The sequence below is a fragment of the Anser brachyrhynchus genome (assembly GCF_964034855.1).
Source record: "Anser brachyrhynchus genome assembly, contig: SCAFFOLD_49, whole genome shotgun sequence".
NCBI lineage: Eukaryota > Metazoa > Chordata > Aves > Anseriformes > Anatidae > Anser > Anser brachyrhynchus.
In genome coordinates, this window is record NW_027664038.1 from 982,785 (window position 1) to 1,126,963 (window position 144,179).

The 144,179-nt window shown below is 55.9% G+C and overlaps 2 long non-coding RNA genes across 2 annotated transcripts; one reads left to right on the plus strand and one right to left on the minus strand.

The window, feature by feature from the left end:
• Nucleotides 1–982: 982 nt before the first annotated feature.
• LOC308186467 lies at nt 983–76,996 on the plus strand. Its single transcript, XR_013944068.1, has 2 exons — nt 983–2,936; nt 75,461–76,996. It is a non-coding gene; the product is annotated as an uncharacterized lncRNA (long non-coding RNA).
• LOC308186469 lies at nt 75,385–87,395 on the minus strand. The gene is made up of 2 exons (XR_013944070.1): nt 86,993–87,395; nt 75,385–75,833 (listed from the first exon to the last, which is right to left on the minus strand). It is a non-coding gene; the product is annotated as an uncharacterized lncRNA (long non-coding RNA).
• Nucleotides 87,396–144,179: the final 56,784 nt, after the last annotated feature.

Here is a 144,179-nt window from a genome sequence, read left to right on the forward strand (position 1 = left end):
GTTGGATGAGTAAGTGTCCTGCTGTAAGGTTGGCTGTAAGGCGGACTCCGAGGGCTAGGGGGCGGATTAGTAGGCTGGTTGTTTCGATCAGGATTAGTGCGGGGATTAGGGGTGTAGGGGTACCTTCGGGTAATAGGTGGGCTAAAGAGGCTGATGGTTGGTTTCGTAGGCCTGTTAGTAGTGTGGCGAGCCATAGTGGGAAGGCTAGGGCTATGTTCATAGATAGTTGGGTGGTTGGGGTGAATGTATATGGAAGGAGGCCTAGAAGGTTGATTGTAAGAAGTATGATTATTAGGGATGTAAATATTATGGCTCATTTGTGGCCATTTTTGTTGAGTGGGACTATTAGTTGTTTTGTGATTAGGTGAAGGAGTCATGTTTGGATAGTAGAAAGGCGGTTGTTGATTCATCGGTTGTTTGGGGACGGGAATAGTAGGGCTGGGAAGAGTAGGGATAGTAGGATTAAGGGGATGCCGAATAGATTGGGGCTGGAAAATTGGTCAAAGAAGCTTAGGTTCATGGTCAGGATCATGGTGTGGGTTTGGTAGTGAGGGAGGTCTTATTTGATGGGGGGTTGGTTGTGGTGAAGGCTAGTAGTTTTGGTTGGATGAGGAGTGCTAGGGTTAATCAGGTTATAATTATGATTGAAAATCATGGTGCGGGGTTAAGCTGTGGCATATCATTAAGGAGGGGGAAGTCCCTCTTTGGCTAGCTTAAAAGGCTAGTGCTGTTGCATAGCTTCTTAATGATTAGGATGATGATAGAAGGGACGATCAGGCCTCGAAATGTGGGAGTGGGGTTGATTCTACTACAATGGGTATGTAGCTGTGATTAGCCCCGCAAATTTCTGAGCATTGTCCGTAAAAAATCCCAGGCCGGGTGGTAATGAATGAAGTTTGGTTTAGTCGGCCTGGGATTGCGTCTGTTTTAACTCCGAGCGTTGGGACTGCTCAGGAGTGGAGTACGTCTCCTGCAGTAATGATCACGCGGATGGGGGATTCTATTGGGATAACTACGCGGTGGTCAACTTCTAGCAGTCGGAAGTGGCCGTTGGGTAAGTCTGGGGTGGGCACTATGTAGGAGTCGAATGATAGGTCTTTGAAGTCTGTGTATTCGTAGCTTCAGTATCATTGGTGGCCGATGGCTTTTAGGGTGAGGTCTGGTTCATCGATTTTGTCCATTATGTAGAGGATTTGTAGGGATGGGAGGGCGAGGAGTACCAGGACGATAGCAGGTAGGATTGTCCAGATCAGCTCTACTTCTTGGGCGTCTACAGCATTGGACGAGAGTTTTTCTGTTAGTATGTGGGCTAAAAGGTAGAGAACTAGGCTGCAGATAGCTAGGGCAACGATTAGGGCGTGGTCGTGGAATTCAACGAGTTCTTCTATGATGGGTGATGAGGCGTCTTGGAATCCTAGTTGGGAGTGGTTGGCCACATGAGATGTACAGGATTTTTACCTGTGATTTAGTCTTGACAAGGCTATGTAATTGGTTTACTAACGTCTCATAAGAAAGAAGCATGAGCGGTTAATGCAGTTGGCTTGAAACCAGCATGTGAGGGTTCGATTCCTTCCTTTCTTGTACTTGGACGAAGGCCGGTTCCTCGAAAGTATGGTATGGGGGAGGGCAGCCGTGGATTCATTCAACGTTTGTGGTAGTTAGTTCTGGTTGTAGGACTTTTCGTTTGGCCGAAAAGGCTTCTCAGATGATGAATATTAGTATGATTACGGCTACTATTGAGATTAGGGAGCCGATGGAGGAAATGGTGTTTCATAGTGTGTAGGCGTCGGGATAGTCCGAGTATCGTCGGGGTCTTCCTGCTAGGCCTAGGAAGTGCTGGGGGAAGAACGTTAGGTTTACTCCTGTAAATATTACCCCGAAGTGGGCTTTTGCTCATGTTTGGTGTAGGGTAAACCCAGTGAGTAGTGGGAATCAGTGAGTAAATCCTGCTAGAATGGCAAAGACGGCGCCTATGGATAGGACGTAGTGGAAGTGGGCAACTACGTAGTACGTGTCGTGCAGGGCGATGTCTAGGGAAGAGTTTGCAAGAACGATTCCTGTTAATCCTCCGATGGTAAATAGGAAGATAAATCCTAGAGCTCATAGTATTGGGGGGGTCTCATTTGATTGTTCCTCCGTGCAGGGTGGCTAGTCAGCTAAATACTTTGATTCCGGTAGGGATGGCAATGATTATAGTGGCTGATGTAAAGTAGGCTCGGGTATCAACGTCTATTCCTACTGTAAACATGTGGTGAGCTCAGACGATGAATCCTAGGAAGCCGATGGATAGTATGGCTCAGACTATTCCCATGTAGCCAAAGGGCTCCTTTTTGCCTGAGTAGTACGTGACTACGTGTGAGATGATTCCAAACCCCGGTAGGATCAGAATATAGACTTCTGGGTGTCCGAAGAATCAGAATAGGTGTTGGTACAGGATTGGGTCTCCTCCTCCAGCGGGGTCGAAGAATGTGGTGTTTAGGTTTCGATCAGTTAGTAATATTGTAATACCGGCGGCGAGTACGGGGAGTGATAGAAGGAGTAGGATGGCGGTAATTAGTACGGATCAGACAAATAGTGGGGTTTGGTATTGTGAGAGTGCGGGGGGTTTTATGTTGATGGCTGTGGTGATAAAGTTGATGGCCCCAAGGATGGAGGAGATACCGGCTAAGTGGAGTGAGAAGATAGCCAGGTCTACTGAAGCTCCGGCGTGGGCAAGGTTACCTGCTAGGGGAGGGTAGACAGTTCAGCCTGTGCCGGCGCCAGCTTCTACAGTGGATGAGGCTAGTAGGAGGAGGAATGATGGGGGGAGGAGTCAAAAGCTTATGTTGTTTATTCGCGGGAATGCTATGTCGGGGGCACCGATTATGAGGGGGACTAATCAGTTGCCGAATCCTCCGATCATGATGGGTATGACTATAAAGAAGATTATTACAAAGGCGTGAGCGGTAACGATTACATTGTAAATTTGGTCGTCGCCTAGGAGAGTTCCTGGTTGTCCTAGTTCTGCGCGGATTAATAGGCTGAGTGCGGTGCCGACTATTCCTGCTCATGCCCCGAAGATGAGGTACAGGGTGCCAATATCCTTATGGTTAGTGGAAAATAGTCATCGGTTGATGAAGGTGACGGGTAAGATGGCTGAGTGTTGAAGCGTTAGGCTGTAGTCCTTTTTACAGAGGTTTAATTCCTCTTCTTATCGGCTCTGTAGTGAAATTCATGTTGAGTTGCAAGCTCATCGATGCGCACTAGGGTGCGTCAGGGTCTTTGTAGGCAGAAGCCAATTGGTTTAGGCATTTAGCTGTTAACTAGAGTTTTGTGGGATCGAAGCCCATCTGTCTAGGGAGGCTTTAGCTTAATTAAAGCGTCTGACTTGCATTCAGAAGATACAGGTTAATATTCTGTAAGTCTTAATGTGCAGAAACTAAGAGGGTTTAACTCTTATTTAAGGCTTTGAAGGCCTTCGGTTTGGGGTGTTATCCTAAGTTTCTAGACAATGGCATGTATTATTGGGGACAGGGGAAGTAAGAGGATTGATAGTGAGGCAAGGACCGCAGTAGGTGTGCTTGGGGCTTTGCTAGTGTATCATTGTTTTATGTGGTTAGAGGAGTTGGGGGGAAGGGTAATTGTTGAGTGGTATGCGAGGCGTAGGTAGAAGAAGAGGCTGAGCAGTGATAGCATGGCAATTGCCATGGCTGCTGGTGTTATTTCCTGTTTAGTTAGTTCTTGGATGATAAGTCACTTTGGTATAAAGCCTGTTAATGGGGGGAGGCCTGCTAGGGATAAAAGTACTAGTATTAGGGTGGCGTTTAGCACTGGGGTTTTTGTTCATGAGGTTGTGATCATGGATAGGTTAAGGGCTTTGATTTTGTTAAGGGCTAGGAATACGGCTGATGTTATGATTGTGTATAGGTAGAAGGTAAGTAAGGCCAATTTGGGGCTGTAAACTAGGATGATGGCGATTCAGCCTAAGTGGGAGATGGACGAGAAGGCTAGGATTTTGCGTGTTTGTGTTTGGTTCAGTCCTATTCAGCCTCCTAGTGCTGTTGAGGCTAGGGCCATGGCGGTGAGTAGAGCTGGGTCGAGGGATTTGGATGTTAGTAGGAGCAGGGTTAGTGGGGGGAATTTTATGAGGGTCGAGAGTAGCAGGGCTGTTATTAGTGGCGATCCTTGTAGTACTTCTGGGAATCAGAAGTGAAATGGCACTAGGCCCAGTTTAATAGCGATTGCTGCTGTCAGTAGTAGACAGGAGGTTGGGTGGTTTATTTGTGTGATGTCTCATTGGCCGGTGACTCAGGCATTGGTTATGCTAGAGAATAGGACCAGGGCGGAAGCAGCTGCTTGGGTTAGGAAGTATTTCGTTGCGGCTTCTACTGCTCGTGGGTGGTGGGATTTGGCAATTAGGGGAATGATGGCTAGTGCATTGATCTCCAGTCCTGTCCAGGCCAGAACTCAGTGGTTGCTGGAAATTGTGATTGTGGTGCCCAAGATGAGGCTGAAGGTTATGATTGGGGTCGCGTAAGGGTTCATTAGTAGAGGAGGGGGTTAAACCATCATTTTCGGGGTATGGGCCCGATAGCTTGATTAGCTGACTCTACTAGAAAATAATATAAGGGAAGTATGGAGAATTTTGATTTCTCTTGTGTGGGTTCAATTCCTACTTTTCTAAGGTCAACAGGAAATGAGAGGGCTGTTATACCTCTATGTTCACTTTATCATAGTGACCCTTTGTAGTTCAGGCACATTTCCTTATGTAAGGAGGTAGGCCTGCATAGCAGATAGGTATGCTGATGTGTCAGAGGCACAGAGCTAGTGTGAGGGGTAGGAAGTTTTTTCATAGTAGGTGCATTAGTTGGTCATATCGGAATCGTGGGTATGAAGCTCGGACCCATAAGAAACCAGAAGATAGTAGGAGGACTTTTGTGGCTAGGATGACGGGGAATAGTTCTGTGGGTGGCCCTAGGGCGCTTGGGTTTAGGAATATGATGGCTGTAAGTGTATTTATTAGCATAATGTTCGCATATTCAGCTAGGAAGAATAAGGCGAAGGGTCCTGCGGCGTATTCAACGTTAAACCCTGAGACTAGCTCAGATTCACCCTCTGTGAGGTCAAAAGGAGCTCGGTTTGTCTCTGCTAGGGTGGATACGTATCATATTATTGCTAGGGGTCATGAGGAGAAAATGAAGTATAGAGGCTCCTGTGCGACGGCAAAGGAGCTGAGTGTGTAGCTTCCGCTTAGTATGATTATTGATAGCAGGATTATGGCCAGTGTCACTTCGTATGAAATGGTCTGTGCTACTGCCCGTAGGGCTCCGATTAGTGCGTATTTTGAGTTCGAGGCTCAGCCTGATCATAGGACTGAGTAGACGGCTAGGCTTGACATGGCTATTAGGAAGAGAACTCCGAGGTTTAGATCTGCTAGGGGAAATGGGAGTGGTAGTGGTGCTCAAGTGGTGAGGGCTAGGACAAGGGCTAGTATTGGTATCAGAATGAATAGAAGTGGGGAAGAGGTAGAGGGTCGGATGGGCTCTTTGGTAAATAGTTTCAGTCCGTCCGCAAATGGTTGAAGTAGGCCAAAAGGCCCGACAACGTTAGGGCCTTTGCGGGATTGTATGTAGCTTAGGATTTTCCGTTCTACTAGGGTTAGGAAGGCTACGGCAATCAGGATTGGGATGATGTATAGGAGGGATATAACGAGGCAGCTTAGTGTTGTTATTTGAATCATGGGTGAAGCTAGGGAGAGGATTTGAACCTCTGGGGAAAGGGCTTAAGCCTTCTGCACTTGCCGGGCTCTGCCACTCTAGCTGGTCCTTTTCTAGGATTGAAAGTGGTGGGGGAAGGCCCTCTTCACGGTTTAGTTGGTTTCACTGCTTAGAGGGGGGGGGCGTGCTTGTGGTATTGGCCCCACTTTCCCGGTCCTTTCGTACTGGGGAGAGTGTGTCATAGATAGAAACCGACCTGGATTGCTCCGGTCTGAACTCAGATCACGTAGGACTGTTAATCGTTGAACAAACGAACCCTTAATAGCGGCTGCACCATTAGGATGTCCTGATCCAACATCGAGGTCGTAAACCCCCCTGTCGATATGGGCTCTTGAGGGGGATTGCGCTGTTATCCCTGGGGTAGCTTGGTCCATTAATCAATTATATTGGGTCTGGTCACTGTTAGCACTTTGAGGGGTAGCTCTAGGTAAAGAGGTATGGTCTTGTTTTTGGAGGATTTGTTCTCCTCCAAGGTCGCCCCAACCGAAAAATATCGACCAGGCTCTGCGATGGTAGTGGCCCCAGTGGGGTTGATTGAGGATTCGCGGTGGTCGTTGATTTTTAAGTTCCACAGGGTCTTCTCGTCTTATGTTCACATCCCCGCTTTTGCACGGGGAGATCAATTTCACTGATTATCTGTGAGAGACAGTTAAGACCTCGTTTAGCCATTCATACAAGTCTCGATTTATGGGACAATTGATTGCGCTATCTTTGCACGGTTAGGATACCGCGGCCGTTAAACCTAAGTCACCGGGCAGGCATCACCTTCAATACTTGTTTAATTTGCTGAAGGCTATGTTTTTGGTAAACAGTCGGGCCTTATTAATTTGCCGAGTTCCTTTCACAGATTTTAATCGCTCTTATAGGCGCTCCTGAGTCGGGTTAACAGGGTTAGTTAATACGTGGTCTTGTAGGGGTTTTTGTATCTGTCTAGGTCTGTTAATAATGTTTCTATGTAAGCTTGCGCCGTTAGAGGGGTGTGGCCCTGAGTTACTTATTTTAGCATTAATTCTCCTATATTCATAGGTTGACCTGTTTGTGATAAGGGAATCATCTTATTTTGGTATTTTTAGGTGGTGGAGCTTTGACGCACTCTTTTTTGATGGCTGCTTTAGGGCCCACGGTAGGATCAGTAGTAAGAATTATCCGCTAGTCGAGGTTGTGTCCTTTTTTAATGGAGCTGTCCCTCCATTAAATAGCTCTTAATCATCTCATTAGGGTTCAGGATGTCCGGTAGGGAGGATTAAGGGGGAACTTAGATTCGTTTCACAGGTAACCATCTATCACCCAGCTCGGTTGGCTTTTCACCTCTACTGACAAGTCATCCCACTCTTTTGCAACAGAGACGGGTTCGCTCTCTTTAACTGCTTGAAAGTAGCTCGCTTGGGTTTCGGGGGGGCAAACTTTAGTTCACTTTGCTTGGTTGTTCTCGCTAAACCATGATGCAAAAGGTACAAGGGTTGATCTTTGCTGTCTGTCGCTTTGATTGTTTCACTGCTATTTCATCTTTCCCTTACGGTACTGGGGTCTCTATCGCGTCTAAGTGTCTTTTCTATCGCCTATACTAAGACTGTAAAATGCTTTAGTTTAATTAGTTTAGTAAATTCTTTAGTTTTGGTGTACTATTTGTGTGGTTGAGCTAGAGGGGGGGCTTCAAGACGATCCGGTCTAGTAGATATCTTTCAGGTGTAAGCTGAACTGGAGGGGAGGTGTAAGCTGGACTGACTGCACTGCATCCCCAGTGGTGCCAGTGCACTCTCTGGACTCACTGCACTGCATCCCCACTGGTGCCAGTGTACTCTCTGGACTCACTGCACTGCATCCCCAGTGGTGCCAGTGCACTCACTGGACTCACTGGACACATCCCCAGTGGTGCTAGTGCACTCTCTGGACTCACTGCAGTGCATCCCCAGTGGTGCCAGTGCACTCTCTGGACTCACTGCACTGCATCCCCAGTGGTGCGTGTACTCTCTAGACTCACTGCAGTGCATCCCCAGTGGTGCCAGTGCACTCTCTGGACTCACTGCACTGCATCCCCAGTGGTGTCAGTGCACTCTCTGGACTCACTGAAGTGCATCCCCTGTTGTGCCAGTGCACTCTCTGGACTCAATGCACTGCATCCCCAGTGGTGCCAGTGCAATCTCTGGACTCACTCAAGTGCATCCCCAGTGGTGCCAGTGCACTCTCTGGACTCACTGCAGTGCATCCCCAGTGGTGCCAGTGCACTCTCTGGACTCACTGTACTGCATCACCAGTGGTGCCAGTGCACTCTCTGGACTCACTGCAGTGCATCACAGGTGGTGCCAGTGCACTCTCTGGATTCACTGCACTGCATCCCAAGTGCTGCCAGTGCACTCTCTGGACTCACTGCACTGCATCCCCAGTGGTGCCAGTGCACTCTCTGCACTCACTTCTCTGCATTCCCAGTGGTGCCAGTGAAGTCTCTGGACTCACTGCACTGCATCCACAGTGGTGCCAGTGCAATCTCTGGACTCACTGCAGTGCATCACCAGTGGTGCCAGTGCACTCTCTGGACTCACTGCACTGCATCCCCAGTGGTGCCAGTGCACTCTCTGGACTCACTGCAGTGCATCCCCAGTGGTGCCAGTGAACTCTCTGGACTCACTGCAGTGCATCCCCAGTGGTGCCAGTGCACTCTCTGGACTCACTGCAATGCATCCCCAGTGGTGCCAGTGCACTCTCTGGACTCACTGCACTGCATCCCCAGTGGTGCCAGTGCACTCACTGGATTCACTGCACTGTATCCCCAGTGGTGCCAGTGCACTCTCTGGACTCACTGCACTGCATCCCCAGTGGTACTAGTGCACTCTCTCGAGTCACTGCACTACATCCCCAGTGGTGCCAGTGCACTCACTGGACTCACTGTACTGCATCATCTGTGGTGCCAGTGCACTCTCTGGACTCACTGCAATGCATCCCCAGTGGTGCCAGTGCACTCTCTGGACTCACTGCAATGCATCCCCAGTGGTGCCAGTGCACTCTCTGGACTCACTGCACTGTATCCCCAGTGGTGCCAGTGCACTCACTGGATTCACTGCAGTGCATCACCAGTGGTGCCAGTGCACTCTCTGGACTCACTGCACTGCATCCCCAGTGGTGCCAGTGCACTCTGTGGACTCACTGCACTGCATCCCCAGTGGTGACAGTGCACTCTCTGGACTCACTGCAGTGCATCCCCACTGGTGACAGTGCACTCTCTGGACTCACTGCAGTGCATCCCCAGTGGTGCCAGTGCACTCTCTGGACTCACTGCACTGCATCCCCAGTGGTGCCAGTGCACTCTCTGGAGTAACTGCAGTGTATCCCCACTGGTGCCAAAGCACTCTCTGGACTCCCGGCACCGCATCCCCAGTGGTGCCAGTGCACTCTCTGGACTCACTGCACTGCATCCCCAGTGGTGCCAGTGCACTCTCTGGAGTCACTGAAGCGCATCCCCAGTGGTGCCAGTGCACTCTCTGGACTCACTGCAGTGCATCCCCAGTGGTGCCAGTGCACTCTCTGGACTCACTGAAGTGCATCCCCAGTGGTGCCAGTGCACTCTCTGGACTCACTGAAGTGCATTCTCAGTGGTGCCAGTGCACTCTCTGGACTCACTGCAGTGCATCCCCAGTGGTGCCAGTACACTCACTGGACTCACTGCACTGCATCCCCAGTGGTGCCAGTGCACTCTCTGGACTCACTGCACTGCATCACCAGTGGTGCCTCTGCACTCTCTGGACTCACTGCACTGCTTCCCCAGTGGTGCCAGTGCACTCACTGGACTCACTGCACTGCATCCCCAGTGGTGCCAGTGCAATCTCCGGACTCACTGCACTGCATCCCCAGTGGTGCCAGTGCACTCTCTGGACTCACTGAAGTGCATTCTCAGTGGTTCCAGTGCACTCTCTGGACTCACTGCACTGCATCCCCAGTGGTGCCAGTGCACTCTCTGGACTCACTGAACTGCATACCCAGTGGTGCCAGTGCACTCTCTGGACTCACTGCACTGCATCCCCAGTGCTGCCAGTGCACTCTCTGGACTCACTGCACTGCATCCCTAGTGGTGCCAGTGCACTCTCTGGACTCACTGCAGTGCATCCCCAGTGGTGCCAGTGCACTCTCTGGACTCACTGCACTGCATCCCCAGTGGTGCCAGTGCACTCACTGGACTCACTGCAGTGCATCCCCAGTGGTGCCAGTGCACTCTCTGGACTCACTGCACTGCATCCCCAGTGGTGCCAGTGCACTCTCTGGACTCACTGCACTGCATCCCCAGTGGTTCCAGCGCACTCTCTGGACTCACTGCACTGCATCCCCAGTGGTGCTAGTGCACTCTGTGGACTCACTGCAGTGCATCCCCAGTGGTGCCAGTGCACTCTCTGGACTCACTGTACTGCACCCCCAGTGGTGCCAGTGCACTCTCTGGACTGACTGCACTGCATCCCCAGTGGTGCCAGTGCACTCTCTGGACTCACTGCACTGCATCCCCACTGGTGCCAGCGTACTCTCTGGACTCACTGCACTGCATCCCCAGTGGTGCCAGTGCACTCACTGGACTCACTGGACACATCCCCAGTGGTGCCAGTGCACTCTCTGGACTCACTGCAGTGCATCCCCAGTGGTGCCAGTGCACTCTCTGGACTCACTGCACTGCATCCCCACTGGTGCCAGTGTACTCTCTGGACTCACTGCAGTGCATCCCCAGTGGTGCCAGTGCACTCTCTGGACTCACTGCACTGCATCCCCAGTGGTGTCAGTGCACTCTCTGGACTCACTGAAGTGCATCCCCAGTTGTGCCAGTGCACTCTCTGGAGTCACTGCACTGCATCCCCAGTGGTGCCAGTGCACTCTCTGGACTCACTGCACTGCATCCCCAGTGGTGCCAGTGCAATCTCTGGACTCACTGCAGTGCATCCCCAGTGGTGCCAGTGCACTCTCTGGACTCACTGTACTGCATCACCAGTGGTGCCAGTGCACTCTCTGGACTCACTGCAGTGCATTCCCAGTGGTGCCAGTGCACTCTTTGGAGTCACTGCACTGCAGCCCCATTGGTGCCAGTGCACTCTCTGGACTCACTGCACTGCATCACAGGTGGTGCCAGTGCACTCTCTGGACTCACTGCACTGCATTCTCAGTGGTGGCAGTGCACTCTCTGGACTCACTGCAGTGCATCCCCAGTGGTGCCAGTGCACTCTCAGGACTCACTGCACTGCATCCCCAGTGGTGCCAGTGCACTCTCTGGACTCACTGCACTGCATCCCCAGTAGTGACAGTGCACTCTCTGGACTCACTGCAGTGCATCCCCAGTGGTGCCAGTGCACCCTCTGGACTCACTGCACTGCATCCCCAGTAGTGCCAGTGCACTCTCTGGACTCACTGCAGTGCATCCCCAGTGGTGCCAGTGCACTCTCTGGATTCACTGCACTGCATCCCCAGTGGTGCCTGTGAAGTCTCTGGACTCACTGCAGTGCATCCCCAGTGGTGCCAGTGCACTCTGTGGACTCACTGTACTGCATCCCCAGTGGTGACAGTGCACTCTCTGGACTCACTGCAGTGCATCCCCAGAGGTGCCAGTGCACTCTCTGGACTCACTGCAGTGCATCCCCACTGGTGCCACTGCACTCTCTGGACTCACTGCACTGCATCCCCAGTGGTGCCAGTGCAGTCTCTGGAGTAACTGCAGTGCATCCCCACTGGTGCCAAAGCACTCTCTGGACTCACTGCAGTGCATCCCCAGTGGTGCCACTGCACTCTCTGGACTCACTGCAGTGCATCCCCAGTGGTGCCAGTGCACTCTCTGGACTCATTGAAGTGCATTCTCAGTGGTGCCAGTGCACTCTCTGGACTCACTGCACTGCATCCCCAGTGGTGCCAGTACACTCACTGGACTCACTGCAGTGCATCCCCAGTGGTGCCAGTGCACTCTCTGGACTCACTAAACTGCATCACCAGTGGTGCCACTGCACTCTCTGGACTCACTGCACTGCTTCCCCAGTGGTGCTAGTGCACTCACTGGACTCACTGCAGTGCATCCCCACTGGTGCCAGTGCACTCTCTGGGCTCACTGCAGTGCATCCCCAGTGGTGCCAGTGCACTCTCTGGACTCACTGCACTGCATCCCCAGTGGTGCCAGTGCTCTCTCTGGAGTCACAGCACTGCATCCCCAGTGGTGCCAGTGCAATCTCTGGACTCACTGCACTGCATCCCCAGTGGTGCCAGTGCACTCTCTGGACTCACTGCACTGCATCCCCGGTGGTGCCAGTGCAGTCTCTGGAGTAACTGCACTGCATCCCCAGTGGTGCCAGTGCACTCTCTGGACTCACTGCACTGCATGCCCAGTGGTGCCAAAGCACTCTCTGGACTCACTGCACTGCATCCCCAGTGGTGCCAGTGCACTCTCTGGACTCACTGCACTGCATGCCCAGTGGTGCCAGTGCACTCTCTGGACTCACTGTACTGCATACCCACTGGTGCCAGTGCACTCTGTGGACTCACTGCACTGCATCACCAGTGGTGACAGTGCACTCTCTGGACTCACTGCAGTGCATCCCCAGTGGTGCCAGTGCACTCTCTGGACTCACTGCACTGCATCCCCAGTGGTGCCAGTGCACTCTCTGGACTCACTGCAGGGCATCCCCAGTGGTGCCAGTGCACTGTCTGGACTCACTGCAGTGCATCCCCAGTGGTGCCAGTGCACTCTCTGGACTCACTGTACTGCACCCCCAGTGGTGCCAGTGCACTCACTGGACTGACTGCACTGCATCCCCAGTGGTGCCAGTGCACTCTCTGGACTCGCTGCACTGCATCCCCACTGGTGCCAGTGTACTCTCTGGACTCAATGCAGTGCATCCCCAGTGGTGCCAGTGCACTCACTGGACTCACTGGACACATCCCCAGTGGTGCCAGTGCACTCTCTGGACTCACTGCAGTGCATCCCCAGTGGTGCCAGTGCACTCTCTGGACTCACTGCACTGCATCCCCAGTGGTGCCAGTGTACTCTCTGGACTCACTGCACTGCATCCCCAGTGGTGCCAGTGCATTCTCTGGAGTCACTGCACTGCATCCCCAGTGGTGCCAGTGCACTCTCTGGACTCACAAAAGTGCATCCCCAGTGGTGCCAGTGCACTCTCTGGACTCAATGCACTGCATCCCCAGTGGTGCCAGTGCACTCTCTGGACTCACTGCACTGCATCCCCAGTGGTGCCAGTACACTCTCTGGACTCACTGCACTGCATCACAGGTAGTGCCAGTGCACTCTCTGGACTCACTGCACTACATCCCCAGTGGTGCCAGTGCACTCACTGGACTCACTGTACTGCATCATCTGTGGTGCCAGTGCACTCTCTGGACTCACTGCAATGCATCCCCACTGGTGCCAAAGCACTCTCTGGACTCACTGCACTGCATCCCCAGTGGTGCCAGTGCACTCTCTGGACTCACTGCACTGTATCCCCAGTGGTGCCAGTGCACTCTCTGGACTCACTGCACTGCATCCCCAGTGGTGCCAGTGCACTCTGTGGACTCACTGCACTGCATCCCCAGTGGTGACAGTGCACTCTCTGGACTCACTGCAGTGCATCCCCAGTGGTGACAGTGCACTCTCTGGACTCACTGCAGTGCATCCCCAGTGGTGCCAGTGCACTCTCTGGAGTAACTGCACTGCATCCCCAGTGGTGCCAGTGCAGTCTCTGGAGTAACTGCAGTGCATCCCCACTGGTGCCAAAGCACTCTCTGGATTCCCGGCACCGCATCCCCAGTGGTGCCAGTGCACTCTCTGGACTCACTGCACTGCATCCCCAGTGGTGCCAGTGCACTCTCTGGACTCACTGCAGTGCATCCCCAGTGGTGCCACTGCACTCTCTGGACTCACTGCAGTGCATCCCCAGTGGTGCCAGTGCACTCTCTGGACTCATTGAAGTGCATTCTCAGTGGTGCCAGTGCACTCTCTGGAGTCACTGCACTGCATCCCCAGTGGTGCCAGTACACTCACTGGACTCACTGCACTGCATCCCCAGTGGTGCCAGTGCACTCTCTGGACTCACTAAACTGCATCACCAGTGGTGCCACTGCACTCTCTGGACTCACTGCACTGCTTCCCCAGTGGTGCTAGTGCACTCACTGGACTCACTGCAGTGCATCCCCACTGGTGCCAGTGCACTCTCTGGGCTCACTGCAGTGCATCCCCAGTGGTGCCAGTGCACTCTCTGGACTCACTGCACTGCATCCCCAGTGGTGCCAGTGCTCTCTCTGGAGTCACAGCACTGCATCCCCAGTGGTGCCAGTGCAATCTCTGGACTCACTGCACTGCATCCCCAGTGGTGCCAGTGCACTCTCTGGACTCACTGCACTGCATCCCCGGTGGTGCCAGTGCAGTCTCTGGAGTAACTGCACTGCATCCCCACTGGTGCCAAAGCACTCTCTGGACTCACTGCACTGCATCCCCAGTGGTGCCAGTGCACTCTCTGGACTCACTGCACTGCATGCCCAGTGGTGCCAGTGCACTCTCTGGACTCACTGTACTGCATACCCACTGGTGCCAGTGCACTCTGTGGACTCACTGTACTGCATCCCCAGTGGTGACAGTGCACTCTCTGGACTCACTGCAGTGCATCCCCAGGGGTGCCAGTGCACTCTCTGGACTCACTGCAGTGCATCCCCAGTGGTGCCAGTGCACTCTCTGGACTCACTGCACTGCATCCCCAGTAGAGCTAGTGCACTCTGTGGACTCACTGCAGGGCATCCCCAGTGGTGCCAGTGCACTGTCTGGACTCACTGCAGTGCATCCCCAGTGGTGCCAGTGCACTCTCTGGACTCACTGTACTGCACCCCCAGTGGTGCCAGTGCACTCACTGGACTCACTGCACTGCATCCCCAGTGGTGCCACTGCACTCTCTGGACTCGCTGCACTGCATCCTCACTGGTGCCAGTGTACTCTCTGGACTCAATGCACTGCATCCCCAGTGGTGCCAGTGCACTCACTGGACTCACTGGACACATCCCCAGTGGTGCAAGTGCACTCTCTGGAGTCACTGCACTGCAGCCCCAGTGGTGCCAGTGCACTCTCTGGACTCACTGCACTGCATCCCCAGTGGTGCCAGTGTACTCTCTGGACTCACTGCAGTGCATCCCCAGTGGTGCCAGTGCACTCTCTGGAGTCACTGCACTGCATCCCCAGTGGTGCCAGTGCACTCTCTGGACTCACAAAAGTGCATCCCCAGTTGTGCCAGTGCACTCTCTGGACTCAATGCACTGCATCCCCAGTGGTGCCAGTGCACTCTCTGGACTCACTGCACTGCATCCCCAGTTGTGCCACTGCACTCTCTGGACTCACTGCACTGCATCACAGGTAGTTCCAGTGCACTCTCTGGACTCACTGCACTACATCCCCAGTGGTGCCAGTGCACTCACTGGACTCACTGTACTGCATCATCTGTGGTGCCAGTGCACTCTCTGGACTCACTGCAATGCATCCCCACTGGTGCCAAAGCACTCTCTGGACTCACTGCACTGCATCCCCAGTGGTGCCAGTGCACTCTCTGGACTCACTGCACTGTATCCCCAGTGGTGCCAGTGCACTCTCTGGACTCACTGCACTGCATCCCCAGTGGTGCCAGTGCACTCTGTGGACTCACTGCACTGCATCCCCAGTGGTGACAGTGCACTCTCTGGACTCACTGCAGTGCATCCCCAGTGGTGCCAGTGCACTCTCTGGAGTAACTGCACTGCATCCCCAGTGGTGCCAGTGCAGTCTCTGGAGTAACTGCAGTGCATCCCCACTGGTGCCAAAGCACTCTCTGGACTCCCGGCACCGCATCCCCAGTGGTGCCAGTGCACTCTCTGGACTCACTGCACTGCATCCCCAGTGGTGCCAGTGCACTCTCTGGACTCACTGCAGTGCATCCCCAGTGGTGCCACTGCACTCTCTGGACTCACTGCAGTGCATCCCCAGTGTTGCCAGTGCACTCTCTGGACTCATTGAAGTGCATTCTCAGTGGTGCCAGTGCACTCTCTGGAGTCACTGCACTGCATCCCCAGTGGTGCCAGTACACTCACTGGACTCACTGCACTGCATCCCCAGTGGTGCCAGTGCACTCTCTGGACTCACTAAACTGCATCACCAGTGGTGCCACTGCACTCTCTGGACTCACTGCACTGCTTCCCCAGTGGTGCTAGTGCACTCTCTGGGCTCACTGCAGTGCATCCCGAGTGGTGCCAGTGCACTCTCTGGACTCACTGCACTGCATCCCCAGTGGTGCCAGTGCTCTCTCTGGAGTCACAGCACTGCATCCCCAGTGGTGCCAGTGCAATCTCTGGACTCACTGCACTGCATCCCCAGTGGTGCCAGTGCACTCTCTGGACTCACTGCACTGCATCCCCAGTGGTGCCAGTGCAGTCTCTGGAGTAACTGCACTGCATCCCCACTGGTGCCAAAGCACTCTCTGGACTCACTGCACTGCATCCCCAGTGGTGCCAGTACACTCTCTGGACTCACTGCACTGCATGCCCAGTGGTGCCAGTGCACTCTCTGGACTCACTGTACTGCATACCCACTGGTGCCAGTGCACTCTGTGGACTCACTGTACTGCATCCCCAGTGGTGCCAGTGCACTCTCTGGACTCACTGCAGTGCATCCCCAGTGGTGCCAGTGCACTCTCTGGACTCACTGCAGTGCATCCCCAGTGGTGCCAGTGCACTCTCTGGACTCACTGCACTGCATCCCCAGTAGAGCTAGTGCACTCTGTGGACTCACTGCAGGGCATCCCCAGTGGTGCCAGTGCACTGTCTGGACTCACTGCAGTGCATCCCCAGTGGTGCCAGTGCACTCTCTGGACTCACTGTACTGCACCCCCAGTGGTGCCAGTGCACTCACTGGACTCACTGCACTGCATCCCCAGTGGTGCCAGTGCACTCTCTGGACTCGCTGCACTGCATCCCCACTGGTGCCAGTGTACTCTCTGGACTCAATGCACTGCATCCCCAGTGGTGCCAGTGCACTCACTGGACTCACTGGACACATCCCCAGTGGTGCCAGTGCACTCTCTGGACTCACTGCACTGCAGCCCCAGTGGTGCCAGTGCACTCTCTGGACTCACTGCACTGCATCCCCAGTGGTGCCAGTGTACTCTCTGGACTCACTGCAGTGCATCCCCAGTGGTGCCAGTGCACTCTCTGGAGTCACTGCACTGCATCCCCAGTGGTGCCAGTGCACTCTCTGGACTCACAAAAGTGCATCCCCAGTTGTGCCAGTGCACTCTCTGGACTCAATGCACTGCATCCCCAGTGGTGCCAGTGCACTCTCTGGACTCACTGCACTGCATCCCCAGTTGTGCCAGTGCACTCTCTGGACTCACTGCACTGCATCACAGGTAGTGCCAGTGCACTCTCTGGACTCACTGCACTACATCCCCAGTGGTGCCAGTGCACTCACTGGACTCACTGTACTGCATCATCTGTGGTGCCAGTGCACTCTCTGGACTCACTGCAATGCATCCCCACTGGTGCCAAAGCACTCTCTGGACTCACTGCACTGCATCCCCAGTGGTCCCAGTGAACTCTCTGGACTCACTGCACTGTATCTCCAGTGGTGCCAGTGCACTCTCTGGACTCACTGCACTGCATCCCCAGTGGTGCCAGTGCACTCTGTGGACTCACTGCACTGCATCCCCAGTGGTGACAGTGCACTCTCTGGACTCACTGCAGTGCATCCCCAGTGGTGACAGTGCACTCTCTGGACTCACTGCAGTGCATCCCCAGTGGTGCCAGTGCACTCTCTGGAGTAACTGCACTGCATCCCCAGTGGTGCCAGTGCAGTCTCTGGAGTAACTGCAGTGTTCCCCACTGGTGCCAAAGCACTCTCTGGACTCCCGGCACCGCATCCCCAGTGGTGCCAGTGCACTCTCTGGACTCACTGCACTGCATCCCCAGTGGTGCCAGTGCACTCTCTGGAGTCACAGCACTGCATCCCCAGTGGTGCCAGTGCACTCTCTGGACTCACTGAAGTGCATCCCCAGTGGTGCCAGTGCACTCTCTGGACTCACTGAAGTGCATTCTCAGTGGTGCCAGTGCACTCTCTGGACTCACTGAAGTGCATCCCCAGTGGTGCCAGTGCACTCTCTGGACTCACTGAAGTGCATTCTCAGTGGTGCCAGTACACTCACTGGACTCACTGCACGGCATCCCCAGTGGTGCCAGTGCACTCTCTGGACTCACTAAACTGCATCACCAGTGGTGCCTCTGCACTGTGTGGACTCACTGTACTGCATCCCCAGTGGTGCCAGTGCAATCTCTGGACTCACTGCAGTGCATCCCCAGTGGTGCCAGTGCACTCTCAGGACTCACTGCACTGCATCCCCAGTGGTGCCAGTGCACTCTCTGCACTCACTGCGCTGCATCCCCAGTAGTGACAGTGCACTCTCTGGACTCACTGCACTGCATCCCCAGTGGTGCCAGTGCACTCTCTGGACTCACTGCACTGCATCCCCAGTAGTGCCAGTGCACTCTCTGGACTCACTGCACTGCATCCCCAGTGGTGCCAGTGCACTCACTGGATTCACTGCATTGCATCCCCAGTGGTGCCAGTGCACTCTGTGAACTCACTGTACTGCATCCCCAGTGGTGACAGTGCACTCTCTGGACTCACTGCAGTGCATCCCCAGTGGTGCCAGTGCACTCTCTGGACTCACTGCAGTGCATCCCCACTGGTGCCAGTGCACTCTCTGGACTCACTGCAGTGCATCCCCAGTGGTGCCAGTGCAGTCTCTGGAGTAACTGCAGTGCATCCCCACTGGTGCCAAAGCACTCTCTGGACTCACTGCAGTGCATCCCCAGTGGTGCCACTGCACTCTCTGGACTCACTGCAGTGCATCCCCAGTGGTGCCAGTGCACTCTCTGGACTCATTGAAGTGCATTCTCAGTGGTGCCAGTGCACTCTCTGGACTCACTGCAGTGCATCCCCACTGGTGCCAGTACACTCACTGGACTCACTGCACTGCATCCCCAGTGGTGCCAGTGCACTCTCTGGACTCACTAAACTGCATCCCCAGTGGTGCCACTGCACTCTCTGGACTCACTGCACTGCTTCCCCAGTGGTGCCAGTGCACTCACTGGACTCACTGCAGTGCATCCCCACTGGTGCCAGTTCACTCTCTGGGCTCACTGCAGTGCATCCCCAGTGGTGCCAGTGCACTCTCTGGACTCACTGCACTGCATCCCCAGTGGTGCCAGTGCGCTCTCTGGAGTCACTGCAGTGCATCCCCAGTGGTGCCAGTGCAATCTCTGGACTCACTGCACTGCATCCCCAGTGGTGCCAGTGCAATCTCTGGACTCACTGCACTGCATCCCCGGTGGTGCCAGTGCACTCTCTGGACTCACTGCACTGCATCCCCAGTGGTGCCAGTGCACTCTCTGGACTCACTGCACTGCATCCCCAGTGGTGCCAGTGCACTCTCTGGACTCACTGCAGTGCATCCCCAGTGGTGCCAGTGCACTCTCTGGACTCACTGAAGTGCATTCTCAGTGGTGCCAGTGCACTCTCTGGACTCACTGCAGTGCATCCCCAGTGTTGCCAGTACACTCACTGGACTCACTGCACTGCATCCCCAGTGGTGCCAGTGCACTCTCTGGACTCACTAAACTGCATCACCAGTGGTGCCACTGCACTCTCTGGACTCACTGCACTGCTTCCCCAGTGGTGCCAGTGCACTCACTGGACTCACTGCAGTGCATCCCCACTGGTGCCAGTGCACTCTCTGGGCTCACTGCAGTGCATCCCCAGTGGTGCCAGTGCACTCTCTGGACTCACTGCAGTGCATCCCCAGTGGTGCCAGTGCACTCTCTGGACTCACTGCAGTGCATCCCCAGTGGTGCCAGTGCACTCTCTGGACTCACTGCACTGCATCCCCAGTAGAGCTAGTGCACTCTGTGGACTCACTGCAGGGCATCCCCAGTGGTGCCAGTGCACTGTCTGGACTCACTGCAGTGCATCCCCAGTGGTGCCAGTGCACTCTCTGGACTCACTGTACTGCACCCCCAGTGGTGCCAGTGCACTCACTGGACTCACTGCACTGCATCCCCAGTGGTGCCAGTGCACTCTCTGGACTCGCTGCACTGCATCCCCACTGGTGCCAGTGTACTCTCTGGACTCAATGCACTGCATCCCCAGTGGTGCCAGTGCACTCACTGGACTCACTGGACACATCCCCAGTGGTGCCAGTGCACTCTCTGGACTCACTGCACTGCAGCCCCAGTGGTGCCAGTGCACTCTCTGGACTCACTGCAATGCATCCCCAGTGGTGCCAGTGTACTCTCTGGACTCACTGCAGTGCATCCCCAGTGGTGCCAGTGCACTCTCTGGAGTCACTGCACTGCATCCCCAGTGGTGCCAGTGCACTCTCTGGACTCACAAAAGTGCATCCCCAGTTGTGCCAGTGCACTCTCTGGACTCAATGCACTGCATCCCCAGTGGTGCCAGTGCACTCTCTGGACTCACTGCACTGCATCCCCAGTTGTGCCAGTGCACTCTCTGGACTCACTGCACTGCATCACAGGTAGTGCCAGTGCACTCTCTGGACTCACTGCACTACATCCCCAGTGGTGCCAGTGCACTCACTGGACTCACTGTACTGCATCATCTGTGGTGCCAGTGCACTCTCTGGACTCACTGCAATGCATCCCCACTGGTGCCAAAGCACTCTCTGGACTCACTGCACTGCATCCCCAGTGGTCCCAGTGAACTCTCTGGACTCACTGCACTGTATCCCCAGTGGTGCCAGTGCACTCTCTGGACTCACTGCACTGCATCCCCAGTGGTGCCAGTGCACTCTGTGGACTCACTGCACTGCATCCCCAGTGGTGACAGTGCACTCTCTGGACTCACTGCAGTGCATCCCCAGTGGTGACAGTGCACTCTCTGGACTCACTGCAGTGCATCCCCAGTGGTGCCAGTGCACTCTCTGGAGTAACTGCACTGCATCCCCAGTGGTGCCAGTGCAGTCTCTGGAGTAACTGCAGTGTTCCCCACTGGTGCCAAAGCACTCTCTGGACTCCCGGCACCGCATCCCCAGTGGTGCCAGTGCACTCTCTGGACTCACTGCACTGCATCCCCAGTGGTGCCAGTGCACTCTCTGGAGTCACAGCACTGCATCCCCAGTGGTGCCAGTGCACTCTCTGGACTCACTGAAGTGCATCCCCAGTGGTGCCAGTGCACTCTCTGGACTCACTGAAGTGCATTCTCAGTGGTGCCAGTGCACTCTCTGGACTCACTGAAGTGCATCCCCAGTGGTGCCAGTGCACTCTCTGGACTCACTGAAGTGCATTCTCAGTGGTGCCAGTACACTCACTGGACTCACTGCAATGCATCCCCACTGGTGCCAAAGCACTCTCTGGACTCACTAAACTGCATCACCAGTGGTGCCTCTACACTGTGTGGACTCACTGTACTGCATCCCCAGTGGTGCCAGTGCAATCTCTAGACTCACTGCAGTGCATCCCCAGTGGTGCCAGTGCACTCTCAGGACTCACTGCACTGCATCCCCAGTGGTGCCAGTGCACTCTCTGCACTAACTGCACTGCATCCCCAGTAGTGACAGTGCACTCTCTGGACTCACTGCACTGCATCCCCAGTGGTGCCAGTGCACTCTCTGGACTCACTGCACTGCATCCCCAGTAGTGCCAGTGCACTCTCTGGACTCACTGCACTGCATCCCCAGTGGTGCCAGTGCACTCACTGGATTCACTGCATTGCATCCCCATTGGTGCCAGTGCACTCTCTGGACTCACTGCACTGCATCCCCAGTGGTGCCAGTGCACTCTGTGGACTCACTGTACTGCATCCCCAGTGGTGACAGTGCACTCTCTGGACTCACTGCAGTTCATCCCCAGTGGTGCCAGTGCACTCTCTGGACTCACTGCAGTGCATCCCCACTGGTGCCAGTGCACTCTCTGGACTCACTGCAGTGCATCCCCAGTGGTGCCAGTGCAGTCTCTGGAGTAACTGCAGTGCATCCCCACTGGTGCCAAAGCACTCTCTGGACTCACTGCAGTGCATCCCCAGTGGTGCCACTGCACTCTCTGGACTCACTGCAGTGCATCCCCAGTGGTGCCAGTGCACTCTCTGGACTCATTGAAGTGCATTCTCAGTGGTGCCAGTGCACTCTCTGGACTCACTGCAGTGCATCCCCAGTGGTGCCAGTACACTCACTGGACTCACTGCACTGCATCCCCAGTGGTGCCACTGCACTCTCTGGACTCACTGCACTGCTTCCCCAGTGGTGCCAGTGCACTCACTGGACTCACTGCAGTGCATCCCCACTGGTGCCAGTTCACTCTCTGGGCTCACTGCAGTGCATCCCCAGTGGTGCCAGTGCGCTCTCTGGAGTCACTGCAGTGCATCCCCAGTGGTGCCAGTGCAATCTCTGGACTCACTGCACTGCATCCCCAGTGGTGCCAGTGCAATCTCTGGACTCACTGCACTGCATCCCCAGTGGTGCCAGTGCACTCTCTGGACTCACTGCAGTGCATCCCCAGTGGTGCCAGTGCACTCTCTGGACTCACTGAAGTGCATTCTCAGTGGTGCCAGTGCACTCTCTGGACTCACTGCAGTGCATCCCCAGTGTTGCCAGTACACTCACTGGACTCACTGCACTGCATCCCCAGTGGTGCCAGTGCACTCTCTGGACTCACTAAACTGCATCACCAGTGGTGCCACTGCACTCTCTGGACTCACTGCACTGCTTCCCCAGTGGTGCCAGTGCACTCACTGGACTCACTGCAGTGCATCCCCACTGGTGCCAGTGCACTCTCTGGGCTCACTGCAGTGCATCCCCAGTGGTGCCAGTGCACTCTCTGGACTCACTGCAGTGCATCCCCAGTGGTGCCAGTGCACTCTCTGGACTCACTGCAGTGCATCCCCAGTGGTGCCAGTGCACTCTCTGGACTCACTGCACTGCATCCCCAGTAGAGCTAGTGCACTCTGTGGACTCACTGCAGGGCATCCCCAGTGGTGCCAGTGCACTGTCTGGACTCACTGCAGTGCATCCCCAGTGGTGCCAGTGCACTCTCTGGACTCACTGTACTGCACCCCCAGTGGTGCCAGTGCACTCACTGGACTCACTGCACTGCATCCCCAGTGGTGCCAGTGCACTCTCTGGACTCGCTGCACTGCATCCCCACTGGTGCCAGTGTACTCTCTGGACTCAATGCACTGCATCCCCAGTGGTGCCAGTGCACTCACTGGACTCACTGGACACATCCCCAGTGGTGCCAGTGCACTCTCTGGACTCACTGCACTGCAGCCCCAGTGGTGCCAGTGCACTCTCTGGACTCACTGCAATGCATCCCCAGTGGTGCCAGTGTACTCTCTGGACTCACTGCAGTGCATCCCCAGTGGTGCCAGTGCACTCTCTGGAGTCACTGCACTGCATCCCCAGTGGTGCCAGTGCACTCTCTGGACTCACAAAAGTGCATCCCCAGTTGTGCCAGTGCACTCTCTGGACTCAATGCACTGCATCCCCAGTGGTGCCAGTGCACTCTCTGGACTCACTGCACTGCATCCCCAGTTGTGCCAGTGCACTCTCTGGACTCACTGCACTGCATCACAGGTAGTGCCAGTGCACTCTCTGGACTCACTGCACTACATCCCCAGTGGTGCCAGTGCACTCACTGGACTCACTGTACTGCATCATCTGTGGTGCCAGTGCACTCTCTGGACTCACTGCAATGCATCCCCACTGGTGCCAAAGCACTCTCTGGACTCACTGCACTGCATCCCCAGTGGTCCCAGTGAACTCTCTGGACTCACTGCACTGTATCCCCAGTGGTGCCAGTGCACTCTCTGGACTCACTGCACTGCATCCCCAGTGGTGCCAGTGCACTCTGTGGACTCACTGCACTGCATCCCCAGTGGTGACAGTGCACTCTCTGGACTCACTGCAGTGCATCCCCAGTGGTGACAGTGCACTCTCTGGACTCACTGCAGTGCATCCCCAGTGGTGCCAGTGCACTCTCTGGAGTAACTGCACTGCATCCCCAGTGGTGCCAGTGCAGTCTCTGGAGTAACTGCAGTGTTCCCCACTGGTGCCAAAGCACTCTCTGGACTCCCGGCACCGCATCCCCAGTGGTGCCAGTGCACTCTCTGGACTCACTGCACTGCATCCCCAGTGGTGCCAGTGCACTCTCTGGAGTCACAGCACTGCATCCCCAGTGGTGCCAGTGCACTCTCTGGACTCACTGAAGTGCATCCCCAGTGGTGCCAGTGCACTCTCTGGACTCACTGAAGTGCATTCTCAGTGGTGCCAGTGCACTCTCTGGACTCACTGAAGTGCATCCCCAGTGGTGCCAGTGCACTCTCTGGACTCACTGAAGTGCATTCTCAGTGGTGCCAGTACACTCACTGGACTCACTGCAATGCATCCCCACTGGTGCCAAAGCACTCTCTGGACTCACTAAACTGCATCACCAGTGGTGCCTCTACACTGTGTGGACTCACTGTACTGCATCCCCAGTGGTGCCAGTGCAATCTCTAGACTCACTGCAGTGCATCCCCAGTGGTGCCAGTGCACTCTCAGGACTCACTGCACTGCATCCCCAGTGGTGCCAGTGCACTCTCTGCACTAACTGCACTGCATCCCCAGTAGTGACAGTGCACTCTCTGGACTCACTGCACTGCATCCCCAGTGGTGCCAGTGCACTCTCTGGACTCACTGCACTGCATCCCCAGTAGTGCCAGTGCACTCTCTGGACTCACTGCACTGCATCCCCAGTGGTGCCAGTGCACTCACTGGATTCACTGCATTGCATCCCCATTGGTGCCAGTGCACTCTCTGGACTCACTGCACTGCATCCCCAGTGGTGCCAGTGCACTCTGTGGACTCACTGTACTGCATCCCCAGTGGTGACAGTGCACTCTCTGGACTCACTGCAGTTCATCCCCAGTGGTGCCAGTGCACTCTCTGGACTCACTGCAGTGCATCCCCACTGGTGCCAGTGCACTCTCTGGACTCACTGCAGTGCATCCCCAGTGGTGCCAGTGCAGTCTCTGGAGTAACTGCAGTGCATCCCCACTGGTGCCAAAGCACTCTCTGGACTCACTGCAGTGCATCCCCAGTGGTGCCACTGCACTCTCTGGACTCACTGCAGTGCATCCCCAGTGGTGCCAGTGCACTCTCTGGACTCATTGAAGTGCATTCTCAGTGGTCCCAGTGCACTCTCTGGACTCACTGCAGTGCATCCCCAGTGGTGCCAGTACACTCACTGGACTCACTGCACTGCATCCCCAGTGGTGCCAGTGCACTCTCTGGACTCAATAAACTGCATCCCCAGTGGTGCCACTGCACTCTCTGGACTCACTGCACTGCTTCCCCAGTGGTGCCAGTGCGCTCTCTGGAGTCACTGCAGTGCATCCCCAGTGGTGCCAGTGCAATCTCTGGACTCACTGCACTGCATCCCCAGTGGTGCCAGTGCAATCTCTGGACTCACTGCACTGCATCCCCGGTGGTGCCAGTGCACTCTCTGGACTCACTGCACTGCATCCCCGGTGGTGCCAGTGCACTCTCTGGACTCACTGCACTGCATCCCCAGTGGTGCCAGTGCACTCTCTGGACTCACTGCACTGCATCCCCAGTGGTGCCAGTGCACTCTCTGGACTCACTGCAGTGCATCCCCAGTGTTGCCAGTACACTCACTGGACTCACTGCACTGCATCCCCAGTGGTGCCAGTGCACTCTCTGGACTCACTAAACTGCATCACCAGTGGTGCCACTGCACTCTCAGGACTCACTGCAGTGCATCCCCAGTGGTGCCAGTGCACTCACTGGACTCACTGCAGTGCATCCCCACTGGTGCCAGTGCACTCTCTGGGCTCACTGCAGTGCATCCCCAGTGGTGCCAGTGCACTCTCTGGACTCACTGCACTGCATCCCCAGTGGTGCCTGTGCGCTCTCTGGAGTCACAGCACTGCATTCTCAGTGGTGCCAGAGCACTCTCTGGACTCACTGCACTGCATCCGCTGTGGTGCAAGAGCACTCTCTGGACTCACTGCAGTGCATCCCCAGTGGTGCCAGTGCACTCTCTGGACTCACTGCACTGCATCCCCAGTGGTGCCAGTGCACTCTCTGGACTCACTGCACTGCATCCCCAGTGGTGCCTGTGCGCTCTCTGGAGTCACAGCACTGCATTCTCAGTGGTGCCAGAGCACTCTCTGGACTCACTGCACTGCATCCGCTGTGGTGCAAGAGCACTCTCTGGACTCACTGCAGTGCATCCCCAGTGGTGCCAGTGCACTCTCTGGACTCACTGCACTGCATCCCCAGTGGTGCCAGTGCACTCTCTGGACTCACTGCACTGCATCCCCAGTGGTGCTAGTGCACTGTGTGGACTCACTGTACTGCATTCTCAGTGGTGCCAGAGCACTCTCTGGACTGACTTCAGTGCATCCCCAGTGGTGCTAGTACACTCTCTGGACTCACTGCAGTGCATCCCCAGTGGTGCCAGTGCACTCTCTGGACTCACTGCACTGCATTACCAGTGGTGCCAGTGCACTCTCTGGACTCACTGCAGTGCATCCGCAGTGGTGCCATTGCACTCTCTGGACTCACTGCACTGCATCCCCAGTGGTGCCAGTGCACTCTCTGGACTCACCGCACTGCATCCCCAGTGCTGCCAGTGCACTCTCTTGAGTCACTGCACTGCATCCCCTGTGGTGCAAGAGCACTCTCTGGACTCACAGCAGTGCATCCCCAGTGGTGCCAGTGCACTCTCTGGACTCACTGCACTGCATCCACAGTGGTGCCAGTGCAGTCTCTGGACTCACTGCAGTGCATCCCCAGTGGTGCCAGTGCACTCTCTGGACTCACTGAAGTGCATTCTCAGTGGTGCCAGTGCACTCTCTGGACTCACTGCACTGCATCCCCAGTAGTGACACTGCACTCTCTGGACTCACTGCAGTGCATCCCCAGTGGTGCCAGTGCACTCTCTGGACTCACTGCACTGCTTCCCCATTGGTGCCAGTGCACTCTTTCGAGTCACTGCAGTGCATCCCCAGTGGTGCCAGTGCAATCTCAGGACTCACTGCTCTGCATCCCCAGTGGTGCCTGTGCACTCTCTGGACTCACTGAAGTGCATTCTCAGTGGTGCCAGTGCACTCTCTGGACTCACTGCACTGCATCCCCAGTGGTGCCAGTGCGCTCTCTGGACTCACTGAACTGCATCCCCAGTGGTGCCAGTGCAATCTCAGGACTCACTGCTCTGCATCCCCAGTGGTGCCTGTGCACTCTCTGGACTCACTGAAGTGCATTCCCAGTGGTGCCAGTGCACTCTCTGGACTCACTGCACTGCATCCCCAGTGGTGCCAGTGCGCTCTCTGGACTCACTGAACTGCATCCCCAGTGGTGCCAGTGCAATCTCTGGACTCACTGCAGTGCATCCCCAGTGGTGCCAGTGCACTCTCTGGACTCACTGAAGTGCATTCTCAGTGGTGCCAGTGCACTCTCTGGACTCACTGCACTGCATCCCCGGTGGAGCAAGTGTACTCTCAGGACTCACTGCAGTGCATCCCCAGTGGTGCCAGTGCACTCTCTGGACTCACTGCACTGCATCCCCAGTGGTGCCAGTGCACTCTCTGGACTCACTGCACAGCAATGCTGCCAGTGCACTCTCTGGCGTCACTGCACTGCATCCCCAGTGGTGCCAGTGCACTCTCTGGAGTCACTGAAGTGCATCCCCAGTGGTGCCAGTGCACTCTCTGGACTCACTGCAGTGCATCCCCAGTGGTGCCAGTGCACTCTCTGGACTCACTGAAGTGCATCCCCAGTGGTGCCAGTGCACTCTCTGGACTCACTGAAGTGCATTCTCAGTGGTGCCAGTGCACTCTCTGGACTCACTGCAGTGCATCCCCAGTGGTGCCAGTGCACTCTCTGGACTCGCGTCACTGCATCCCCAGTGGTGCCAGTACACTCACTGGACTCACTGCACTGCATCCCCAGTGGAGCCAGTGCACTCTCTGGACTCACTGCAGTGCATTCCCGATGGTGCCAGTGCACTCTCTGGGCTCACTGCAGTGCATCCCCAGTGGTGCTAGTGCACTCTGGACTCACTGCACTGCATCCCCAGTGGTGCCAGTGCACTCTCTGGACTCACTGCACTGCACCCTGAGTGGTGCCAGTGCACTCTCTGGACTCACTGCAGTGCATCCCCACTGGTGCCAGTGCACTCTCTAGAGTCACTGCGCTGCATCCCCAGTAGTGCCAGTGCACTCTCTGGACTCACTGTACTGCAATCCAGTGGTGCCAAAGCACTCTCTGGACTCCCGCCACCGCATCCCCAGTGGTTCCAGTGCACTCTCTGGACTCACTGCACTGCATCCCCAGTGGTGCCAGTGCACTCCCTGGACTCACTGCACCGCATCCCCAGTGGTGCCAGTGCACTCTCTGGAGTGACTGCAGTGCATCCCCAGTGGTGCCAGTGCACTCTCTGGACTCACTGCAGTGCATCACCTTTGGTGCCAGTACACTCTCTGGACACACTGAAGTGCATTCTCAGTGGTGCCAGTGCACTCTCTGGACTCACTGCGCTGCATCCCCAGGGGTGCCAGTACACTCACTGGACTCACTGCACTGCATCCCTCGTGGTGCCAGGGCACTCTCTGCAGACACTGCAGTGCATCCCCAAAGGTGACAGTGCACTCTCTGGACTCACTGCACTGCATCCCCAGTGGTGCCAGTGCACTCTCTGGACTCACTGCACTACTCCAGCCGCGGCAGACTCTCCAACCGCGGCCGCCGCACCAGCCGCGGAAGCCGCGGCAGCCGCTCCAAACGCGGCAGGCGCTCCAACCGCGGCAACCGCTCCAGCCGTGGCAGCCGCTCCACTCGGTAGCGGCTGGAGCGGCTGCCGCGGCTGGAGCGGCTGGAGCGGCTGCCGCGGCTGGAGCTCCTGCCGCGTTTGGAGCGGTTACCGCGGGTGGAGCGGCTGGAGCGGCTACCGCGGCTGGAGCGGTTGACGCGGCTGGAGCGGAAACCGAGGCTGGAGCGCCACTCTCTGGACTCACTGCACTGCATCACCAGTGGTGCCAGTGCACTCACTGGACTCACTGCACTGCATCACCAGTGGTGCCAGTGCACTCTCTGGACTCACTGCACTGCATCCACAGTGGTGCCAGTGCACTCTCTGGACTCACTGCACTGCATCCCCATTGGTGCCAGTGCACTCTCTGGACTCACTGCAGTGCATCCCCAGTGGTGCCAGTGCGCTCTCTGGACTCACTGCACTGCATCCCCAGTGGTGCCAGTGCACTCTGTGGACTCACTGCAGTGCATCCCCAGTGGTGCCAGTGCGCTCTCTGGACTCACTGCAGTGCATCCCCCGTGGTGCAAGTGCACTCTCTGGACTCACTGGAGTGCATCACCTGTGGTGCCAGTGCACTCTCTGGACTCACTGCACTGCATCCCCAGTGCTGCCAGTGCACTCTCTGGACTCACTGCACTGCATCCCCAGGGGTGCCAGTGCACTCCCTGGACTCACTGCACTGCTACAGCCGCGGCTGCCGCTCCAGCCGCGGTAGCCCTCCATCCGTGGCAGCCGCTCCACTCGTAAGCGGCTGGAGCGGCTGCCGCGGCTGGAGCAGCTGGAAAGGCTGCCACGGCTGGAGCGGCTGCCGCGGATGGAGAGGCTGGCGCGGCTGGAGGGGCTGGAGCGGCTGCCGCGGTTCAGCGGCTTGAGCGGCTGCCGCGGCTGGAGCGTCTGCCGCGGCTGGAGGGGCTACCGCGGGGTTGACTCGGCTGGAGCGGCTGCCGCGGCTGGAGCAGTGCAGTGAGTCCAGGGAGTGCAAAGGCACCAGTGGGGATGGAGTGCAGTGAGTCCAAAGACTTCACTGTCACCACTGGGAATGCAGTGCAGTGAGTCCAGAGAGTGTACTGGCACCACTGGGGATGCAGCGCAGTGAGTCCAGAGAGTGCACTGGCACCACTGAGAATGCACTTCAGTGTGTCCAGAGAGTGCACTGGCACCACTGGTGATGCACTGCAGTGAGTCCAGAGAGTGCACTGGCACCACTGTGGATGCAGTGCAGTGAGTCCAGAGAGAGCACTGGCAGCACTGGGGATGCAGTGCAGTGAGTCCAGAGAGTGCACTGGCACCACTGGGGATGCACTGCAGTGAGTCCAGAGAGTGCACTGGCACCACTGGGGATGCACTGCAGTGAGTCCAGAGAGTGCACTGGCACCACTGGGGATGCAGTGCAGTGAGTCCAGAGAGTGCACTGGCACCACTAGGGATGCACTGCAGTGAGTCCAGAGAGTGCACTGGCACCACTGGGGATGCAGTGCAGTGAGTCCAGGGAGTGCACTGGCACCACTGGGGATGCGGTGCAGTGAGTCCAGAGAGTGGACTGGCACCACTGGGGATGCAGTGCAGTGAGTCCAGAGAGTGCACTGGAACCACTGGGGATGCGGTGGCGGGAGTCCAGAGAGTGCTTTGGCACCACTGGGGATGCAGAACAGTGAGTCCAGAGAGTGCACTGGCACCACTGGGGATGCAGCGCAGTGACTCTAGAGAGTGCACTGGCACGACTGGGGATGCGGTGCAGTGAGTCCAGAGAGTGCACTGGCACCACTCAGGGTGCAGTGCGGTGAGTCCAGAGAGTGCACTGGCACCACTGGGGATGCAGTACAGTGAGTCCAGAGAGTGCACTGGCACCACTGGGGATGCAGTGCAGTGAGTCCAGAGAGTGCACTGGCACGACTGGGGATGCACTGCAGTGAGTCCAGAGTGCACTAGCACCACTGGGGATGCAGTGCAGTGAGTCCAGAGAGTGCACTGGCACCACTGGGAATGCAGTGACGCGAGTCCAGAGAGTGCACTGGCACCACTGGGGATGCAGTGACGCGAGTCCAGAGAGTGCACTGGCACCACTGGGGATGCACTGCAGTCACTCCAGAGAGTGCACTGGCACCACTGGGGATGCAGTGCAGTGACGCCAGAGAGTGCACTGGCAGCACTGGGGATGCAGTGCAGTGAGTCCAGAGAGTGCACTGGCACCACTGGGGATGCAGCGCAGTGAGTCCAGAGAGTGCACTGGCACCACTGGGGATGCCCTGCAGTGAGTCCAGAGAGTGCACTGGCACCACTGGGGATGCACTACAGTGAGTCCAGGGATAGCACTGCCACCACTGGGGATGCAGTGCAGTGAGTCCAGAGAGTGCTCTGGCACCACTGGGGATGCCCTGCAGTGAGCCCAGAGAGTGCACTGGCACCACTGGGGATGCAGTGCAGTGAGTCCAGTGAGTGCACTGGCACCACTGGGGATGCAGTGCAGTGAGTCCAGAGAGTGCACTGGCACCACAGAGAATGCACTTCAGTGAGTACAGAGAGTGCACTGCCTCCACTGGGGATGCACTGCAGTGAGTCCAGAGAGTGCACTGGCACCACTGGGGATGCAGTGCAGTGAGTCCAGAGAGTGCACTGGCACCACTGATGATGCAGTACAGTGAGTCCAGAGAGTGCACTGGCACAACAGGGGATGTAGTGCAGTGACTCGAGAGAGTGCACTGGAACCACTGGGGATGCAGTGCCGCGAGTCCAGAGAGTGCACTGGCTCCACTGGGGATGCGGTGCCGGAGGTCCAGAGAGTGCATTGGCACCACTGGGGATGCAGTGCAGTGAGTCCAGAGAGTGCACTGGCACCAGAGGGAATGCACTGCAGTGAGTCCAGTGAGTGCACTGGCACCACTGTGGATGCACTGCAGTGAGTCCAGAGAGTGCACTGGCACCACTGGGGATGCAGTGCAGTGAGTCCAGAGAGTGCACTGGCACCACTGGAGATGCAGTGCAGTGAGTCCAGAGAGTGCACTGGCACCACTGGGGATGCAGTACAGTGAGTCCAGAGAGTGCACTGGCACCACTGGGGATGCACAGCAGTGAGTCCACAGAGTGCATTGGCACCACTGGGGATGCAGTGCAGTGAGTCCAGAGAGTGCACTGGCACCACTGGGGATGCACTGCAGTGAGTCCAGAGAGTTCACTGGCACCACTTGGGATGCACTCCAGTGAGTCCAGAGAGTGCACTGGCACCACTGGGGATGCAGTGCAGTGAGTCCAGAGAGTGCACTGGCACCACTGGAGATGCAGTGCAGTGAGTCCAGAGAGTGCACTGGCACCACTGGGGATGCAGTACAGTGAGTCCAGAGAGTGCACTGGCACCATTGGAGATGCAGTGCAGTGAGTCCAGAGAGTGCACTGGCACCACTTGGGATGCAGTGCAGTGAGTCCAGAGAGTGCACTGGCACCACTGGGGATGCAGTGCAGTGAGTCCAGAGAGTGCACTGGCACCACTGGGGATGCACTGCAGTGAGTCCAGAGAGTTCACTGGCACCACTGGAGATGCACTTCAGTGAGTGCAGAGACTGCACTGGCACCACTGGGGATGCAGTGCAGTGAGTCCAGTGAGTGTACTGGCACCACTGGGGATGCAGTGCAGTGAGTCCAGAGAGTGCACTGACACCACTGGGGATGCAGTGCAGTGAGTCCAGAGAGTGCTCTGGCACCACTGGGGATGCAGTACAGTGAGTCCAGAGAGTGCACTGGCACCACTGGGGATGCACAGCAGTGAGTCCAGAGAGTGCATTGGCACCACTGGGGATGCAGTGCAGTGAGTCCAGAGAGTGCACTGGCACAACTGGGGATGCAGTGCAGTGAGTCCAGAGAGTGCACTGGCACCACTGGGGATGCACAGCAGTGAGTCCACAGAGTGCACAGGCACCACTGGGGATGCAGTGCAGTGAGTCCAGAGAGTGCACTGGCACCACTGGGGATGCAGTACAGTGAGTCCAGAGAGTGCACTGGCACCACTGGGGATGCACAGCAGTGACTCCAGAGAGTGCACTGGCACCACTGGGGATGCAGTGCAGTGAGTCCAGAGAGTGCACTGGCACCATTGGAGATGCAGTGCAGTGAGTCCAGAGAGTGCACTGGCACCACTGGGGATGCACTGCAGTCACTCCAGAGAGTGCACTGGCACCACTGGGGATGCAGTGCAGTGACGCCAGAGAGTGCACTGGCAGCACTGGGGATGCAGTGCAGTGAGTCCAGAGAGTGCACTGGCACCACTGGGGATGCAGCGCAGTGAGTCCAGAGAGTGCACTGGCACCACTGGGGATGCCCTGCAGTGAGTCCAGAGAGTGCACTGGCACCACTGGGGATGCACTACAGTGAGTCCAGGGATAGCACTGCCACCACTGGGGATGCAGTGCAGTGAGTCCAGAGAGTGCTCTGGCACCACTGGGGATGCCCTGCAGTGAGCCCAGAGAGTGCACTGGCACCACTGGGGATGCAGTGCAGTGAGTCCAGTGAGTGCACTGGCACCACTGGGGATGCAGTGCAGTGAGTCCAGAGAGTGCACTGGCACCACAGAGAATGCACTTCAGTGAGTCCAGAGAGTGCACTGCCTCCACTGGGGATGCACTGCAGTGAGTCCAGAGAGTGCACTGGCACCACTGGGGATGCAGTGCAGTGAGTCCAGAGAGTGCACTGGCACCACTGATGATGCAGTACAGTGAGTCCAGTGAGTGCACTGGCACAACAGGGGATGTAGTGCAGTGACTCGAGAGAGTGCACTGGAACCACTGGGGATGCAGTGCCGCGAGTCCAGAGAGTGCACTGGCTCCACTGGGGATGCGGTGCCGGAGGTCCAGAGAGTGCATTGGCACCACTGGGGATGCAGTGCAGTGAGTCCAGAGAGTGCACTGGCACCAGAGGGAATGCACTGCAGTGAGTCCAGTGAGTGCACTGGCACCACTGTGGATGCACTGCAGTGAGTCCAGAGAGTGCACTGGCACCACTGGGGATGCAGTGCAGTGAGTCCAGAGAGTGCACTGGCACCACTGGAGATGCAGTGCAGTGAGTCCAGAGAGTGCACTGGCACCACTGGGGATGCAGTACAGTGAGTCCAGAGAGTGCACTGGCACCACTGGGGATGCACAGCAGTGAGTCCAGAGAGTGCATTGGCACCACTGGGGATGCAGTGCAGTGAGTCCAGAGAGTGCACTGGCACCACTGGGGATGCACTGCAGTGAGTCCAGAGAGTTCACTGGCACCAATTGGGATGCACTGCAGTGAGTCCAGAGAGTGCACTGGCACCACTGGGGATGCAGTGCAGTGAGTCCAGAGAGTGCACTGGCACCACTGGAGATGCAGTGCAGTGAGTCCAGAGAGTGCACTGGCACCACTGGGGATGCAGTACAGTGAGTCCAGAGAGTGCACTGGCACCATTGGAGATGCAGTGCAGTGAGTCCAGAGAGTGCACTGGCACCACTGGGGATGCACTGCAGTGAGTCCAGAGAGTGCACTGGCACCACTGGGGATGCAGTGCAGTGAGTCCAGAGAGTGCACTGGCACCACTGGGGATGCACTGCAGTGAGTCCAGAGAGTTCACTGGCACCACTGGAGATGCACTTCAGTGAGTGCAGAGACTGCAATGGCACCACTGGGGATGCAGTGCAGTGAGGCCAGTGAGTGTACTGGCACCACTGGGGATGCAGTGCAGTGAGTCCAGAGAGTGCACTGACACCACTGGGGATGCAGTGCAGTGAGTCCAGAGAGTGCTCTGGCACCACTGGGGATGCAGTACAGTGAGTCCAGAGAGTGCACTGGCACCACTGGGGATGCACAGCAGTGAGTCCAGAGAGTGCATTGGCACCACTGGGGATGCAGTGCAGTGAGTCCAGAGAGTGCACTGGCACAACTGGGGATGCAGTGCAGTGAGTCCAGAGAGTGCACTGGCACCACTGGAGATGCAGTGCAGTGAGTCCAGAGAGTGCACTGGCACCACTGGGGATGCAGTACAGTGAGTCCAGAGAGTGCACTGGCACCACTGGGGATGCAGTGCAGTGAGTCCAGAGAGTGCTCTGGCACCACTGGGGATGCAGTACAGTGAGTCCAGAGAGTGCACTGGCACCACTGGGGATGCACAGCAGTGAGTCCAGAGAGTGCATTGGCACCACTGTGGATGCACTGCAGTGAGTCCAGAGAGTGCACTGGCACCACTGGGGATGCAGTGCAGTGATTCCAGAGAGTGCACTGGCACCACTGGAGATGCAGTGCAGTGAGTCCAGAGAGTGCACTGGCACCACTGGGGATGCAGTACAGTGAGTCCAGAGAGTGCACTGGCACCACTGGGGATGCACAGCAGTGAGTCCAGAGAGTGCATTGGCACCACTGGGGATGCAGTGCAGTGAGTCCAGAGAGTGCACTGGCACCACTGGGGATGCAGTGCAGTGAGTCCAGAGAGTGCACTGGCACCACTGGGGATGCACTGCAGTGAGTCCAGAGAGTTCACTGGCACCACTGGAGATGCACTTCAGTGAGTGCAGAGACTGCACTGGCACCACTGGGGATGCAGTGCAGTGAGTCCAGTGAGTGTACTGGCACCACTGGGGATGCACTGCAGTGAGTCCAGAGATTGCATTGGCACCACTTGGGATGCACTGCAGTGAGTCCAGAGAGTGCACTGGCACCACTGGGGATGCAGTGCAGTGAGTCCAGAGAGTGCACTGACACCACTGGAGATGCAGTGCAGTGAGTCCAGAGAGTGCACTGGCACCACTGGGGATGCAGTACAGTGAGTCCAGAGAGTGCACTGGCACCATTGGAGATGCAGTGCAGTGAGTCCAGAGAGTGCACTGGCACCACTGGGGATGCAGTGCAGTGAGTCCAGAGAGTGCACTGGCACCACTGGGGATGCACTGCAGTGAGTCCAGAGAGTGCACTGGCACCACTGGGGATGCACTGCAGTGAGTCCAGAGAGTTCACTGGCACCACTGGAGATGCACTTCAGTGAGTGCAGAGACTGCACTGGCACCACTGGGGATGCAGTGCAGTGAGTCCAGTGAGTGTACTGGCACCACTGGGGATGCACTGCAGTGAGTCCAGAGATTGCATTGGCACCACTGGGGATGCACTGCAGTGAGTCCAGAGAGTGCACTTGCACCACTGGGGATGCAGTGCAGTGACTCCAGAGAGTGCACTGACACCACTGGGGATGCAGTGCAGTGAGTCCAGAGAGTGCTCTGGCACCACTGGGGATGCAGTACAGTGAGTCCAGAGAGTGCACTGGCACCACTGGGGATGCACAGCAGTGAGTCCAGAGAGTGCATTGGCACCACTGGGGATGCAGTGCAGTGAGTCCAGAGAGTGCACTGGCACAACTGGGGATGCAGTGCAGTGAGTCCAGAGAGTGCACTGGCACCACTGGGGATGCACAGCAGTGAGTCCACAGAGTGCACAGGCACCACTGGGGATGCAGTGCAGTGAGTCCAGAGAGTGCACTGGCACCACTGGGGATGCAGTACAGTGAGTCCAGAGAGTGCACTGGCACCACTGGGGATGCACAGCAGTGAGTCCAGAGAGTGCACTGGCACCACTGGGGATGCAGTGCAGTGAGTCCAGAGAGTGCACTGGCACCATTGGAGATGCAGTGCAGTGAGTCCAGAGAGTGCACTGGCACCACTGGGGATGCAGTGCAGTGAGTCCAGAGAGTGCACTGGCAACACTGGGGATGCACTGCAGTGAGTCCAGAGAGTGCACTGGCACCACTTGGGATGCACTGCAGTGAGTCCAGAGTGTGCACTGGCACCACTGGGAATGCAGTACAGTGAGTCCAGAGAGTGCACTGGCACCACTGGGGATGCAGTGCAGTGAGTCCAGAGAGTGCACTGGCACCGCTGGGGATGCAGTGCAGTGAGTCCAGAGAGTGCACTGGCACCACTGGGGATGCACTGCAGTGAGTCCAGAGAGTTCACTGGCACCACTGGAGATGCACTTCAGTGAGTGCAGAGACTGCACTGGCACCACTGGGGATGCAGTGCAGTGAGTCCAGTGAGTGTACTGGCACCACTGGGGATGCACTGCAGTGAGTCCAGAGAGTGCATTGGCACCACTTGGGATGCACTGCAGTGAGTCCAGAGAGTGCACTTGCACCACTGGGGATGCAGTGCAGTGAGTCCAGAGAGTGCACTGGCACCACTGGGGATGCAGTGCAGTGAGTCCAGAGAGTGCACTGGCACCAATGGGGATGCACTTCAGTGAGTCCACAGAGTGCACTGGCACCACTGGGGATGCAGTGCAGTGAGTCCAGAGAGTGCACTGGCACCATTGGAGATGCAGTGCAGTGAGTCCAGAGAGTGCACTGGCACCACTGGGGATGCAGTGCAGTGAGTCCAGAGAGTGCACTGGCACCACTGGGGATGCACTGCAGTGAGTCCAGAGAGTGCACTGGCACCACTGGGGATGCACTTCAGTGAGTGCAGAGACTGCACTGGCACCACTGGGGATGCAGTGCAGTGAGTCCAGTGAGTGTACTGGCACCACTGGGGATGCACTGCAGTGAGTCCAGAGAGTGCATTGGCACCACTTGGGATGCACTGTAGTGAGTCCAGAGAGTGCACTTGCACCACTGGGGATGCAGTGCAGTGAGTCCAGAGAGTGCACTGGCACCACTGGGGATGCGGTGCAGTGAGTCCAGAGAGTGCACTGGCACCACTGGGGATGCAGTACAGTGAGTCCAGAGAGTGCACTGGCACCATTGGAGATGCAGTGCAGTGAGTCCAGAGAGTGCACTGGCACCACTGGGGATGCAGTGCAGTGAGTCCAGAGAGTGCACTGGCACCACTGGGGATGCAGTGCAGTGAGTCCAGAGAGTGCACTGGCACCACTGGGGATGCACTGCAGTGAGTCCAGAGAGTTCACTGGCACCACTGGAGATGCACTTCAGTGAGTGCAGAGACTGCACTGGCACCACTGGGGATGCAGTGCAGTGAGTCCAGTGAGTGTACTGGCACCACTGGGGATGCACTGCAGTGAGTCCAGAGATTGCATTGGCACCACTGGGGATGCACTGCAGTGAGTCCAGAGAGTGCACTTGCACCACTGGGGATGCAGTGCAGTGACTCCAGAGAGTGCACTGACACCACTGGGGATGCAGTGCAGTGAGTCCAGAGAGTGCTCTGGCACCACTGGGGATGCAGTACAGTGAGTCCAGAGAGTGCACTGGCACCACTGGGGATGCACAGCAGTGAGTCCAGAGAGTGCATTGGCACCACTGGGGATGCAGTGCAGTGAGTCCAGAGAGTGCACTGGCACAACTGGGGATGCAGTGCAGTGAGTCCAGAGAGTGCACTGGCACCACTGGGGATGCACAGCAGTGAGTCCACAGAGTGCACAGGCACCACTGGGGATGCAGTGCAGTGAGTCCAGAGAGTGCACTGGCACCACTGGGGATGCAGTACAGTGAGTCCAGAGAGTGCACTGGCACCACTGGGGATGCACAGCAGTGAGTCCAGAGAGTGCACTGGCACCACTGGGGATGCAGTGCAGTGAGTCCAGAGAGTGCACTGGCACCATTGGAGATGCAGTGCAGTGAGTCCAGAGAGTGCATTGGCACCACTGGGGATGCAGTGCAGTGAGTCCAGAGAGTGCACTGGCAACACTGGGGATGCACTGCAGTGAGTCCAGAGAGTGCACTGGCACCACTTGGGATGCACTGCAGTGAGTCCAGAGTGTGCACTGGCACCACTGGGAATGCACTGCAGTGAGTCCAGAGAGTGCACTGGCACCACTGGGGATGCAGTGCAGTGAGTCCAGAGAGTGCACTGGCACCGCTGGGGATGCAGTGCAGTGAGTCCAGAGAGTGCACTGGCACCACTGGGGATGCACTGCAGTGAGTCCAGAGAGTTCACTGGCACCACTGGAGATGCACTTCAGTGAGTGCAGAGACTGCACTGGCACCACTGGGGATGCAGTGCAGTGAGTCCAGTGAGTGTACTGGCACCACTGGGGATGCACTGCAGTGAGTCCAGAGAGTGCATTGGCACCACTTGGGATGCACTGCAGTGAGTCCAGAGAGTGCACTTGCACCACTGGGGATGCAGTGCAGTGAGTCCAGAGAGTGCACTGGCACCACTGGGGATGCAGTGCAGTGAGTCCAGAGAGTGCACTGGCACCAATGGGGATGCACTTCAGTGAGTCCACAGAGTGCACTGGCACCACTGGGGATGCAGTGCAGTGAGTCCAGAGAGTGCACTGGCACCATTGGAGATGCAGTGCAGTGAGTCCAGAGAGTGCACTGGCACCACTGGGGATGCAGTGCAGTGAGTCCAGAGAGTGCACTGGCACCACTGGGGATGCACTGCAGTGAGTCCAGAGAGTGCACTGGCACCACTGGGGATGCACTTCAGTGAGTGCAGAGACTGCACTGGCACCACTGGGGATGCAGTGCAGTGAGTCCAGTGAGTGTACTGGCACCACTGGGGATGCACTGCAGTGAGTCCAGAGAGTGCATTGGCACCACTTGGGATGCACTGTAGTGAGTCCAGAGAGTGCACTTGCACCACTGGGGATGCAGTGCAGTGAGTCCAGAGAGTGCACTGGCACCACTGGGGATGCGGTGCAGTGAGTCCAGAGAGTGCACTGGCACCAATGGGGATGCACAGCAGTGAGTCCACAGAGTGCACTGGCACCACTGGGGATGCAGTACAGTGAGTCCAGAGAGTGCACTGGCACCACTGGGCATGCACTGCAGTGAGTCCAGAGAGTGCTCTTGCACCACTGGCGATGCAGTGCAGTGAGTCCAGAGAGTGCACTAGCACCACTGGGGATGCAGTGCAGTCAGTCCAGTGAGTGTACTGGCACCACTGGGGATGCACTGCAGTGAGTCCAGAGAGTGCACTGGCACCACTGAGAATGCACTTCAGTGAGTCCAGAGAGTGCACTGGCACCACTGGGGATGCAGTGCAGTGAGTCCAGAGAGTGCACTGGCATCACTGGGGATGCACTTCAGTGAGTCCAGAGAGTGCACGGGCTCCACTGGGAATGCACTGCAGTGAGTCCACAGAGTGCACTGGCACCACTGGGGATGCAGTGCAGTGAGTCCAGAGAGTGCACTGGCTCCACTGGGGATGCAGTGCAGTGAGTCCAGAGAGTGCTCTGGCACCACTGGGGATGCAGTGCAGTGAGTCCACAGAGTGCACTAGCACCACTGGGGATGCAGTACAGTGAGTCCAGAGAGTGCACTGGCAACACTGGGGATGCACTGCAGTGAGTCCAGAGAGTGCACTGGCACCACTGGGGATGCAGTGCAGTGAGTCCAGAGTGTGCACTGGCACCATTGGGAATGCAGTGCAGTGAGTCCAGAGATCGCACTGGCACCACTGGGGATGCAGTGCAGTGAGTCCAGAGAGTGCACTGGCACCACTGGGGATGCACTGCAGTGAGTCCAGAGAAGGCACTGGCACCACTGGGGATGCACTGCAGTGAGTCCAGAGAGTGCACTGGCACCACTGGGGATGCAGTGCAGTGAGTCCAGAGAGTGCACTGGCACCAGAGGGAATGCACTGCAGTGAGTCCAGTGAGTGCACTGGCACCACCGGGGATGCAGTGCAGTGAGTGCAGGGAGTGCACTGGCACCACTGGGGATGCAGTGCAGTGAGTCCAGAGAGTGCACTGGCACCACTGGGGATGCAGTGCAGTGAGTCCAGAGAGTGCACAGGCAGCACTGGGGATGCAGTGCAGTGAGTCCAGAGAGTGCTCTGGCACCACTGGTGATGCAGTGCAGTGAGTCCAGAGAGTGCACTGGCACCACTGGCGATGCAGTGCAGTGAGCCCAGAGAGTGCACTGGCACCACTGGTGATGCACTGCAGTTACTCCAGAGAGTGCACTGGCACCACTGGGGATGCGGTGCGGTGAGTCCAGAGAGTGCACTGGCACCACTGGTGATGCACTGCAGTGAGTCCAGAGAGTGCAATGGCACCACTGAGAATGCCCTTCAGTGAGTCCAGAGAGTGCACTGGCACCACTGGGGATGCACTGCAGTGAATCCACAGAGTGCACTAGCACCACTGGGGATGCAGTGCAGTGAGTCCAGAGAGTGTACTGGCACCACTGGGGATGCAATGCAGTGAGTCCAGAGAGTGCACTTGCACCACTGAGAATGCACTTCAGTGAGTCCAGAGAGCGCACTGGCACCACTGGGGATGCAGTGCAGTGAGTCCAGAGAGTGCACTAGCACCACTGGGAATGTAGTGCAGTGAATCCAGTGAGTGCACTGGCACCAGTGGGGATGCACTGCAGTGAGTCCAGAGAGTGCACTGGCACCACTGGGGATGCACTGCAGTGAGCCCAGAGAGTGCACTGGCACCACTGGAGATGCAGTACAGTGAGTCCAGTGAATGCACTGGCAACACTGGGGATGCAGTGCAGTGAGTCCAGAGAGTGCACTGGCACCACTGGTGATGCAGTATAGTGAGTCCAGTGAGTGCACTGGCACCACTGGGGATGCAGTGCAGTGAGTCCAGAGAGTGCACTGCCACCACTGGGGATGCACTGCAGTGAGTCCAGAGAGTGCACTGGCACCACTGATGATGCAGTACAGTGAGTCCAGTGAGTGCACTGGCACCACTGGGGATGTAGTGCAGTGACTCGAGAGAGTGCACTGGCACCACTGGGGATGCAGTGCAGTGACTCCAGAGAGTGCACTGGCACCACTTGGGATGCAGTGCAGTGAGTCCAGAGAGTGCACTGGCACCACTGGGGATGCAGTGCAGTGAGTCCAGAGAGTGCATTGGCACCACTGGGGATGCAGTGCAGTGAGTCCAGAGACTGCACTGTCACCACTGGGGATGCACTGCAGTGAGTCCACAGAGTGCACTGGTACCACTGGGGATGCAGTGCAGTGAGTCCAGAGAGTGCACTGGCACCACTGGGGATGCAGTGCAGTGAGTCCAGAGAGTGCACTGGCACCACTGGGGATGCACTGCAGTGAGTCCACAGAGTGCACTGGCACCACTGAGAATGCACTTCAGTGAGTCCAGAGAGTGCACTGGTACCACTGGGGATGCACTGCAGTGAGTCCAGAGAGTGCACTAGCACCACTGGGGATGCAGTGCAGTGAATCCAGTGAGTGCACTGGCACCACTGGGGATGCAGTGCAGTGAGTCAAGAGAGTGCATTGGCACCACTGGGGATGCAGTACAGTGAGTCCAGAGAGTGCACTGGCACCACTGGGGATGCACTGCAGTGAGTCCACAGAGTGCACTGGTACCACTGGGGATGCAGTGCAGTGAGTCCAGAGAGTGCACTGGCACCACTGGGGATGCAGTGCAGTGAGTCCAGAGAGTGCACTGGCACCATTGGAGATGCAGTGCAGTGAGTCCAGAGAGTGCACTGGCACCACTGGGGATGCAGTGCAGTGAGTCCAGAGAGTGCACTGGCAGCACTGGGGATGCAGTGCAGTGAGTCCAGAGAGGGCACTGGCACAACTGGGGATGCACTGCAGTGAGTCCACAGAGTGCACTGGCACCACTGAGAATGCACTTCAGTGAGTCCAGAGAGTGCACTGGTACCACTGGGGATGCACTGCAGTGAGTCCAGAGAGTGCACTAGCACCACTGGGGATGCAGTTCAGTGAATCCAGTGAGTGCACTGGCACCACTGGGGATGCAGTGCAGTGAGTCAAGAGAGTGCACTGGCACCACTGGGGATGCACTGCAGTGAGCCCAGAGAGTGCACTGGCACCACTGGGGATGCGGTGCCGGGAGTCCAGAGAGTGCACTGGCACCACTGGGGATGCAGTGCAGTGAGTCCAGAGAGTGCACTGGCACCACTGGGGATGCACTGCAGTGAGTCCAGAGAGTGCTCTGGCACCACTGGGGATGCACTGCAGTGAGTCCAGAGAGTGCACTGGCACCACTGGGGATGCAGTGCACTGAGTCCAGAGAGTGCACTGGCACCACTGTTGATGCACTTCAGTTACTCCAGAGAGTGCACTGGCACCACTGGGGATGCGGTGCGGTGAGTCCAAAGAGTGCACTGGCACCACTGGGGATGCAGTGCAGTCAGTCCAGTGAGTGTACTGGCACCACTGGGGATGCACTGCAGTGAGTCCAGAGAGTGCACTGGCACCACTGAGAATGCCCTTCAGTGAGTCCAGAGAGTGCACGGGCACCACTGGGGATGCACTGCAGTGAGTCCACAGAGTGCACTAGCACCACTGGGGATGCAGTGCAGTGACTCCAGAGAGTGCACTGGCACCACTGGGGATGCACTTCAGTGAGTCCACAGAGTGCACTAGCACCACTGGGGATGCAGTGCAGTGACTCCAGAGAGTGCACTGGCACCACTCGGGATGCAGTGCAGTGAGTCCAGAGAGTGCATTGGCACCACTGGGGATGCAGTGCAGTGAGTCCAGAGAGTGCACTGGCACCACTGGGGATGCACTGCAGTGAGTCCACAGAGTGCACTGGTACCACTGGGGATGCAGTGCAGTGAGTCCAGAGAGTGCACTGGCACCATTGGGGATGCACTGCAGTGAGTCCAGAGAGTGCACTGGCACCACTGGGGATGCAGTGCAGTGAGTCCAGAGAGTGCACTGGCACCACTGGGGATGCAGTGCAGTGAGTCCAGAGAGTACACTGGCACCACTGGGGATGCACTGCAGTGAGTCCAGAGAGTGCACTGGCACCACTGGGGATGCACTGCAGTGAGTCCAGAGAGCGCACTGGCACCACTGGGGATGCACTGCAGTGAGTCCACAGAGTGCACTGGCACCACTGAAAATGCACTTCAGTGAGTCCAGAGAGTGCACTGGTACCACTGGGGATGCACTGCAGTGAGTCCAGAGAGTGCACTAGCACCACTGGGGATGCAGTGCAGTGAGTCCAGAGAGTGCACGGGCACCACTGGGGATGCAGTGCAGTGAGTCCAGAGAGTGCACTGGCACCACTGGGGATGCACTGCAGTGAGTCCAGAGAGTGCACTGGCACCACTGGGGATGCACTGCAGTGAGTCCAGAGAGTGCACTGGCACCACTGGGGATGCACTGCAGTGAGTCCAGAGAGTGCACTGGCACCACTGAGAATGCACTTCAGTGAGTCCAGAGAGCGCACTGGCAATACTGGGGATGCAGTGCAGTGAGTCCAGAGAGTGCACTGGCACCACTGAGAATGCACTTCAGTGAGTCCAAAGAGTGCACTGGCACCACTGGGGATGAACTGCAGTGAGTCCAGAGAGTGCACTAGCACCACTGGGAATGTAGTGCAGTGAATCCAGTGAGTGCACTGGCACCAGTGGGGATGCACTGCAGTGAGTCCAGAGAGTGCACTGGCACCACTGGGGATGCACTGCAGTGAGCCCATAGAGTGCACTGGCACCACTGGAGATGCAGTACAGTGAGTCCAGTGAATGCACTGGCAACACTGGGGTTGCAGTGCAGTGAGTCCAGAGAGTGCACTGACACCACTGGTGATGCAGTATAGTGAGTACAGAGAGTGCACTGGCACCACTGGGAATGCACTGCAGTGAGTCCAGAGAGTGCACTGCCACCACTGGGGATGCACTGCAGTGAGTCCAGAGAGTGCACTGGCACCACTGATGATGCAGTACAGTGAGTCCAGTGAGTGCACTGGCACCACTGGGGATGTAGTGCAGTGACTCGAGAGAGTGCACTGGCACCACTGGGGATGCAGTGCAGTGAGTCCAGAGAGTGCTCTGGCACCACTGGGGATGCAGTGCAGTGAGTCCAGAGAGTGCACTGGCACCACTGGGGATGCAGTGCAGTGAGTCCAGAGAGTGCATTGGCACCACTGGGGATGCAGTGCAGTGAGTCCAGAGAGTGCACTGGCACCACTGGGTATGCACTGCAGTGAGTCCACAGAGTGCACTGGTACCACTGGGGATGCAGTGCAGTGAGTCCAGAGAGTGCACTGGCACCACTGGGGATGCACTGCAGTGAGTCCAGAGAGTGCACTGGCACCACTGGGGATGCAGTGCAGTGAGTCCAGAGAGTGCACTGGCAGCACTGGGGATGCAGTGCAGTGAGTCCAGAGAGTGCACTGGCACCACTGGGGATGCACTGCAGTGAGTCCAGAGAGCGCACTGGCACCACTGGGGATGCACTGCAGTGAGTCCACAGAGTGCACTGGCACCACTGAGAATGCACTTCAGTGAGTCCAGAGAGTGCACTGGTACCACTGGGGATGCAGTGCAGTGAGTCCAGAGAGTGCACTAGCACCACTGTGGATGCAGTGCAGTGAATCCAGTGAGTGCACTGGCACCACTGGGGATGCAGTGCAGTGAGGCAAGAGAGTGCACTGGCACCACTGGGGATGCACTGCAGTGAGTCCAGAGAGTGCACTGGCACCACTGGGGATGCGGTGCCAGGAGTACAGAGAGTGCACTGGCACCACTGGGGATGCAGTGCAGTGAGTCCAGAGAGTGCACTGGCACCACTGGGGATGCACTGCAGTGAGTCCAGAGAGTGCTCTGGCACCACTGGGGATGCACTGCAGTGAGTCCAGAGAGTGCACTGGCACCACTGGGGATGCAGTGCAGAGAGTCCAGAGAGGGCACTGGCACCACTGGTGATGCACTGCAGTTACTCCAGAGAGTACACTGGCACCACTGGGGATACACTGTAGTGAGTCCAGAGAGTGCACTGGCACCACTGGGGATGCAGTGCAGTCAGTCCAGTGAGTGTACTGGCACCACTGGGGATGCACTGCAGTGAGTCCAGAGAGTGCACTGGCACCAGAGAGAATGCCCTTCAGTGAGTCCAGAGAGTGCACTGGCACCACTGGGGATGCACTGCAGTGAGTCCACAGAGTGCACTAGCACCACTGGGGATGCAGTGCAGTGACTCCAGAGAGTGCACTGGCACCACTGGGGATGCACTTCAGTGAGTCCAGAGAGTGCACTGGCACCACTGGGGATGCAGTGCAGTGAGTCCAGAGAGTGCATTGGCACCACTGGGGATGCAGTGCAGTGAGTCCAGAGAGTGCACTGGCACCACTGGGGATGCACTGCAGTGAGTCCACAGAGTGCACTGGTACCACTGGGGATGCAGTGCAGTGAGTCCAGAGAGTGCACTGGCACCACTGGGGATGCACTGCAGTGAGTGCAGAGAGTGCACTGGCACCACTGGGGATGCAGTGCAGTGAGTCCAGAGAGTGCACTGGCAGCACTGGGGATGCACTGCAGTGAGTCCAGAGAGTGCACTGGCACCACTGGGGATGCACTGCAGTGAGTCCAGAGAGCGCACTGGCACCACTGGGGATGCACTGCAGTGAGTCCACAGAGTGCACTGGCACCACTGAGAATGCACTTCAGTGAGTCCAGAGAGTGCACTGGTACCACTGGGGATGCACTGCAGTGAGTCCAGAGAGTGCACTAGCACCACTGGGGATGCAGTGCAGTGAATCCAGTGAGTGCACTGGCACCACTGGGGATGCACTGCAGTGAGTCCAGAGAGTGCACTGGCAGCACTGGGGATGCAGTGCAGTGAGTCCAGAGAGTGCACTGGCACCACTGGGGATGCGGTGCCGGGAGTCCAGAGAGTGCACTGGCACCACTGGGGATGCAGTGCAGTGAGTCCAGAGAGTGCACTGGCACCACTGGGGATGCAGTGCAGTGAGTCCAGAGAGTGCACTGGCACCACTGGGGATGCACTGCAGTGAGTCCAGAGAGTGCTCTGGCACCACTGGGGATGCAGTGCAGTGAGTCCAGAGAGTGCACTGGCACCACTGGGGATGCAGTGCAGTGAGTCCAGAGAGTGCACTGGCACCACTGGTGATGCACTGCAGTGAGTCCAGAGAGTGCACTGGCACCACTGGGGATGCGGTGCGGTGAGTCCAGAGAGTGCACTGGCACCACTGGGGATGCAGTGCAGTCAGTCCAGTGAGTGTACTGGCACCACTGGGGAAACACTGCAGTGAGTCCAGAGAGTGCACTGGCACCACTGAGAATGCCCTTCAGTGAGTCCAGAGAGTGCACTGGCACCACTGGGGATGCAGTGCAGTGAGTCCACAGAGTGCACTGGCACCACTGGGGATGCAGTGCAGTGAGTCCAGAGAGTGCACTGGCACCACTGGGGATGCACTTCAGTGAGTCCAGAGAGTGCACGCGCTCCACTGGGGATGCAGTACAGTGAGTCCAGAGAGTGCACTGGCACCACTGGGGATGCAGTGCAGTGAGTCCAGAGAGTGCACTGGCAGCACAGAGGATGCAGTGCAGTGAGTCCAGAGAGTGCTCTGGCACCACTGGGGATGCAGTGCAGTGAGTCCAGAGAGTGCACTGGCACCACTGGGGATGCAGTGCAGTGAGTCCAGAGAGTGCACTGGCACCACTGGGGATGCACTTCAATGAGTCCAGAGAGTGCACTGGCACCACTGGGGATGCACTGCAGTGAGTCCAGAGAGTGCACTGGCACCACTGGGGATGCAGTGCAGTGAGTCCAGAGAGTGCACTGGCTCCAGAGGGAATGCACTGCAGTGAGTCCAGTGAGTGCACTGGCACCACTGGGGATGCAGTGCAGTGAGTGCAGAGAGTGCACTGGCACCACTGGACATGCAGTGTAGTGAGTCCAGAGAGTGCAGTGGCACCACTGGTGATGCAGTGCAGTGAGTCCAGAGAGTGCACTGGCAGCACTGGGGATGCACTGCAGTGAGTCCAGAGAGTGCACTGGCAATACTGGGGATGCAGTGCAGTGAGTCCAGAGAGTGCACTGGCACCACTGGGGATGCAGTGCAGTGAGTCCAGAGAGTGCACTGGCACCACTGGGGATGCAGTGCAGTGAGTCCAGAGAGTGCTCTGGCACCACTGGGGATGCACTGAAGTGAGTCCAGAGAGTGCACTGGCACAACTGGGGATGCAGTGCAGTGAGTCCAGAGAGTGCACTGGCAACACTGGGGTTGCACTGCAGTGAGTCCAGAGAGTGCTCTGGCACCACTGGGGATGCACTGCAGAGAGTCCAGAGAGTGCACTGGCACCACTGGGGATGCAGTGCAGTGAGTCCAGAGAGTGCACTGGCACCACTGGTGATGCACTGCAGTTACTCCAGAGAGTGCACTGGCACCACTGGGGATGCGGTGCGGTGAGTCCAGAGAGTGCACTGGCACCACTGGGGATGCAGTGCAGTCAGTACAGTGAGTGTACTGGCACCACTGGGGAAACACTGCAGTGAGTCCAGAGAGTGCACTGGCACCACTGAGAATGCCCTTCAGTGAGTCCAGAGAGTGCACTGGCACCACTGGGGATGTAGTGCAGTGACTCGAGAGAGTGCACTGGCACCACTGGGGATGCAGTGCAGTGAGTCCAGAGAGTGCTCTGGCACCACTGGGGATGCAGTGCAGTGAGTCCAGAGAGTACACTGGCACCACTGGGGATGCAGTGCAGTGAGTCCAGAGAGTGCATTGGCACCACTGGGGATGCAGTGCAGTGAGTCTAGAGAGTGCACTGGCACCACTGGGTATGCACTGCAGTGAGTCCACAGAGTGCACTGGTACCACTGGGGATGCAGTGCAGTGAGTCCAGAGAGAGCACTGGCACCACTGGGGATGCACTGCAGTGAGTCCAGAGAGTGCACTGGCACCACTGGGGATGCAGTGCAGTGAGTCCAGAGAGTGCACTGGCAGCACTGGGGATGCAGTGCAGTGAGTCCAGAGAGTGCACTGGCACCACTGGGGATGCACTGCAGTGAGTCCAGAGAGCGCACTGGCACCACTGGGGATGCACTGCAGTGAGTCCACAGAGTGCACTGGCACCACTGAGAATGCACTTCAGTGAGTCCAGAGAGTGCACTGGTACCACTGGGGATGCAGTGCAGTGAGTCCAGAGAGTGCACTAGCACCACTGTGGATGCAGTGCAGTGAATCCAGTGAGTGCACTGGCACCACTGGGGATGCAGTGCAGTGAGTCAAGAGAGTGCACTGGCACCACTGGGGATGCACTGCAGTGAGTCCAGAGAGTGCACTGGCACCACTGGGGATGCGGTGCCAGGAGTCCAGAGAGTGCACTGGCACCACTGGGGATGCAGTGCAGTGAGTCCAGAGAGTGCACTGGCACCACTGGGGATGCACTGCAGTGAGTCCAGAGAGTGCTCTGGCACCACTGGGGATGCAGTGCAGTGAGTCCAGAGAGTGCACTGGCACCACTGGGGATGCAGTGCAGTGAGTCCAGAGAGGGCACTGGCACCACTGGTGATGCACTGCAGTTACTCCAGAGAGTGCACTGGCACCACTGGGGATGCACTGCAGTGAGTCCAGAGAGTGCACTGGCACCACTGGGGATGCAGTGCAGTCAGTCCAGTGAGTGTACTGGCACCACTGGGGATGCACTGCAGTGAGTCCAGAGAGTGCACTGGCACCAGAGAGAATGCCCTTCAGTGAGTCCAGAGAGTGCACTGGCACCACTGGGGATGCACTGCAGTGAGTCCACAGAGTGCACTAGCACCACTGGGGATGCAGTGCAGTGACTCCAGAGAGTGCACTGGCACCACTGGGGATGCACTTCAGTGAGTCCAGAGAGTGCACTGGCACCACTGGGGATGCAGTGCAGTGAGTCCAGAGAGTGCACTGGCACCACTGGGGATGCACTGCAGTGAGTCCACAGAGTGCACTGGTACCACTGGGGATGCAGTGCAGTGAGTCCAGAGAGTGCACTGGCACCACTGGGGATGCACTGCAGTGAGTGCAGAGAGTGCACTGGCACCACTGGGGATGCAGTGCAGTGAGTCCAGAGAGTGCACTGGCACCACTGGGGATGCAGTGCAGTGAGTCCAGAGAGTGCACTGGCAGCACTGGGGATGCACTGCAGTGAGTCCAGAGAGTGCACTGGCACCACTGGGGATGCACTGCAGTGAGTCCAGAGAGCGCACTGGCACCACTGGGGATGCACTGCAGTGAGTCCAGAGAGTGCACTGGTACCACTGGGGATGCACTGCAGTGAGTCCAGAGAGTGCACTAGCACCACTGGGGATGCAGTGCAGTGAATCCAGTGAGTGCACTGGCACCACTGGGGATGTAGTGCAGTGACTCGAGAGAGTGCACTGGCACCACTGGGGATGCACTGCAGTGAGCCCAGAGAGTGCACTGGCACCACTGGGGATGCGGTGCCGGGAGTCCAGAGAGTGCACTGGCAACACTGGGGATGCAGTGCAGTGAGTCCAGAGAGTGCACTGGCACCACTGGGGATGCAGTGCAGTGAGTCCAGAGAGTGCACTGGCACCACTGGGGATGCAGTGCAGTGAGTCCAGAGAGTGCACTGGCACCACTGGGGATGCACTGCAGTGAGTCCAGAGAGTGCTCTGGCACCACTGGGGATGCAGTGCCGTGAGTCCAGAGAGTGCACTGGCACCACTGGGGATGCAGTGCAGTGAGTCCAGAGAGTGCACTGGCACCACTGGTGATGCACTGCAGTTACTCCAGAGAGTGCACTGGCACCACTGGGGTTGCGGTGCGGTGAGTCCAGAGAGTGCACTGGCACCACTGGGGATGCAGTGCAGTCAGTCCAGTGAGTGTACTGGCACCACTGGGGAAACACTGCAGTGAGTCCAGAGAGTGCACTGGCACCACTGAGAATGCCCTTCAGTGAGTCCAGAGAGTACACTGGCACCACTGGGCATGCAGTGCAGTGAGTCCACAGAGTGCACTGGCACCACTGGGGATGCAGTGCAGTGAGTCCAGAGAGTGCACTGGCACCACTGGGGATGCACTTCAGTGAGTCCAGAGAGTGCACGCGCTCCACTGGGGATGCAGTACAGTGAGTCCAGAGAGTGCACTGGCACCACTGGGGATGCAGTGCAGTGAGTCCAGAGAGTGCACTGGCAGCACATAGGATGCAGTGCAGTGAGTCCAGAGAGTGCTCTGGCACCACTGGGGATGCAGTGCAGTGAGTCCAGAGAGTGCACTGGCACCACTGGGGATGCAGTGCAGTGAGTCCAGAGAGTGCACTGGCACCACTGGGGATGCACTTCAATGAGTCCAGAGAGAGCACTGGCACCACTGGTGATGCACTGCAGTGAGTCCAGAGAGTGCACTGGCACCACTGGGGATGCACTGCAGTGAGTCCAGAGAGTGCAGTGGCACCACTGGGGATGCAGTGCAGTGAGTCCAGAGAGTGCACTGGCTCCAGAGGGAATGCACTGCAGTGAGTCCAGTGAGTGCACTGGCACCACTGGGGATGCAGTGCAGTGAGTGCAGAGAGTGCACTGGCACCACTGGACATGCAGTGCAGTGAGTCCAGAGAGTGCAGTGGCACCACTGGGGATGCAGTGCAGTGAGTCCAGAGAGTGCACTGGCAACACTGGGGTTGCACTGCAGTGAGTCCAGAGAGTGCTCTGGCACCACTGGGGATGCAGTGCAGTGAGTCCAGAGAGTGCACTGGCACCACTGGTGATGCACTGCAGTTACTCCAGAGAGTGCACTGGCACCACTGGGGATGCAGTGCAGTCAGTACAGTGAGTGTACTGGCACCACTGGGGAAACACTGCAGTGAGTCCAGAGAGTGCACTGGCACCACTGAGAATGCCCTTCAGTGAGTCCAGAGAGTGCACTGGCACCACTGGGGATGCACTGCAGTGAGTCCACGGAGTGCACTAGCACCACTGGGGATGCAGTGCAGTGAGTCCAGAGAGTGCACTGGCACCACTGGGGATGCACTTCAGTGAGTCCAGAGAGTGCAATGGCACCACTGGGGATGCACTGCAGTGAGTCCACGGAGTGCACTAGCACCACTGGGGATGCAGTGCAGTGAGTCCAGAGAGTGCACTGGCACCACTGGGGATGCACTTCACTGAGTCCAGAGAGTGCACGCGCTCCACTGGGGATGCAGTACAGTGAGTCCAGAGAGTGCACTGGCACCACTGGGGATGCAGTGCAGTGAGTCCAGAGAGTGCACTGGCAGCACAGAGGATGCAGTGCAGTGAGTCCAGAGAGTGCTATGGCACCACTGGGGATGCAGTGCAGTGAGTGCAGAGAGTGCACTGGCACCACTGGGGATGCAGTGCAGTGAGTCCAGAGAGTGCAGTGGCACCACTGGGGATGCAGTGCAGTGAGTCCAGAGAGTGCACTGGCACCACTGGGGCTGCAGTGCAGTGAGTCCAGAGAGTGCACTGGCACCACTGGGGATGCAGTGCAGTGAGTCCAGAGAGTGCAGTGGCACCACTGGGGATGCAGTGCAGTGAGTCCAGAGAGTGCACTGGCAATACTGGGGATGCAGTGCAGTGAGTCCAGAGAGTGCACTGGCAACACTGGGGCTGCAGTGCAGTGAGTCCAGAGAGTGCACTGGCACCACTGGGGATGCAGTGCAGTGAGTCCAGAGAGTGCACTGGCACCACTGGGGATGCACTTCAGTGAGTCCAGAGAGTGCACTGGCACCACAGGTGATGCACTGCAGTGAGTCCAGAGAGTGCACTGGCACCACTGGGGATGCAGTGCAGTGAGTCCAGAGAGTGCACTGGCACCACTGGGTATGCACTGCAGTGAGTCCAGAGAGTGCACTGGCACCAGAGGGAATGCACTGCAGTGAGTCCAGTGAGTGCACTGGCACCACTGGGGATGCAGTGCAGTGAGTCCATAGAGTGCACTGGCACCACTGGGTATGCACTGCAGTGAGTCCAGAGAGTGCACTGGCACCAGAGGGAATGCACTGCAGTGAGTCCAGTGAGTGCACTGGCACCACTGGGTATGCAGTGCAGTGAGTGCAGAGAGTGCACTGGCACAACTGGGGATGCAGTGCAGTGAGTCCAGAGAGTGCAGTGACACCACTGGGGATGCAGTGCAGTGAGTCCAGAGAGTGCACAGGCAGCACTGGGGATGCAGTGCAGTGAGTCCAGAGAGTGCACTGGCACCACTGGGGATGCAGTGCAGTGAGTCCAGTGAGTGTACTGGCACCACTGGGGATGCCCTGCAGTGAGTCCAGAGAGTGCACTGGCACCACTGAGAATGCACTTCAGTGAGTCCAGAGAGTGCACTGGCACCACTGGGGATGCAGTGCAGTGAGTCCAGAGAGTGCACTGGCACCACTGAGAATGCACTTCAGTGAGTCCAAAGAGTGCACTGGCACCACTGGGGATGCAGTGCAGTGAGTCCAGAGAGTGCACTAGCACCACTGGGAATGCAGTACAGTGAGTCCAGTGAGTGCACTGGCACCACTGGGGATGTAGTGCAGTGACTAGAGAGAGTGCACTGGCACCACTGGGTATGCACTGCAGTGAGTCCAGAGAGTGCACTGGCACCAGAGGGAATGCACTGCAGTGAGTCCAGTGAGTGCACTGGCACCACTGGGTATGCAGTGCAGTGAGTGCAGAGAGTGCACTGGCAAAACTGGTGATGCAGTGCAGTGAGTCCAGAGAGTGCAGTGACACCACTGGGGATGCACTGCAGTGAGTCCAGAGAGTGCATTGGCACCACTGGGGATGCAGTGCAGTGAGTCCAGAGAGTGCACTGGCACCACTGGGGATGCACTGCAGTGAGTACACAGAGTGCACTGGCACCACTGGGGATGCAGTGCAGTGAGTCCAGTGAGTGTACTGGCACCACTGGGGATGCAGTGCAGTGAGTCCAGAGAGTGCACTGGCACCACTGGGGATGCACTGCAGTGAGTCCACAGAGTGCACTGGTACCACTGGGGATGCAGTGCAGTGAGTCCAGAGAGTGCACTGGCACCACTGGGGATGCACTTCAGTGAGTCCAAAGAGTGCACTGGCACCACTGGGGATGCACTGCAGTGAGTCCAGAGAGTGCACTAGCACCACTGGGAATGCAGTACAGTGAGTCCAGTGAGTGCACTGGCACCACTGGGGATGTAGTGCAGTGACTAGAGAGAGTGCACTGGCACCACTGGCGATGCAGTGCAGTGAGTCCAGAGAGTGCACTGGTACCACTTGGGATGCAGTGCAGTGAGTCCAGTGAGTGCACTGGCACCACTGGGGATGCAGTGCAGTGAGTCCAGAGAGTGCATTGGCACCACTGGGGATGCAGTGCAGTGAGTCCAGAGAGTGCACTGGCACCACTGGGGATGCACTGCAGTCACTCCAGAGAGTGCACTGGCACCACTGGTGATGCAGTACAGTGAGTCCAGTGAGCGCACTGGCACCACTGGGGATGTAGTGCAGTGACTCGAGAGAGTGCACTGGCACCACTGGGGATGCAGTGCAGTGAGTCCAGAGAGTGCACTGGCACCACTTGGGATGCAGTGCAGTGAGTCCAGAGAGTGCACTGGCACCACTGGGGATGCAGTGCAGTGAGTCCAGAGAGTGCATTGGCACCACTGGGGATGCAGTGCAGTGAGTCCAGAGAGTGCACTGGCACCACTGGGGATGCACTGCTGTGAGTCCAGAGAGTGCACTGGCAGCAGTGGGGATGCAGTGCAGTGAGTCCAGAGAGTGCACTGGCACCACTGGGGATGCACTGCAGTGAGTCCAGAGAGTGCAGTGGCACCACTGGGGATGCAGTGCAGTGAGTCCAGAGAGTGCACTGGCACCACTGGGGATGCACTGCAGTGAGTCCAGAGAGTGCACTGGCACCACTGGGGATGCAGTGCAGTGAGTCCAGAGAGTGCACTGGCACCACTGGGGATGCAGTGCAGTGAGTCCAGAGAGTGCACTGGCACCACTGGGGATGCAATGCAGTGAGTCCAGAGAGCGCACTGGCACCACTGGGGATGCACTGCAGTGAGTCCAGAGAGTGCACTGGAACCACTGAGAATGCACTTCAGTGAGTCCAGAGAGTGCACTGGCACCACTGGGGATGCAGTGCAGTGAGTCCAGAGAGTGCACTAGCACCACTGGGGAATGCAGTGCAGTGAGTCCAGTGAGTACACCGGCACCACTGGGGATGCAGTGCTGTGAGTCAAGAGAGTGCACTGGCACCACTGGGGATGCAGTGCAGTGAGCCCAGAGAGTGCACTGGCACCACTGGGGATGCGGTGCCGGGAGTCCAGAGAGTGCTTTGGCACCACTGGGGATGCACTGCAGTTACTCCAGAGAGTGCACTGGCAACACTGGGGATGCAGTACAGTGAGTCCAGAAAGTGCACTGGCACCACTGGGGATGCACTGCAGTGAGTCCAGAGAGTGCACTGGCACCACTCAGGGTGCAGTGCGGTGAGTCCAGAGAATGCACTGGCACCAATGGGGATGCAGTGCAGTGAGTCCAGAGAGCGCACTGGCTCCACTGGGGATGCAGTGCAGTCAGTCCTGTGAGTGTACTGGCACCACTGGGGATGCATTTCAGTGAGTCCAGAGAGTGCACTGGCACCACTGAGAATGCACTTCAGTGAGTCCAGAGAGTGCACTGGCACCACTGGGGATGCAGTGCAGTGAGTCCAGAGAGTGCACTGGCACCACTGGGGATGCACTGCAGTGAGTCCAGAGAGTGCACTGGCACCACTGGGGATGCACTTCAGTGAGTCCAGAGAGTGCACGGGCTCCACTGGTGATGCAGTGCAGTGAGTCCAGAGAGTGCACTGGCACCACTGGGGATGCAGTGCAGTGAGTCCAGAGAGTGCACTGACACCACTGGGGATGCAGTGCAGTGAGTCCAGAGAGTGCACTGGCACCACTGGGGATGCACTGCAGTGAGTCCAGAGAGTGCACTGGCACCACTGGGGATGCAGTGTAGTGAGTGCAGAGAGTGCACTGTGAACACTGGGGATGCAGTGCAGTGAGTCCAGAGAGTGCACTGGCACCACTGGGGATGCAGTGCAGTGAGTCCAGAGTGTGCACTGGCACCACTGGGGATGCACTGCAGTGAGTCCAGAGTGTGCACTGGCACCACTGGGGATGCACTGGATTGAGTCCAGAGAATGCACTGGCACCACTGGGGATGCACTGCAGTGAGTCCAGAGAGTGCACTGGCACCACTGGGGATGCAGTGCAGTGAGTCCAGAGAGTGCACTGGCACCAGAGGGAATGCACTGCAGTGAGTCCAGTGAGTGCACTGGCACCACTGTGGATGCACTGCAGTGAGTCCAGAGAGTGCACTGGCACCACTGGGGATGCAGTGCAGTGAGTCCAGAGAGTGCACTGGCACCACTGGGGATGCACTGCAGTGAGTCCAGAGAGTGCACTGGCACCACTGGGGATGCAGTGCAGTGAGTCCAGAGAGTGCACTGCCACCACTGGGGATGCAGTACAGTGAGTCCACAGAGTGCACTGGTACCAGTGGGGATGCAGTACAGTGAGTCCAGAGAGTGCAGTGGCACCACTGGGCATGCAGTGCAGTGAGTCCAGAGAGTGCACTGGCACCACTGGGGATGCACTTCAGTGACTCCAGAGAGTGCACTGGCACCACTGGGGATGCAGTGCAGTGAGTCCAAAGACTTCACTGGAAAAACTGGAGATGCAGTGCAGTGAGTCCAGAGAGTGCACTGGCACCACTGGGGATGCAGTGCAGTGAGTCCAGAGATTGCACTGGCACCACCGGGGCTGCAGTGCAGTGAGTCCAGAGAGTGCACTGGCACCACTGGGGATGCAGTGCAGTGAGTCCAGAGAGTGCACTGGCACCACTGGTGATGCAGTACAGTGAGTCCAGACAGTGCACTGGCACCACTGGGGATGCACTGCAGTGAGTCCAGAGAGTGCACTGGCACCACAGGGGATGCACTACAGTGAGTCCAGAGATTGCACTGGCACCACTGGGGATGCAGTGCACTGAGTCCAGAGAGTGCACTGGCACCACTGGGGATGCAGTGCAGTGAGTCCAGAGAGTACACTGGCACCACTGGGGATGCAGTGCAGTGAGTCCAGAGAGTTCACTGGCACCACTGGGGATGCAGTCCAGTGAGTCCAGTGAGTGCACTGGCACCACTGGGGATGCAGTGCAGTGACTGCAGAGAGTACACTGGCACCACCGGGGATTCACTGCAGTGAGTCCAGAGAGTGCACTGGCACCACCTGTGATGCAGTGCAGTGAGTCCAGTGAGTGCACTGGCACCACTGGGGATGCAGTGCTGTGACTCGAGAGAGTGCACTGGCACCACTGGGGATGCAGTGCAGTCAGTCCAGTGAGTGCACTGGCACCACTGGGGGTGCAGTACAGTGAGTCCAGAGAGTGCACTGAAACCACTGGGGATGCACTGCAGTGAGTCCAGACAGTGCACTGGCACCACTGGGGATGCAGTGCAGTGAGTCCAGAGACTGAACTGGCACCACTGGGGATGCAGTGCAGTGAGACCAGAGAGTGCACTGGCACCACTGGGGATGCACTGCAGTGAGTCCAGAGAGTGCACTGGCACCACTGGGGATGCACTGCAGTTAGTCCAGAGAGTGCACTGTCACCACTGGGGATGCAGTACAGTGAGTCCACATAGTGCACTGGCACCAGTGGGGATGCAGTACAGTGAGTCCAGAGAGTGCACTGGCACCACTGGACATGCAGTGCAGTGAGTCCAGAGAGTGCACTGGCACCACTGGGGATGCACTTCAGTGACTCCACAGAGTGCACTGGCAACACTGGGGATGCAGTGCAGTGAGTCCAAAGACTTCACTGGCACCACTGTGGATGCAGTGCAGTGAGTCCAGAGAGTGCACTGGCACCACTGGGGATGCAGTGAAGTGAGTGCAGAGAGTGCACTGGCACCACTGGGGATGCACTGCAGTGAGTCCAGAGAGTGCACTGGCACCACTGGAGATGCACTACAGTGAGTCCAGGGAGTGCACTGGCACCACTGGGGATGCAGTGCAGTGAGTCCAGAGAGTGCACTGGCACCACTGGGGATGCAGTGCAGTGAGTCCAGTGAGTGTACTGGCACCACTGGGGATGCACTTCAGTGAGCCCAGAGAGTGCACTGGCACCACTGAGAATGCACTTCAGTGAGTCCAGAGAGTGCACTGGCACCACTGGGGATGCACTGCAGTGAGTCCAGAGAGTGCACTAGCACCACTGGGGATGCAGTGCAGTGAATCCTGTGAGTACACTGGCACCACTGGGGATGCAGAGCAGTGAGTCCAGAGAGCTCACTGGCACCACTGGGGATGCAGTGCAGTGAGTCCAGAGAGTGCACTGGCACCACTGGAGATGCAGTACAGTGAGTCCAGTGAATGCACTGGAACCACTGGGGATGCAGTACAGTGAGTCCAGAGAGTGCACTGGCACCACTGGTGATGCAGTACAGTGAGTCCAGTGAGTGCACTGGTACCACTGGGCCTGCAGTGCAGTGAGTCCAGAGAGTGCACTGGCACCACTGGGGATGCAGTGAAGTGAGTCCAGAGAGTGCACTGGCACCACCGATGATGCAGTACAGTGAGTCCAGTGAGTGCACTGGCACTACTGGGGATGTAGTGCAGTGACTCGAGAGAGTGCACTGGCACCACTGGGGATGCAGTGCAGTGAGTCCAGTGAGTGCACTGGCACCACTTGGGATGCAGTGCAGTGAGTCCAGAGAGTGCACTGGCACCACTGGGGATGCAGTGCAGTGAGTCCAGAGAGTGCACTGGCACCACTGGGGATGCAGTGCAGTGAGTCCAGAGACTTCACTGACACCACTGGGAATGCAGTGCAGTGAGTGCAGAGAGTGCACTGGCACCACTGGGGATGCAGTGCAGTGAGTCCAGAGAGTGCACTGGCACCACTGGGGATGCACTGCAGTGAGTCCAGAGAGTGCACTGGCACCACTGGGGATGCACTGCAGTGAGTCCAGAGAGTGCACTGGCACCACTGGGGATGCACTACAGTGAGTCCAGAGATTGCACTGGCACCACTGGGGATGCAGTGCAGTGAGTCCAGAGAGTGCACTGGCACCACTGGTGATGCAGTGTAGTGAGTCCAGAGAGTGCACTGGCACCACTGGGGATGCGGTGCAGTGAGTCCAGAGAGTGTACTGACACCACTGGGGATGCGGTGCAGTGAGTCCAGAGAGTGCACTGGCACCACTGGGGATGCAGTGCAGTGAGTCCAGAGAGTGCTCTGGCACCACTGGGGATGCAGTGCAGTGAGTCCAGAGACTGCACTGGCACCACTGGGGATGCAGTGCAGTGAGTCCAGAGAGTGCACTGGCACCACTGGGGATGCAGTGCAGTGAGTCCAGAGAGTGCACTGGCACCACTGGTGATGCAGTCCAGTGAGTCCAGTGAATGCACTGGCACCACTGGGGATGCTGTGCAGTGAGTGCAGAGAGTGCACTGGCACCACCTGTGATGCAGTACAGTGTGTCCAGTGAGTGCACTGGCACCACTGGGGATGCAGTGCTGTGACTCCGGAGAGCGCACTGGCACCACTGGGGATGCAGTGCAGTCAGTCCAGTGAGTGCACTGGCACCACTGGGGATGCAGTGCAGTGAGTGCAGAGAGTGCAATGGCACCAGTGGGGATGCAGTGCAGTGAGTCCAGAGAGTGCACTGGCACCACTGGGGATGCAGTTCAGTGAGTCCAGAGATTGCACTGGCACCACTGGGGATGCAGTGCTGTGACTCCAGAGAGCGCACTGGCACCACTGGGGATGCAGTGCAGTGAGTCCAGAGAGTGCACTGGCACCACTGGGGATGCAGTGCAGTGAGTCCAGAGAGTGCACTGGCACCACTGGGGATTCAGTGCAGTGAGTCCAGAGAGTGCACTGGCACCACTGGGGCTGCAGTGCAGAGAGTCCAGAGAGTGCACTGGCACCACTGTTGATGCACTGCAGTTACTCCAGAGAGTGCACTGGCACCACTGGGGATGCGGTGCGGTGAGTCCAGAGAGTGCACTGGCACCACTGGTGATGCACTGCAGTTACTCCAGAGAGTGCACTAGCACCACTGGGAATGCAGTACAGTGAGTCCAGTGAGTGCACTGGCACCACTGGGGATGTAGTGCAGTGACTAGAGAGAGTGCACTGGCACCACTGGCGATGCAGTGCAGTGAGTCCAGAGAGTGCACTGGTACCACTTGGGATGCAGTGCAGTGAGTCCAGTGAGTGCACTGGCACCACTGGGGATGCAGTGCAGTGAGTCCAGAGAGTGCATTGGCACCACTGGGGATGCAGTGCAGTGAGTCCAGAGAGTGCACTGGCACCACTGGGGATGCACTGCAGTCACTCCAGAGAGTGCACTGGCACCACTGGTGATGCAGTACAGTGAGTCCAGTGAGCGCACTGGCACCACTGGGGATGTAGTGCAGTGACTCGAGAGAGTGCACTGGCACCACTGGGGATGCAGTGCAGTGAGTCCAGAGAGTGCACTGGCACCACTTGGGATGCAGTGCAGTGAGTCCAGAGAGTGCACTGGCACCACTGGGGATGCAGTGCAGTGAGTCCAGAGAGTGCATTGGCACCACTGGGGATGCAGTGCAGTGAGTCCAGAGAGTGCACTGGCACCACTGGGGATGCACTGCTCTGAGTCCAGAGAGTGCACTGGCAGCAGTGGGGATGCAGTGCAGTGAGTCCAGAGAGTGCACTGGCACCACTGGGGATGCACTGCAGTGAGTCCAGAGAGTGCAGTGGCACCACTGGGGATGCAGTGCAGTGAGTCCAGAGAGTGCACTGGCACCACTGGGGATGCACTGCAGTGAGTCCAGAGAGTGCACTGGCACCACTGGGGATGCAGTGCAGTGAGTCCAGAGAGTGCACTGGCACCACTGGGGATGCAGTGCAGTGAGTCCAGAGAGTGCACTGGCACCACTGGGGATGCACTGCAGTGAGTCCAGAGAGCGCACTGGCACCACTGGGGATGCACTGCAGTGAGTCCAGAGAGTGCACTGGAACCACTGAGAATGCACTTCAGTGAGTCCAGAGAGTGCACTGGCACCACTGGGGATGCAGTGCAGTGAGTCCAGAGAGTGCACTAGCACCACTGGGGAATGCAGTGCAGTGAGTCCAGTGAGTACACCGGCACCACTGGGGATGCAGTGCTGTGAGTCAAGAGAGTGCACTGGCACCACTGGGGATGCAGTGCAGTGAGCCCAGAGAGTGCACTGGCACCACTGGGGATGCGGTGCCGGGAGTCCAGAGAGTGCTTTGGCACCACTGGGGATGCACTGCAGTTACTCCAGAGAGTGCACTGGCACCACTGGGGATGCACAGCAGTGAGTCCAGAAAGTGCACTGGCACCACTGGGGATGCACTGCAGTGAGTCCAGAGAGTGCACTGGCACCACTCAGGGTGCAGTGCGGTGAGTCCAGAGAATGCACTGGCACCAATGGGGATGCAGTGCAGTGAGTCCAGAGAGCGCACTGGCTCCACTGGGGATGCAGTGCAGTCAGTCCTGTGAGTGTACTGGCACCACTGGGGATGCATTTCAGTGAGTCCAGAGAGTGCACTGGCACCACTGAGAATGCACTTCAGTGAGTCCAGAGAGTGCACTGGCACCACTGGGGATGCAGTGCAGTGAGTCCAGAGAGTGCACTGGCACCAACGGGGATGCACTGCAGTGAGTCCAGAGAGTGCACTGGCACCACTGGGGATGCACTTCAGTGAGTCCAGAGAGTGCACGGGCTCCACTGGGGATGCAGTGCAGTGAGTCCAGAGAGTGCACTGGCACCACTGGGGATGCAGTGCAGTGAGTCCAGAGAGTGCACTGACACCACTGGGGATGCAGTGCAGTGAGTCCAGAGTGTGCACTGGCACCACTGGGGATGCACTGCAGTGAGTCCAGAGAGTGCACTGGCACCACTGGGGATGCAGTGTAGTGAGTGCAGAGAGTGCACTGTGAACACTGGGGATGCAGTGCAGTGAGTCCAGAGAGTGCACTGGCACCACTGGGGATGCAGTGCAGTGAGTCCAGAGTGTGCACTGGCACCACTGGGGATGCACTGCAGTGAGTCCAGAGTGTGCACTGGCACCACTGGGGATGCACTGGATTGAGTCCAGAGAATGCACTGGCACCACTGGGGATGCAGTGCAGTGAGTCCAGAGAGTGCACTGGCACCACTGGGGATGCAGTGCAGTGAGTCCAGAGAGTGCACTGGCACCAGAGGGAATGCACTGCAGTGAGTCCAGTGAGTGCACTGGCACCACTGTGGATGCACTGCAGTGAGTCCAGAGAGTGCACTGGCACCACTGGGGATGCAGTGCAGTGAGTCCAGAGAGTGCACAGGCACCACTGGGGATGCACTGCAGTGAGTCCAGAGAGTGCACTGGCACCACTGGGGATGCAGTGCAGTGAGTCCAGAGAGTGCACTGCCACCACTGGGGATGCAGTACAGTGAGTCCACAGAGTGCACTGGTACCAGTGGGGATGCAGTACAGTGAGTCCAGAGAGTGCAGTGGCACCACTGGGCATGCAGTGCAGTGAGTCCAGAGAGTGCACTGGCACCACTGGGGATGCACTTCAGTGACTCCAGAGAGTGCACTGGCACCACTGGGGATGCAGTGCAGTGAGTCCAAAGACTTCACTGGAAAAACTGGAGATGCAGTGCAGTGAGTCCAGAGAGTGCACTGGCACCACTGGGGATGCAGTGCAGTGAGTCCAGAGATTGCACTGGCACCACCGGGGCTGCAGTGCAGTGAGTCCAGAGAGTGCACTGGCACCACTGGGGATGCAGTGCAGTGAGTCCAGAGAGTGCACTGGCACCACTGGTGATGCAGTACAGTGAGTCCAGACAGTGCACTGGCACCACTGGGGATGCACTGCAGTGAGTCCAGAGAGTGCACTGGCACCACAGGGGATGCACTACAGTGAGTCCAGAGATTGCACTGGCACCACTGGGGATGCAGTGCACTGAGTCCAGAGAGTGCACTGGCACCACTGGGGATGCAGTGCATTGAGTCCAGAGAGTGCACTGGCACAACTGGGGATGCACTTCAGTGAGTCCAGAGAGGTCACTGACACCACTGGGGATGCACTGCAGTGAGTCCAGAGAGTGCACTGGCACCACTGGGGATGCAGTGCAGTGAGTCCAGAGAGTGCTCTGGCACCACTGGGGATGCACTGCAGTGAGTCCAGAGAGTACACTGGCACCACTGGGGATGCAGTGCAGTGAGTCCAGAGAGTTCACTGGCACCACTGGGGATGCAGTCCAGTGAGTCCAGTGAGTGCACTGGCACCACTGGGGATGCAGTGCAGTGACTGCAGAGAGTACACTGGCACCACCGGGGATTCACTGCAGTGAGTCCAGAGAGTGCACTGGCACCACCTGTGATGCAGTGCAGTGAGTCCAGTGAGTGCACTGGCACCACTGGGGATGCAGTGCTGTGACTCGAGAGAGTGCACTGGCACCACTGGGGATGCAGTGCAGTCAGTCCAGTGAGTGCACTGGCACCACTGGGGGTGCAGTACAGTGAGTCCAGAGAGTGCACTGAAACCACTGGGGATGCACTGCAGTGAGTCCAGACAGTGCACTGGCACCACTGGGGATGCAGTGCAGTGAGTCCAGAGACTGAACTGGCACCACTGGGGATGCAGTGCAGTGAGACCAGAGAGTGCACTGGCACCACTGGGGATGCACTGCAGTGAGTCCAGAGAGTGCACTGGCACCACTGGGGATGCACTGCAGTTAGTCCAGAGAGTGCACTGTCACAACTGGGGATGCAGTACAGTGAGTCCACATAGTGCACTGGCACCAGTGGGGATGCAGTACAGTGAGTCCAGAGAGTGCACTGGCACCACTGGACATGCAGTGCAGTGAGTCCAGAGAGTGCACTGGCACCACTGGGGATGCACTTCAGTGACTCCACAGAGTGCACTGGCAACACTGGGGATGCAGTGCAGTGAGTCCAAAGACTTCACTGGCACCACTGTGGATGCAGTGCAGTGAGTCCAGAGAGTGCACTGGCACCACTGGGGATGCAGTGAAGTGAGTGCAGAGAGTGCACTGGCACCACTGGGGATGCACTGCAGTGAGTCCAGAGAGTGCACTGGCACCACTGGAGATGCACTACAGTGAGTCCAGGGAGTGCACTGGCACCACTGGGGATTCAGTGCAGTGAGTCCAGAGAGTGCACTGGCACCACTGGGGATGCAGTGCAGTGAGTCCAGTGAGTGTACTGGCACCACTGAGAATGCACTTCAGTGAGCCCAGAGAGTGCACTGGCACCACTGAGAATGCACTTCAGTGAGTCCAGAGAGTGCACTGGCACCACTGGGGATGCACTGCAGTGAGTCCAGAGAGTGCACTAGCACCACTGGGGATGCAGTGCAGTGAATCCTGTGAGTACACTGGCACCACTGGGGATGCAGAGCAGTGAGTCCAGAGAGCTCACTGGCACCACTGGGGATGCAGTGCAGTGAGTCCAGAGAGTGCACTGGCACCACTGGAGATGCAGTACAGTGAGTCCAGTGAATGCACTGGAACCACTGGGGATGCAGTACAGTGAGTCCAGAGAGTGCACTGGCACCACTGGTGATGCAGTACAGTGAGTCCAGTGAGTGCACTGGTACCACTGGGCCTGCAGTGCAGTGAGTCCAGAGAGTGCACTGGCACCAGTGGGGATGCACTGCAGTGAGTCCAGAGAGTGCACTGGCACCACCGATGATGCAGTACAGTGAGTCCAGTGAGTGCACTGGCACTACTGGGGATGTAGTGCAGTGACTCGAGAGAGTGCACTGGCACCACTGGGGATGCAGTGCAGTGAGTCCAGTGAGTGCACTGGCACCACTGGGGATGCAGTGCAGTGAGTCCAGAGAGTGCACTGGCACCACTGGGGATGCAGTGCAGTGAGTCCAGAGAGTGCACTGGCACCACTGGGGATGCAGTGCAGTGAGTCCAGAGACTTCACTGGCACCACTGGGAATGCAGTGCAGTGAGTGCAGAGAGTGCACTGGCACCACTGGGGATGCAGTGCAGTGAGTCCAGAGAGTGCACTGGCACCACTGGGGATGCACTGCAGTGAGTCCAGAGAGTGCACTGGCACCACTGGGGATGCACTGCAGTGAGTCCAGAGAGTGCACTGGCACCACTGGGGATGCACTACAGTGAGTCCAGAGATTGCACTGGCACCACTGGGGATGCAGTGCAGTGAGTCCAGAGAGTGCACTGGCACCACTGGTGATGCAGTGTAGTGAGTCCAGAGAGTGCACTGGCACCACTGGGGATGCGGTGCAGTGAGTCCAGAGAGTGTACTGACACCACTGGGGATGCGGTGCAGTGAGTCCAGAGAGTACACTGGCACCACTGGGGATGCAGTGCAGTGAGTCCAGAGAGTGCTCTGGCACCACTGGGGATGCAGTGCAGTGAGTCCAGAGACTGCACTGGCACCACTGGGGATGCAGTGCAGTGAGTCCAGAGAGTGCACTGGCACCACTGGGGATGCAGTGCAGTGAGTCCAGAGAGTGCACTGGCACCACTGGTGATGCAGTCCAGTGAGTCCAGTGAATGCACTGGCACCACTGGGGATGCTGTGCAGTGAGTGCAGAGAGTGCACTGGCACCACCTGTGATGCAGTACAGTGTGTCCAGTGAGTGCACTGGCACCACTGGGGATGCAGTGCTGTGACTCCGGAGAGCGCACTGGCACCACTGGGGATGCAGTGCAGTCAGTCCAGTGAGTGCACTGGCACCACTGGGGATGCAGTGCAGTGAGTGCAGAGAGTGCAATGGCACCAGTGGGGATGCAGTGCAGTGAGTCCAGAGAGTGCACTGGCACCACTGGGGATGCAGTGCAGTGAGTCCAGAGATTGCACTGGCACCACTGGGGATGCAGTGCTGTGACTCCAGAGAGCGCACTGGCACCACTGGGGATGCAGTGCAGTGAGTCCAGAGAGTGCACTGGCACCACTGGGGATGCAGTGCAGTGAGTCCAGAGAGTGCACTGGCACCACTGGGGATTCAGTGCAGTGAGTCCAGAGAGTGCACTGGCACCACTGGGGCTGCAGTGCAGAGAGTCCAGAGAGTGCACTGGCACCACTGTTGATGCACTGCAGTTACTCCAGAGAGTGCACTGGCACCACTGGGGATGCGGTGCGGTGAGTCCAGAGAGTGCACTGGCACCACTGGTGATGCACTGCAGTGAGTCCAGAGAGTGCACTGGCACCACTGAGAATGCCCTTCAGTGAGTCCAGAGAGTGCACTGGCACCACTGGGGATGCACTGCAGTGAGTCCACAGAGTGCACTAGCACCACTGGGGATGCAGTGCAGTGAGTCCAGAGAGTGTACTGGCACCACTGGGGATGCACTGCAGTGAGTCCAGAGAGTGCACTGGCACCACTGAAAATGCACTTCAGTGAGTCCAGAGAGCGCACTGGCACCACTGGGGATGCAGTGCAGTGAGTCCAGACAGTGCACTGGCACCACTGAGAATGCACTTCAGTGAGTCCAAAGAGTGCACTGGCACCACTGGGGATGCACTGCAGTGAGTCCAGAGAGTGCACTAGCACCACTGGGAATGTAGTGCAGTGAATCCAGTGAGTGCACTGGCACCAGTGGGGATGCACTGCAGTGAGTCCAGAGAGTGCACTGGCACCACTGGGGATGCACTGCAGTGAGCCCAGAGAGTGCACTGGCACCACTGGAGATGCAGTACAGTGAGTCCAGTGAATGCACTGGCAACACTGGGGCTTCAGTGCAGTGAGTCCAGAGAGTGCACTGGCACCACTGGTGATGCAGTATAGTGAGTCCAGTGAGTGCACTGGCACCACTGGGGATGCAGTGCAGTGAGTCCAGAGAGTGCACTGCCACCACTGGGGATGCACTGCAGTGAGTCCAGAGAGTGCACTGGCACCACTGATGATGCAGTACAGTGAGTCCAGTGAGTGCACTGGCACCACTGGGGATGTAGTGCAGTGACTCGAGAGAGTGCACTGGCACCACTGGGGATACAGTGCAGTGACTCCAGAGAGTGCACTGGCACCACTTGGGATGCAGTGCAGTGAGTCCAGAGAGTGCACTGGCACCACTGGGGATGCAGTGCAGTGAGTCCAGAGAGTGCATTGGCACCACTGGGGATGCAGTGCAGTGAGTCCAGAGAGTGCACTGGCACCACTGGGGATGCACTGCAGTGAGTCCACAGAGTGCACTGGCACCACTGGGGATGCAGTGCAGTGAGTCCAGAGAGTGCACTGGCACCACTGGGGATGCACTGCAGTGAGTCCAGAGAGTGCACTGGCAACACTGGGGATGCACTGCAGTGAGTCCAGAGAGTGCACTGGCACCACTGGGGATGCAGTGCAGTGAGTCCAGAGAGTGCACTGGCACCACTGGGGATGCACTGCAGTGAGTCCAGCGATTGCACTGGCACCACGGGGGATGCACTGCAGTGAGTCCAGAGAGTGCACTGGCACCACTGAGAATGCACTTCAGTGAGTCCAGAGAGTGCACTGGTACCACTGGGGAGGCACTGCAGTGAGTCCAGAGAGTGCACTAGCACCACTGGGGATGCAGTACAGTGAATCCAGTGAGTGCACTGGCACCACTGGGGATGCAGTGCAATGAGTCAAGAGAGTGCACTGGCACCACTGGGGATGCACTGCAGTGAGCCCAGAGAGTGCACTGGCACCACTGGGGATGCGGTGCAGGGAGTCCAGAAAGTGCACTGGCACCACTGGGGATGCAGTGCAGTGAGTCCAGAGAGTGCACTGGCACCACTGGGGATGCACTGCAGTGAGTCCAGAGAGTGCTCTGGCACCACTGGGGATGCACTGCAGTGAGTCCAGAGAGTGCACTGGCACCACTGGGGATGCAGTGCAGTGAGTCCAGAGAGTGCACTGGCACCACAGGGGATGCACTGCAGTTACTCCAGAGAGTGCACTGGCACCACTGGGGATGCGGTGCGGTGAGTCCAGAGAGTGAACTGGCACCACTGGGGATGCAGTGCAGTCAGTCCAGTGAGTGTACTGGCACCACTGGGGATGCACTGCAGTGAGTCCAGAGAGTGCACTGGCACCACTGAGAATGCCCTTCAGTGAGTCCAGAGAGTGCACTGGCACCACTGGGGATGCACTGCAGTGAGTCCACAGAGTGCACTAGCACCACTGGGGATGCAGTGCAGTGACTCCAGAGAGTGTACTGGCACTACTGGGGATGCACTTCAGAGAGTCCAGAGAGTGCACTGGCACCACTGGGGATGCAGTGCAGTGAGTCCAGAGAGTGCATTGGCACCACTGGGGATGCAGTGCAGTGAGTCCAGAGAGTGCACTGGCACCACTGGGGATGCACTGCAGTGAGTCCACAGAGTGCACTGGTACCACTGGGGATGCAGTGCAGTGAGTCCAGAGAGTGCACTGGCACCACTGGGGATGCACTGCAGTGAGTCCAGAGAGTGCACTGGCACCACTGGGGATGCAGTGCAGTGAGTCCAGAGAGTGCACTGGCACCACTGGGGATGCAGTGCAGTGAGTCCAGAGAGTGCACTGGCAGCACTGGGGATGCAGTGCAGTGAGTCCACAGAGTGCACTGGCACCACTGAGAATGCACTTCAGTGAGTCCAGAGAGTGCACTGGTACCACTGGGGATGCACTGCAGTGAGTCCAGAGAGTGCACTAGCACCACTGGGGATGCAGTGCAGTGAATCCAGTGAGTGCACTGGCACCACTGGGGATGCACTGCAGTGAGTCCAGAGAGTGCACTGGCACCACTGGGGATGCACTGCAGTGAGCCCAGAGAGTGCACTGGCACCACTGGGGATGCGGTGCCGGGAGTCCAGAGAGTGCACTGGCATCACTGGGGATGCAGTGCAGTGAGTCCAGAGAGTGCACTGGCACCACTGGGGATGCACTGCAGTGAGTCCAGAGAGTGCTCTGGCACCACTGGGGATGCAGTGCAGTGAGTCCAGAGAGTGCACTGGCACCACTGGTGATGCACTGCAGTTACTCCAGAGAGTGCACTGGCACCACTGGGGATGCGGTGCGGTGAGTCCAGAGAGTGAACTGGCACCACTGGGGATGCAGTGCAATCAGTCCAGTGAGTGTACTGGCACCACTGGGGAAACACTGCAGTGAGTCCAGAGAGTGCACTGGCACCACTGAGAATGCCCTTCAGTGAGTCCAGAGAGTGCACTGGCACCACTGGGGATGCACTGCAGTGAGTCCACAGAGTGCACTAGCACCACTGGGGATGCAGTGCAGTGAGTCCAGAGAGTGCACTGGCACCACTGGGGATGCAGTGCACTGAGTCCAGAGAGTGCACGCGCTCCACTGGGGATGCAGTACCGTGAGTCCAGAGAGTGCACTGGCACCACTGGTGATTCAGTGCAGTGAGTCCAGAGAGTGCACTGGCAGCACAGAGGATGTAGTGCAGTGAGTCCAGAGAGTGCTCTGGCACCACCGGGGATGCAGTGCAGTGAGTCCAGACAGTGCACTGGCACCACTGAGAATGCACTTCAGTGAGTCCAAAGAGTGCACTGGCACCACTGGGGATGCACTTCAGTGAGTCCAGAGAGTGCACTGGCACCACTGGTGATGCACTGCAGTGAGTCCAGAGAGTGCACTGGCACCACTGGGGATGCACTGCAGTGAGTCCAGAGAGTGCACTGGCACCACTGGTGATGCAGTGCAGTGAGTCCAGAGAGTGCACTGGCTCCAGAGGGAATGCACTGCAGTGAGTCCAGTGAGTGCACTGGCACCACTGGGGATGCAGTGCAGTGAGTGCAGAGAGTGCACTGGCACCACTGGACATGCAGTGCAGTGAGTCCAGAGAGTGCAGTGGCACCACTGGCGATGCAGTGCAGTGAGTCCAGAGAGTGCACTGGCAGCAGTGGGGATGCAGCGCAGTGAGTCCAGAGAGTGCACTGGCAATACTGGGGATGCAGTGCAGTGAGTCCAGAGAGTGCACTGGCACCACTGGGGCTGCAGTGCAGTGAGTCCAGAGAGTGCACTGGCACCACTGGGGATGCAGTGCAGTGAGTCCAGAGAGTGCACTGGCAACACTGGGGTTGCAGTGCAGTGAGTCCAGAGAGTGCACTGGCACCACTGGGGATGCAGTGCAGTGAGTCCAGAGTGTGCACTGGCACGACTGGGAATGCAGTGCAGTGAGTCCAGAGATTGCACTGGCACCACTGGGGATGCACTTCAGTGAGTCCAGAGAGTGCACTGGCACCACAGGTGATGCACTGCAGTGAGTCCAGAGAGTGCACTGGCAGCACTGGGGATGCAGTGCAGTGAGTCCAGAGAGTGCACTGGCACCACTGGGAATGCACTGCAGTGAGTCCAGAGAGTGCACTGGCACCAGAGGGAATGCACTGCAGTGAGTCCAGAGAGTGCACTGGCACCACTGGGTATGCAGTGCAGTGAGTGCAGAGAGTGCACTGGCACAACTGGGGATGCAGTGCAGTGAGTCCAGAGAGTGCAGTGACACCACTGGGGATGCAGTGCAGTGAGTCCAGAGAGTGCACAGGCAGCACTGGGGATGCAGTGCAGTGAGTCCAGAGAGTGCACTGGCACCACTGGGGATGCAGTGCAGTGAGTCCAGAGAGTGCACTGGCAGCAGTGGGGATGCAGCGCAGTGAGTCCAGAGAGTGCACTGGCAATACTGGGGATGCACTGCAGTGAGTCCAGAGAGTGCACTAGCACCACTGGGGATGCAGTGCAGTGAGTCCAGAGAGTGCACTGGCACCACTGGGGATGCAGTGCACTGAGTCCAGAGAGTGCACGCGCTCCACTGGGGATGCAGTACCGTGAGTCCAGAGAGTGCACTGGCACCACTGGTGATTCAGTGCAGTGAGTCCAGAGAGTGCACTGGCAGCACAGAGGATGTAGTGCAGTGAGTCCAGAGAGTGCTCTGGCACCACCGGGGATGCAGTGCAGTGAGTCCAGAGAGTGCACTGGCACCACTGGGGATGCAGTGCAGTGAGTCCAGAGAGTGCACTGGCACCACTGGGGATGCACTTCAGTGAGTCCAGAGAGTGCACTGGCACCACTGGTGATGCACTGCAGTGAGTCCAGAGAGTGCACTGGCACCACTGGGGATGCACTGCAGTGAGTCCAGAGAGTGCACTGGCACCACTGGTGATGCAGTGCAGTGAGTCCAGAGAGTGCACTGGCTCCAGAGGGAATGCACTGCAGTGAGTCCAGTGAGTGCACTGGCACCACTGGGGATGCAGTGCAGTGAGTGCAGAGAGTGCACTGGCACCACTGGACATTCAGTGCAGTGAGTCCAGAGAGTGCAGTGGCACCACTGGCGATGCAGTGCAGTGAGTCCAGAGAGTGCACTGGCAGCAGTGGGGATGCAGCGCAGTGAGTCCAGAGAGTGCACTGGCAATACTGGGGATGCAGTGCAGTGAGTCCAGAGAGTGCACTGGCACCACTGGGGCTGCAGTGCAGTGAGTCCAGAGAGTGCACTGGCACCACTGGGGATGCAGTGCAGTGAGTCCAGAGAGTGCTCTGGCACCACTGGGGATGCACTGAAGTGAGTCCAGAGAGTGCACTGGCACCACTGGGGATGCAGTGCAGTGAGTCCAGAGAGTGCACTGGCAACACTGGGGTTGCAGTGCAGTGAGTCCAGAGAGTGCACTGGCACCACTGGGGATGCAGTGCAGTGAGTCCAGAGTGTGCACTGGCACGACTGGAAATGCAGTGCAGTGAGTCCAGAGATTGCACTGGCACCACTGGGGATGCACTTCAGTGAGTCCAGAGAGTGCACTGGCACCACAGGTGATGCACTGCAGTGAGTCCAGAGAGTGCACTGGCAGCACTGGGGATGCAGTGCAGTGAGTCCAGAGAGTGCACTGGCACCACTGGGAATGCACTGCAGTGAGTCCAGAGAGTGCACTGGCACCAGAGGGAATGCACTGCAGTGAGTCCAGAGAGTGCACTGGCACCACTGGGTATGCAGTGCAGTGAGTGCAGAGAGTGCACTGGCACAACTGGGGATGCAGTGCAGTGAGTCCAGAGAGTGCAGTGACACCACTGGGGATGCAGTGCAGTGAGTCCAGAGAGTGCACAGGCAGCACTGGGGATGCAGTGCAGTGAGTCCAGAGAGTGCACTGGCACCACTGGGGATGCAGTGCAGTGAGTCCAGAGAGTGCACTGGCACCACTGGGGATGCAGTGCAGTGAGTCCAGTGAGTGTACTGGCACCACTGGGGATGCACTGCAGTGAGTCCAGAGAGTGCACTGGCACCACTGAGAATGCACTTCAGTGAGTCCAGAGAGTGCACTGGCACCACTGGGGATGTAGTGCAGTGAGTCCAGAGAGTGCACTGGCACCACTGAGAATGCACTTCAGTGAGTCCAAAGAGTGCACTGGCACCACTGGGGATGCACTGCAGTGAGTCCAGAGAGTGCACTAGCACCACTGGGAATGCAGTACAGTGAGTCCAGTGAGTGCACTGGCACCACTGGGGATGTAGTGCAGTGACTCGAGAGAGTGCACTGGCACCACTGGGGATGCACTGCAGTGAGTCCAGAGAGTGCAGTGGCACCACTGGGGATGCAGTGCAGTGAGTCCAGAGAGTGCACTGGCACGACTGGGGATGCACTGCAGTGAGTCCAGAGAGTGCACTGGCACCACTGGGGATGCAGTGCAGGGAGTCCAGAGAGTGCACTGGCAGCACTGGGGATGCAGTGCAGTGAGTCCAGAGAGTGCACTGGCACCACTGGGGATGCACTGCAGTGAGTCCAGAGAGCGCACTGGCACCACTGGGGATGCACTGCAGTGAGTCCACAGAGTGCACTGGAACCACTGAGAATGCACTTCAGTGAGTCCAGAGAGTGCACTGGCACCACTGGGGATGCACTGCAGTGAGTCCAGAGAGTGCACTAGCACCTCTGGGGAATGCAGTGCAGTGAGTCCAGTGAGTGCACTGGCACCACTGGGGATGCAGTGCAGTGAGTCAAGAGAGTGCACTGGCACCACTGGGGATGCACTGCAGTGAGCCCAGAGAGTGCACTGGCACCACTGGGGATGCGGTGCCGGGAGTCCAGAGAGTGCTTTGGCACCACTGGGGATGCACTGCAGTTACTCCAGAGAGTGCACTGGCAACAGTGGGGATGCAGTACAGTGAGTCCAGAGAGTGCACTGGCACCACTGGGGATGCACTGCAGTGAGTCCAGAGAGTGCACTGGCACCACTCAGGGTGCAGTGCGGTGAGTCCAGAGAATGCACTGGCACCAATGGGGATGCAGTGCAGTGAGTCCAGAGAGCGCACTGGCTCCACTGGGGATGCAGTGCACTCAGTCCAGAGAGTGTACTGGCACCACTGGGGATGCAGTGCAGTGAGTCCAGAGAGTGCACTGGCACCACTGAGAATGCACTTCAGTGAGTCCAGAGAGTGCACTGGCACCACTGGGGATGCAGTGCAGTGAGTCCACAGAGTGCACTGGCACCACTGGGGATGCAGTGCAGTGAGTCCAGAGAGTGCACTGGCACCACTGTGGATGCAGTGTAGTGAGTGCAGAGAGTGCACTGTGAACACTGGGGATGCAGTGCAGTGAGTCCAGAGAGTGCACTGGCACCACTGGGGATGCAGTGCAGTGAGTCCAGAGTGTGCACTGGCACCACTGGGGATGCACTGCAGTGAGTCCAGAGATTGCACTGGCACCACTGGGGATGCACTGCAGTGAGTCCAGAGAATGCACTGGCACCACTGGGGATGCAGTGCAGTGAGTCCAGAGAGTGCACTGGCACCACTGGGGATGCAGTGCAGTGAGTCCAGAGAGTGCACTGGCACCAGAGGGAATGCACTGCAGTGAGTCCAGTGAGTGCACTGGCACCACTGTGGATGCACTGCAGTGAGTCCAGAGAGTGCACTGGCACCACTGGGGATGCACTGCAGTGAGTCCAGAGAGTGCACTGGCACCACTGGGGATGCACTGCAGTGAGTCCAGAGAGTACACTGGCACCACTGGGGATGCAGTGCAGTGAGTCCAGAGAGTGCACTGGCACCACTGGGGATGCAGTGCAGTGAGTCCAGAGAGTGCACTGGCAGCAGTGGGGATGCAGTGCAGTGAGTTTGCCGTCGCACAGGAGCCTCTATACTTCATTTTCTCCTCATCACACCTAGCAATAATATGATACGTATCCACCCTAGCATAGACAAACCGAGCTCCTTTTGACCTCACAGAGGGTGAGTCTGAGCTAGTCTCAGGGTTTAACGTTGAATACGCCGCAGGACCCTTCGCCTTATTCTTCCTAGCTGAATATGCGAACATTATGCTAATAAATACACTTACAGCCATCATATTCCTAAACCCAAGCGCCCTAGGGCCACCCACAGAACTATTCCCCGTCATCCTAGCCACAAAAGTCCTCCTACTATCTTCTGGTTTCTTATGGGTCCGAGCTTCATACCCACGATTCCGATATGACCAACTAATGCACCTACTATGAAAAAACTTCCTACCCCTCACACTAGCTCTGTGCCTCTGACACATCAGCATACCTATCTGCTATGCAGGCCTACCTCCTTACATAAGGAAATGTGCCTGAACTACAAAGGGTCACTATGATAAAGTGAACATAGAGGTATAACAGCCCTCTCATTTCCTGTTGACCTTAGAAAAGTAGGAATTGAACCCACACAAGAGAAATCAAAATTCTCCATACTTCCCTTATATTATTTTCTAGTAGAGTCAGCTAATCAAGCTATCGGGCCCATACCCCGAAAATGATGGTTTAACCCCCTCCTCTACTAATGAACCCTTACGCGACCCCAATCATAACCTTCAGCCTCATCTTGGGCACCACAATCACAATTTCCAGCAACCACTGAGTTCTGGCCTGGACAGGACTGGAGATCAACACACTAGCCATCATTCCCCTAATTGCCAAATCCCACCACCCACGAGCAGTAGAAGCCGCAACGAAATACTTCCTAACCCAAGCAGCTGCTTCCGCCCTGGTCCTATTCTCTAGCATAACCAATGCCTGAGTCACCGGCCAATGAGACATCACACAAATAAACCACCCAACCTCCTGTCTACTACTGACAGCAGCAATCGCTATTAAACTGGGCCTAGTGCCATTTCACTTCTGATTCCCAGAAGTACTACAAGGATCGCCACTAATAACAGCCCTGCTACTCTCGACCCTCATAAAATTCCCCCCACTAACCCTGCTCCTACTAACATCCAAATCCCTCGACCCAGCTCTACTCACCGCCATGGCCCTAGCCTCAACAGCACTAGGAGGCTGAATAGGACTGAACCAAACACAAACACGCAAAATCCTAGCCTTCTCGTCCATCTCCCACTTAGGCTGAATCGCCATCATCCTAGTTTACAGCCCCAAATTGGCCTTACTTACCTTCTACCTATACACAATCATAACATCAGCCGTATTCCTAGCCCTTAACAAAATCAAAGCCCTTAACCTATCCATGATCACAACCTCATGAACAAAAACCCCAGTGCTAAACGCCACCCTAATACTAGTACTTTTATCCCTAGCAGGCCTCCCCCCATTAACAGGCTTTATACCAAAGTGACTTATCATCCAAGAACTAACTAAACAGGAAATAACACCAGCAGCCATGGCAATTGCCATGCTATCACTGCTCAGCCTCTTCTTCTACCTACGCCTCGCATACCACTCAACAATTACCCTTCCCCCCAACTCCTCTAACCACATAAAACAATGATACACTAGCAAAGCCCCAAGCACACCTACTGCGGTCCTTGCCTCACTATCAATCCTCTTACTTCCCCTGTCCCCAATAATACATGCCATTGTCTAGAAACTTAGGATAACACCCCAAACCGAAGGCCTTCAAAGCCTTAAATAAGAGTTAAACCCTCTTAGTTTCTGCACATTAAGACTTACAGAATATTAACCTGTATCTTCTGAATGCAAGTCAGACGCTTTAATTAAGCTAAAGCCTCCCTAGACAGATGGGCTTCGATCCCACAAAACTCTAGTTAACAGCTAAATGCCTAAACCAATTGGCTTCTGCCTACAAAGACCCTGACGCACCCTAGTGCGCATCGATGAGCTTGCAACTCAACATGAATTTCACTACAGAGCCGATAAGAAGAGGAATTAAACCTCTGTAAAAAAGGACTACAGCCTAACGCTTCAACACTCAGCCATCTTACCCGTCACCTTCATCAACCGATGACTATTTTCCACTAACCATAAGGATATTGGCACCCTGTACCTCATCTTCGGGGCATGAGCAGGAATAGTCGGCACCGCACTCAGCCTATTAATCCGCGCAGAACTAGGACAACCAGGAACTCTCCTAAGCGACGACCAAATTTACAACGTAATCGTTACCGCTCACGCCTTTGTAATAATCTTCTTTATAGTCATACCCATCATGATCGGAGGATTCGGCAACTGATTAGTCCCCCTCATAATCGGTGCCCCCGACATAGCATTCCCGCGAATAAACAACATAAGCTTTTGACTCCTCCCCCCATCATTCCTCCTCCTACTAGCCTCATCCACTGTAGAAGCTGGTGCCGGCACAGGCTGAACTGTCTACCCTCCCCTAGCAGGTAACCTTGCCCACGCCGGAGCTTCAGTAGACCTGGCTATCTTCTCACTCCACTTAGCCGGTATCTCCTCCATCCTTGGGGCCATCAACTTTATCACCACAGCCATCAACATAAAACCCCCCGCACTCTCACAATACCAAACCCCACTATTTGTCTGATCCGTACTAATTACCGCCATCCTACTCCTTCTATCACTCCCCGTACTCGCCGCCGGTATTACAATATTACTAACTGATCGAAACCTAAACACCACATTCTTCGACCCCGCTGGAGGAGGAGACCCAATCCTGTACCAACACCTATTCTGATTCTTCGGACACCCAGAAGTCTATATTCTGATCCTACCGGGGTTCGGAATCATCTCACACGTAGTCACGTACTACTCAGGCAAAAAGGAGCCCTTTGGCTACATGGGAATAGTCTGAGCCATACTATCCATCGGCTTCCTAGGATTCATCGTCTGAGCTCACCACATGTTTACAGTAGGAATAGACGTTGATACCCGAGCCTACTTTACATCAGCCACTATAATCATTGCCATCCCTACCGGAATCAAAGTATTTAGCTGACTAGCCACCCTGCACGGAGGAACAATCAAATGAGACCCCCCCAATACTATGAGCTCTAGGATTTATCTTCCTATTTACCATCGGAGGATTAACAGGAATCGTTCTTGCAAACTCTTCCCTAGACATCGCCCTGCACGACACGTACTACGTAGTTGCCCACTTCCACTACGTCCTATCCATAGGCGCCGTCTTTGCCATTCTAGCAGGATTTACTCACTGATTCCCACTACTCACTGGGTTTACCCTACACCAAACATGAGCAAAAGCCCACTTCGGGGTAATATTTACAGGAGTAAACCTAACGTTCTTCCCCCAGCACTTCCTAGGCCTAGCAGGAAGACCCCGACGATACTCGGACTATCCCGACGCCTACACACTATGAAACACCATTTCCTCCATCGGCTCCCTAATCTCAATAGTAGCCGTAATCATACTAATATTCATCATCTGAGAAGCCTTTTCGGCCAAACGAAAAGTCCTACAACCAGAACTAACTACCACAAACGTTGAATGAATCCACGGCTGCCCTCCCCCATACCATACTTTCGAGGAACCGGCCTTCGTCCAAGTACAAGAAAGGAAGGAATCGAACCCTCACATGCTGGTTTCAAGCCAACTGCATTAACCGCTCATGCTTCTTTCTTATGAGACGTTAGTAAACCAATTACATAGCCTTGTCAAGACTAAATCACAGGTAAAAATCCTGTACATCTCATGTGGCCAACCACTCCCAACTAGGATTCCAAGACGCCTCATCACCCATCATAGAAGAACTCGTTGAATTCCACGACCACGCCCTAATCGTTGCCCTAGCTATCTGCAGCCTAGTTCTCTACCTTTTAGCCCACATACTAACAGAAAAACTCTCGTCCAATGCTGTAGACGCCCAAGAAGTAGAGCTGATCTGGACAATCCTACCTGCTATCGTCCTGGTACTCCTCGCCCTCCCATCCCTACAAATCCTCTACATAATGGACGAAATCGATGAACCAGACCTCACCCTAAAAGCCATCGGCCACCAATGATACTGAAGCTACGAATACACAGACTTCAAAGACCTATCCTTCGACTCCTACATAGTGCCCACCCCAGACTTACCCAACGGCCACTTCCGACTGCTAGAAGTTGACCACCGCGTAGTTATCCCAATAGAATCCCCCATCCGCGTAATCATTACTGCAGGAGACGTACTCCACTCCTGAGCAGTCCCAACGCTCGGAGTTAAAACAGACGCAATCCCAGGCCGACTAAACCAAACTTCATTCATTACCACCCGGCCTGGGATTTTTTACGGACAATGCTCAGAAATTTGCGGGGCTAATCACAGCTACATACCCATTGTAGTAGAATCAACCCCACTCCCACATTTCGAGGCCTGATCGTCCCTTCTATCATCATCCTAATCATTAAGAAGCTATGCAACAGCACTAGCCTTTTAAGCTAGCCAAAGAGGGACTTCCCCCTCCTTAATGATATGCCACAGCTTAACCCCGCACCATGATTTTCAATCATAATTATAACCTGATTAACCCTAGCACTCCTCATCCAACCAAAACTACTAGCCTTCACCACAACCAACCCCCCATCAAATAAGACCTCCCTCACTACCAAACCCACACCATGATCCTGACCATGAACCTAAGCTTCTTTGACCAATTTTCCAGCCCCAATCTATTCGGCATCCCCTTAATCCTACTATCCCTACTCTTCCCAGCCCTACTATTCCCGTCCCCAAACAACCGATGAATCAACAACCGCCTTTCTACTATCCAAACATGACTCCTTCACCTAATCACAAAACAACTAATAGTCCCACTCAACAAAAATGGCCACAAATGAGCCATAATATTTACATCCCTAATAATCATACTTCTTACAATCAACCTTCTAGGCCTCCTTCCATATACATTCACCCCAACCACCCAACTATCTATGAACATAGCCCTAGCCTTCCCACTATGGCTCGCCACACTACTAACAGGCCTACGAAACCAACCATCAGCCTCTTTAGCCCACCTATTACCCGAAGGTACCCCTACACCCCTAATCCCCGCACTAATCCTGATCGAAACAACCAGCCTACTAATCCGCCCCCTAGCCCTCGGAGTCCGCCTTACAGCCAACCTTACAGCAGGACACTTACTCATCCAACTCATCTCTACAGCCTCCATTGCATTAATACCCACCCTTCCTGCAGTATCCATCCTAACAATAATCATCCTACTACTCCTAACCATCCTAGAAGTAGCAGTAGCCATAATCCAGGCCTACGTCTTCGTGCTCCTTCTAAGCCTATACTTACAAGAAAACATCTAATGGCACACCAAGCACACTCATACCACATAGTTGACCCAAGCCCTTGACCAATCTTCGGGGCAGCCGCCGCCCTACTCACAACCTCAGGATTAATCATGTGATTCCACTACAACTCATCCGTACTACTAACCCTAGGCCTCATCTCAATACTCCTAGTAATACTCCAATGATGACGAGACATTGTACGAGAAAGCACCTTCCAAGGCCATCACACTCCCACAGTCCAAAAAGGCCTACGATACGGCATAATCCTTTTCATCACATCCGAAGCATTCTTCTTCTTAGGGTTCTTCTGAGCGTTCTTCCACTCGAGCCTGGCCCCAACCCCAGAACTAGGAGGCCAATGACCCCCAACAGGAATTAAACCACTCAACCCGATAGAAGTCCCCCTACTAAACACAGCCATCCTACTAGCCTCAGGCGTTACCGTAACGTGAGCCCATCACAGCATCACAGAAGGAAACCGAAAACACGCCATCCACGCCCTAACCCTAACGATCCTCCTGGGATTCTACTTCACAGCCCTACAAGCAATAGAATACCACGAAGCCCCATTCTCAATCGCCGATAGCGTCTACGGATCTACCTTCTTCGTTGCCACTGGATTCCACGGACTCCACGTAATCATCGGATCCTCCTTCCTGACCGTCTGCCTCTTCCGACTGATCAAGTTCCACTTTACATCAGACCACCACTTCGGATTCGAGGCAGCAGCCTGATACTGACACTTCGTAGACGTCATCTGACTATTCCTCTACATAACCATCTATTGATGAGGATCTTGCTCTTCTAGTATATTAATTACAATTGACTTCCAATCTCTAGAATCTGGTATAAACCCAGAGGAGAGCAATGAACGCACTCATGTTCATATTCGCCCTATCATCAATCCTAAGCGCCGCCCTAACCGCATTAAACTTCTGACTCGCCCAAATAAACCCCGACTCAGAGAAACTCTCACCGTACGAATGTGGATTCGACCCACTTGGATCTGCTCGATTACCATTCTCAGTCCGATTCTTCCTCAGTAGCCATCCTGTTCCTCCTATTCGACCTAGAAATCGCCCTCCTACTCCCCCTGCCATGAGCCGTCCAACTCCAATCCCCCCTAATGACCCTCACCTGAACTGTAGTGATCCTCCTTCTCCTAACACTCGGACTGGCCTACGAGTGAATTCAAGGGGGCCTAGAATGAGCAGAATAACAGAAAGTTAGTCTAACCAAAAAGATAGCTGGTTTCGACCCAGCAGATTACAGCCAACCCTGTAACTTTCTTATGTCGCCCCTACATTTAAGCTTCTACTCAGCCTTCATTTTCAGCGGACTAGGACTAGCCTTCCACCGAACCCACCTAGTATCCGCCCTACTATGCCTTGAAAGCATAATATTATCGATATTCGTAGGCCTATCAATATGATCCATCGAAAACCAAGTCTCCTCATTCACCATGGTACCAATTCTCATGCTAACCTTCTCAGCGTGTGAGGCGGGCACAGGCCTGGCCATCCTAGTAGCCTCCACCCGCACACATGGCTCCGACCATCTACACAACCTAAACCTCCTGCAATGCTAAAAATCATCCTACCCACAATCATACTTCTTCCAACAGCCCTGCTGTCTCCACCAAAATTTCTATGGACTAACACCACCTTATACAGCCTCCTAATCGCTGCCCTAAGCCTACAGTGATTAATCCCAACCTACTACCCCTACAAATTTTTATCCAACTGAACAGGAATTGACCAAATCTCATCCCCCCTCCTAGTACTATCCTGCTGACTACTCCCACTCATAATCATAGCAAGCCAAAACCACCTGCAACAAGAACCCCTACAACGCAAACGAATCTTTATCTCAACCTTAGTCGCAGTCCAGCCATTCATCCTACTAGCCTTTTCCACCACAGAACTAGCACTATTTTACATCTCATTTGAAGCAACCCTCATTCCCACCCTAATCTTAATCACCCGATGGGGGAACCAACCAGAACGCCTAAGCGCTGGCATCTACCTGCTATTCTACACGCTAGTAAGCTCTCTACCCCTGCTAATCACAATCATACACCTATACGTGAAAATTGGCACCCTGCACCTGCCAACCCTACAACTAACCCACCCAACCCTATCCACCTCATGGACAGGAATACTATCAGGTCTAGCACTGCTCATAGCATTCATAGTAAAAGCCCCACTATACGGCCTACACCTCTGACTGCCAAAAGCCCACGTAGAAGCACCCATCGCAGGCTCAATACTCCTCGCCGCCCTACTACTAAAGCTAGGAGGATACGGAATTATACGAGTCACTCTATTTATGGGCCCACTGTCCAACCTCCTGCACTACCCCTTCCTAACCCTGGCCCTATGAGGCGCCCTAATGACTAGCTCAATCTGCCTACGACAGACAGACCTAAAATCACTAATCGCTTATTCATCCGTTAGCCACATAGGCCTAGTTATCGCCGCAGGAATAATCCAAACCCACTGATCATTCTCAGGGGCAATGATCCTAATAATTTCCCATGGACTAACTTCCTCCATACTATTCTGCCTAGCCAACACAAACTATGAACGTATGCACAGCCGAATTCTACTACTCACACGAGGCCTACAACCTCTCCTACCACTCATAGCTACCTGATGATTGCTGGCCAATCTAACAAACATAGCCTTACCCCCAACAACAAACCTCATAGCAGAGCTAACCATTATAATCACCTTATTCAACTGATCTGCCTTCACGATCATCCTAACAGGAATCGCAACCCTACTAACCGCCTCCTACACCTTATTCATACTACTAATGACCCAACGAGGCTCAATCCCCTCCCACATCACATCTATGCAAAACTCAACCACGCGAGAACACCTGCTCATAACGCTCCACATTATCCCAATATTCCTCCTAATCCTCAAACCCGAACTGATCTCCGGAATCCCCTCATGCAAGTATAGTTTAAACCAAACATTAGACTGTGATTCTAAGAATAGAAGTTCAAACCTTCTTACCTGCCGAGGGGAGGGTTTAACCAACAAGAGCTGCTAACTCTTACATCTGAGCCTAAAACCTCAGCCCCCTTACTTTTAAAGGATAACAGCAATCCACTGGTCTTAGGAACCACCCATCTTGGTGCAAATCCAAGTAAAAGGAGTGAACCCCACACTACTAATCAACTCCCTCACACTACTCACGCTGACAATCCTCCTAACCCCAATCATCCTGCCATTTCTATTTAAAAACTTTAAAAACACCCCACAAGCCACCACCCGCGCTGTTAAAACCGCATTCCTAATTAGCCTAGCCCCTACAACCGCATTCATCTACTCGGGAGTAGAATCTGTCACCTGCCACTGGGAGTGAAAATTCATTATAAACTTTAAAATCCCCCTGAGCCTAAAAATAGACCAATACTCAATAACATTTCTTCCAATCGCCCTATTTGTAACATGATCAATCCTACAATTCGCCATATGATACATGGCCTCAGAGCCATACGTAACAAAATTTTTCACCTACCTACTGACATTCCTAGTCGCCATACTCCTCCTAACAACCGCAAACAACATATTCCTCCTATTCGTAGGCTGGGAAGGAGTACGAATCATGTCCTTCCTTCTCATCGGCTGATGACAAGGCCGAGCAGATGCCAACACCGCCGCCCTACAAGCCGTAATCTACAACCGAATCGGAGACGTCGGACTGACCCTGAGCATAGCATGACTAGCTTCAACATTCAACACCTGAGAGATCCAACAAGCCGTACACCCCCACCAAACCCCAATCCTCCCCCTCATAGGATTAATCCTCGCAGCCGCAGGAAAATCCGCCCAATTTGGACTCCACCCATGACTGCCCGCAGCAATAGAAGGCCCCACCCCAGTATCAGCCCTACTGCACTCCAGTACCATAGTAGTAGCCGGAATCTTCCTGCTCATCCGCATGCACCCCCTGCTAGCCACCAACCAGACAGCCCTAACTGCCTGCCTATGCCTAGGTGCTCTATCAACCCTATTCGCTGCCACATGCGCCCTAACCCAAAATGACATCAAAAAAATCATTGCTTTCTCAACATCCAGCCAACTAGGACTAATAATAGTCACTATCGGACTAAACCTCCCACAACTAGCCTTCCTACACATCTCAACCCATGCCTTCTTTAAAGCCATACTATTCCTATGCTCAGGGTCTATCATCCACAACCTAAACGGAGAACAAGATATCCGAAAGATAGGAGGCCTACAGAAAATACTCCCAGTCACTACTTCCTGCCTAACCATCGGAAACCTGGCGCTGATAGGAACCCCATTCCTAGCCGGATTCTACTCAAAAGACCTCATCATCGAAAGCTTAAACACATCATACCTAAATACTTGAGCCCTACTCCTAACCCTTATAGCCACAGCATTCACCGCAACCTACAGCATCCGCATAACCATCCTAGTCCAAGCTGGACAAACCCGAATCCCCCCAATAGTATCAATAAACGAAAACAACCCACTAATCACCGCCCCCCTAACCCGACTCGCCCTAGGCAGCATTACAGCAGGAATAATCATTACCTCTTTCATCACACCAACCAAAACCCCCCCAATAACCATACCCCTTATCACCAAAACCGCTGCCATCCTCATAACAATCCTAGGAATCATCCTAGCCCTAGAACTATCGAACATAACACACACCCTCACTCACCCCAAACCAAACCCCCTCATAAACTTCTCCTCTGCATTAGGGTACTTCAACCCCCTAGTACACCGATTCTTCTCCAAAAACCTACTAGAAAAGGGACAAAACATTGCCCTACACTTGATCGACCTCTCCTGACTCAAAAAAATAGGGCCAGAGGGCCTTGCTGAACTACAAGTAGCCGCAAGCAAAGCCGCAACCTCAATACACACAGGGCTAATTAAGGCCTACCTAGGATCCTTCGCCCTCTCCATCCTGGTAATAATCCTAATAACACACAGACTCACTAATGGCCCCTAACATCCGCAAATCCCATCCCCTACTAAAAATAATCAACAACTCCCTAATCGACCTACCCGCCCCCTCCAACATCTCTGCCTGATGAAACTTCGGCTCCCTTCTAGCCATCTGCTTAGCCACACAAATCCTAACAGGCCTGCTACTAGCCATACACTACACCGCAGACACTTCACTCGCCTTCTCCTCAGTAGCTCACACATGCCGAGACGTCCAGTACGGATGGCTCATCCGCAACCTCCACGCCAACGGTGCTTCGCTCTTCTTTATCTGCATCTACTTACACATCGGACGAGGCCTCTACTACGGCTCCTACCTATACAAAGAAACCTGAAACACAGGAGTAATCCTCCTACTCACCCTAATAGCAACTGCCTTCGTAGGGTATGTCCTACCATGAGGACAAATGTCATTCTGAGGGGCCACCGTAATCACCAACCTATTCTCAGCCATCCCGTACATTGGGCAAACTCTAGTAGAATGAGCCTGAGGAGGATTCTCAGTAGACAATCCAACCTTAACCCGATTCTTCGCCATCCACTTCCTACTGCCCTTCCTAATTGCAGGAATCACCCTAGTCCACCTAACCTTCCTACACGAATCAGGCTCAAATAACCCACTAGGAATCGTATCAGACTGCGACAAAATCCCATTCCACCCATACTTTCCCATTAAAGACAGCTTAGGGCTTACCCTAATAATCACCCCTCTAATAGCACTAGCCCTATTTTCACCGAACCTCCTGGTTCTTGGAATCCTAGTTGGGAGTGGTTGGCCACATGAGATGTACAGGATTTTGACCTGTGATTTAGTCTTGACAAGGCTATGTAATTGGTTTACTAACATCTCATAAGAAAGAAGCATGAGCGGTTAATGCAGTTGGCTTGAAACCCATCCCCAGTGGTGCCAGTGCACTCTCTGCACTCACTGCACTGCATCCCCAGTGGTGCCAGTGCGCTCTCTGGACTCACTGCACTGCATCCCCAGTGGTGCCAGTGCACTCTCTGGACTCACTGCAGTGCATCCCCAGTGGTGCCAGTGCACTCTCTGGACTCACTGCACTGCATCCCCAGTGGTGCCAGTGCACTCTCTGGACTCACTGCACTGCATCCCCAAGGTGCCAGTGCACTCTCTGGACTCACTGCAGTGCATCCCCAGTGGTGCCAGTGCACTCTCTGGACTGACTGCACTGCATCCCCAGTGGTGCCAGTGCACTCTCTGGACTCACTGAAGTGCATGCCCAGTGGTGCCAGTGCACTCTCTGCACTCACTGCACTGCATCCACAGTGGTGCCAGTGCGCTCTCTGGAGTCACAGCACTGCATCCCCAGTGGTGCCAGTGCAATCTCTGGACTGACTGCACTGCATCCCCAGAGGTGCCAGTGCACTCTCTGGACTCACTGAAGTGCATCACCAGTGGTGCCATTGCACTCTCTGCACTCACTGCACTGCATCCCCAGTGGTGCCAGTGCACTCTCTCGAGTCACTGCACTACATCCCCAGTGGTGCCAGTGCACTCACTGGACTCACTGTACTGCATCATCGGTGGTGCCAGTGCACTCTCTGGACTCACTGCACTGCATCCCCAGTGGTGCCAGTGCACTCTCTGGACTCACTGCACTGCAGGCCCAGTGGTACCAGTGCACTCTCTGGACTCACTGTACTGCATCACCAGTGGTGCCAGTGCACTCTCTGGACTCACTGCACTGCATCCCCAGTGGTTCCAGTGCATTCACTGGACTCACTGTACTGCATCTCCAGTGGTGCCAGTGCACTCTCTGGACTCACTGCACTGCATCCCCAGTGGTGCCAGTGTACTCACAGGATTCACTGCACTGCATCCCCAGTGGTGCTAGTGCACTCTCTGGACTCACTGCAGTGCATCCCCAGTGGTGCCAGTGCACTCTCTGGACTCACTGAAGTGCATTCTCAGTGGTGCCAGTGCACTCTCTGGGCTCACTGAAGTGCATCCCCAGTGGTGCCAGTACACTCACTGGACTCACTGCACTGCATCCCCAATGGTGCCAGTGCACTCTCTGGACTCACTGCACTGCATCCCCAGTGGTGCCAGTGCACTCTCTGTACTCACTGTAGTGCATCCCCAGTGGTGCCAGTGCACTCTCTGGACTCACTGCAGTGCATCCCCAGTGGTGCCAGTGCACTCTCTGCACTCACTTCACTGCATCCCCAGTGGTGCCAGTGCACTCTCTGGACTCACTGCACTGCATCCCCAGTGGTGCCAGTGAAGTCTTTGGACTCACTGCACTGCATCCCCAGTGGTGCCAGTGCACTCTCTGGAGTCACTGAAGTGCATCCCCAGTGGTGCCAGTGCACTCTCTGGACTCACTGCACTGCATGTCCAGTGGTGCCAGTGCACTCTGTGAACTCACTGTACTGCATCCCCAGTGGTGCCAGTGCACTCTCTGGACTCACTGTACTGCATCCCCAGTGGTGACAGTGCACTCTCTGGACTAACTGCAGTGCATCCCCAGTGGTGCCAGTGCACTCTCTGGACTCACTGCAGTGTATCCCCAGTGGTGCCAGTGCACTCTCTGGTCTCACTGCACTGAAGCCCCAGTGGTGCCAGTGCACTCCCTGGACTCACTGCAGTGCATCCCCAGTGGTGCCAGTGCACTGTCTGGACTCACTGCACTGCATCCCCAGTGGTGCCAGAGCACTCTCTGGACTCACTGCACTGCATCCCCAGTGGTGCCAGTGCACTCTCTGGACTCACTGCACTGCATCCCCAGTCGTGTCAGTGCACTCTCTGGACTCAATGCACTGCATCCCCAGTGGTGCCAGTGCACTCTCTGGACTCAGTGCACTGCATCCCCAGTGGTGCCAGTGCAATCTCTGGACTCACTGTAGTGCATCCCCAGTGGTGCCAGTGCACTCTCTGGACTCACTGCAGTGCATCCCCAGTGGTGCCAGTGCACTCTCTGGACTCACTGTACTGCATCACCAGTGGTGCCAGTGCACTCTCTGGACTCACTGCACTGCAGCCCCGGTGGTGCCAGTGCAATCTCTGGACTCACTGCACTGCATCCCCAGTGGTGCCAGTGCACTCTCTGGACTCACTGCACTGCATCCCCAGTTTTGCCAGTGAAGTCTTTGGACTCACTGCACTGCATCCCCAGTGGTGCCAGTGCACTCTCTGGAGTCACTGAAGTGCATCCCCAGTGGTGCCAGTGCACTCTCTGGACTCACTGCACTGCATGCCCAGTGGTGCCAGTGCACTCTCTGGACTCACTGCACTGCATCCGCTCATGATCGGAGGATTCGGCAACTGAGTAGTCCCCCTCATAATCGGTGCCCCCGACATAGCATTCCCGCGAATAAACAACATAAGCTTTTGACTCCTCCCCCCATCATTCCTCCTACTACTAGTCTCATCCACTGTAGAAGCTGGCGCCGGCACAGGCTGAACTGTCTACCCTCCCCTAGCAGGTAACCTTGCCCACGCCGGAGCTTCAGTAGACCTGGCTATCTTCTCACTCCACTTAGCCGGTATCTCCTCCATCCTTGGGGCCATCAACTTTATCACCACAGCCATCAACATAAAACCCCCCGCACTCTCACAATACCAAACCCCACTATTTGTCTGATCCGTACTAATTACCGCCATCCTACTCCTTCTATCACTCCCCGTACTCGCCGCCGGTATTACAATATTACTAACTGATCGAAACCTAAACACCACATTCTTCGACCCCGCTGGAGGAGGAGACCCAATCCTGTACCAACACCTATTCTGATTCTTCGGACACCCAGAAGTCTATATTCTGATCCTACCGGGGTTTGGAATCATCTCACACGTAGTCACGTACTACTCAGGCAAAAAGGAGCCCTTTGGCTACATGGGAATAGTCTGAGCCATACTATCCATCGGCTTCCTAGGATTCATCGTCTGAGCTCACCACATGTTTACAGTAGGAATAGACGTTGATACCCGAGCCTACTTTACATCAGCCACTATAATCATTGCCATCCCTACCGGAATCAAAGTATTTAGCTGACTAGCCACCCTGCACGGAGGAACAATCAAATGAGACCCCCCCAATACTATGAGCTCTAGGATTTATCTTCCTATTTACCATCGGAGGATTAACAGGAATCGTTCTTGCAAACTCTTCCCTAGACATCGCCCTGCACGACACGTACTACGTAGTTGCCCACTTCCACTACGTCCTATCCATAGGCGCCGTCTTTGCCATTCTAGCAGGATTTACTCACTGATTCCCACTACTCACTGGGTTTACCCTACACCAAACATGAGCAAAAGCCCACTTCGGGGTAATATTTACAGGAGTAAACCTAACGTTCTTCCCCCAGCACTTCCTAGGCCTAGCAGGAAGACCCCGACGATACTCGGACTATCCCGACGCCTACACACTATGAAACACCATTTCCTCCATCGGCTCCCTAATCTCAATAGTAGCCGTAATCATACTAATATTCATCATCTGAGAAGCCTTTCCGGCCAAACGAAAAGTCCTACAACCAGAACTAACTACCACAAACGTTGAATGAATCCACGGCTGCCCTCCCCCATACCATACTTTCGAGGAACCGGCCTTCGTCCAAGTACAAGAAAGGAAGGAATCGAACCCTCACATGCTGGTTTCAAGCCAACTGCATTAACCGCTCATGCTTCTTTCTTATGAGACGTTAGTAAACCAATTACATAGCCTTGTCAAGACTAAATCACAGGTAAAAATCCTGTACATCTCATGTGGCCAACCACTCCCAACTAGGATTCCAAGACGCCTCATCACCCATCATAGAAGAACTCGTTGAATTCCACGACCACGCCCTAATCGTTGCCCTAGCTATCTGCAGCCTAGTTCTCTACCTTTTAGCCCACATACTAACAGAAAAACTCTCGTCCAATGCTGTAGACGCCCAAGAAGTAGAGCTGATCTGGACAATCCTACCTGCTATCGTCCTGGTACTCCTTGCCCTCCCATCCCTACAAATCCTCTACATAATGGACAAAATCGATGAACCAGACCTCACCCTAAAAGCCATCGGCCACCAATGATACTGAAGCTACGAATACACAGACTTCAAAGACCTATCATTCGACTCCTACATAGTGCCCACCCCAGACTTACCCAACGGCCACTTCCGACTGCTAGAAGTTGACCACCGCGTAGTTATCCCAATAGAATCCCCCATCCGCGTGATCATTACTGCAGGAGACGTACTCCACTCCTGAGCAGTCCCAACGCTCGGAGTTAAAACAGACGCAATCCCAGGCCGACTAAACCAAACTTCATTCATTACCACCCGGCCTGGGATTTTTTACGGACAATGCTCAGAAATTTGCGGGGCTAATCACAGCTACATACCCATTGTAGTAGAATCAACCCCACTCCCACATTTCGAGGCCTGATCGTCCCTTCTATCATCATCCTAATCATTAAGAAGCTATGCAACAGCACTAGCCTTTTAAGCTAGCCAAAGAGGGACTTCCCCCTCCTTAATGATATGCCACAGCTTAACCCCGCACCATGATTTTCAATCATAATTATAACCTGATTAACCCTAGCACTCCTCATCCAACCAAAACTACTAGCCTTCACCACAACCAACCCCCCATCAAATAAGACCTCCCTCACTACCAAACCCACACCATGATCCTGACCATGAACCTAAGCTTCTTTGACCAATTTTCCAGCCCCAATCTATTCGGCATCCCCTTAATCCTACTATCCCTACTCTTCCCAGCCCTACTATTCCCGTCCCCAAACAACCGATGAATCAACAACCGCCTTTCTACTATCCAAACATGACTCCTTCACCTAATCACAAAACAACTAATAGTCCCACTCAACAAAAATGGCCACAAATGAGCCATAATATTTACATCCCTAATAATCATACTTCTTACAATCAACCTTCTAGGCCTCCTTCCATATACATTCACCCCAACCACCCAACTATCTATGAACATAGCCCTAGCCTTCCCACTATGGCTCGCCACACTACTAACAGGCCTACGAAACCAACCATCAGCCTCTTTAGCCCACCTATTACCCGAAGGTACCCCTACACCCCTAATCCCCGCACTAATCCTGATCGAAACAACCAGCCTACTAATCCGCCCCCTAGCCCTCGGAGTCCGCCTTACAGCCAACCTTACAGCAGGACACTTACTCATCCAACTCATCTCTACAGCCTCCATTGCATTAATACCCACCCTTCCTGCAGTATCCATCCTAACAATAATCATCCTACTACTCCTAACCATCCTAGAAGTAGCAGTAGCCATAATCCAGGCCTACGTCTTCGTGCTCCTTCTAAGCCTATACTTACAAGAAAACATCTAATGGCACACCAAGCACACTCATACCACATAGTTGACCCAAGCCCTTGACCAATCTTCGGGGCAGCCGCCGCCCTACTCACAACCTCAGGATTAATCATGTGATTCCACTACAACTCATCCGTACTACTAACCCTAGGCCTCATCTCAATACTCCTAGTAATACTCCAATGATGACGAGACATTGTACGAGAAAGCACCTTCCAAGGCCATCACACTCCCACAGTCCAAAAAGGCCTACGATACGGCATAATCCTTTTCATCACATCCGAAGCATTCTTCTTCTTAGGGTTCTTCTGAGCGTTCTTCCACTCGAGCCTGGCCCCAACCCCAGAACTAGGAGGCCAATGACCCCCAACAGGAATTAAACCACTCAACCCGATAGAAGTCCCCCTACTAAACACAGCCATCCTACTAGCCTCAGGCGTTACCGTAACGTGAGCCCATCACAGCATCACAGAAGGAAACCGAAAACACGCCATCCACGCCCTAACCCTAACGATCCTCCTGGGATTCTACTTCACAGCCCTACAAGCAATAGAATACCACGAAGCCCCATTCTCAATCGCCGATAGCGTCTACGGATCTACCTTCTTCGTTGCCACTGGATTCCACGGACTCCACGTAATCATCGGATCCTCCTTCCTGACCGTCTGCCTCTTCCGACTGATCAAGTTCCACTTTACATCAGACCACCACTTCGGATTCGAGGCAGCAGCCTGATACTGACACTTCGTAGACGTCATCTGACTATTCCTCTACATAACCATCTATTGATGAGGATCTTGCTCTTCTAGTATATTAATTACAATTGACTTCCAATCTCTAGAATCTGGTATAAACCCAGAGGAGAGCAATGAACGCACTCATGTTCATATTCGCCCTATCATCAATCCTAAGCGCCGCCCTAACCGCATTAAACTTCTGACTCGCCCAAATAAACCCCGACTCAGAGAAACTCTCACCGTACGAATGTGGATTCGACCCACTTGGATCTGCTCGATTACCATTCTCAGTCCGATTCTTCCTCAGTAGCCATCCTGTTCCTCCTATTCGACCTAGAAATCGCCCTCCTACTCCCCCTGCCATGAGCCGTCCAACTCCAATCCCCCCTAATGACCCTCACCTGAACTGTAGTGATCCTCCTTCTCCTAACACTCGGACTGGCCTACGAGTGAATTCAAGGGGGCCTAGAATGAGCAGAATAACAGAAAGTTAGTCTAACCAAAAAGATAGCTGGTTTCGACCCAGCAGATTACAGCCAACCCTGTAACTTTCTTATGTCGCCCCTACATTTAAGCTTCTACTCAGCCTTCATTTTCAGCGGACTAGGACTAGCCTTCCACCGAACCCACCTAGTATCCGCCCTACTATGCCTTGAAAGCATAATATTATCGATATTCGTAGGCCTATCAATATGATCCATCGAAAACCAAGTCTCCTCATTCACCATGGTACCAATTCTCATGCTAACCTTCTCAGCGTGTGAGGCGGGCACAGGCCTGGCCATCCTAGTAGCCTCCACCCGCACACATGGCTCCGACCATCTACACAACCTAAACCTCCTGCAATGCTAAAAATCATCCTACCCACAATCATACTTCTTCCAACAGCCCTGCTGTCTCCACCAAAATTTCTATGGACTAACACCACCTTATACAGCCTCCTAATCGCTGCCCTAAGCCTACAGTGATTAATCCCAACCTACTACCCCTACAAATTTTTATCCAACTGAACAGGAATTGACCAAATCTCATCCCCCCTCCTAGTACTATCCTGCTGACTACTCCCACTCATAATCATAGCAAGCCAAAACCACCTGCAACAAGAACCCCTACAACGCAAACGAATCTTTATCTCAACCTTAGTCGCAGTCCAGCCATTCATCCTACTAGCCTTTTCCACCACAGAACTAGCACTATTTTACATCTCATTTGAAGCAACCCTCATTCCCACCCTAATCTTAATCACCCGATGGGGGAACCAACCAGAACGCCTAAGCGCTGGCATCTACCTGCTATTCTACACGCTAGTAAGCTCTCTACCCCTGCTAATCACAATCATACACCTATACGTGAAAATTGGCACCCTGCACCTGCCAACCCTACAACTAACCCACCCAACCCTATCCACCTCATGGACAGGAATACTATCAGGTCTAGCACTGCTCATAGCATTCATAGTAAAAGCCCCACTATACGGCCTACACCTCTGACTGCCAAAAGCCCACGTAGAAGCACCCATCGCAGGCTCAATACTCCTCGCCGCCCTACTACTAAAGCTAGGAGGATACGGAATTATACGAGTCACTCTATTTATGGGCCCACTGTCCAACCTCCTGCACTACCCCTTCCTAACCCTGGCCCTATGAGGCGCCCTAATGACTAGCTCAATCTGCCTACGACAGACAGACCTAAAATCACTAATCGCTTATTCATCCGTTAGCCACATAGGCCTAGTTATCGCCGCAGGAATAATCCAAACCCACTGATCATTCTCAGGGGCAATGATCCTAATAATTTCCCATGGACTAACTTCCTCCATACTATTCTGCCTAGCCAACACAAACTATGAACGTATGCACAGCCGAATTCTACTACTCACACGAGGCCTACAACCTCTCCTACCACTCATAGCTACCTGATGATTGCTGGCCAATCTAACAAACATAGCCTTACCCCCAACAACAAACCTCATAGCAGAGCTAACCATTATAATCACCTTATTCAACTGATCTGCCTTCACGATCATCCTAACAGGAATCGCAACCCTACTAACCGCCTCCTACACCTTATTCATACTACTAATGACCCAACGAGGCTCAATCCCCTCCCACATCACATCTATGCAAAACTCAACCACGCGAGAACACCTGCTCATAACGCTCCACATTATCCCAATATTCCTCCTAATCCTCAAACCCGAACTGATCTCCGGAATCCCCTCATGCAAGTATAGTTTAAACCAAACATTAGACTGTGATTCTAAGAATAGAAGTTCAAACCTTCTTACCTGCCGAGGGGAGGGTTTAACCAACAAGAGCTGCTAACTCTTACATCTGAGCCTAAAACCTCAGCCCCCTTACTTTTAAAGGATAACAGCAATCCACTGGTCTTAGGAACCACCCATCTTGGTGCAAATCCAAGTAAAAGGAGTGAACCCCACACTACTAATCAACTCCCTCACACTACTCACGCTGACAATCCTCCTAACCCCAATCATCCTGCCATTTCTATTTAAAAACTTTAAAAACACCCCACAAGCCACCACCCGCGCTGTTAAAACCGCATTCCTAATTAGCCTAGCCCCTACAACCGCATTCATCTACTCGGGAGTAGAATCTGTCACCTGCCACTGGGAGTGAAAATTCATTATAAACTTTAAAATCCCCCTGAGCCTAAAAATAGACCAATACTCAATAACATTTCTTCCAATCGCCCTATTTGTAACATGATCAATCCTACAATTCGCCATATGATACATGGCCTCAGAGCCATACGTAACAAAATTTTTCACCTACCTACTGACATTCCTAGTCGCCATACTCCTCCTAACAACCGCAAACAACATATTCCTCCTATTCGTAGGCTGGGAAGGAGTACGAATCATGTCCTTCCTTCTCATCGGCTGATGACAAGGCCGAGCAGATGCCAACACCGCCGCCCTACAAGCCGTAATCTACAACCGAATCGGAGACATCGGACTGATCCTGAGCATAGCATGACTAGCTTCAACATTCAACACCTGAGAGATCCAACAAGCCGTACACCCCCACCAAACCCCAATCCTCCCCCTCATAGGATTAATCCTCGCAGCCGCAGGAAAATCCGCCCAATTTGGACTCCACCCATGACTGCCCGCAGCAATAGAAGGCCCCACCCCAGTATCAGCCCTACTGCACTCCAGTACCATAGTAGTAGCCGGAATCTTCCTGCTCATCCGCATGCACCCCCTGCTAGCCACCAACCAGACAGCCCTAACTGCCTGCCTATGCCTAGGTGCTCTATCAACCCTATTCGCTGCCACATGCGCCCTAACCCAAAATGACATCAAAAAAATCATTGCTTTCTCAACATCCAGCCAACTAGGACTAATAATAGTCACTATCGGACTAAACCTCCCACAACTAGCCTTCCTACACATCTCAACCCATGCCTTCTTTAAAGCCATACTATTCCTATGCTCAGGGTCTATCATCCACAACCTAAACGGAGAACAAGATATCCGAAAGATAGGAGGCCTACAGAAAATACTCCCAGTCACTACTTCCTGCCTAACCATCGGAAACCTGGCGCTGATAGGAACCCCATTCCTAGCCGGATTCTACTCAAAAGACCTCATCATCGAAAGCTTAAACACATCATACCTAAATACTTGAGCCCTACTCCTAACCCTTATAGCCACAGCATTCACCGCAGCCTACAGCATCCGCATAACCATCCTAGTCCAAGCTGGACAAACCCGAATCCCCCCAATAGTATCAATAAACGAAAACAACCCACTAATCACCGCCCCCCTAACCCGACTCGCCCTAGGCAGCATTACAGCAGGAATAATCATTACCTCTTTCATCACACCAACCAAAACCCCCCCAATAACCATACCCCTTATCACCAAAACCGCTGCCATCCTCATAACAATCCTAGGAATCATCCTAGCCCTAGAACTATCGAACATAACACACACCCTCACTCACCCCAAACCAAACCCCCTCATAAACTTCTCCTCTGCATTAGGGTACTTCAACCCCCTAGTACACCGATTCTTCTCCAAAAACCTACTAGAAAAGGGACAAAACATTGCCCTACACTTGATCGACCTCTCCTGACTCAAAAAAATAGGGCCAGAGGGCCTTGCTGAACTACAAGTAGCCGCAAGCAAAGCCGCAACCTCAATACACACAGGGCTAATTAAGGCCTACCTAGGATCCTTCGCCCTCTCCATCCTGGTAATAATCCTAATAACACACAGACTCACTAATGGCCCCTAACATCCGCAAATCCCATCCCCTACTAAAAATAATCAACAACTCCCTAATCGACCTACCAGCCCCCTCCAACATCTCTGCCTGATGAAACTTCGGCTCCCTTCTAGCCATCTGCTTAGCCACACAAATCCTAACAGGCCTGCTACTAGCCATACACTACACCGCAGACACTTCACTCGCCTTCTCCTCAGTAGCTCACACATGCCGAGACGTCCAGTACGGATGGCTCATCCGCAACCTCCACGCCAACGGTGCTTCGCTCTTCTTTATCTGCATCTACTTACACATCGGACGAGGCCTCTACTACGGCTCCTACCTATACAAAGAAACCTGAAACACAGGAGTAATCCTCCTACTCACCCTAATAGCAACTGCCTTCGTAGGGTATGTCCTACCATGAGGACAAATGTCATTCTGAGGGGCCACCGTAATCACCAACCTATTCTCAGCCATCCCGTACATTGGGCAAACTCTAGTAGAATGAGCCTGAGGAGGATTCTCAGTAGACAATCCAACCTTAACCCGATTCTTCGTCATCCACTTCCTACTGCCCTTCCTAATTGCAGGAATCACCCTAGTCCACCTAACCTTCCTACACGAATCAGGCTCAAATAACCCACTAGGAATCGTATCAGACTGCGACAAAATCCCATTCCACCCATACTTCTCCATTAAAGACAGCTTAGGGCTTACCCTAATAATCACCCCTCTAATAGCACTAGCCCTATTTTCACCGAACCTCCTGGTTCTTGGAATCCTAGTTGGGAGTGGTTGGCCACATGAGATGTACAGGATTTTTACCTGTGATTCAGTCTTGACAAGGCTATGTAATTGGTTTACTAACGTCTCATAAGAAAGAAGCATGAGCGGTTAATGCAGTTGGCTTGAAACCCATCCCCAGTGGTGCAAGTGCACTCTCTGAACTCACTGAAGTGCATCACCAGTGGAGCCAGTGCACTCTCTGCACTCACTGCACTGCATCCCCAGTGGTGCCAGTGCACTCACTGGACTGACTGCACTGCATCCCCAGTGGCGCCAGTGCGCTCTCCGGAGTCACAGCACTGCATCCCCAGTGGTGCCAGTGCACTCACTGGACACACTGTACTGCATCACAGGTGGTGCCAGTGCACTCTCTGCACTCACTGCACAGCATCCCCAGTGGTGCCAGTGCATTCACTGGACTCACTGGACTGCATCACCAGTGGTGCCAGTGCACTCCCTGGACTCACTGCACTGCATCCCCAGTGGTGCCAGTGCACTCTCTGGACTCACTGCACCGCATCCCCAGTGGTGTCAGTGCACTCTCTGGACTCACTGAAGTGCATCCCCAGTGGTGCCAGTGCACTCTCTGGACTCACTGCAGTGCATCCCCAGTGGTGCCAGTGCACTCTCTGGAGTCACTGCAGTGCATCCCCAGTGGTGCCAGTGCACTCTCTGGACTCACTGCACTGCATCCCCAGTGGTGCCAGTGCACTCTCTGGACTCACTGTACTGCATCACCAGTGGTGCCAGTGCACTCTCTGGACTCACTGCAGTGCATCCCCAGTGGTGCCAGTGCACTCTCTGGACTCACTGCAGTGCATCCCCAGTGGTGCCAGTGCACTCTCTGGACTCACTGCACTGCATCCCCAGTGGTGCCAGTGCACTCTCTGCACTCACTGCACTGCATTCCCAGTGGTGCCAGTGAAGTCTCTGGACTCACTGCACTGCATCCCCACTGGTGCCACTGCACTCTCTGGACTCACTGCACTGCATCCCCACTGCTGCCAGTGCACTCTCTGGACTCACTGCACTGCATCCCCAGTGGTGCCAGTGCAGTCTCTGGACTCACTGCACTGCATCCCCAGTGGTGCCAGTGCACTCTCTCGAGTCACTGCACTACATCCCCAGTGGTGCCAGTGCACTCACTGGACTCACTGTACTGCATCATCGGTGGTGCCAGTGCACTCTCTGGACTCACTGCACTGCATCCCCAGTGGTGCCAGTGCACTCTCTGGACTCACTGCACTGCAGGCCCAGTGGTACCAGTGCACTCACTGGACTCACTGTACTGCATCACCAGTGGTGCCAGTGCACTCTCTGGACTCACTGCACTGCATCCCCAGTGGTTCCAGTGCATTCATTGGACTCACTGTACTGCATCCCCAGTGGTGCCAGTGCACTCTCTGGACTCACTGCAGTGCATCCCCAGTGGTGCCAGTGCACTCTCTGGACTCACTGCAGTGCATCCCGAGTGGTGCCAGTGCACTCTCTGCACTCACTGCACTGCATCTCCAGTGGTGCCAGTGAAGTCTCTGGACTCACTGCACTGCATCCCCAGTGGTGCCAGTGCACTCTCTGGACTCACTGCACTGCATCCCCACTGCTGCCAGTGCACTCTCTGGACTCACTGCACTGCATCCCCATTGGTGCCAGTGCACTCTCTGGAATCACTGCACTGCATCCCCAGTGGTGCCAGTGCACTCTCTCGAGTCACTGCACTACATCCCCAGTGGTGCCAGTGCACTCACTGGACTCACTGTACTGCATCATCGGTGGTGCCAGTGCACTCTCTGGACTCACTGCACTGCATCCCCAGTGGTGCCACTGCACTCTCTGGGCTCACTGAAGTGCATCCCCAGTGGTGCCAGTACACTCACTGGACTCACTGCACTGCATCCCCAGTGGTGCCAGTGCACTCTCTGGACTCACTGCACTGCATCCCCAGTGGTGCCAGTGCACTCTCTGGACTCACTGCAGTGCATCCCCAGTGGTACCAGTGCACTCTCTGGACTCACTGCAGTGCATCCCCGGTGGTGCCAGTGCACTCTCTGGACTCACTTCACTGCATCCCCAGTGGTGCCAGTGCACTCTCTGGACTCACTGCACTGCATCCCCAGTGGTGCCAGTGCACTCTCTGGAGTCACTGAAGTGCATCCCCAGTGGTGCCAGTGCACTCTCTGGACTCACTGAAGTGCATCCCCCGTGGTGCCAGTGCACTCTCTGGACTCACTGAAGTGCATCCCCCGTGGTGCCAGTGCACTCTCTGGACTCACTGCAGTGCATCCCCAGTGGTGCCAGTGCACTCTCTGGACTCACTGCAGTGCATCCCCAGTGGTGCCAGTGCACTCTCTGGTCTCACTGCACTGAAGCCTCAGTGGTGCCAGTGCACTCTCTGGACTCACTGCACTGCATCCCCAGTGGTGCCAGTGCACTCTCTGGACTCACTGCACTGCATCCCCAGTGGTGCCAGTGCACTCTCTGGACTCACTGCACTGCATCCCCAGTGGTGCCAGTGTACTCTCTGGAGTCACTGCACTGCATCCCCAGTGGTGCCAGAGCACTCTCTGGACTCACTGCACTGCATCCCCAGTGGTGCCAGTGCACTCTCTGGACTCACTGCACTGCATCCCCAGTGGTGCCAGTGCACTCTCTGGACTCACTGCAGTGCATCCCCAGTTGTGCCAGTGCACTCTCTGGACTCAATGCACTGCATCCCCAGTGGTGCCAGTGCACTCTCTGGACTCAGTGCACTGCATCCCCAGTGGTGCCAGTGCAATCTCTGGACTCACTGTAATGCATCCCCGGTGGTGCCAGTGCACTCTCTGGACTCACTGCAGTGCATCACCAGTGGTGCCAGTGCACTCTCTGGACTCACTGCAGTGCATCCCCAGTGGTGCCAGTGCACTCTCTGGACTCACTGCACTGCAGCCCCAGTGGTGCCAGTGCAATCTCTGGACTCACTGCACTGCATCCCCAGTGGTGCCAGTGCACTCTCTGGACTCACTGCACTGCATCCCCAGGTTTGCCAGTGAAGTCTTTGGACTCACTGCACTGCATCCCCAGTGGTGCCAGTGCACTCTCTGGAGTCACTGCACTGCATGCCCAGTGGTGTCAGTGCACTCTCTGGACTCACTGCAGTGCATCCCCAGTGGTGCCAGTGCACTCTCTGGACTCACTGCAGTGCATCACCAGTGGTGCCAGTGCACTCTCTGGACTCACTGCACTGCATCCCCAGTGGTGCCAGTGCACTCTCTGGACTCACTGCAGTGCATCCCCAGTGGTGCCAGTGCATTCTCTGGACTCACTGCAGTGCATCACCAGTGGTGCCAGTGCACTCTCTGGACTCACTGAGGTGCATCCCCTTTGGTGCCAGTGCACTCAGTGGACTCACTGGACTGCATCCCCAGTGGTGCCAGTGCACACTCTGGACTCCCGGCACCGCATCCCCAGTGGTGCCAGTGCACTCTCTGGACTCACTGCAGTGCATCCCCAGTGGAGCCCGTGCACTCTCTGGACTCACTGCACTGCACTACCAGTGGTGCCAGTGCACTCACTGGATTCACTGCACTGCATCCCCAGTGGTGCTAGTGCCCTCTCTGGACTCACTGCAGTGCATCCCCAGTGGTGCCAGTGCACTCTCTGGACTCACTGAAGTGCATTCTCAGTGGTGCCAGTGCACTCTGTGGACTCACTGCAGTGCATCCCCAGTGGTGCCAGTGCGCTCTCTGGACTCACTGCAGTGCATCCCCAGTGGTGCCAGTGCACTCTCTGGACTCACTGCACTGCATCCCCAGTGCTGCCAGTGCACTCTCTGGACTCACTGCAGTGCATCCCCAGTGGTGCCAGTGCACTCTCTGGACTCACTGCAGTGCATCCCCAGTGGTGCCAGTACACTCTGTGGACTCACTGCACTGCATCCCCAGTGGTGCCAGTGCACTCTCTGGACTCACTGCACTGCATCCCCAGTGGTGCCAGTGCACTCTCTGGACTCACTGCAGTGCATCCCCAGTGGTGCCAGTGCACTCTCTGGACTCACTTCACTGCATCCCCAGTGGTGCCAGTACACTGTCTGGACTCACTGCACTGCATCCCAAGTGGTGCCAGTGCACTCTCTTGACTCTCTGCACTGCATCCCCAGTGGTGCCAGTGCACTCTCTCGAGTCACTGCACTACATCCCCAGTGGTGCCAGTGCACTCACTGGACTCACTGTACTGCATCATCAGTGGTGCCAGTGCACTCTCTGGACTCACTGCAGTGCATCCCCAGTGGTGCCAGTGCACTCTCTGGACTCACTGCACTGCATCCCCAGTGGTGCCAATGCACTCTCTGGACTCACTGCACTGCATCCCCAGTGGTGCCAGTGCACTCTCTGCACTCACTGCAGTGCATCCCCAGTGGTGCCAGTGCACTCTCTGGACTCACTGCACTGCATCCCCAGTGGTGCCAGTGCACTCTCTCGAGTCACTGCACTACATCCCCAGTGGTGCCAGTGCACTCACTGGACTCACTGTACTGCATTCCCAGTGGTGCTAGTGCACTCTCTGGACTCACTGCAGTGCATCCCCAGTGGTGCCAGTGCACTCTTTGGACTCACTGAAGTGCATTCTCAGTGGTGCCAGTGCACTCTCTGGACTCACTGCACTGCATCCCCACTGGTGCCAGTGCACTATCTGGACTCACTGAAGTGCATTCTCAGTGGTGCCAGTGCACTCTCTGGACTCACTGCAGTGCATCCCCAGTGGTGCCAGTACACTCACTGGACTCACTGCACTGCATCCCCAGTGGTGCCAGTGCACTCTCTGGACTCACTGCACTGCATCCCCAGTGGTGCTAGTGCACTCTCTGGACTCACTGCAGTGCATCCCCAGTGGTGCCAGTGCACTCTCTGGACTCACTGAAGTGCATTCTCAGTGGTGCCAGTGCACTCTCTGGACTCACTGCAGTGCATCCCCAGTGGTGCCAGTGCGCTCTCTGGACTCACTGCAGTGCACCCCAGTGGTGCCAGTGCACTCTCTGGACTCACTGCACTGCATCCCCAGTGGTGCCAGTGCACTCTCTGGGCTCACTGCACGGCATCCCCAGTGGTGCCAGTGCACTCTCTGGACTCACTGCAGTGCACCCCAGTGGTGCCAGTGCACTCTCTGGACTCACTGCACTGCATCCCCAGTGGTGCCAGTGCACTCTCTGGACTCACTGCAGGGCATCCCCAGTGGTGCCAGTGCACTCTCTGGACTCACTGCAGTGCATCCCCAGTGGTGCTAGTGCACTCACTGGACTCACTGTACTGCTTCATCAGTGGTGCCAGTGCACTCTCTGGACTCACTGCAGTGCATCCCCAGTGGTGCCAGTGCGCTCTCTGGACTCACTGCACTGCATCCCCAGTGGTGCCAGTGCACTCACTGGAATCACTATAATGCATCCCCAGTGGTGCCAGTGCACTCTCTGGACTCACTGCACTGCATCCCCAGTGCTGCCAGTGCATTCACTGAACTCACTGTACTGCATCTCCAGTGGTGCCAGTGCACTCTCTGGGCTCACTGCAGTGCATCCCCAGTGGTGCCAGTGCACTCACTGGATTCACTGCACTACATTCCCAGTGGTGCTAGTGCACTCTCTGGACTCACTGCAGTGCATCCCCAGTGGTGCCAGTGCACTCTTTGGACTCACTGAAGTGCATTCTCAGTGGTGCCAGTGCACTCTCTGGACTCACTGCTGTGCATCCCCAGTGTTGGCAGTGCACTCTCTGGACTCACTGCAGTGCATCCCCAGTGGTGCCAGTGCACTCTTTGGACTCACTGAAGTGCATTCTCAGTGGTGCCAGTGCACTCTCTGGACTCACTGCACTGCATTCCCAGTGGTGCCAGTGCACACTCTGGACTCACTGCACTGCATCCCCAGTGGTGCCAGTGCACTCTCTGGACTCACTGCTGTGCATCCCCAGTGTTGGCAGTGCACTCTCTGGACTCACTGCAGTGCATCCCCAGTGGTGCCAGTGCACTCTCTGGAGTCACTGAAGTGCATCCCCAGTGGTGCCAATGCACTCTCTGTACTCACTGCACTGCATCCCCAGTGGTGCCAGTGCACTCTCTGGACTCACTGCACTGCAGCCCCAGTGGTGCCAGTGCACTCTCTGGACTCACTGCACTGCATCCCCAGTATTGCCAGTGCACTCTCTGGACTCACTGCACTGCATCCCCAGTGCTGCCTGTGCACTCTCTGGACTCACTGCACTGCATCCCCAGTGGTGCCACTCCACTCTCTGGACTCACTGCAGTGCATCCCCAGTGGTGCCAGTGCACTCCCTGCACTCACTGCACTGCATCCCCAGTGGTGCCAGTGCACTCACTGGACTCACTGCAATGCATTCCCTCTGGTGCCAGTGCACTCTCTGGACTCACTGCACTGCATCCCCAGTGGTGCCAGTGCACTCTCTGGACTCACTGCAGTGCATCCCCAGTGGTGCCAGTGCACTCTCTGGACTGACTGCAGTGCATCCCCAGTGGTGCCAGTGCAATCTCTGGACTCACTGAAGTGCATCCCCCGTGGTGCCAGTGCAATCGCTGGACTCACTGCAGTGCATCCCCAGTGGTGCCAGTGCACTCTCTGGACTCACTGCACTGCATCCCCAGTGTTGCCAGTGCACTCTGTGGACTCACTGCAGTGCATCCCCAGTGGAGCCCGTGCACTCTCTGGACTCACTGCACTGCATCCCCAGTGGTGCCACTGCACTCTCTGGACTCACTGCACTGCATCCCCAGTGGTGCCAGTGCACTCTGTGGACTCACTGCAGTGCATCCCCAGTGGTGCCAGTGCACTCTCTGGACTCATGAAGGGCATCCCCAGTGGTGCCAGTGCACTCTCTGGACTCACTGCACTGCATCCCCAGTGGTGCCAGTACACTCACTGGACTGACTGCACTGCATCCCCAGTGGTGCTAGTGCACTCTCTGGACTCACTGCACTGCATCCCCATTGGTGCCAGTGCATTCTCTGGAGTAACTGCAGTGCATCCCCAGTGGTGCCAGTGCACTCTCTGGACTCACTAAACTGCATCCCCAGTGGTGCCAGTGCACTCTGTGCACTCACTGCAGTGCATCCCCAGTGGTGCAAGTGCACTCTCTGGACTCACTGCAGTGCATCCCCAGTGGTGCCAATGCACTCTCTGGACTCACTGCAGTGCATCCCCAGTGGTGCCAGTACACTCACCGGACTCACTGCACTGCATCCCCAGTGGTGCCAGTGCAGTCTCTGGACTCACTGCAGTGCATCCCCAGTGGTGCCAGTGCACTCTCTGGACTCACTGCAGTGCATCCCCAGTGGTGCCAGTGCACTCTCTGGACTCACTGCACTGCATCTCCAGTGGTGCCAGTGCACTCTCTGGACTCACTGCACTGCATCCCCAGTGGTGCTAATGCACTCTCTGGACTCACTGCTGTGCATCCCCAGTGGTGCCAGTGCACTCTCTGGACTCACTGTACTGCATCCCCAGTGGTGCCAGTGCACTCTCTGGACTCACTGCAGTGCATCCCCAGTGGTGCCAGTGCACTCTCTGGACTCACTGCACTGCATCCCCAGTGGAGCCCGTGCACTCTCTGGACTCACTGCAGTGCATCCCCAGTGGTGCCAGTGCACTCTCTGGACTCACTGCAGTGCATCCCCAGTGGTGCCAGTGCACTCTCTGGACTCACTGCACTGCATCCCCATTGGTGCCAGTGCACTCTCTGGACTCACTGCAGGGCATCCCCAGTGGTGCCAGTGCACTCTCTGGACTCAGTGCCCTGCATCCCCAGTGGTGCCAGTGCACTCTCTGGACTCACTGAACTGCATCCCCAGTGGTGCCAGTGCACTCTCTGGACTCACTGCACTGCATCCCCAGTGGTGCCAGTGCACTCTCTGGACTCCCGGCACCGCATCCCCAGTGGTGCCATGGCACTCTCTGGAGTCACTGCACTGCATCTCCAGTGGTGGCAGTGCACTCTCTGGACTCACTGCAGTGTATCCCCAGTGGTGCCAGTGCACTCTCTGGAGTCACTGCAGTGCATCCCCAGTGGTGCCAATGCACTCTCTGGACCTCCGGCACCGCATCCCCAGTGGTGCCAGTGCACTCTCTGGACTCGCGGCACTGCATCCCCAGTGGTGCCAGTGCACTCTCTCGAGTCACTGCACTACATCCCCAGTTGTGCCAGTGCACTCTCTCGAGTCACTGCACTACATCCCCAGTGGTGCCAGTGCACTCACTGGACTCACTGCACTGCATCCCCAGTGCTGCCAGTGCACTCTCTGGACTCACAGCAGTGCATCCCCAGTGGTGCCAGTGCACTCACTGGACTCGCTGTACTGCATCACCATTGGTGCCAGTGCACTCTCTGGACTCAGTGCACTGCATCCCCAGTGGTGCCACTGCATTCACTGGACTCACTGTACTGCATCCCCAGTGGTGCCAGTGCACTCTCTGGACTCACTGCAGTGCATCCCCAGTGGTGCCAGTGCACTCACTGGACTCACTGCAGTGCATCCCCAGTGGTGCCAGTGCACTCTCTGGACTCACTGCACTGCATCCCCAGTGGTGCCAGTGCACTCTCTGGACTCACTGCACTGCATCCCCAGTGCTGCCAGTGCACTCACTGGAATCTCTATAATGCATCCCCAGTGGTGCCAGTGCACTCTCTGGACTCACTGCACTGCATCCCCAGTGCTGCCAGTGCATTCACTGAACTCACTGCACTGCATCTCCAGTGGTGCCAGTGCACTCTCTGGGCTCACTGCAGTGCATCCCCAGTGGTGCCAGTGCACTCACTGGATTCACTGCACTACATTCCCAGTGGTGCTAGTGCACTCTCTGGACTCACTGCAGTGCATCCCCAGTGGTGCCAGTGCACTCTTTGGACTCACTGAAGTGCATTCTCAGTGGTGCCAGTGCACTCTCTGGACTCACTGCAGTGCATCCCCAGTGGTGCCAGTGCACTCTCTGGACTCACTGCACTGCATCCCCAGTGGTGCCAGTGCACTCTCTGGACTCACTGCTGTGCATCCCCAGTGTTGGCAGTGCACTCTCTGGACTCACTGCAGTGCATCCCCAGTGGTGCCAGTGCACTCTTTGGACTCACTGAAGTGCATTCTCAGTTGTGCCAGTGCACTCTCTGGACTCACTGCACTGCATTCCCAGTGGTGCCAGTGCACACTCTGGACTCACTGCACTGCATCCCCAGTGGTGCCAGTGCACTCTTTGGACTCACTGCACTGCATCCCCAGTGTTGGCAGTGCACTCTCTGGACTCACTGCAGTGCATCCCCAGTGGTGCCAGTGCACTCTCTGGAGTCACTGAAGTGCATCCCCAGTGGTGCCAATGCACTCTCTGGACTCACTGCACTGCATCCCCAGTGGTGCCAGTGCACTCTCTGGACTCACTGCACTGCAGCCCCAGTGGTGCCAGTGCACTCTCTGGACTCACTGCACTGCATCCCCAGTATTGCCAGTGCACTCTCTGGACTCACTGCACTGCATCCCCAGTGCTGCCTGTGCACTCTCTGGACTCACTGCACTGCATCCCCAGTGGTGCCACTCCACTCTCTGGACTCACTGCAGTGCATCCCCAGTGGTGCCAGTGCACTCCCTGCACTCACTGCACTGCATCCCCAGTGGTGCCAGTGCACTCACTGGACTCACTGCAGTGCATCCCCAGTGCTGCCAGTGCACTCTCTGGACTCACTGCACTGCATCCCCAGTGGTGCCAGTGCACTCTCTGGACTCACTGCAGTGCATCCCCAGTGGTGCCAGTGCACTCTCTGGACTCACTGCAGTGCATCCCCAGTGGTGCCAGTGCAATCTCTGGACTCACTGAAGTGCATCCCCCGTGGTGCCAGTGCAATCGCTGGACTCACTGCAGTGCATCCCCAGTGGTGCCAGTGCACTCTCTGGACTCACTGCACTGCATCCCCAGTGGTGCCAGTGCACTCTCTGGACTCACTGCAGTGCATCCCCAGTGGTGCCAGTGCACTCTGTGGACTCACTGCAGTGCATCCCCAGTGGTGCCAGTGCACTCTCTGGACTCATGAAGGGCATTCTCAGTGGTGGCAGTGCACTCTCTGGACTCACTGCACTGCATCCCCAGTGGTGCCAGTACACTCACTGGACTGACTGCACTGCATCCCCAGTGGTGCTAGTGCACTCTATGGACTCACTGCACTGCATCCCCATTGGTGCCAGTGCATTCTCTGGAGTAACTGCAGTGCATCACCAGGGGTGCCAGTGCACTCTCTGGACTCACTACACTGCATCCCCAGTGGTGCCAGTGCACTCTCTGGACTCACTGCACTGCATCCCCAGTGGTGGCAGTGCACTCTGTGGACTCACTGCTGTGCATCCCCATTGGTGCCAGTGCACTCTCTGGACTCACTGCACTGCATCCCCAGTGGTGCCAGTGCACTCTGTGGACTCACGGCAGTGCATCCCCAGTGGTGCAAGTGCACTCTCTGGACTCACTGCAGTGCATCCCCAGTGGTGCCAATGCACTCTCTGGACTCACTGCAGTGCATCCCCAGTGGTGCCAGTACACTCACCGGACTCACTGCACTGCATCCCCAGTGGTGCCAGTGCACTCACTGGACTCACTATACTGCATCTCCAGTGGTGCCAGTGCACTCTCTGGACTCACTGCAGTGCATCCCCAGTGGTGCCAGTGCACTCTCTGGACTCACTGCACTGCATCTCCAGTGGTGCCAGTGCACTCTCTGGACTCACTGCACTGCATCCCCAGTGGTGCCAATGCACTCTCTGGACTCACTGCTGTGCATCCCCAGTGGTGCCAGTGCACTCTCTGGACTCACTGCACTGCATCCCCAGTGGTGCCAGTGCACTCTCTGGACTCAGTGCACTGCATCCCCATTGGTGCCAGTGCACTCTCTGGACTCACTGCACTGCATCCCCAGTGGTGCCAATGCACTCTCTGGACTTGCTGCACTGCATCCCCAGTGGTGCCAGTGCACTCTCTGGACTCACTGCACTGCATCCCCAGTGGTGCCAGTGCACTCACTGGACTCACTGCACTGCATCCCCAGTGCTGCCAGTGCACTCTCTGGACTCAATGCACTGCATCCCCACTGGTGCCAGTGCACTCACTGGACTCGCTGTACTGCATCACCATTGGTGCCAGTGCACTCTCTGGACTCACTGCACTGCATCCCCAGCGTTGCCAGTGCACTCTGTGGACTCACTGCAGTGCATCCCCATTGGAGCCCGTGCACTCTCTGGACTCACTGAAGTGCATCCCCAGTGGTGCCAGTGCACTCTCTGGACTCACTGCACTGCATCCCCAGTGGTGCTAGTGCACTCTGTGGACTCACTGCACTGCATCCCCAGTGGTGCCAGTGCACTCTCTGGACTCATTAAGGGCATCCCCAGTGTTGGCAGTGCACTCTCTGGACTCACTGCAGTTCATCCCCAGTGGTGCCAGTGCACTCTCTGGAGTCACTGAAGTGCATCCCCAGTGGTACCAATGCACTCTCTGGACTCACTGCACTGCATCCCCAGTGGTGCCAGTGCACTCTCTGGACTCACTGCACTGCAGCCCCAGTGGTGCCAGTGCACTCTCTGGACTCACTGCACTGCATCCCCAGTATTGCCAGTGCACTCTCTGGACTCACTGCACTGCATCCCCAGTGCTGCCTGTGCACTCTCTGGACTCACTGCACTGCATCCCCAGTGGTGCCACTCCACTCTCTGGACTCACTGCAGTGCATCCCCAGTGGTGCCAGTGCACTCCCTGCACTCACTGCACTGCATCCCCAGTGGTGCCAGTGCACTCACTGGACTCACTGCAGTGCATTCCCAGTGGTGCCAGTGCACTCTCTGGACTCACTGCACTGCATCTCCAGTGGTGCCAGTGCACTCTCTGGACTCACTGCACTGCATCCCCAGTGGTGCCAGTGCACTCTCTGGACTCACTGCACTGCATCCGCAGTGGTGCCAGTGCACTCTCTGGACTCACTGCAGTGCATCCCCAGTGTTGCCAGTGCACTCTGTGGACTCACTGCAGTGCATCCCCAGTGGTGCCAGTGCACTCTCTGGACTCATGAAGGGCATTCTCAGTGGTGGCAGTGCACTCTCTGGACTCACTGCAGTGCATCCCCAGTGGTGCCAGTACACTCACTGGACTGACTGCACTGCATCCCCAGTGGTGCTAGTGCACTCTATGGACTCACTGCACTGCATCCCCATTGGTGCCAGTGCATTCTCTGGAGTAACTGCAGTGCATCACCAGGGGTGCCAGTGCACTCTCTGGACTCACTACACTGCATCCCCAGTGGTGCCAGTGCACTCTCTGGACTCACTGCACTGCATCCCCAGTGGTGGCAGTGCACTCTGTGGACTCACTGCTGTGCATCCCCATTGGTGCCAGTGCACTCTCTGGACTCACTGCACTGCATCCCCAGTGGTGCCAGTGCACTCTGTGGACTCACGGCAGTGCATCCCCAGTGGTGCCAGTGCACTCTCTGGACTCACTGCAGTGCATCCCCAGTGGTGCCAATGCACTCTCTGGACTCACTGCAGTGCATCCCCAGTGGTGCCAGTACACTCACCGGACTCACTGCACTGCATTCCCAATGGTGCCAGTGCACTCACTGGACTCACTATACTGCATCTCCAGTGGTGCCAGTGCACTCTCTGGACTCACTGCAGTGCATCCCCAGTGGTGCCAGTGCACTCTCTGGACTCACTGCACTGCATCTCCAGTGGTGCCAGTGCACTCTCTGGACTCACTGCACTGCATCCCCAGTGGTGCCAATGCACTCTCTGGACTCACTGCTGTGCATCCCCAGTGGTGCCAGTGCACTCTCTGGACTCACTGCACTGCATCCCCAGTGGTGCCAGTGCACTCTCTGGACTCAGTGCACTGCATCCCCATTGGTGCCAGTGCACTCTCTGGACTCACTGCACTGCATCCCCAGTGGTGCCAATGCACTCTCTGGACTTGCTGCACTGCATCCCCAGTGGTGCCAGTGCACTCTCTGGACTCGCTGCACTGCATCCCCAGTGGTGCCAGTGCACTCTCTGGACTCACTGCACTGCATCCCCAGTGGAGCCCGTGCACTCTCTGGACTCACTGCACTGCATCCCCAGTGGTGCCAGTGCACTCTCTGGACTCACTGCAGTGCATCCCCAGTGGTGCCAGTGCACTCTCTGGACTCACTGCAGTGCATCCCCATTGGTGCCAGTGCACTCTCTGGACTCACTGCAGGGCATCCCCAGTGGTGCCAGTGCACTCTCTGGACTCAGTGCCCTGCATCCCCAGTGGTGCCAGTGCACTCTCTGGACTCACTGCACTGCATCCCCAGTGGTGCCAGTGCACTCTCTGGACTCACTGCACTGCATCCCCAGTGGTGCCAGTGCACTCTCTGGACTCACTGCACTGCATCCCCATTGGTGCCAGTGCATTCTCTGGACTCACCGCACTGCACCCTGACTGGTGCCAGTGCACTCTCTGGACTCCCGGCACCGCATCCCCAGTGGTGCCATGGCACTCTCTGGAGTAACTGCACTGCATCTCCAGTGGTGGCAGTGCACTCTCTGGACTCACTGCACTGCATCCCCTGTGATGCCTGTGCACTCTCTGGAGTAACTGCAGTGCATCCCCAGCGGTGCCAAAGCACTCTCTGGACTCCCGGCACCGCATCCCCAGTGGTGCCAGTGCACTCTCTGGACTCACTGCAGTGTATCCCCAGTGGTGCCAGTGCACTCTCTGGAGTCACTGCAGTGCATCCCCAGTGGTGCCAATGCACTCTCTGGACCTCCGGCACCGCATCCCCAGTGGTGCCAGTGCACTCTCTGGACTCGCGGCACTGCATCCCCAGTGTTGCCAGTGCACTCTCTGGACTCACTGCACTACATCCCCAGTTGTGCCAGTGCACTCTCTCGAGTCACTGCACTACATCCCCAGTGGTGCCAGTGCACTCACTGGACTCACTGCACTGCATCCCCAGTGCTGCCAGTGCACTCTCTGGACTCAATGCACTGCATCCCCACTGGTGCCAGTGCACTCACTGGACTCGCTGTACTGCATCACCATTGGTGCCAGTGCACTCTCTGGACTCACTGCACTGCATCCCCAGTGGTGCCAGTGCACTCTCTGGACTCACTGCACTGCATCCCCAGCGTTGCCAGTGCACTCTGTGGACTCACTGCAGTGCATCCCCATTGGAGCCCGTGCACTCTCTGGACTCACTGAAGTGCATCCCCAGTGGTGCCAGTGCACTCTCTGGACTCACTGCACTGCATCCCCAGTGGTGCTAGTGCACTCTGTGGACTCACTGCAATGCATCCCCAGTGGTGCCAGTGCACTCTCTGGACTCATGAAGGGCATTCTCAGTGGTGCCAGTGCACTCTCTGGACTCACTGCAGTGCATCCCCAGTGGTGCCAGTACACTCACTGGACTGACTGCACTGCATCCCCAGTGGTGCTAGTGCACTCTCTGGACTCACTGCACTGCATCCCCATTGGTGCCAGTGCATTCTCTGGAGTAACTGCAGTGCATCACCAGGGGTGCCAGTGCACTCTCTGGACTCACTGCACTGCATCCCCAGTGGTGCCAGTGCACTCTCTGGACTCACTGCACTGCATCCCCAGTGGTGGCAGTGCACTCTGTGGACTCACTGCTGTGCATCCCCATTGGTGCCAGTGCACTCTCTGGACTCACTGCACTGCATCCCCAGTGGTGCCAGTGCACTCTGTGGACTCACTGCAGTGCATCCCCAGTGGTGCCAGTACACTCACCGGACTCACTGCACTGCATCCCCAGTGGTGCCAGTGCAGTCTCCGGACTCACTGCAGTGCATCTCCAGTGGTGCCAGTGCACTCTCTGGACTCACTGCAGTGCATCCCCAGTGGTGCCAGTGCACTCTCTGGACTCACTGCACTGCATCTCCAGTGGTGCCAGTGCACTCTCTGGACTCACTGCACTGCATCCCCAGTGGTGCCAATGCACTCTCTGGACTCACTGCTGTGCATCCCCAGTGGTGCCAGTGCACTCTCTGGACTCACTGCACTGCATCCCCAGTGGTGCCAGTGCACTCTCTGGACTCAGTGCACTGCATCCCCATTGGTGCCAGTGCACTCTCTGGACTCACTGCACTGCATCCCCAGTGGTGCCAATGCACTCTCTGGACTTGCTGCACTGCATCCCCAGTGGTGCCAGTGCACTCTCTGGACTCGCTGCACTGCATCCCCAGTGGTGCCAGTGCACTCTCTGGACTCACTGCACTGCATCCCCAGTGGAGCCCGTGCACTCTCTGGACTCACTGCACTGCATCCCCAGTGGTGCCAGTGCACTCTCTGGACTCACTGCAGTGCATCCCCAGTGGTGCCAGTGCACTCTCTGGACTCACTGCACTGCATCCCCAGTGGTGCCAGTGCACTCTCTGGACTCACTGCAGGGCATCCCCAGTGGTGCCAGTGCACTCTCTGGACTCAGTGCCCTGCATCCCCAGTGGTGCCAGTGCACTCTCTGGACTCACTGCACTGCATCCCCAGTGGTGCCAGTGCACTCTCTGGACTCACTGCACTGCATCCCCAGTGGTGCCAGTGCACTCTCTGGACTCACTGCACTGCATCCCCATTGGTGCCAGTGCATTCTCTGGACTCACCGCACTGCACCCTGAGTGGTGCCAGTGCACTCTCTGGACTCCCGGCACCGCATCCCCAGTGGTGCCATGGCACTCTCTGGAGTCACTGCACTGCATCTCCAGTGGTGGCAGTGCACTCTCTGGACTCACTGCACTGCATCCCCTGTGATGCCTGTGCACTCTCTGGAGTAACTGCAGTGCATCCCCAGCAGTGCCAAAGCACTCTCTGGACTCCCGGCACCGCACCCCAGTGGTGCCAGTGCACTCTCTGGACTCACTGCAGTGTATCCCCAGTGGTGCCAGTGCACTCTCTGGAGTCACTGCAGTGCATCCCCAGTGGTGCCAATGCACTCTCTGGACCTCCGGCACCGCATCCCCAGTGGTGCCAGTGCACTCTCTCGAGTCACTGCACTACATCCCCAGTTGTGCCAGTGCACTCTCTCGAGTCACTGCACTACATCCCCAGTGGTGCCAGTGCACTCACTGGACTCACTGCACTGCATCCCCAGTGGTGCCAGTGCACTCTCTGGACTCAATGCACTGCATCCCCACTGGTGCCAGTGCACTCACTGGACTCGCTGTACTGCATCACCATTGGTGCCAGTGCACTCTCTGGACTCACTGCACTGCATCCCCAGTGGTTCCAGTGCATTCACTGGACTCACTGTACTGCATCTCCAGTGGTGCCAGTGCACTCTCTGTACACACTGCACTGCATCACCAGTGGTGCCAGTGCACTCACTGGATTCACTGCACTGCATCCCCAGTGTTGCTAGTGCACTCTCTGGACTCACTGCAGTGCATCCCCAGTGGTGCCAGTGCACTCTCTGGACTCACTGCACTGCATTCCCAGTGGTGACAGTGAAGTCTTTGGACTCACTGCACTCCATCCCCACTGGTGCCTTTGCGCTCCCTGGACTCACTGCACTGCTCCAGCCGCGGCAGCCGCTCCAGCCGCGGTAGCCCTCCATCCGTGGCAGCCGCTCCACTCGGTAGCGGCTGGAGCGGCTGCCGCGGTTGGAGCGTCTGCCGCGGTTGGAGCGGCTGCCGCGGCTGGAGCGGCTGCCGCGGCTGCCGCGGCTGGAGCTGCTGTAGCGGCTGCCGCGGCTGGAGCGGCTGGCGCGGCTGGAGGAGCTACCGCGGCTCGAGCGGTTAACGCGGCTGGAGCGGATGCCGAGGCTGGTGCGGCTGGAGAGGCTGCCGAGGCTGGAGCAGTGCAGTGAGTCCAGAGATGCACAGACACCTTGGGGATGCAGTGCAGTGAGTAAAGAGAGTGCACTGGCACCATTGGGGATGCAGTGCAGTGAGACCAGAGAGTGTACTGGCACTACTGGGGATGCAGTGCAGTGAGTCCAGAGAGTGCACTGGCACCACAGGAGATGCAGTGCAGTGAGTCCAGAGAGTGCACTGGCACCACTGGGGATGCAGTGCTGTGAGTACAGAGAGTGCCCCGGCAACACTGGGAATGCACTACAGTGACTGCAGAGACTGCACTGACACCACTGCGGATGCAGTGCAGTGAGTCCAGAGAGTGCACTGGCACCACTGGGGATGCGGTGCCGGGAGTCCAGAGAGTGCTTTGGCACCACTGGGGATGCACTGCAGTGACTCCAGAGAGTGCACTGGCACCACTGGGGATGCACTGCAGTTAGTCCAGAGAGTGCACTGGCACCACTGGGGATGCAGTGCACTGAGTCCAGAGAGTGCACTGGCACCAATCAGGGTGCAGTGCCGTGAGTCCAGAGAATGCACTGGCACCACTGGGGATACGGTGCCGGGAGTCCAGACAGTGCACTGACACCACTGGGGATGCGGTGCCTGGAGTCCAGAGAGTGCTTTGGCACCACTGGGGATGCACTGCAGTTATTCCAGAGAGTGCACTGGCACCACTGGGGATGCAGCGCAGTGACTCCAGAGAGTGCACTGACACCAGTGGGAATGCGGTGCAGTGAGTCCAGAGAGTGCAATGGCACCACTCAGGGTGCAGTGCGGTGAGTCCAGACAGTGCATTGGCACCACTGGGGTTGCACTGCAGTGAGTCCAGAGTGCACTAGCACCACTGGGGATGCAGTGCAGTGAGTCCAGAGAGTGCACTGGCACCACTGGGGATGCACTGCAGTGAGTCCAGAGAGTGCCGCTCCAGCCTCGGCATCCGCTCCAGCCGCGTCAACCGCTCCAGCCGCCGTAGCCCCTCCAGCCGCGGCAGACGCTCTAGACGCTCCAACCGCGTCAGCCTCTCCAGCCGCGTTAGCCCCTCCAGCCGCGGCAGCCGCTCCAGCCGCGGCAGCCGCTCCAGCCGCTCCAGCCGCGGTAACCGCTCCAAACGCGGCAGGCGCTCCAGCCGCGGCAGCCGCTCCAGCCGCTCCAGCCGCGGCAGCCGCTCCAGCCGCTACAGAGTGGAGCGGCTGCCACGGCTGGAGAGGTTGCCGCGGTTGGAGTGCCTGCCGCGTTTGGAGCGGCTGCCGCGGCTTCCGCGGCTGGAGCGGCTGCCGCGGTTGGAGAGTCTGCCGCGTATGCCGCGGACGGAGCGGCTGCCGCGGCTGGAGCGGCTGCCGCGGCTGCCGCGGCTGCCGAGGCTGGAGGGCTACCGCGGCTGGAGCGACTGCCGCGGCTGTAGTAGTGCAGTGAGTCCAGAGAGTGCACTGGCACCACTGGGGATGCAGTACAGTGAGTCCAGAGAGTGCACTGGCACCACTGGGGATGCAGTGCAGTGAGTCCAGAGAGTGCACTGGCACCACTGGGGATGCAGTGCAGTGAGTCCAGAGAGTGCACTGGCACCACTGGGGATGCAGTGCAGTGAGTCCAGAGAGTGCACTGGCACCACTGGGGATGCACTGCAGTGAGTCCAGAGAGTGCACTGGCACCACTGGAGATGCAATTCAGTGAGTGCAGAGACTGCACTGGCACCACTGGGGATGCAGTGCAGTGAGTCCAGTGAGTGTACTGGCACCAATGGGGATGCAGCGCAGTGAGTCCAGAGAGTGCACTGGCACCACTGAGAATGCACTTCAGTGTGTCCAGAGAGTGCACTGGCACCACTGGTGATGCACTGCAGTGAGTCCAGAGAGTGCACTGGCACCACTGTGGATGCAGTACAGTGAGTCCAGAGAGAGCACTGGCACCACTGGGGATGCACTGCAGTGAGTCCAGAGAGTGCACTGGCACCACTGGGGATGCACTGCAGTGAGTCCAGAGAGTGCGCTGGCACCATTGGGGATGCACTGCAGTGAGTCCAGAGAGTGCACTGGCACCACAGGGGATGCGGTGCTGTGAGTCCAGAGAGTGCACTGGCACCAATGGGGATGCAGTGCAGTGAGTCCAGAGAGTGCACTGGCACCACTGGGGATGCGGTGCCGGGAGTCCAGAGAGTGGTTTGGCACCACTAGGGATGCAGTGCAGTGAGTCCAGAGAGTGCACTGGCACCACTGGGGATGCACTGCAGTGAGTCCACAGAGTGCACTAGCACCACTGGGGATGCAGTGCAGTGAGTCCAGAGAGTGCACAGGCACCACTGGGGATGCAGTGCAGTGAGTCCAGAGAGTGCACTGGCACCAGTGGGGATGCACTGCAGTGAGTCCAGTGAGTGCACTGGCACCACTGGGGATGCAGTGCAGTGAGTCCAGAGAGTGCACTGGCACCACCGGGGATGCAGTGCAGTGAGTCCAGAGAGTGCACTGGCACCACCGGGGATGCAGTGCAGTGAGTCCAGAGAGTGCAGTGGCACCACTGGGGATGCAGTGCAGTGAGTCCAGAGAGTGCACCTGCAGCACTGGGGATGCAGTGCAGTGAGTCCAGAGAGTGCTCTGGCACCACTGGGGATGCACTGCAGTGAGTCCAGAGAGTACACTGGCACCACTGGGGATGCAGTGCAGTGAGTCCAGAGAGTGCTCTGGCACCACTGGGGATGCACTGCAGTGAGTCCAGAGAGTACCCTGGCACCACTGGGGATGCAGTGCAGTGAGTGCAGAGAGTGCACTGGCACCACTGGGGATGCAGTGCAGTGAGTCCAGAGAGTGCTCTGGAACCACAGGGGATGCACTGCAGTGAGTACAGAGAGTGCACTGGCACCTCAGGGGCTGCACTGCAGTGAGTCCAGAGAGTGCTCTGGCACCACTGGGGATGCAGTTCAGTGAGTGCAGAGAGTGCACTGGCACCACTGGGGATGCAGTGCAGTGAGTCCAGAGAGTGCACTGGCACCACTGGGGATGCAGTGCAGTGATTCCAGAGAGTGCACTGGCACCACTGGGGATGAACTGCATTGAGTCCAGAGAGTGCACTGGCACCACTGGGGATGCAGTGCAGTTTGTCCAGAGAGTGCACTGGCACCACTGGGGATGCACTGCAGTGAGTCCAGAGAGCGCACTGGCACCACTGGGGATGCACTGCAGTGAGTCCAGAGAGTGCACTGGCACCACTGTTCATTCAGTCATGTGAGTCCAGAGAGTGCACTGGCACCACTGGGGATGCAGTGCAGTGAGTGTAGAGAGTGCACTGGAACCACTGGGAATGCAGTGCAGTGAGTCCAGAGAGTGCACTGGCACCACTGGGGATGCACTGCAGTGAGTCCAGAGAGTGCACTGGCACCTCAGGGGCTGCACTGCAGTGTGTCCAGAGAGTGCACTGGCACCACTGGGGATGCAGTGCAGTGAGTCCAGAGAGTGCACTCGCAACCCCGGGGATGCAGTGCAGTGAGTCCAGAGAGTGCACTAGCACCACTGGGTATGCAGTGCAGTGAATCCAGTGAGTGCACTGGCACCACTGGGGATGCAGTGCAGTGACTCCAGAGAGTGCACGGGCAGCACTGGGGATGCACTGCAGTGAGCCCAGAGAGTGCACTGGCACCACTGGAGATGCAGTACAGTGAGTCCAGTGAATGCACTGGCACCACTGGGGATGCAGTGCAGTGAGTCCAGAGAGTGCACTGGCACCACTGGGGATGCACTGCAGGGAGTCCAGAAAGTGCACTGGCACCACTGGGGATGCAGTGCAGTGACTCGAGAGAGTGCACTGGCACCACTGGGGATGCAGTGCAGTGAGTCCAGAGAGTACACTGGCACCACTGGGGCTGCAGTGCAGTGAGTCCAGAGAGTGCACTGGCACCACTGGGGATGCAGTGCAGTGAGTCCAGAGAGTGCACTGGCAGCAGTGGGGATGCAGTGCAGTGAGTTTGCCGTCGCACAGGAGCCTCTATACTTCTTCTCCTCATCACCCCTAGCAATAATATGATACGTATCCACCCTAGCAGAGACAACCCGAGCTCCTTTTGACCTCACAGAGGGTGAATCTGAGCTAGTCTCAGGGTTTAACGTTGAATACGCCGCAGGACCCTTCGCCTTATTCTTCCTAGCTGAATATGCGAACATTATGCTAATAAATACACTTACAGCCATCATATTCCTAAACCCAAGCGCCCTAGGGCCACCCACAGAACTATTCCCCGACATCCTAGCCACAAAAGTCCTCCTACTATCTTCTGGTTTCTTATGGGTCCGAGCTTCATAGCCACGATTCCGATATGACCAACTAATGCACCTACTATGAAAAAACTTCCTACCCCTCACACTAGCTCTGTGCCTCTGACACATCAGCATACCTATCTGCTATGCAGGCCTACCTCCTTACATAAGGAAATGTGCCTGAACTACAAAGGGTCACTATGATAAAGTGAACATAGAGGTATAACAGCCCTCTCATTTCCTGTTGACCTTAGAAAAGTAGGAATTGAACCCACACAAGAGAAATCAAAATTCTCCATACTTCCCTTATATTATTTTCTAGTAGAGTCAGCTAATCAAGCTATCGGGCCCATACCCCGAAAATGATGGTTTAACCCCCTCCTCTACTAATGAACCCTTACGCGACCCCAATCATAACCTTCAGCCTCATCTTGGGCACCACAATCACAATTTCCAGCAACCACTGAGTTCTGGCCTGGACAGGACTGGAGATCAACACACTAGCCATCATTCCCCTAATTGCCAAATCCCACCACCCACGAGCAGTAGAAGCCGCAACGAAATACTTCCTAACCCAAGCAGCTGCTTCCGCCCTGGTCCTATTCTCTAGCATAACCAATGCCTGAGTCACCGGCCAATGAGACATCACACAAATAAACCACCCAACCTCCTGTCTACTACTGACAGCAGCAATCGCTATTAAACTGGGCCTAGTGCCATTTCACTTCTGATTCCCAGAAGTACTACAAGGATCGCCACTAATAACAGCCCTGCTACTCTCGACCCTCATAAAATTCCCCCCACTAACCCTGCTCCTACTAACATCCAAATCCCTCGACCCAGCTCTACTCACCGCCATGGCCCTAGCCTCAACAGCACTAGGAGGCTGAATAGGACTGAACCAAACACAAACACGCAAAATCCTAGCCTTCTCGTCCATCTCCCACTTAGGCTGAATCGCCATCATCCTAGTTTACAGCCCCAAATTGGCCTTACTTACCTTCTACCTATACACAATCATAACATCAGCCGTATTCCTAGCCCTTAACAAAATCAAAGCCCTTAACCTATCCATGATCACAACCTCATGAACAAAAACCCCAGTGCTAAACGCCACCCTAATACTAGTACTTTTATCCCTAGCAGGCCTCCCCCCATTAACAGGCTTTATACCAAAGTGACTTATCATCCAAGAACTAACTAAACAGGAAATAACACCAGCAGCCATGGCAATTGCCATGCTATCACTGCTCAGCCTCTTCTTCTACCTACGCCTCGCATACCACTCAACAATTACCCTTCCCCCCAACTCCTCTAACCACATAAAACAATGATACACTAGCAAAGCCCCAAGCACACCTACTGCGGTCCTTGCCTCACTATCAATCCTCTTACTTCCCCTGTCCCCAATAATACATGCCATTGTCTAGAAACTTAGGATAACACCCCAAACCGAAGGCCTTCAAAGCCTTAAATAAGAGTTAAACCCTCTTAGTTTCTGCACATTAAGACTTACAGAATATTAACCTGTATCTTCTGAATGCAAGTCAGACGCTTTAATTAAGCTAAAGCCTCCCTAGACAGATGGGCTTCGATCCCACAAAACTCTAGTTAACAGCTAAATGCCTAAACCAATTGGCTTCTGCCTACAAAGACCCTGACGCACCCTAGTGCGCATCGATGAGCTTGCAACTCAACATGAATTTCACTACAGAGCCGATAAGAAGAGGAATTAAACCTCTGTAAAAAAGGACTACAGCCTAACGCTTCAACACTCAGCCATCTTACCCGTCACCTTCATCAACCGATGACTATTTTCCACTAACCATAAGGATATTGGCACCCTGTACCTCATCTTCGGGGCATGAGCAGGAATAGTCGGCACCGCACTCAGCCTATTAATCCGCGCAGAACTAGGACAACCAGGAACTCTCCTAGGCGACGACCAAATTTACAACGTAATCGTTACCGCTCACGCCTTTGTAATAATCTTCTTTATAGTCATACCCATCATGATCGGAGGATTCGGCAACTGATTAGTCCCCCTCATAATCGGTGCCCCCGACATAGCATTCCCGCGAATAAACAACATAAGCTTTTGACTCCTCCCCCCATCATTCCTCCTCCTACTAGCCTCATCCACTGTAGAAGCTGGTGCCGGCACAGGCTGAACTGTCTACCCTCCCCTAGCAGGTAACCTTGCCCACGCCGGAGCTTCAGTAGACCTGGCTATCTTCTCACTCCACTTAGCCGGTATCTCCTCCATCCTTGGGGCCATCAACTTTATCACCACAGCCATCAACATAAAACCCCCCGCACTCTCACAATACCAAACCCCACTATTTGTCTGATCCGTACTAATTACCGCCATCCTACTCCTTCTATCACTCCCCGTACTCGCCGCCGGTATTACAATATTACTAACTGATCGAAACCTAAACACCACATTCTTCGACCCCGCTGGAGGAGGAGACCCAATCCTGTACCAACACCTATTCTGATTCTTCGGACACCCAGAAGTCTATATTCTGATCCTACCGGGGTTCGGAATCATCTCACACGTAGTCACGTACTACTCAGGCAAAAAGGAGCCCTTTGGCTACATGGGAATAGTCTGAGCCATACTATCCATCGGCTTCCTAGGATTCATCGTCTGAGCTCACCACATGTTTACAGTAGGAATAGACGTTGATACCCGAGCCTACTTTACATCAGCCACTATAATCATTGCCATCCCTACCGGAATCAAAGTATTTAGCTGACTAGCCACCCTGCACGGAGGAACAATCAAATGAGACCCCCCCAATACTATGAGCTCTAGGATTTATCTTCCTATTTACCATCGGAGGATTAACAGGAATCGTTCTTGCAAACTCTTCCCTAGACATCGCCCTGCACGACACGTACTACGTAGTTGCCCACTTCCACTACGTCCTATCCATAGGCGCCGTCTTTGCCATTCTAGCAGGATTTACTCACTGATTCCCACTACTCACTGGGTTTACCCTACACCAAACATGAGCAAAAGCCCACTTCGGGGTAATATTTACAGGAGTAAACCTAACGTTCTTCCCCCAGCACTTCCTAGGCCTAGCAGGAAGACCCCGACGATACTCGGACTATCCCGACGCCTACACACTATGAAACACCATTTCCTCCATCGGCTCCCTAATCTCAATAGTAGCCGTAATCATACTAATATTCATCATCTGAGAAGCCTTTTCGGCCAAACGAAAAGTCCTACAACCAGAACTAACTACCACAAACGTTGAATGAATCCACGGCTGCCCTCCCCCATACCATACTTTCGAGGAACCGGCCTTCGTCCAAGTACAAGAAAGGAAGGAATCGAACCCTCACATGCTGGTTTCAAGCCAACTGCATTAACCGCTCATGCTTCTTTCTTATGAGACGTTAGTAAACCAATTACATAGCCTTGTCAAGACTAAATCACAGGTAAAAATCCTGTACATCTCATGTGGCCAACCACTCCCAACTAGGATTCCAAGACGCCTCATCACCCATCATAGAAGAACTCGTTGAATTCCACGACCACGCCCTAATCGTTGCCCTAGCTATCTGCAGCCTAGTTCTCTACCTTTTAGCCCACATACTAACAGAAAAACTCTCGTCCAATGCTGTAGACGCCCAAGAAGTAGAGCTGATCTGGACAATCCTACCTGCTATCGTCCTGGTACTCCTCGCCCTCCCATCCCTACAAATCCTCTACATAATGGACGAAATCGATGAACCAGACCTCACCCTAAAAGCCATCGGCCACCAATGATACTGAAGCTACGAATACACAGACTTCAAAGACCTATCCTTCGACTCCTACATAGTGCCCACCCCAGACTTACCCAACGGCCACTTCCGACTGCTAGAAGTTGACCACCGCGTAGTTATCCCAATAGAATCCCCCATCCGCGTAATCATTACTGCAGGAGACGTACTCCACTCCTGAGCAGTCCCAACGCTCGGAGTTAAAACAGACGCAATCCCAGGCCGACTAAACCAAACTTCATTCATTACCACCCGGCCTGGGATTTTTTACGGACAATGCTCAGAAATTTGCGGGGCTAATCACAGCTACATACCCATTGTAGTAGAATCAACCCCACTCCCACATTTCGAGGCCTGATCGTCCCTTCTATCATCATCCTAATCATTAAGAAGCTATGCAACAGCACTAGCCTTTTAAGCTAGCCAAAGAGGGACTTCCCCCTCCTTAATGATATGCCACAGCTTAACCCCGCACCATGATTTTCAATCATAATTATAACCTGATTAACCCTAGCACTCCTCATCCAACCAAAACTACTAGCCTTCACCACAACCAACCCCCCATCAAATAAGACCTCCCTCACTACCAAACCCACACCATGATCCTGACCATGAACCTAAGCTTCTTTGACCAATTTTCCAGCCCCAATCTATTCGGCATCCCCTTAATCCTACTATCCCTACTCTTCCCAGCCCTACTATTCCCGTCCCCAAACAACCGATGAATCAACAACTATCCAAACATGACTCCTTCACCTAATCACAAAACAACTAATAGTCCCACTCAACAAAAATGGCCACAAATGAGCCATAATATTTACATCCCTAATAATCATACTTCTTACAATCAACCTTCTAGGCCTCCTTCCATATACATTCACCCCAACCACCCAACTATCTATGAACATAGCCCTAGCCTTCCCACTATGGCTCGCCACACTACTAACAGGCCTACGAAACCAACCATCAGCCTCTTTAGCCCACCTATTACCCGAAGGTACCCCTACACCCCTAATCCCCGCACTAATCCTGATCGAAACAACCAGCCTACTAATCCGCCCCCTAGCCCTCGGAGTCCGCCTTACAGCCAACCTTACAGCAGGACACTTACTCATCCAACTCATCTCTACAGCCTCCATTGCATTAATACCCACCCTTCCTGCAGTATCCATCCTAACAATAATCATCCTACTACTCCTAACCATCCTAGAAGTAGCAGTAGCCATAATCCAGGCCTACGTCTTCGTGCTCCTTCTAAGCCTATACTTACAAGAAAACATCTAATGGCACACCAAGCACACTCATACCACATAGTTGACCCAAGCCCTTGACCAATCTTCGGGGCAGCCGCCGCCCTACTCACAACCTCAGGATTAATCATGTGATTCCACTACAACTCATCCGTACTACTAACCCTAGGCCTCATCTCAATACTCCTAGTAATACTCCAATGATGACGAGACATTGTACGAGAAAGCACCTTCCAAGGCCATCACACTCCCACAGTCCAAAAAGGCCTACGATACGGCATAATCCTTTTCATCACATCCGAAGCATTCTTCTTCTTAGGGTTCTTCTGAGCGTTCTTCCACTCGAGCCTGGCCCCAACCCCAGAACTAGGAGGCCAATGACCCCCAACAGGAATTAAACCACTCAACCCGATAGAAGTCCCCCTACTAAACACAGCCATCCTACTAGCCTCAGGCGTTACCGTAACGTGAGCCCATCACAGCATCACAGAAGGAAACCGAAAACACGCCATCCACGCCCTAACCCTAACGATCCTCCTGGGATTCTACTTCACAGCCCTACAAGCAATAGAATACCACGAAGCCCCATTCTCAATCGCCGATAGCGTCTACGGATCTACCTTCTTCGTTGCCACTGGATTCCACGGACTCCACGTAATCATCGGATCCTCCTTCCTGACCGTCTGCCTCTTCCGACTGATCAAGTTCCACTTTACATCAGACCACCACTTCGGATTCGAGGCAGCAGCCTGATACTGACACTTCGTAGACGTCATCTGACTATTCCTCTACATAACCATCTACTGATGAGGATCTTGCTCTTCTAGTATATTAATTACAATTGACTTCCAATCTCTAGAATCTGGTATAAACCCAGAGGAGAGCAATGAACGCACTCATGTTCATATTCGCCCTATCATCAATCCTAAGCGCCGCCCTAACCGCATTAAACTTCTGACTCGCCCAAATAAACCCCGACTCAGAGAAACTCTCACCGTACGAATGTGGATTCGACCCACTTGGATCTGCTCGATTACCATTCTCAGTCCGATTCTTCCTCAGTAGCCATCCTGTTCCTCCTATTCGACCTAGAAATCGCCCTCCTACTCCCCCTGCCATGAGCCGTCCAACTCCAATCCCCCCTAATGACCCTCACCTGAACTGTAGTGATCCTCCTTCTCCTAACACTCGGACTGGCCTACGAGTGAATTCAAGGGGGCCTAGAATGAGCAGAATAACAGAAAGTTAGTCTAACCAAAAAGATAGCTGGTTTCGACCCAGCAGATTACAGCCAACCCTGTAACTTTCTTATGTCGCCCCTACATTTAAGCTTCTACTCAGCCTTCATTTTCAGCGGACTAGGACTAGCCTTCCACCGAACCCACCTAGTATCCGCCCTACTATGCCTTGAAAGCATAATATTATCGATATTCGTAGGCCTATCAATATGATCCATCGAAAACCAAGTCTCCTCATTCACCATGGTACCAATTCTCATGCTAACCTTCTCAGCGTGTGAGGCGGGCACAGGCCTGGCCATCCTAGTAGCCTCCACCCGCACACATGGCTCCGACCATCTACACAACCTAAACCTCCTGCAATGCTAAAAATCATCCTACCCACAATCATACTTCTTCCAACAGCCCTGCTGTCTCCACCAAAATTTCTATGGACTAACACCACCTTATACAGCCTCCTAATCGCTGCCCTAAGCCTACAGTGATTAATCCCAACCTACTACCCCTACAAATTTTTATCCAACTGAACAGGAATTGACCAAATCTCATCCCCCCTCCTAGTACTATCCTGCTGACTACTCCCACTCATAATCATAGCAAGCCAAAACCACCTGCAACAAGAACCCCTACAACGCAAACGAATCTTTATCTCAACCTTAGTCGCAGTCCAGCCATTCATCCTACTAGCCTTTTCCACCACAGAACTAGCACTATTTTACATCTCATTTGAAGCAACCCTCATTCCCACCCTAATCTTAATCACCCGATGGGGGAACCAACCAGAACGCCTAAGCGCTGGCATCTACCTGCTATTCTACACGCCAGTAAGCTCTCTACCCCTGCTAATCACAATCATACACCTATACGTGAAAATTGGCACCCTGCACCTGCCAACCCTACAACTAACCCACCCAACCCTATCCACCTCATGGACAGGAATACTATCAGGTCTAGCACTGCTCATAGCATTCATAGTAAAAGCCCCACTATACGGCCTACACCTCTGACTGCCAAAAGCCCACATAGAAGCACCCATCGCAGGCTCAATACTCCTCGCCGCCCTACTACTAAAGCTAGGAGGATACGGAATTATACGAGTCACTCTATTTATGGGCCCACTGTCCAACCTCCTGCACTACCCCTTCCTAACCCTGGCCCTATGAGGCGCCCTAATGACTAGCTCAATCTGCCTACGACAGACAGACCTAAAATCACTAATCGCTTATTCATCCGTTAGCCACATAGGCCTAGTTATCGCCACAGGAATAATCCAAACCCACTGATCATTCTCAGGGGCAATGATCCTAATAATTTCCCATGGACTAACTTCCTCCATACTATTCTGCCTAGCCAACACAAACTATGAACGTACGCACAGCCGAATTCTACTACTCACACGAGGCCTACAACCTCTCCTACCACTCATAGCTACCTGATGATTGCTGGCCAATCTAACAAACATAGCCTTACCCCCAACAACAAACCTCATAGCAGAGCTAACCATTATAATCACCTTATTCAACTGATCTGCCTTCACGATCATCCTAACAGGAATCGCAACCCTACTAACCGCCTCCTACACCTTATTCATACTACTAATGACCCAACGAGGCTCAATCCCCTCCCACATCACATCTATGCAAAACTCAACCACGCGAGAACACCTGCTCATAACGCTCCACATTATCCCAATATTCCTCCTAATCCTCAAACCCGAACTGATCTCCGGAATCCCCTCATGCAAGTATAGTTTAAACCAAACATTAGACTGTGATTCTAAGAATAGAAGTTCAAACCTTCTTACCTGCCGAGGGGAGGGTTTAACCAACAAGAGCTGCTAACTCTTACATCTGAGCCTAAAACTTCAGCCCCCTTACTTTTAAAGGATAACAGCAATCCACTGGTCTTAGGAACCACCCATCTTGGTGCAAATCCAAGTAAAAGGAGTGAACCCCACACTACTAATCAACTCCCTCACACTACTCACGCTGACAATCCTCCTAACCCCAATCATCCTGCCATTTCTATTTAAAAACTTTAAAAACACCCCACAAGCCACCACCCGCGCTGTTAAAACCGCATTCCTAATTAGCCTAGCCCCTACAACCGCATTCATCTACTCGGGAGTAGAATCTGTCACCTGCCACTGGGAGTGAAAATTCATTATAAACTTTAAAATCCCCCTGAGCCTAAAAATAGACCAATACTCAATAACATTTCTTCCAATCGCCCTATTTGTAACATGATCAATCCTACAATTCGCCATATGATACATGGCCTCAGAGCCATACGTAACAAAATTTTTCACCTACCTACTGACATTCCTAGTCGCCATACTCCTCCTAACAACCGCAAACAACATATTCCTCCTATTCGTAGGCTGGGAAGGAGTACGAATCATGTCCTTCCTTCTCATCGGCTGATGACAAGGCCGAGCAGATGCCAACACCGCCGCCCTACAAGCCGTAATCTACAACCGAATCGGAGACATCGGACTGATCCTGAGCATAGCATGACTAGCTTCAACATTCAACACCTGAGAGATCCAACAAGCCGTACACCCCCACCAAACCCCAATCCTCCCCCTCATAGGATTAATCCTCGCAGCCGCAGGAAAATCCGCCCAATTTGGACTCCACCCATGACTGCCCGCAGCAATAGAAGGCCCCACCCCAGTATCAGCCCTACTGCACTCCAGTACCATAGTAGTAGCCGGAATCTTCCTGCTCATCCGCATGCACCCCCTGGTAGCCACCAACCAGACAGCCCTAACTGCCTGCCTATGCCTAGGTGCTCTATCAACCCTATTCGCTGCCACATGCGCCCTAACCCAAAATGACATCAAAAAAATCATTGCTTTCTCAACATCCAGCCAACTAGGACTAATAATAGTCACTATCGGACTAAACCTCCCACAACTAGCCTTCCTACACATCTCAACCCATGCCTTCTTTAAAGCCATACTATTCCTATGCTCAGGGTCTATCATCCACAACCTAAACGGAGAACAAGATATCCGAAAGATAGGAGGCCTACAGAAAATACTCCCAGTCACTACTTCCTGCCTAACCATCGGAAACCTGGCGCTGATAGGAACCCCATTCCTAGCCGGATTCTACTCAAAAGACCTCATCATCGAAAGCTTAAACACATCATACCTAAATACTTGAGCCCTACTCCTAACCCTTATAGCCACAGCATTCACCGCAGCCTACAGCATCCGCATAACCATCCTAGTCCAAGCTGGACAAACCCGAATCCCCCCAATAGTATCAATAAACGAAAACAACCCACTAATCACCGCCCCCCTAACCCGACTCGCCCTAGGCAGCATTACAGCAGGAATAATCATTACCTCTTTCATCACACCAACCAAAACCCCCCCAATAACCATACCCCTTATCACCAAAACCGCTGCCATCTTCATAACAATCCTAGGAATCATCCTAGCCCTAGAACTATCGAACATAACACACACCCTCACTCACCCCAAACCAAACCCCCTCATAAACTTCTCCTCTGCATTAGGGTACTTCAACCCCCTAGTACACCGATTCTTCTCCAAAAACCTACTAGAAAAGGGACAAAACATTGCCCTACACTTGATCGACCTCTCCTGACTCAAAAAAATAGGGCCAGAGGGCCTTGCTGAACTACAAGTAGCCGCAAGCAAAGCCGCAACCTCAATACACACAGGGCTAATTAAGGCCTACCTAGGATCCTTCGCCCTCTCCATCCTGGTAATAATCCTAATAACACACAGACTCACTAATGGCCCCTAACATCCGCAAATCCCATCCCCTACTAAAAATAATCAACAACTCCCTAATCGACCTACCCGCCCCCTCCAACATCTCTGCCTGATGAAACTTCGGCTCCCTTCTAGCCATCTGCTTAGCCACACAAATCCTAACAGGCCTGCTACTAGCCATACACTACACCGCAGACACTTCACTCGCCTTCTCCTCAGTAGCTCACACATGCCGAGACGTCCAGTACGGATGGCTCATCCGCAACCTCCACGCCAACGGTGCTTCGCTCTTCTTTATCTGCATCTACTTACACATCGGACGAGGCCTCTACTACGGCTCCTACCTATACAAAGAAACCTGAAACACAGGAGTAATCCTCCTACTCACCCTAATAGCAACTGCCTTCGTAGGGTATGTCCTACCATGAGGACAAATGTCATTCTGAGGGGCCACCGTAATCACCAACCTATTCTCAGCCATCCCGTACATTGGGCAAACTCTAGTAGAATGAGCCTGAGGAGGATTCTCAGTAGACAATCCAACCTTAACCCGATTCTTCGTCATCCACTTCCTACTGCCCTTCCTAATTGCAGGAATCACCCTAGTCCACCTAACCTTCCTACACGAATCAGGCTCAAATAACCCACTAGGAATCGTATCAGACTGCGACAAAATCCCATTCCACCCATACTTCTCCATTAAAGACAGCTTAGGGCTTACCCTAATAATCACCCCTCTAATAGCACTAGCCCTATTTTCACCGAACCTCCTGGTTCTTGGAATCCTAGTTGGGAGTGGTTGGCCACATGAGATGTACAGGATTTTGACCTGTGATTTAGTCTTGACAAGGCTATGTAATTGGTTTACTAACGTCTCATAAGAAAGAAGCATGAGCGGTTAATGCAGTTGGCTTGAAACCCATCCCCAGTGGTGCAAGTGCACTCTCTGAACTCACTGAAGTGCATCCCCAGTGGTGCCAGTGCACTCTCTGGACTCACTGCACTGCATCCCCAGTGGTGCCAGTGCAATCTCTGGACTCACTGCAGTGCATCCCCAGTGGTGCCAGTGCACTCTGTGCACTCACTGTAGTGCATCCCCAGTGGTGCCAGTGCACTCTCTGGACTCACTGCACTGCATCCCCAGTGGTGCCACTGCGCTCTCTGGAGTCACAGCACTGCATCCCCATTGGTGCCATTGCACTCTCTGCACTCACTGCACTGCATCCCCAGTGGTGCCAGTGCACTCACTGGACTGACTGCACTGCATCCCCAGTGGTGCCAGTGCGCTCTCCGGAGTCACAGCACTGCATCCCCAGTGGTGCCAGTGCACTCACTGGACACACTGTACTGCATCAAAGGTGGTGCCAGTGCACTCTCTGCACTGCATCCCCAGTGGTGCCAGTGCATTCACTGGACTCACTGCACTGCATCCCCAGTGGTGCCAGTGCAGTCTCCGGAGTCACAGCACTGCATCCCCAGTGGTGCCAGTGCACTCACTGGACACACTGTACTGCATCACCAGTGGTGCCAGTGCACTCTCTGGACTCACTGCACTGCATTCCCAGTGGTGCCAGTGCACTCTCTAGACTCACTGCACTGCATCCCCAGTGGTGCCAGTGCAGTCTCTGGACTCACTGCACTGCAACCCCAGTGGTGCCAGAGCACTCTCTGGACTCACTGCACTGCATCCCCAGTGGTGCCAGTGCACTCTCTGGACTCACTGCACCGCATCCCCAGTGGTGTCAGTGCACTCTCTGGACTCACTGAAGTGCATCCCCAGTGGTGCCAGTGCACTCTCTGGACTCACTGCACTGCATCCCCAGTGGTGCCAGTGCACTCTCTGGACTCACTGCACTGCATCCCCAGTGGTGCCAGTGCAATCTCTGGACTCACTGTAGTGCATCCCCAGTGGTGCCAGTGCACTCTCTGGACTCACTGCACTGCATCCCCAGTGGTGCCAGTGCACTCTCTGGACTCACTGTACTGCATCACCAGTGGTGCCAGTGCACTCTCTGGACTCACTGCAGTGCATCCCCAGTGGTGCCAGTGCACTCTCTGGACTCATTGCACTGCATCCCCAGTGGTGCCAGTGCACTCTCTGGACTCACTGCACTGCATCCCCAGTGGTGCCAGTGCACTCTCTGCACTCACTACACTGCATTCCCAGTGGTGCCAGTGAAGTCTCTGGACTCCCTGCACTGCATCACCAGTGGTGCCAGTGCACTCTCTGGACTCACTGCACTGCATCCCCACTGCTGCCAGTGCACTCTCTGGACTCACTGCACTGCATCCCCAGTGCTGCCAGTGCACTCTCTGGAATCACTGCACTGCACCACCAGTGGTGCCAGTGCACTCACTGGATTCACTGCACTGCATCCCCAGTGGTGCAAGTGCACTCTCTGGACTCACTGCACCGCATCCCCAGTGGTGCCAGAGCACTCTGTGGACTCACTGCAGTGCATCCCCAGTGGTGCCAGTGCACTCTCTGGACTCACTGCACCGCATCCCCAGTGGTGCCAATGCACTCTCTGGACTCACTGCACTGCATCCCCAGTGGTGCCAGTGCACTCTCTGGACTCACTGCACTGCATCCCAAGTGGTGCCAGTGCACTCTCTTGACTCTCTGCACTGCATCCCCAGTGGTGCCAGTGCACTCTCTCGAGTCACTGCACTACATCCCCAGTGGTGCCAGTGCACTCACTGGACTCACTGTACTGCATCATCAGTGGTGCCAGTGCAGTCTCTCTGGACTCACTGCAGTGCATCCCCAGTGGTTCCAGTGCACTCTCTGGACTCACTGCACTGCATCCCCAGTGGTGCCAATGCACTCTCTGGACTCACTGCACTGCATCCCCAGTGGTGCCAGTGCACTCTCTGCACTCACTGCACTGCATCCCAAGTGGTGCCAGTGCACTCTCTGGACTCACTGCACTGCATCCCCAGTGGTGCCAGTGCACTCTCTCGAGTCACTGCACTACATCCCCAGTGGTGCCAGTGCACTCTGTGGACTCACTGTACTGCATTCCCAGTGGTGCTAGTGCACTCTCTGGACTCACTGCACTGCATCCCCAGTGGTGCCAGTGCACTCTTTAGACTCACTGAAGTGCATTCTCAGTGGTGCCAGTGCACTCTCTGGACTCACTGCACTACATCCCCACTGGTGCCAGTGCACTATCTGGACTCACTGAAGTGCATTCTCAGTGGTGCCAGTGCACTCTCTGGACTCACTGCAGTGCATCCCCAGTGGTGCCAGTACACTCACTGGACTCACTGCACTGCATCCCCAGTGGTGCCAGTGCACACTCTGGACTCACTGCACTGCATCCCCAGTGGTGCCAGTGCACTCTCTGGACTCACTGCAGTGCATCCCCAGTGGTGCCAGTGCACTCTCTGGACTCACTGCACTGCATCCCCAGTGGTGTCACTGCACTCTCTGGACTCACTGCACTGCATCCCCAGTGGTGCCAGTGCACTCTCTGCACTCACTGCACTGCATACCCAGTGGTGCCAGTGCACTCTCTGGACTCACTGCAGTGCATTCCCTCTGGTGCCAGTGCACTCTCTGGACTCACTGCAGTGCATCCCCATTGGTGCCAGTGCACTCTCTGGACTCACTGCACTGCATCCCCAGTGGTGCCAGTGCACTCTCTGGACTCACTGCAGTGCATCACCAGTGGTGCCAGTGCACTCTCTGGACTCACTGCACTGCATCCCCAGTAGTGCCAGTGCACTCTATGGACTCACTGCACTGCATCCCCAGTGGTGCCAGTGCACTCTCTGGACTCACTGCACTGCATCCCCAGTGGTGCCAGTGTACTCCCTGGACTCACTGCACTGCATCCCCAGTGGTGCCAGTGCACTCTCTGGACTCAATGCACTGCATCCCCAGTGGTGCCACTGCGCTCTCTGGAGTCACAGCACTACATCCCCATTGGTGCCATTGCACTCTCTGCACTCACTGCACTGCATCCCCAGTGGTGCCAGTGCACTCACTGGACTGACTGCACTGCATCCCCAGTGGTGCCAGTGCGCTCTCCGGAGTCACACCACTGCATCCCCAGTGGTGCCAGTGAACTCACTGGACACACTGTACTGCATCACAGGTGGTGCCAGTGCACTCTCTGCACTGCATCCCCAGTGGTGCCAGTGCATTCACTGGACTCACTGCACTGCATCCCCAGTGGTGCCAGTGCAGTCTCCGGAGTCACAGCACTGCATCCCCAGTGGTGCCAGTGCACTCACTGGACACACTGTACTGCATCACCAGTGGTGCCAGTGCACTCTCTGGACTCACTGCACTGCATCCCCAGTGGTGCCAGTGCACTCTCTGGACTCACTGCACTGCATCCCCAGTGGTGCCAGTGCAGTCTCTGGACTCACTGCACTGCATCCCCAGTGGTGCCAGAGCACTCTCTGGACTCACTGCACTGCATCCCCAGTGGTGTCAGTGCACTCTCTGGACTCACTGAAGTGCATCCCCAGTGGTGCCAGTGCACTCTCTGGACTCACTGTACTGCATCCCCAGTGGTGCCAGTGCACTCTCTGGACTCACTGCAGTGCATCCCCAGTGGTGCCAGTGCACTCTCTGGACTCACTGCTCTGCATCCCCAGTGGTGCCAGTGCACTCTCTGGACTCACTGCACTGCATCCCCAGTGGTGCCAGTGCACTCTCTGCACTCACTACACTGCATTCCCAGTGGTGCCAGTGAAGTCTCTGGACTCAGTGCACTGCATCCCCAGTGGTGCCAGTGCACTCTCTGGACTCACTGCACTGCATTCCCACTGCTGCCAGTGCACTCTCTGGACTCACTGCACTGCATCCCCAGTGCTGCCAGTGCACTCTCTGGAATCACTGCACTGCACCACCAGTGGTGCCAGTGCATTCACTGGATTCACTGCACTGCATCCCCAGTGTTGCTAGTGCACTCTCTGGACTCACTGCAGTTCATCCCCAGTGGTGCCAGTGCACTCTCTGGACTCACTGAAGTGCATTCTCAGTGGTGCCAGTGCACTCTGTGGACTCACTGCACTGCATCCCCAGTGGTGCCAGTGCGCTCTCTGGACTCACTGCAGTGCATCCCCAGTGGTGCCAGTGCACTCTCTGGAATCACTGCACTGCATCCCCAGTGCTGCCAGTGCACTCTCTGGACTCACTGCACTGCATCCCCAGTGGTGCCAGTGCACTCTCTGGACTCACTGCAGTGCATCCCCAGTGGTGCCAGTGCACTCTCTGGACTCACTGCACTGCATCCCCAGTGGTGCCAGTGCACTCTCTGGACTCACTGCAGTGCATCCCCAGTGGTGCCAGTGCACTCTCTGGACTCACTGCACTGCATCCCCAGTGGTGCCAGAGCACTCTGTGGACTCACTGCAGTGCATCCCCAGTGGTGCCAGTGCACTCTCTGGACTCACTGCACCGCATCCCCAGTGGTGCCAATGCACTCTCTGGACTCACTGCACTGCATCCCCAGTGGTGCCAGTGCACTCTCTGGACTCACTGCACTGCATCCCAAGTGGTGCCAGTGCACTCTCTTTACTCTCTGCACTGCATCCCCAGTGGTGCCAGTGCACTCTCTCGAGTCACTGCACTACATCCCCAGTGGTGCCAGTGCACTCACTGGACTCACTGTACTGCATCATCAGTGGTGCCAGTGCACTCTCTGGACTCACTGCAGTGCATCCCCAGTGGTTCCAGTGCCCTCTCTGGAGTCACTGCACTGCATCCCCAGTGGTGCCAATGCACTCTCTGGACTCACTGCACTGCATCCCCAGTGGTGCCAGTGCACTCTCTGCACTCACTGCACTGCATCCCAAGTGGTGCCAGTGCACTCTCTGGACTCACTGCACTGCATCCCCAGTGGTGCCAGTGCACTCTCTGGACTCACTGTACTGCATTCCCAGTGGTGCTAGTGCACTCTCTGGACTCACTGCAGTGCATCCCCAGTGGTGCCAGTGCACTCTTTGGACTCACTGAAGTGCATTCACAGAGGTGCCAGTGCACTCTCTGGACTCACTGCACTGCATCCCCACTGGTGCCAGTGCACTATCTGGACTCACTGAAGTGCATTCTCAGTGGTGCCAGTGCACTCTCTGGACTCACTGCACTGCATCCCCAGTGGTGCCTGTGCACACTCTGGACTCACTGCACTGCATCCCCAGTGGTGCCAGTGCACTCTCTGGACTCACTGCAGTGCATCCCCAGTGGTGCCAGTGCACTCTCTGGACTCACTGCACTGCATCCCCAGTGGTGTCACTGCACTCTCTGGACTCACTGCACTGCATCCCCAGTGGTGCCAGTGCACTCTCTGCACTCACTGCACTGCATACCCAGTGGTGCCAGTGCACTCTCTGGACTCACTGCAGTGCATTCCCTCTGGTGCCAGTGCACTCTCTGGACTCACTGCAGTGCATCCCCATTGGTGCCAGTGCACTCTCTGGACTCACTGCACTGCATCCCCAGTGGTGCCAGTGCACTCTCTGGACTCACTGCAGTGCATCCCCAGTTGTGCCAGTGCACTCTCTGGACTCACTGCACTGCATCCCCAGTGGTGCCAGTGCACTCTATGGACTCACTGCACTGCATCCCCAGTGGTGCCAGTGCACTCTCTGGACTCACTGCACTGCATCCCCAGTGGTGCCTGTGTACTCCCTGGACTCACTGCAGTGCATCCCCAGTGGTGCCAGTGCACTCTCTGGACTCAATGCACTGCATCCCCACTGGTGCCACTGCGCTCTCTGGAGTCACAGCACTACATCCCCATTGGTGCCATTGCACTCTCTGCACTCACTGCACTGCATCCCCAGTGGTGCCAGTGCACTCACTGGACTGACTGCACTGCATCCCCAGTGGTGCCAGTGCGCTCTCCGGAGTCACAGCACTGCATCCCCAGTGGTGCCAGTGAACTCACTGGACACACTGTACTGCATCACAGGTGGTGCCAGTGCACTCTCTGCACTGCATCCCCAGTGGTGCCAGTGCATTCACTGGACTCACTGCACTGCATCCCCAGTGGTGCCAGTGCAGTCTCCGGAGTCACAGTACTGCATCCCCAGTGGTGCCAGTGTACTCACTGGACACACTGTACTGCATCACCAGTGGTGCCAGTGCACTCTCTGGACTCACTGCACTGCATCCCCAGTGGTGCCAGTGCACTCTCTGGACTCACTGCACTGCATCCCCAGTGGTGCCAGTGCAGTCTCTGGACTCACTGTACTGCATCCCCAGTGGTGCCAGAGCACTCTCTGGACTCACTGCACTGCATCCCCAGTGGTGCCAGTGCACTCTCTGGACTCACTGCACCGCATCCCCAGTGGTGTCAGTGCACTCTCTGGACTCACTACACCGCATCCCCAGTGGTGCCAGTGCACTCTCTGGACTCACTGCACTGCATCCCCAGTGGTGCCAGTGCACTCTCTGGACTCACTGCACTGCATCCCCAGTGGTGCCAGTGCAATCTCTGGACTCACTGTAGTGCATCCCCAGTGGTGCCAGTGCACTCTCTGGACTCACTGCACTGCATCCCCAGTGGTGCCAGTGCACTCTCTGGACTCACTGTACTGCATCCCCAGTGGTGCCAGTGCACTCTCTGGACTCACTGCAGTGCATCCCCAGTGGTGCCAGTGCACTCTCTGGACTCACTGCACTGCATCCCCAGTGGTGCCAGTGCACTCACTGGATTCACTGCACTGCATCCCCAGTGGTGCTAGTGCACTCTCTGGACTCACTGCAGTGCATCCCCAGTGGTACCAGTGCACTCTCTGGACTCACTGAAGTGCATTCTCAGTGGTGCCAGTGCGCTCTCTGGACTCACTGCAGTGCATCCCCAGTGGTGCCAGTGCACTCTCTGGAATCACTGCACTGCATCCCCAGTGCTGCCAGTGCACTCTCTGGACTCACTGCACTGCATCCCCAGTGGTGCCAGTGCACTCTCTGGACTCACTGCAGTGCATCCCCAGTGGTGCCAGTGCACTCTCTGGACTCACTGCACTGCATCCCCAGTGGTGCCAGTGCACTCTCTGGACTCACTGCAGTGCATCCCCAGTGGTGCCAGTGCACTCTCTGGACTCACTGCACTGCATCCCCAGTGGTGCCAGAGCACTCTGTGGACTCACTGCAGTGCATCCCCAGTGGTGCCAGTGCACTCTCTGGACTCACTGCACCGCATCCCCAGTGGTGCCAATGCACTCTCTGGACTCACTGCACTGCATCCCCAGTGGTGCCAGTGCACTCTCTGGACTCACTGCACTGCATCCCAAGTGGTGCCAGTGCACTCTCTTGACTCTCTGCACTGCATCCCCAGTGGTGCCAGTGCACTCTCTTGACTCTCTGCACTGCATCCCCAGTGGTGCCAGTGCACTCTCTCGAGTCACTGCACTACATCACCAGTGGTGCCAGTGCACTCACTGGACTCACTGTACTGCATCATCAGTGGTGCCAGTGCACTCTCTGGACTCACTGCAGTGCATCCCCAGTGGTTCCAGTGCACTCTCTGGACTCACTGCACTGCATCCCCAGTGGTGCCAATGCACTCTCTGGACTCACTGCACTGCATCCCCAGTGGTGCCAGTGCACTCTCTGCACTCACTGCACTGCATCCCAAGTGGTGCCAGTGCACTCTCTGGACTCACTGCACTGCATCCCCAGTGGTGCCAGTGCACTCTCTCGAGTCAATGCACTACATCCCCAGTGGTGCCAGTGCACTCTCTGGACTCACTGTACTGCATTCCCAGTGGTGCTAGTGCACTCTCTGGACTCACTGCAGTGCATCCCCAGTGGTGCCAGTGCACTCTTTGGACTCACTGAAGTGCATTCTCAGTGGTGCCAGTGCACTCTCTGGACTCACTGCACTGCATCCCCACTGGTGCCAGTGCACTATCTGGACTCACTGAAGTGCATTCTCAGTGGTGCCAGTGCACTCTCTGGACTCACTGCAGTGCATCCCAAGTGGTGCCAGTACACTCACTGGACTCACTGCACTGCATCCCCAGTCGTGCCAGTGCACACTCTGGACTCACTGCACTGCATCCCCAGTGGTGCCAGTGCACTCTCTGGACTCACTGCACTGCATCCCCAGTGGTGCCAGTGCACTCTCTGGACTCACTGCACTGCATCCCCAGTGGTGTCACTGCACTCTCTGGACTCACTGCACTGCATCCCCAGTGGTGCCAGTGCACTCTCTGCACTCACTGCATTGCATACCCAGTGGTGCCAGTGCACTCTCTGGACTCACTGCAGTGCATTCCCTCTGGTGCCAGTGCACTATCTGGACTCACTGCAGTGCATCCCCATTGGTGCCAGTGCACTCTCTGGACTCACTGCACTGCATCCCCAGTGGTGCCAGTGCACTCTCTGGACTCACTGCAGTGCATCACCAGTGGTGCCAGTGCACTCTCTGGACTCACTGCACTGCATCCCCAGTGGTGCCAGTGCACTCTATGGACTCACTGCACTGCATCCCCAGTGGTGCCAGTGCACTCTCTGGACTCACTGCACTGCATCCCCAGTGGTGCCAGTGTACTCCCTGGACTCACTGCAGTGCATCCCCAGTGGTGCCAGTGCACTCTCTGGACTCAATGCACTGCATCCCCACTGGTGCCACTGCGCTCTCTGGAGTCACAGCACTACATCCCCATTGGTGCCATTGCACTCTCAGCACTCACTGCACTGCATCCCCAGTGGTGCCAGTGCACTCACTGGACTGACTGCACTGCATCCCCAGTGGTGCCAGTGCGCTCTCCGGAGTCACAGCACTGCATCCCCAGTGGTGCCAGTGAACTCACTGGACACACTGTACTGCATCACAGGTGGTGCCAGTGCACTCTCTGCACTGCATCCCCAGTGGTGCCAGTGCACTCTCTGGACTCACTGCACTACATCCCCACTGGTGCCAGTGCAGTCTCCGGAGTCACAGCACTGCATCCCCAGTGGTGCCAGTGCACTCACTGGACACACTGTACTGCATCACCAGTGGTGCCAGTGCACTCTCTGGACTCACTGCACTGCATCCCCAGTGGTGCCAGTGCACTCTCTGGCCTCACTGCACTGCATCCCCAGTGGTGCCAGTGCAGTCTCTGGACTCACTGCACAGCATCCCCAGTGGTGCCAGAGCACTCTCTGGACTCACTGCAGTGCATCCCCAGTGGTGCCAGTGCACTCTCTGGACTCACTGCACCGCATCCCCAGTGGTGTCAGTGCACTCTCTGGACTCACTGTACTGCATCACCAGTGGTGCCAGTGCACTCTCTGGACTCACTGCAGTGCATCCCCAGTGGTGCCAGTGCACTCTCTGGACTCACTGCACTGCATCCCCAGTGGTGCCAGTGCACTCACTGGATTCACTGCACTGCATCCCCAGTGGTGCTAGTGCACTCTCTGGACTCACTGCAGTGCATCCCCAGTGGTACCAGTGCACTCTCTGGACTCACTGAAGTGCATTCTCAGTGGTGCCAGTGCACCCTGTGGACTCACTGCAGTGCATCCCCAGTGGTGCCAGTGCGCTCTCTGGACTCACTGCAGTGCATCCCCAGTGGTGCCAGTGCACTCTCTGGACTCACTGCACTGCATCCCCAGTGCTGCCAGTGCACTCTCTGGACTCACTGCAGTGCATCCCCAGTGGTGCCAGTGCACTCTCTGGACTCACTGCACTGCATCCCCAGTGGTACCAGTGCACTCTGTGGACTCACTGCAGTGCATCCCCAGTGGTGCCAGTGCAATCTCTGGACTCACTGCACTGCATCACCAGTGGTGCCAATGCACTCTCTGGACTCACTGCACTGCATCCCCAGTGGTGCCAGTGCACTCTCTGGACTCACTGCACTGCATCCCAAGTGGTGCCAGTGCACTCTCTGGAGTCACTGCACTGCATCCCCAGTGGTGCCAGTGCACTCTCTGGACTCACTGAAGTGCATCCCCAGTGGTGGCAGTGCACTCTCTGGACTCACTGCACTGCATCCCCAGTGGTGCCAGTGCACTCACTGGACTCACTATACTGCATCACCAGTGGTGCCAGTGCACTCTCTGGACTCACTGCACTGAAGCCCCAGTGTTGCCAGTGCATTCACTGGACTCACTGTACTGCATCACCAGTGGTGCCAGTGCACTCTCTGGGCTCACTGCAGTGCATCCCCAGTGGTGCCAGTGCACTCTCTGGACTCACTGCACTGCATGTCCACTGGTGCCAGTGCACTCACTGGATTCACTGCACTACATTCCCAGTGGTGCTAGTGCACTCTCTGGACTCACTGCAGTGCATCCCCAGTGGTGCCAGTGCACTCTTTGGACTCACTGAAGTGCATTCTCAGTGGTGCCAGTGCACTCTCTGGACTCACTGCACTGCATCCCCAGTGGTGCCAGTGCACTCTCTGGACTCACTGAAGTGCATTCTCAGTGGTGCCAGTGCACTCTCTGGACTCACTGCAGTGCATCCCCAGTGGTGCCAGTACACTCTCTGGACTCACTGCACTGCATCCCCAGTGGTGCTAGTGCACTCTGTGGACTCACTGCAGTGCATCCCCAGTGGTGCCAGTGCACTCTCTGGACTCACTGAAGGGCATTCTCAGTGGTGCCAGTGCACTCTCTGGACTCACTGCAGTGCATCACCAGTGGTGCCAGTGCACTCTCTGGACTCACCGCACCGCATCCCCAGTGGTGCCAGTGCACTCTCTGGAGTAACTGCAGTGCATCACCAGTGGTGCCAGTGCACTCTCTGGACTCACTGCACTGCAGCCCCAGTGGTGCCAGTGCACTCTCTGGACTCACTGCACTGAATCCCCAGTGGTGCCAGTGCACTCTCTGGACTCACTGCACTGCATCCCCAGTGGTGCCAGTGCACTCTCTGGACTCACTGCACTGCATCCCCAGTGGTGCCAGTGCGCTCTCTGGAGTCACAGCACTGCATCCCCAGTGGTGCCAGTGCAATCTCTGGACTCACTGCACTGCATCCCCAGTGGTGCCAGTGCACTCTCTGGACTCACTGAAGTGCATCCCCATTGGTGCCATTGCACTCTCTGCACTCACTGCACTGCATCCCCAGTGGTGCCAGTGCACTCACTGGACTGACTGCACTGCATCCCCAGTGGTGCCAGTGCGCTCTCCGGAGTCACAGCACTGCATCCCCAGTGGTGCCAGTGCACTCACTGGACACACTGTACTGCATCACAGGTGGTGCCAGTGCACTCTCTGCACTCACTGCACAGCATCCCCAGTGGTGCCAGTGCATTCACTGGACTCACTGGACTGCATCACCAGTGGTGCCAGTGCACTCTCTGGACTCACTGCACTGCATCCCCAGTGGTGCCAGTGCACTCTCTGGACTCACTGCACTGCATCCCCAGTGGTGCCAGTGCAGTCTCTGGACTCACTGCACTGCATCCCCAGTGGTGCCAGAGCACTCTCTGGACTCACTGCACTGCATCCCCAGTGGTGTCAGTGCACTCTCTGGACTCACTGCACCGCATCCCCAGTGGTGTCAGTACACTCTCTGGACTCACTGAAGTGCATCCCCAGTGGTGCCAGTGCACTCTCTGGACTCACTAAACTGCATCACCAGTGGTGCCAGTGCACTCTCTGGACTCACTGCACTGCATCCCCAGTGGTGCCAGTGCACTCTCTGGACTCACTGCAGTGCATCCCCAGTGGTGCCAGTGCACTCTCTGGACTCACTGCAGTGCATCCCCAGTGGTGCCAGTGCACTCTCTGGACTCACTGCACTGCATCCCCAGTGGTGCCAGTGCACTCTCTGCACTCACTGCACTGCATTCCCAGTGGTGCCAGTGAAGTCTCTGGACTCACTGCACTGCATCCCCAGTGGTGCCAGTGCACTCTCTGGACTCACTGCACTGCATCCCCAGTGGTGCCAGTGCACTCTCTGGACTCACTGCACTGCATCCCCAGTGGTGCCAGTGCAATCTCTGGACTCACTGCACTGCATCCCCAGTGGTGCCAGTGCACTCTCTCGAGTCACTGCACTACATCCCCAGTAGTGCCAGTGCACTCACTGGACTCACTGTACTGCATCATCGGTGGTGCCAGTGCACTCTCTGGACTCACTTCACTGCATCCCCAGTGGTGCCAGTGCACTCTCTGGACTCACTGCACTGCAGGCCCAGTGGTACCAGTGCACTCACTGGACTCACTGTACTGCATCACCAGTGGTGCCAGTGCACTCTCTGGACTCACTGTACTGCATCCCCAGTGGTTCCAGTGCATTCACTGGACTCACTGTACTGCATCTCCAGTGGTGCCAGTGCACTCTCTGGACTCACTGCACTGCATCCCCAGTGGTGCCAGTGAGCTCTCTGGACTCACTGCTCTGCATCCCCAGTGGTGCCAGTGTACTCACAGGATTCACTGCACTGCATCCCCAGTGGTGCTAGTGCACTCTCTGGACTCACTGCAGTGCATCCCCAGTGGTGCCAGTGCACTCTCTGGACTCACTGAAGTGCATTCTCAGTGGTGCCAGTGCACTCTCTGGGCTCACTGAAGTGCATCCCCAGTGGTGCCAGTACACTCACTGGACTCACTGCACTGCATCCCCAGTGTTGCCAGTGCACTCTCTGGACTCACTGCACTGCATCCCCAGTGGTGCCAGTGCACTCTCTGGACTCACTGTAGTGCATCCCCAGTGGTGCCAGTGCCCTCTCTGTACTCACTGCACTGCATCCCCAGTGGTGCCAGTGCACTCTCTGCACTCACTTCACTGCATCCCCAGTGGTGCCAGTGCACTCTCTGGACTCACTGCACTGCATCCACAGTGGTGCCAGTGATGTCTTTGGACTCACTGCACTGCATCCCCAGTGTTGCCAGTGCACTCTGTGGAGTCACTCAAGTGCATCCCCAGTGGTGCCAGTGCACTCTCTGGACTCACTGCACTGCATGTCCAGTGGTGCCAGTGCACTATGTGGACTCACTGTACTGCATCCCCAGTGGTGACAGCGCACTCTCTGGACTAACTGCAGTGCATCCCCAGTGGTGCCAGTGCACTCTCTGGACTCACTGCACCGCATCCCCAGTGGTGCCAGTGCACTCTCTGGTCTCACTGCACTGCATCACAGGTGGTGCCAGTGCACTCTCTGGACTCACTGCAGTGAATCCCCAGTGGTGCCAGTGTACTCTCTGCAGTCACTGCACTGCATCCCCAGTGGCGCCAGTGCACTCACTGGACTCGCTGGACTGCATCTCCAGTGGTGCCAGTGAACTCTCTGGACTCACTGCACTGCATCCCCAGCGGTGCCAGTGTACTCTCTGGACTCACTGCAGTGCATCCCCAGTGCTGCCAGAGCACTCTCTGGACTCACTGCACTGCATCCCCAGTGGTGCCAGTGCACTCTCTGGACTCACTGCACTGCATCCCCAGTGGTGTCAGTGCACTCTCTGGACTCACTGAAGTGCATCCCCAGTTGTGCCAGTGCACTCTCTGGACTCAGTGCACTGCATCCCCAGTGGTGCCAGTGCAATCTCTGGACTCACTGTAGTGCATCCCCAGTGGTGCCAGTGCACTCTCTGGACTCACTGCAGTGCATCCCCAGTGGTGCCAGTGCACTCTCTGGACTCACTGTACTGCATCACCAGTGGTGCCAGTGCACTCTCTGGACTCACTGCACTGCATCCCCAGTGGTGCCAGTGCACTCTCTGGACTCACTGCACTGCAGCCCCGGTGGTGCCAGTGCAATCTCTGGACTCACTGCACTGCATCCCCAGTGGTGCCAGTGCACTCTCTGGACTCACTGCACTGCATCTCCAGTTTTTCCAGTGAAGTCTTTGGACTCACTGCACTGCATCCCCAGTGGTGCCAGTGCACTCTCTGGACTCACTGCACTGCATCCCCAGTGGTGCCAGTGCACTCTATGGACTCACTGCACTGCATGCCCAGTGGTGCCACTGCACTCTCTGGACTCACTGTACTGCATCCCCACTGGTACCAGTGCACTCTGTGGACTCACTGTACTGCATCCCCAGTGGTGACAGTGCACTCTCTGGACTCACTGCACTGCATCCCCAGTGGTGCCAGTGCACTCTCTGGACTCACTGCACTGCATCCCCAGTGGTGCCAGTGCACTCTCTGGACTCACTGCACTGCATCCCCAGTGGTGCCAGTGCACTCTCTGGACTCACTGCAGTGCATCCCCACTGGTGCCAGTGCACTCACTGGACTCACTGCAGTGCATTCCCTCTGGTGCCAGTGCACTCTCTGGACTCACTGCACTGCATCCCCAGTGGTGCCAGTGCACTCTCTGGACTCACTGCACTGCATCCCCAGTGGTGCCAGTGCATTCTCTGGACTCACTGCAGTGCATCCCCAGTGGTGCCAGTGCAATCTCTGGACTCACTGCAGTGCATCCCCAGTGGTGCCAGTGCACACTCTGGACTCACTGCACTGCATCCCCAGTGGTGCCAGTGCACTCTCTGGACTCACTGCACTGCATCCCCAGTGTTCACAGTGCACTCTCTGCACTCACTACACTGCATCCCCAGTGGTGCCAGTGCACTCTCTGGACTCACTGCAGTGCATCCCCAGTGGTGCCAGTGCACTCTCTGGACTCACTGCACTGCATCCCCAGTGGTGCCAGTGCACTCTCTGGACTCACTGCACTGCATCCCCAGTGGTGCCAGTGCATTCTCTGGACTCACTGCAGTGCATCCCCAGTGGTGCCAGTGCAATCTCTGGACTCACTGCAGTGCATCCCCAGTGGTGCCAGTGCACACTCTGGACTCACTGCACTGCATCCCCAGTGGTGCCAGTGCACTCTCTGGACTCACTGCACTGCATCCCCAGTGTTCACAGTGCACTCTCTGCACTCACTACACTGCATCCCCAGTGGTGCCAGTGCACTCTCTGGACTCACTGCAGTGCATCCCCAGTGGTGCCAGTGCACTCTCTGGACTCACTGCACTGCATCCCCAGTGGTGCCAGTGCACTCTCTGGACTCACTGCACTGCATCCCCAGTGGAGCCCGTGCACTCTCTGGACTCACTGAAGTGCATCCCCAGTGGTGCCAGTGCACTCTCTGGACTCACTGCACTGCATCCCCAGTGGTGCCAGTACACTCACAGGACTGACTGCACTGCATCCCCAGTGGAGCCAGTGCGCTCTCTGGACTCACTGCACTGCATCCCCATTGGTGCCAGTGCATTCTCTGGACTCACCGCACTGCACCCTGAGTGGTGCCAGTGCACTCTCTGGACTCACTGCAGTGCATCCCCAGTGGTGCCAGTACACTCTCTGGACTCACTGCACTGCATCCCCAGTGGTGCTAGTGCACTCTGTGGACTCACTGCAGTGCATCCCCAGTGGTGCCAGTGCACTCTCTGGACTCACTGAAGGGCATTCTCAGTCGTGCCAGTGCACTCTCTGGACTCACTGCAGTGCATCACCAGTGGTGCCAGTGCACTCTCTGGACTCACCGCACCGCATCCCCAGTGGTGCCAGTGCACTCTCTGGAGTAACTGCAGTGCATCACCAGTGGTGCCAGTGCACTCTCTGGACTCACTGCACTGCAGCCCCAGTGGTGCCAGTGCACTCTCTGGACTCACTGCACTGAATCCCCAGTGGTGCCAGTGCACTCTCTGGACTCACTGCACTGCATCCCCAGTGGTGCCAGTGCACTCTCTGGACTCACTGCACTGCATCCCCAGTGGTGCCAGTGCGCTCTCTGGAGTCACAGCACTGCATCCCCAGTGGTGCCAGTGCAATCTCTGGACTCACTGCACTGCATCCCCAGTGGTGCCAGTGCACTCTCTGGACTCACTGCACTGCATCCCCATTGGTGCCATTGCACTCTCTGCACTCACTGCACTGCATCCCCAGTGGTGCCAGTGCACTCACTGGACTGACTGCACTGCATCCCCAGTGGTGCCAGTGCGCTCTCCGGAGTCACAGCACTGCATCCCCAGTGGTGCCAGTGCACTCACTGGACACACTGTACTGCATCACAGGTGGTGCCAGTGCACTCTCTGCACTCACTGCACAGCATCCCCAGTGGTGCCAGTGCATTCACTGGACTCACAGGACTGCATCACCAGTGGTGCCAGTGCACTCTCTGGACTCACTGCACTGCATCCCCAGTGGTGCCAGTGCACTCTCTGGACTCACTGCACTGCATCCCCAGTGGTGCCAGTGCAGTCTCTGGACTCACTGCACTGCATCCCCAGTGGTGCCAGAGCACTCTCTGGACTCACTGCACTGCATCCCCAGTGGTGCCAGTGCACTCTCTGGACTCACTGCACCGCATCCCCAGTGGTGTCAGTACACTCTCTGGACTCACTGAAGTGCATCCCCAGTGGTGCCAGTGCACTCTCTGGACTCACTAAACTGCATCACCAGTGGTGCCAGTGCACTCTCTGGACTCACTGCACTGCAT